Raw genomic sequence first — 143,266 nt, 5'->3', positions numbered from 1 at the left:
CAGAAACTCCCGCCCTCCTTGCCTGCCTCTAGCCACCACCCAGCAACTCCTTCCTGAATGCACCCCTTCCCCTTTCTAAGGGAAAAATTCCCCCATGACCCAACATCACCCTAACACATATATCATCCCAGGATCAGGCAAACGCCCCAGCCCAGCCCTTTTCCTGCCGTTCAACCACAGCTCAACTGCTTTGTAAACCCAAGCTATTCTGTCCACATACCCAGAGACAGCCATCTGCACCCAGCCCCTTCTGCGTGAAGACGTTAAGGGTCCAGACCCCCCAGGCTCTGGGGTGGATGTCCTCCTAAGGGCAGGCTTTGTTCTTTGACGACAACTGCCTCCAGGCCTAGTTTCATTGCCCCCTTTCTCCCCCCTGCCCTTCCACAGGTCTAAATTCTGGCCCATGACCCCATCACCCACTCCGGCACCCCCATTCCATCTCCCTTGCCTGTGCACCCAGGATGCCCAGGTCTTACCTGGTGATGCCAGGAAGCCTCTGTCTCGGGAGATGTCAGTGTTCCACAAAGGAGATGGTGAACGCAGCAATCCCAAACTCCACCTAGATGGGCAGGGCCACCCCTTTCCCAGGCACCCTCAGGACCAGGAAGGTTTGGTTTCTGATGGCTCTGGTCCAAGAGTAAAGGCCACTCACACCCCAGGCCAGGCTGGACTGGACTCTTTCAGCATGAGACTGGCTTAACAGTGAGGTCAAAACGTGAGCTCCCAGGGACAGAAGAGGGGTGAGGGACAGAAACGTGCCTGAGGTCCACTCCACGTCACTGGGCAAGGCTATGGGCTTAGGCTCCAGAGGTGGGAGATGAGGACATGCTCTCTCTCTCCATCAAGCCCCTGCTGATCGAGACCAATCTCAGAGAAAGTTCAATCAAGAACTAGGGACTGGGGCTCAGGTCTATGCCTAGGATCAGGGTTTAGGATATGCATGGGAATGAGGCTCAATCTGTGTCCGCATCGGTGCTGGGACTTGCACTTGAGCTGAGCTAGACCTGGGCTGTCTCCACTCTTCCCCTGCACTTCAGTAGGAAGGCCATCCCAACACCTGAAATAACCTGTCTTCCTCCTTGAAATAAAATGAGCGGGAATCTTAACCCTAGATCAAGGATTTCAATAAAAACTTTTAGAAGATTCACAACCTCTGGGGCAGGATCCGGAGCCAAGTGTTGGGTAATATTCCTCTTCTCATGGGCCAGCTCAGGCCCCTCCATCAGGACCTCCCCTCCTCCCAGCTCCACAGCCCTGAGAGAACCACAGTCTAGCCCAGTTATATAGTCTGCTGTTCTGTGTAAGAGCTCTGCTCCCTCTCCATGCCCTGCTCCCTAACACAGCTGAGTAAAGAGGGGAGCCCTCTCTCTCTGTGATCACTGGGGCAGTGGCTTCCTGGGGCAGGAGGAGGGCTACACTGGCGGTCATCCCATGACCCTAGTCCAGCACCAAAAGAGAGGGTGTATGGAGACCCAAAGAGTCCTGGAGATCTATAAAGCAGTGAGTGAGAGGGGGATCCCAAGAGGAGAAACAGGACAGGTCCTCCCAGGACTGACCGGGCAGACATTTGCCTAGACACACCGGGAGTGGGGCCGGTGGATGCTCAGCTTTGCCTCTGTGCCTTCTGGAGGTAAGGCCTCTCTGGCTTCAAAGGTGGGTATGAAGCTGGTCCTCCCTTCCTGGCTGTCTCTTCCGGGCTCCCAATCCTCTAGTAGAGGAGTGGGGGTGGGGTGGGGTGGGGACCAGCTTATATGACTCATGTGCCCCTTGGCAGGTGCCTGCCCATCCAGACCTTAATCCCCCGTTACTTTGCTCCTTAGAGAAGGGCTGCTTTCATGGTTGAGGGCTCTGGCCACTTGACCAGGACAGAACAGGAGGCTCACGGGAGGAACAGGGAGAAGAGTAGGGGAAGGCAGGGCCCTCTGCATCCTCTGCTGAATTCTCAATTCTCCATGAGCCTCTGGCTCTCCTGCCTGGCTGACGTTCATCCTGGCCCACTCCCCAGACCAGCGGCAGCCCATGCTTCTCTCCACTCCCACCCCTGCCCATGGCTGCTGAGGTGGCCACGTGCTAGCTCTGGGAAGGGACAGGAGAAGCGGTGTGAGAGAAGTGGCACCTTCCACTCCATTGTGCTTCCAGGGACGGTGTTCTAGGCCGAGAGAACAGCCTTAGCAAAGCTCTACAGCTAACTCAGTTCATGCACAGGAGGAAGGGTAGACCCCTCCCCGCCGTCCAGACACTTTCCAGAGCCCCCACTTCCCCAGCTCCCTCTGGGGCCCAGCCCAGGCTCCCCCAGGGTCTCAGTTTACAGCTCTGCCCATCATCACATCACTCAGGTACCCAGGGTGTCAACCCACCCATTCCAAGCATGTTGACAGGGTCAGAATCACTCTGTGAGGCCCTGTCAGGAGCAAGTGACAAGCAGAAATCCCAGCTGAATCAGGTCAACTGACTGCCTTCCTGCCTCTGGCCTGCCTCTGCCCGGTCTCTGCCTCACCCGCTACCTGTCCTTCAGCCCCGGGCAATGACAGTGCCCAAGTAGGAAACCTGGCCCCAGACCTGCCCTTTATCTCCAAAGGTACATCCTCTAAGGAGGGTCAGGGGTCTGATACCTAATGCCATTTTTCCTGGGTTTTTCTACCCAGATTGGCCTCTCTCCTGCTGGAACCTCTGGCTGGATTCCCCCGCTTACCAAGTCAGGCTGTGTGTGGTGTTGAAAGTTGAATGAAAGGAAAATCATGGCTTTCATGCAGATGGAAAAATGAACACGTTAGAGATTGTGTTTAACTCAGTATTAATGAGGGAACCAGGAAGGCATTATGACCAGTTCAGGGGAGAATTCAAAGAAGCCTTAATTTATGTGGAATAAAGCAATGTTTAAATAGATTTATAAATACTTGTAAAACTTTTTATTTGCTTGATTATAAACAATTATTTTGCATTGCTATCAGTCATCCTCAACATAAGATTGTAAAAAAAAAGATTGTAAAAAATATATATATATATATATATAGTTTCAGAAGAATGGTTTTAATCAAAGCAACGCATAGTTTTCCACTGGAAACATCTAGTAATTTTTTTTATTCAAAATTTCCTTACAGTGGTCAGATTCTCTGAACTGTGCAGCAAAGGAAATGGGGCTTAGTAAGTACTGGAGATATCAGGGAAGGCTTCCTGGAGGAGAGGGACTGGACAGGATAGGAAAGGGGAGGGCACTAGCAGAGACCACTAGTTGTCCCCGAATACTTCTCCTCCTATTTTTCATTACTATCTCTTCTTCTTGTTCTTCTTTTTTCATACTGCATGGGATGTGGGGTCTTAGCTCCCCAACCAGGGATTGAACCTGCACCCCCTCATTGGAAGCACAGAGTCCTAACCACTGGACTGCCAGGGAAATTCCCAACTATCCCTTATTCTTAGCTGGGATGCAGTGGTCCGGAATAAAGACTACATATCCCAGCCTCACTTGCAGTAGGTGTGACCATGTGATCTGGTTCCGGCCAATAGGATAAGAGCACCATGATTTCAGTTCAGTCGCTCAGTCCAACTCTTTGCAACCCCATGGACTGCAGAGCACCATGAGGGATGTCCTCGACAGGAAAAAGTGTTACTCTTCGTCATTCTCCTTCTTGCCGACTGAAATGTGAAACTCAAGCTCTTGAACCATGAAGTAGAGACTGTAAATGTCAAATGGTGAAGCAAACAGGAAGGTCCTAGACATCCTTGTGAAGTCACCTGACCAGTTGTGGACTATCTACCTCCAAACGTGTTTGGTATGAGAGGGAAATAGATGTCTATGTTATTCAAGCCACTGTTATTTGGGGCTTTCTATTTTTCACTGCCCTAGCCCTGACTTTACACCTGTGTTGGGTAGAAACTATGCCTGGCCTTCCTTCTCTGACTTGGCAGCACCCGACTCAGCTGACATGAACAGAGCTCACTCAGTGGGAGCAGTGGGAAGTCTTTGGGGGCACACATCCCTTCCAGGCAACCCACACTTTCAGGCGCTCTTAGCCCTTTATGATTTTGCTTTCTTCATACTTCGCCATGTCTCCCCAACAAGCACCCTCCACTTGGGCTAAGTGGGAACACTCATTCTTTCCAGGTACATTTCCAACTCCATGCTTTTGCTCCTGACTCAAGGGGTAGGTACTATGAACCGCCCATTGAAGTGAAGTGAAAGTTGCTCAGTCGTGTCCGACTGTTTGTGATCCCATGGACTATAGAGTCCATGGCATTCTCTAGGCCAGAATATTGGAGTGGGTAGCCTTTCTCTTCTCCAGGTGATCTTCCAAACCCAGGGATTGAACCCAGGTCTCCCCCATTGCAGGCGGATTCTTTACTGGCCGAACCACAAGGGAATCCCATTAACCAAGGAAAAAATTGGAAAACCAGCACAATGTCTACCTTTAATAAAAACACTGGCTGCAGAGAAATAGAAATCTGCATGAAGGCATCAGAGAGTCAACTCAACAGTGAAGAATTCCTAGACCAAGATACAAGTAGGAGATGAAAAAGGTTCAGCATTTGGAGCTGCATTTCCCATGGGGGTGTTTGTCGATTCTAAAAAGGTGGCTGAGAAGCTGATCAGTACTTTGAAGAGCTTCTAGGTTACTATAGAGACAAAGGTTGAAGTCCAGGACCTGCCAAAGTTTGGGGTAGGGTGTGCGTATGTTCTTATAAACCTACAGACCATTGGTTTGGAACTCTGGATGGCTATAGACGGCTGTATCTTGGGAGTAAGGGTGATCTGGAAGTAAGCCAAATCTCACATAAACTGCAGCCCAGTTTTCAGTCTCAATTCATAAAATTGGATTACAATTATCTTGAATTGCTCTTGAATTCAGGCCCTGGGATAGGAAAACGAAATTGTCTCCGGTGGAAGATAACATTATCTTAATCCTCAAAACATTTTACAAGCTACTGTTTTTAAAATGTTTGGCACACAGCTAAAGCAATGAGGCCCAGAAGGAGACAAGAAAACACAAACCAAGAATTAATGAAAGCAGCAGACAATAGAAAGCCCCTCAGAGGATGGCTGCAAAACTCTCAACTTCAAGCCTGACTGGGGCAAGGGCTATTCGTGAAAACTAGAGGCTCTTGAGTTCTCAAATGAATTTGAAGAAGCCAAGCAAACCTCTGAGGCGGGTTTAAAACATAAGGCAAACATTCCTCAGCTCAAAGAAGGTTTACAGACCATGGAGGCTTGGTTGGCAGAGAAGAAATGCATGAACCCTTTCAATACACTCATTCTGTCCTGGGAGCTGGAGAGTGATCCCAGGACAAGGACACAGCTCACTAACCCTACCTACCAGGAACTAACAGAGCAACTATGAAACAAGCCATTGAACCTAGACACAAAACTTCAAAATCCCTGATCATGACTACTCTACTCTCAGCGTCCTCCTCAGAGTCAGTGTGGGCAGGATGCCTGAGGAGGAGGACGTTGTGACACCTGCACCACCACCTCCTCCCCAAAAGCAGACCAAGCCGGAGCCAAAGGAAGAAGATTTTTCCAGAGAAGAAGCAGGCACTGAAAGACAAAGAACCAGGGGATGATAACGAGAAAGGTTTTGACACAGCCTTGAAGCTCCATGACAGAGCCACGGGCCTGGACTCCACCAACATGGTTTATGTGACCAATCAAGCAGTCATGTTCTTTGCAAAGGGTGACTACGGTGAATGCCAGGAGCTTTGTGAGAAGACCACTGAAGTGGGCCAGAAGGACTATCAACAGATGGCCAGAGCTTATGCTCGAATTGGCAACTCTTATTTCAAAGAAGAAAAGTACAAGGACGCCGTCCATTTTTATAAGTCTCCAGCAGAGCACTGAATCCCAGGTGTGCTCCAAACATGTCAACCGAGCACTGAACTGAGCTCCCTCTGCTATCCAGCAGCTTCCCACTAGCTAGTTTACATATGGTAGGGGTATACATGTCAATAGTACTCAGCTCGGTGCTCTGTGATAATCTAGACGGGTGGAATGGGGAGTGGGGTGGGAGGGAGGCTTGGGGGGAGGGGATACATGTAAACACATGGGTGATTCACAATGTTGTACAGCAGAAACTAACACAGCATTGTAAAGCAATTATACTCCAATTAAAAAAGAGTGCCAACAGAAAGAGAAAATCCTGAAGGAGCAAGAGCCTCCATACGCTCTAAGTTGGCTTCAGAGGAGAAGAACAAAGGCAATGAATGTTTTCAGGACAGGGACTCTCCCCACCCCAGGAAGCATTTAGACAGAATCCATCAAACAGAACCCAAACAATGCCAGATTGTACAGTGACTGTACAGTGTACAAATTGTACAGTGATCCAGCCCGCTATAGCAAACTCCTGTGGTTTTAGGTGGTACTCAAGAACTGTGAAGACTGTATTCAGCCAGAACCAACCTTCATCAAGGGTTTTCCATGGAAAGTGGTTGCCCTCGAAGTGATGAAAGACTACAGACAGGTCACAAATGTCCAACCAGAAGGCACCATACCTGGACTCCAATCGTAAAGGAGGTGATATATGGTTACCAATGCTACGTGATGGCCCAGGACAACTGACATGACAGCCTGAAGGTGTGAGGTGAGGGGCCATGGCCGCCTGAAGGTGCAGCAGATAACAAGGGGCCCTGCCTCCTCCTGGGACAGATGCAGAAGTGCCTCTAGGAATGTAAATTGGTGCAGCTACAATTTACAGTGGGAGACACTATGGAGGTTCCTCAAAAAACAAAACAAAAAAGAGTTGCCATATGACCCAGCAAGCCCACTCCTGGCCATATACCCTGAAAAAACTATAATTAGAAAAGATACATGCATAGGAATTCCCTGGTGGTCCAGTGGTTAGGACTCCATGCTTCCACTGCAGGGGCCACAGGTTTGATCTCTGGTCAGGGAACTACAACCTCACATGCCACACAGCATGTCCAAAAAAAAGAAAAAGGACAGACATACCCCTATGTTCATAAGCAGAACTGTTCCCAATAGCCAAGACATGGAAACAACCTAAATGTCCATCAGCAGATGAATGGATAGAGATGTGGTTTATGTGTGCGCATGCGTGCATGTGTGTGTGTGTGTGTATATTATATATATAATACATATAATGAAATTTTAATCAGTCATCAAAAAATGCCATTTACAGCAACATGGATGGACCTACAGATGATCACGCTAAGCAAAGTCAGTCAGAAAGAGAAAGACAAATACCATATGATATCACTTATGGTAAACCTAGACAACATATTAAAAAGCAGAGATATTACTTTGCCAACAAAGGCCCATATAGTCAAAGCAACGGTTTTTCCAGTAGTCATGTATGGATGTGAAAGTCGAGCCATAAATAGGCTGAGTGCTGAAGAATTGATGCTTTTGAACTGTGGTGTTAGAGAAGACTCTTGAGAGTCCCTTGGACTATAAGGAGATCAAACCAGTCAATCCTAAAGGAAATGAATCTTGAATATTCATTAGAAGGACTGATGCTGAAGCTGAGGCTCAAATACTTTGGCCACCTGATGTGAAAAGCTGACTCATTAGAAAAGACCCTGATGCTGGGAAAGATTGAAGGCAGGAGGAGAGGGGGACAACAGAGGATGAGATGGTTGGATGGCATCACTGACTCAATGGACATGAGTTTGAGCAAGATCTGGGAGATGGGGAAGGACAGGGAAGGCCGGCGTGCTGCAGTCCATGGGGTTGCAAAGAGTTGGACACGACTGAGCAATTGAACAAAAACAGTATGTGGAATCTAATATACGATATAAATCAATATATCTGTGAAACAAAAACAGACTCACAGATACCGAGAACAGACTTTTGGTTGCCAAAAGGTAGGTGAGGGAAGGACTGGCGGTGTGGGTTAGCAGAGGCAAACTCTTATATATAAGATGGATAAACAACAAGGTCCTACTGTATCACACAGGGAACTATATTCAATACCCTGCGACAAACCATAATGGAAAAGCACAGGAAAGAATACACACACACACACACACACACACACACACACGTGAGACGGCCCTAAGGGAATCTGTTACTTGTTCTCGCTCCTCCCTGCTACAGCAGGGGCCCCAGTAAAGCCTTGCCTGAAAGACCTGGGACCCTTTGCTGCCTTGCTACAATGCTTGCACCTGAACAAACATCTCCCAGAGCAACAAGATACAAGGAAACTATAGGGGACTAAAAATACTTATTTTTAGCAAGTTTGCATGCCCTGTTGGGGCAAATTCTCAACAAGACACAAAAAGACCAACTGCCAATTCTGAAGAGCTGGGGGAAAAAGTAGGGGCTCAGGAGCAAAAGCAGGGTACTGTGCATGCCCCCTGCACACACCACCACCTAAAGGGTGGGTAATCCACCTAAGCCACCCTTGGACACACCCCACCCTCACCTCATATAAGGAACCAGCTTGCCCACTCCCCAGCGAGTGAGAAAGCAAGGGAATCTGTTACTTGTTCTCGCTCCTCCCTGCTACAGCAGGGGCCCCAGTAAAGCCTTGCCTGAATTTCTTGTCTGGCCTCTGATCAATTTCTATTGATTAAGGAGACCAAGAACTCCGGTTGGTAACACATGTATAACTGAGTCACTTTATTGTACATAAGAAGTTAACACAGCATTTTAAATCAACTATGCTTCAATCCACCCTGAATATTCATTGGAAGTATTGATGCTGAAGCTGAAGCTCCAATACTTTTGCCACCTGATGAAAGGGTCCTTGGAAAAGACCCTGATGCTGGGAAAGATTGAAGGCAGGAAGAGAAGGGGACGACAGAGGATGAGATGGTTGGATGGCATCACTGACTCAATGGACATGAGTTTGAGCAAGCTCTGGGAGATGGGGAAGGACAGGAAGTCTGGCGTGCTACAGTCCGTGGGGTCGCAAAGAGCCGGACATGACCGAGTGACTCAACAACAATCCTTCAATAGCATTAAAGAAGTACATTTAGGCGGTGCTAGTGGTAAAGAACCCGCCTGCCAATGCAGGAGGCACTAAGTGAACATTCAAGAATATTGTCACGGCACAGAAGATTCAGAAACTGATGGATATGGATCTGATTGAAGTCTAGGGATGATGTACTCAGGATCCTCCATCCTTTCACCCTCACGTGGAAAGAGGAGCCAGGATTGCAGTAACCAACATGAAGCAGGAGGGAGAGAGGGCAGGTGGGGAGTGCCAACTTACCTTTAAATACTTACACAGATCTATGTGGAAGACACAGAGGCATGTACTCAGGTGTTCACGGCACACTGCCTCTGGGCCCTCCCAGCACATGCATGGCCTCTCCTGCTGCCCTGGGGTTCCACGTCTCTCTCTCCTGACTCCCACTCACTGTCTCAGCTGCTCCTTCACAGTTGGTTACTTTTCACTTGTGCCAGCGGGCATGTGTAGGGAGGAGAGGATGTTTTTCCCAACCTCAGATACTGAGGTAGGAAATAGATGTGCCCCTGGGCTGGACAGCTGGTATTTGTCAAGTGGAGTAAAATTGAAGCTTTGTTCTCACCCAGACACTCCAAGGACAAAGCTAGTGGTAGAAGCTGAACTTTGTTGAAGTAAAGAGATAAGATGACCACTCCTGAGGTCAAGGAAAACTTCCCCATCTGCACATGCACAGGGAGGCTCCTTGGGTATCAAAAATGGAGGGGACACCACCCCATAATAGGTGTACCCCATAACAATAATATCCCCACTGCCTTCTGCGGCAGAACCCATCGTAGGAAAATGTTGTGCATGCGTGTTGGGGAGAGTCCTAGAACAGGTCAGTCATGGGAAAAGAAAAAACTGGCCAAAGGAAAACAAAAACCCTGAAGAACTGTCCTATATAAGGGATTAAACCACCTCTTCACTGTACTCTTTCTCATTAGGAAGGACACCCACACCCTTTCTCTCTAGGTTTGTATTTCTGCCCAGCTTCTGTCCTAAATAAACAAACTTTCTCTCTGTGCTCTTCCACTTGTGCTGTGTCTCTAATAATAAACTTTGTACCTATTACAGTTTTTGCCTCCTTGACATATTTTTGCTTTCAGTGGGGGTAAGAGCCAGGGCAACTTTGCTTCCAGCTTCTAGCCTCTGGTGTCTAGTGACTAAGAGTCCTGATTTTCATCCAGGCTGCTCAGGTCCAATTCCTGGGCAGGGAACTAAAGTCTCTCTTCAGGACTGCTCACTGCTGTCTCTCTGAAATAAGAACCAACTGTCTTCACATTGTTAATTCTATGTTCTCTTCCAACAAAATAAGCCAGTCAGGAATGGTTATTTAAAAGAGAGAGAGAGAAGAAAAAATAAACACCCCCAGAGAGATCAGATATTGGAATTATCAGACTAAAAAATAACCATGCTATGTGCAAGACTGAGAAAAAATTTAAAACTACCAAAGTATAAAAAAAGGCACAGCAGGTTAGAAAAAACCCTAAATAGAAAAATACAATAATTAATGGTTTTCACAATTAGACAAAACTGAAGAGAGAATTAGTGAGTTTGTAGATAGGTCAGAAGAAAATATTCTGAATTAAACATAAAGAGACTAAAGAATAACACATGTGGAAGACAGAATAGGAGATACGGAGGCTACACTAAGTAAATAAAATATGCCTTCAATTAGAATCAAAGAGGGGAAAGAGATCATGAAGTTGAAGCAATATTTTTAAAAATGACAGGATTTTTTAAAATAATGAAGCTTTATAAATTCCAAGCAAAATAAATAAAATTAATTATACTCCTAGCTACATTATGGTAAAATATCAGAAAACCAAAGACAATTTTTTTTAATCTTAACAGAATTTGAGGGGAAAAGTCAACTTGCCTTCAAAGGAGCAAAAATTAGGTTGAAAGCTGACTTCTCAACAGAAACAGCTGGAAAGAGAAGACCATCCATGACCTTCAATGAGCTAAAAGAAAATGACTGCCGTGTCAAGTTCAAGACAGCAAAAATGTATGTCAGAAAAGGAGACACAAAAGAAGATATTGAGGCAGTCTGAGCACAGGTTGGAAAAGAATTTCCAGACAGAGTATTTCAGAAGGGAGTGAGTTTATTAAGAGCAAGGAGCAGAGATACTGAAGGTGCTATGAGCACAGCACTCCAACCCCCTGACAGACCTGGGAAAGTCGACCATTTTTGTGGGCTAGCAATGGAAACCCACTCCAGTACTCTTGCCTGGAGAATCCCATGGACGGAGGAGCCTGGTGGGCTGCAGTCCATGGGGTCGATAAGAAGTCGGACACGACTGAATGACTTCACTTTCACTTTTCACTTTCATGCATTGGAGAAGGCAATGGCAACCCACTCCAGTACTCTTGCCTGGAGAATCCCAGGGATGGGGGAGCCTGGTGGGCTGCAGTCCATGGGGTCGCTAAGAAGTCGGACACGACTGAATGACTTCACTTTCACTTTTCACTTTCATGCATTGGAGAAGGCAATGGCAACCCACTCCAGTACTCTTGCCTGGAGAATCCCATGGATGGAAGAGCCTGGTAGGCTGCAGTCCATGGGGTCGCTACGAGTCAGACACGACTGAGTGACTTCATTTTCACTTTCACTTTCATGCATTGGAGAAGGAAATGGCCACCCACTCCAGTGTTCTTGCCTGGAGAATCCCAGGGACGGGGGAGCCTGGTGGGCTGCCGTCTGTGGGGTCGCACAGAATCGGACACGACTGAAGCAACGTAGCAGCGGCAGCAGCAGCCAATTTTTATAGCCTCAAGGCAAAGAAAAATCCTGCTGGGAAACTGGCATTAGGTAATTGGTTAGGGTGCTATGGGATGAGCACTGGGGTGGGCATTTTTGCCTAATATGGGTCAGGAAACCTGCTGGTGATGATCGGGGGGGGGCTTTTGGCAATGGTTACCAAGGGGCTCAGTCAGCTTTGGAGGTGACCTCGGTTCTGAGCTCCACTTCTGTGGCCTTGGTGCAGGACTCAACAGAAGATACTTGTAGATATATAAAAACTGAATTTGTGTGCTCGCTTCGGCAGCACATATACCAAAAAAAAAAAACAAACAGAAAAACAAAAACTGAATTTGTCACTAGCAGGCATAAGAGGTACTTTCAGGCGGAGGTCAGATTGCAATAGGGAATAAAGATTAAATAGGTAGATGTACAGAAAGATTTGTTTACAAATTCACCCACATGTGCATCTAAGTGAATATTTTTACCCTGCTTTAATGAAAATTTTCTATCTACATAGAAGAAAATAATATAATAATCCCACTACTCATCTTTAATAATTATCAACATGGGATCCTCCAAAAGATTATCTACAGATTTTTCTTCAGAAGATTTGGAGCCAAAGAAGACAGTGGGCTCTTATACTCAAAGAAAAAGGCAAACTGTCAATGAAAAATCCTATGTCCACAAAAATGGTACTTAAAAAGGGAGGGAGAGGAAGTCCCCTGGTAGCCTAGTGGTTAGGATCCCAGGCTTTCACTAGCATGGTCTGGGGTCAGTCCCTGGTTAGGGAACTGAAATCCTATAAGCTGCATAGTACAGCAAAAGTAAGAAAGCAAAAAAAGGGAGGGGGAGGCAAGAAATCAAGACATTCCCAGATAAACAAAAGCAGAGGGAGTTTGTGACCACTAGACCTGTCCTGATCAAGAAATGCTCGAGAGAGTCCTGCAAGGTGAAAGGAAAGGAAACTAGACAGTAACTCAAAGCCATACAAATAAAGATCATAATGTAAGTAAATATATGGTGGTGGTGGTTTAGTCACTAAGTTGTGTCCGACTCTTGTGACCCCATGGACTATACCCTACCGGGCTCCTCTGTCCATGGGATTTCCCAGGCAAGAATACTGGAGTGGGTTGCCATTGCCTTCTCCAGGGAATCTTCCTGACCCAGAGATCGAACCCAGGTCCCCTGCATTGCAGGTGGATTCTTTACTATCTGAGCCACCTGGAAAGCCCATAAATAAATATATAGGCAATTATAAAACCTAGTATTATTGTAACAGTGGTTTGCAGCTATACTTTTTGTTTTCTACATGATTTAAGAGACTAATGCATTTAAGAGAATTATTAGCTTTTTGCTTAGGGGCTGAGCGCTGAAGGATTGATTCTTTTGAACTCTGGTGCTGGAGACGACTTTTTGGAGTCCCCTGGACTGCAAGGAGATCAAACCAGTCAATCCTAAAGGCAATCAATCCTGAATATTCATTGGAAAGACTGATGCTGAAGCTCCAATACTTTGGCCACCTGATGCAAAGAGCTGACTCATTAGAGAAGACCCTGATGCTGGGAAAGATTGAAGGCAGGAAGAGAAGGGGACGACAGAAGATGAGATGGTTGGAGGGCATCACTGACTCAACGGACGTGAGTTTGAGCAAACTCCAGGAGATACTGAAGGACAGGGAAGCCTGGCATGCTGCAGTCCATGGGGTCACGGAGAATCAGACACCTCTGAGTAACTGAACAACAACACGATGAATACAGATTCATTTTGTGACAACAACTAAAAGAGTTAGGACAGAACTGTAAAATAACAGAGATTCTGCATGTTATTGAGGTTGAGTTCAGTTCAGTCGCTCAGTCGTGTCTGACTCTTTCTGACCCCATGGACTGCAGCTTGCCAGGCCTCCCTGTCTATCATCAACTCCCAGAGTTTACCCAAACTCATGTCCATTGAGTCGCTGATGCCATCCAACCATCTCATTCTCTGTTGTCCCCTTCTCCTCCCACCTTCAATCTTTCCCAGCATCAGGGTCTTTTCAAATGAGTCAGCTCTTCAAATCAGGTGGCCAAAGTATTGGAGTTTCAGCTTCAACATCAATCCTTCCAATGAACACTCAGGACTGATCTCCTTGCAGTCCAAGGGACTCTCAAGAGTCTTCTCCATCACCACAGTTCAAAGGCATCAATTCTTTGGAGATCAGCTTTCTTTATAGTCCAATTCTCACATCCATACATGACTACTGGAAAAACCATAGCCTTGACTAAATGGACCTTTGTTGGCAAAGTAATGTCTCTGCTTTTTAGTATGCAGTCTAGGTTGGTCATAACTTTCCTTCCAAGGAGTAAGTGTCCTTTAATTTCATGGCTGCAGTCACCATCTGCAGTGATTTTGGAGCCCAGAAAAATAAAGTCAGCCACTGTTTCCCCATCTATTTGCCATGAAGTGATGGGACTGGATGCCTTGATCTTAGTTTTCTGAATGTTGAGTTTTAAGCCAACTTTTTCAGTCTCCTCTTTCACTTTCATCATGAGGCTCTTTAGTTCTTCTTCACTTTCTGCCATAAGGGTGGTATTATCTGCATATCTGAGGTTATTGATATTTCTCCCAGCTATTTTGATTCCAGATTATTGAGGTTAAAGTTGTATAAATTTAAACTAGAGTGTTATAACTTTAAGATGTTAAATATAATCCCCATGGTAGTTACAAAGAAAATAGCTAAAGAATATACACAAAAGATAATGAGAAAGGAATTTAAACATTTCACCACAAAAAAAGTTGACTGAAAAGAGACAGGAATGCAGGAAATAAAGAGACAAAAAAACTTATAGAAAACAAATAATACAATGACAGAAATAAGTCCTCCTTATCAGTAATTACTTCAAATGTAAGTAGATTAAGTTCTCCAGTCAAAAGACAGGATGGAAGAAGGGGAAAAGTACGTGGCCCAACTATATACTGTCTATAAGAGACTCACTTAAGAATCAAAGACACAAACAGGTTGAAAGTGAAAGGATAGAAAAAGACATTCCCTGTGAATCGTAAACCAAAGAGAGCAAGACTGGCTATACTAATATCAGGCAAAATAGACTTTAAATCAAGCAGTTTACAAGAGACAAAGAACAACACTATATATTAATAAAATGTTCAATACAGAAAAATATATAACAATTATAAAATTTATGCACCTAATAACAGGTCAAATATGTGAAGCAAAACTGTTAGAACTAAAGGGCAAAATAGACAGTTCTACAATAACAGTTGGAGACCTCAATACCTCTGAGTAATAGAGCAACCAGACAGAGGATAAGTAAAGAAATCAAGGGTTTAAACAACACAGTAAAACAACCCAGTGTTCAACCTGGTGTAGCTGAACACTCCACCGAACAACAGCATACACATTCTTTTCAAGTGCATATGAGATATTTTCCAGGATAGATCATATGCTAGGGCAAAAACTAAGTCTCAGTGGGCTCTAAAGGAGAAGGCAATAGCAAGCCACTCCAGTACTCTCGCCTGGAAAATCCCATGGATGGAGGAGCCTGGTAGGCTGCAGTCCATGGGGTCGCAAATAGTCAGACATGACTGAGAGACTTCACTTTCACTTTTCACTTTCATGCATTGGAGAAGGAAACGGCAACCCACTCCAGTGTTCTTGCCTGGAGAATCCCAGGGACGAGGGAGCCTGGTGGGCTGCCGTCTATGGGGTCGCACAGAGTCGGACACGAATGAAGCGACTTAGCAGCAGCAGCAGGCTCTAAAAGTGGAGAAGGCAATGGCACCCCACTCCAGTACTCTTGCCTGGAAAATCCCATGGATGGAGGAGCCTGGTAAGCTGCAGTCCATGGGGTCGCACAGAGTCAGACACAACTGAAGCGACTTAGCAGCAGCAGCAGGCTCTAAAAGATATCATACAATGTATCTTCTCTGACCAAAAATGGGATGAAGTTAGAAATAAAAAATATAAAGAAAACCGGAAAATTCACAAAATTGTAGGAATTAAACAACACACTTTTAAGCAAGCAACGGATCAAAGAAGAAATCAGGTTTTCCATTCCATTCTAATTTTTTAGAAAATACTTAGTCAAATGAGTATGAAAACACAACAACCCACATTTATCATGACAGATTTCTAATTAAAAAAATAGATATGCAGCAAGCAACAAAGGTTTACTGTATAGCACAGGGAACTACAGTCAAGATTTTGTAATAACCTATCATGGAAAACAATTTGAAAAATAATATATGTGTGTATATATAACTGAATCACTATGCTGTACACCTGGAACATTGTAAGTCAACTATACTTCAAAAAATATACATATTAAGAAAAAAAACAATAACCAACACTTATAGGACTCAGCAAAAATGGGTACAAAGTGGGGAATTTATAGCTATAATTGCTTACATTAGAAAACAAAGAGGGAGACTTCTCTGGTGGCCCAATAGTTAAGACTCCAAGCTTCCAGGATAGGGGGCGAGTGTTTGATCTCTGGTCAGGGAATTATAATCCCACATGCAGCATGGCCAAAAAACAGACAAACAAAAAAACCAAACCAAACAAGAATGATCTCAAGTCAATAAGCTAACTTTACAATGTAAGAAACTAGAAAAAGAACAAACAGAAGGAAAAGAAAAATAAAGATGAAGCGGAAATAGCTGAAATACAGATTAGAAAAGCAATACAGAAAAATCAGCGAGACCAAAAAAACTGATTCCTCAGAATAATCAACAAAAGTGACAAAACTTTAGCTAGCAGACTGAGGAAAAAAACCTCAGATTACTAAAATTGGAAATGAAAGTGGTGACATTACTAACTCTACAGAAATAAGGGTTATAAAGGCACTATGGACAATTGTACGCCAATAAATGGGATAGCCTAGATGAAATGGAAAATTTCCTAAAACACAAAATCTACCAAGATTAAATCATTAAGAAACTTAAAAATCTGAACAGGCTGACAAATAGTAAGGGGATTGAAAAAGGAATCACAAGTCTATTAACAAAGAAAAGCCCTGGACCTGATGGACTCACTGGTGAATGTTCCCAAATATGTAAAGAACTAATACCAATCTTCCTCAAATTAAAAAAAATTGAACAGGACGGATACTTCCTAACTCATTCTGAGGCCAGCATTACCCTGATAAAAAAAAGACACTATAAGAAAACCACAGACCCAGAAGTGGTATTGCTTATGAACATTGATGCAAAAATCCACAACAAAATAGAATTCAGCAGCATATTGAAAGAATTATACACCAATAAACCCATAGGGTTTATTCATGGAAGTCAAGGATGATTCAACACAGGAAAAATCGATCATTAAGCCACATCAACAGAATGAAGGGAGAAAAACCACACAATCATTTTCATTGATGCAAAAATAAAAAGCATTTGACAAAGGTCATAATAAAATGCTTTCATAATAAAAACACTCAACAAAATGGGAATAGAAAGGCAAGGATGACCACTTTCACTACTTTTTTTTTTTCAATAAGTAAAACATGATCACTTCAACAAAAGAGATTTATTCACGCTGCAACAAATACATTTAGCTCTTTCATTTTCTTTGCCTTAAAAACTCAGCAAGTGAGTATTTTAAAATTTATTCAGCAATTCATTGATTGACACTCTGTTTCCAATCCTGTGGCATTACCAGCAGTACCAAAATATGTGCACATGTCTCTTTATTTGCACGTATAAGAAATCCTTTTGTGTTTATACCTAGAGTAGAATTATGGGATTGAAGGGTATTAAATCTTCAACCTTACTAAAATGCCAATTCATTTCCAAAATGGTTGCAACAGATTCCATTTCCATCAGCTGAGTACAGGTGCCCAACCTCCTCACCAACATGCATTAAACTTTTAAGCTCATGCCAATGTCATAGATGAGAAAACAATATCACAGTATTGTTTATGCATTTCCCTGATTGCTCAGGAAGCTAAGCATCTTTTCATATTTCCCCTCTGTATGAATTTCCTGTTTATGTCTTCTGCCATTGTAACTTGAGTTGGTTTTTAAAAGTGTATGCTGCTGCTGCTGCTGCTAAATCACTTCAGTCGTGTTGGACTCTGTGCGACCCCATAGACGGCAGCCCACCAGGCTCCCCCGTCCCTGGGATTCTCCAGGCAAGAACACTGGAGTGGGTTGCCATTTCCTTCTCCACACTTTCACTACTTCTATTCAACATAGTACTAGAAGTTCTAGTACTCTTGCCTGGAAAATCCCATGGACGGAGGAGCCTCGTAGGCTGCAGTCCATGGGGTCCCTGAGGGTCGGACACGACTGAGCGACTTCACTTTCACTTTTCACTTTCATGCATTGGAGAAGGAAATGGCAACCCACTCCAGTGTTCTTGCCGGAGAATTCCAGGGACGGGGGAGCCTGGTGGGCTGCCGTCTGTGGGGTCGCATAGAGTCGGACATGACTGAAGCGACTCAGCAGCAGCAGAAGTTCTAGGCAGAGCAGTTTAGCAAGAAAAAGAAATGAAAGGACTTCCCTGTCAGTCCAGTGGTTAAAACTCTGAGCTTCCACCGCAGGGGGTACAGTTTCAACCCCTGCCCAGAGAACTAAGTTCCCCCATCCCAAGCGGCACAGCCAAGACATTTTTTTTAATGCAAGAAAAATAAAGTAAAAATAAAAGGCGTCCAAGTTGGAAAGAAAGCAGTACCATTATGTCTATTTCTAGATAACCTTATAAGTTTAAAATCATAAAGATTCCACAAAAAATCTGGTAGAACTAATAAATGAATTCAGCAAAGTAGCGGGATACTAAGTCAATGCACAAAATCAGTTGCATTTCTATATGCAATGAGTGATTTGAAATGAAAATCATAAAAGCAATTCCATTTACAGTGGCATCGAAAAGAATAAAATACTTAGAAATTGATTTAACCAAGAAGGTGAAAGATTTGTACAGTAAAACATACAAAACATTGTTGAAAGAAATTACAGAGATATAAATAAAAATATATTCCATATTTATGGATTGGAAGACTTCATATTGTTAAAATGTCAATACTACCCAAAGTGATCTATAGATTCAATGCAATCCCTATCAAAAATTTCAATGACTTTTTTTTGCCGAGATAGAAAAAAAATCCCATCCTGGGGGTTTCCTTCATGGTCCAGTGGTTAAGACCCTGCCTTCCAATTCAGGGAATGAAGGTTCAATCCCTGGTCAGGGAACTAAGATCCCACATGCCACAGGGCAACCAAGCCCGAGTACCAAAGTGAAGACCCAGTGCAGCCTAAATAAAATAAGTAAATAAAAAAGAAGAAAGAAAATCCCATCCTAAAATTCATAGGGAATCTCAAGGGACCCCCAAATAACCAAAACAATCTTTAAAAAGAACAAAGTTGGAGTACTCACATTCTGATTTAAAAACCTACTCTAAAGCTACAGCAATCAAAACAGGGTGGTACTGGCATAGAGACAGACATTTAGATGACTCGAACAGAATAGAAAACCCAGAAATAAACCCTTGCATGGTAAAATGATTTTTAAAAGGGTGCCAAGATTACTCAATGGGGAAAGGATAGTCTTTTCAACAAATGGTGCTGAGAGAATTAGATATCCATATACAAACGAATGAAGTTAGATGCTTATCTAACATCATATAAAAATAGTTAAAAATAGATCAAAGACAGAAATGTAAGACCTAATGCAATACATTCTTAAAGACAACACAGAAGTTTCACAGCACTGGATTTGACAATGATTTCTTAGATGCTACAATGGTACAAGTTTAAAAAAAGAAAAAACAGGCAAGTTGAAATTCATGAAAATTTAAAGTGTCAGAAGACACTGTCCACAGAGTAAAAATGCAAAAGCCACAGAATGGGAGAAAATATCTGCAGATCATTTACCTGATAAGGGATTAATATCCAGAATATATAGAAAACTCCCCAAACTCAACAAAAAACCAGATTCAGAAATAGGCAAAGGAACTGAACAGAAATTTCTCCAAAGAACATATGCAATTGGCCAACAAGCATATGAAAGATACTCAACCTCACTAATCATTAGTGAAGCACGAATCAGAACTATAATAAGATAACTCACACCCATTAGGGGGGCTGTTATTAAAACACACACAAAACCCCCATAATACAGCAAGCATTGGCAAGGATGTGGGGAATTTTTTTTTTTAATTGAAGTAGATTTACAAAGTTGTGCTAGTTTCTGATGTACAGCAAAGTTATTCAGTTATATATACATACATATTCTTTTCCATTATGGCTTATTAGAGGATGCTGAATCTAGTCCCTGTGCTATCCAGCGGGGAATAGTGCAGTACAGTGGTGGAGCACGGTGTTATCTATTTTATATACAGTAGTTTGTATCTGCTAATCCCAAACTCCTAATTTACCCCTACCCACATTTCCCTGCTTTGGTAGCTGTAAGTTTGCTTTCTATGCTTATGAACCTGTTTCTGTTTTGTAAATAAGTTCATTTGTATCATATTTTAGATTCCACTATCAGTAACATCATATGCCATTTGTCTTTCTCTGACTTGCTTCACTTACTATGATACCTCTAGATCCATCCATGTTGTTGCAAATGGCATTCTTTCTTTTTCATGGGTGAGTAATATTCTATCACGTGTATATACCACACCTTCTTTATGTGTTCATCTGTTGATGGACATTTAGGTTGCTTCCACGTCTTGGCCATTGTAAACAGTGCTGCTGTGAACTCTGGGGTGCATGCATCTTTTCAAATTAAATTTTTTTCTGGATATATGCCCAGGAGTGGGGCTGATGGATCACACGGCAACGCTTCTTTAGTTTTTTTTAGCAAACTCCATACTGCTTTCCACAGTGGCTGCACAATTTGCAGTTTCCACTGACAATGTAGGAGAGTTCCCTTTTAGGATGTGAAGAAGTTGGAGTCCTTGTGCACTGCGGGAATGTAAAGTGGTACAGCCACTGTGGAAAATGGTATGGTGGCTCCTCAAAACCCTGTTCTCTTGCCCCTGGAGAGTAGAATGGGCAGAAAATCAGACACGGAATTGAATCATAAGGGTGGCAGAACTGCAAAGGAGGCCGTATGATCAACCATAATTGATCTCCTATCCTAAAGGCAGTGTCCCTGATAGAAAAGCAATGGGATTCAGATGACTGCTATGGGAAAATTTGAATGGATACACTCAAGAAACTTGAACCTCTAGTTTTCCCTGAACAGGTTAGGCTATAAAAACCCCTCACCTCAAACCTTAGTAAGCAGAGCAGCCTCCTGCTGCCTAGAGACGAGGCGAAGAACTTCCCTGAGGTAGAATCTTCCCTTACAGAATGACAATGTGCCCCCTCCTCTTTGCTGCCCCACACTGCCACCAGCCCAACACCTAGAGTTAGTCCTCATCACGGCCCAAGATCAAAAGTACAGTCCTGCTCCGGATGAAACCATTTATTTACCAAAAGAGTTGCAGGGGCTATTATGTACTGGAAGAATCTGGGAGAGGAAGTATAAGAGAAGACATGAGAATTTATTTACCTGGGAGCACTCTCCCATGAGTTTAATATCTGTCAACATCTGGAGCTCCAACATCCTGCTAGAATGACTCCTTGAAGCCTGGACGTGACATTTGCTACAGTAAATTAGGTGGAGATCATATAACTACTTTCTGAAAGTATCAAGGAAGGACATTCCCATAAACTGACATGAGAGACTTGAAGGCTATGAGGACAAAATAGGAAAACAAAACCTAAAGCCAAGCCATGACATACATGATCAAGTTAATTCATGAGTAATTTAACTGCTGACCAGAACAAAACTCAACGCATTTAGAGTGAGATAACACAAGCCAAATCTCTACAGTGTATGTTCCAAGTCCAGCATATAAAGAAATATTTACTAAATATATGAAGCAAGAAAATGTATTCTAAAATTAAGAGAAAAACCAGTCAACACAAGCAGACTCATAAATGGCTGAGATATGAGCATTGGAAGACAGGATTTAAACAAAAATCTCTGGAATTAACCAAGTCCCATAGCAAGTACATTCCACTAGCTATGTACAGATATGAGAGCTGGACCATAAAAAAGGCTGAGCACTGAAGAACTGATCCTTTCAAACTGTGGTACTGGCGAAGACACTCGAGAGTCCCTTGGACAGCAAAGAGATCAAAACTATCAAGCCTAAAGGAAATCAACTCTGAATATTAACTGAAAGGACTGCATGCCCTCGGACCACTGAGGGGTAGAAGTACCTTGGAAGAGCCCTGAGTTGGACCATAAAGAGGGCTGAGCACCAAAAAACCGATGCCTTTGAACTGTGGTATTGGAAAAGACTCTTGAGAGTCCCTTGGACAGCAAGAAGATCAAACCAGTTAAGCCTAAAGGAAATCAACCCTGAATATTCATTGAAAGGACTGATGCTGAAGCTCCACTACTTTGGCCACCTGATGAGAAGAGCCAACTCATTGGAAAAGACCCTGATGCTGGGAAAGATTGAGGGCAGGAAGAGAAGGGGGTGACAAGAGGATAAAATGGTTGGATGACATCATCGACTCAATGGACATGAGTCTGAGCAAGCTCGAGGAGATAGTGAGGGACAGAGAAGCCTAGCGTGCTGCAGTCCATGGGGTGGTGAGAGGGTAACAGGCAGGAAGGCCAGGGGTGTCCAAACGGAGGAAACAGGCTACAAGTGTCAGACATGTTTTCTCTCTCCCTTAAGCGGCAGGAGGAAACAAACTACAAGTGTCAGGTTTTTTTCTCCCAGTGGATGCTTCATGAAGAGGCAACAGCTGGTGTGCCTGCTCCCCAGCCTCTCTGGCTGTTCAGCGCATATGATCCCAGGGATAGATTGGAGAAACCTGTTTTCCTTTATCTCTCTGTCTCCGGTCCTCCATCTCACCCTGTATTTAATCACCCTTAGTTTTGCTGTTGGAGCTTCTCTTACTTGGATTGCCTGGGTTTCTATTGAAACCAGAGTAATCTGAGGTTGTACTGAGACAGGGGTCTTTTGGCCCCGTACTTGGGCAATTTGAATCTCAGTTTGGATTTTTACCAAGACCAAGGCAACCTTTCCTGGCGGGGGTGTAGGGGGGAGGTTCCCTGACTTTCAGTTTGGTCAGTTTGGAGCCCAGGTATGGGGGCAAAGTAGGAGGACAGAAGGGAGCTGAAGGTTTCATGCCCAAATCTATACCCTGAGGACATAAATCTGGCATGTCTTGCAGAGAGAAAAAAGGGCAACACATATGCTGCTGCTGCTGCTAAGTCGCTTCAGTCGTGTCCGACTCTGTGCGACCCATAGATGGCAGCCCACCAGGCTCCCCCATCCCTGGGATTCTCCAGGCAAGAACACTGGAGTGGGTTGCCATTTCCTTCTCCAATGCATGAAGGTGAAAATTGAAAGTGAAGTCGCTCAGTCGTGTCCAATTCTTTTCGACTCCATGGACTGCAGCCTACCAGGCTCCTCTGCCCATGGGAATTTCCAGGCAAGAGTACTGGAGTGGGGTCGCCATTGCCTTCTCCGACACATACGCTACTTCTACCCATTTCCCTTGTTTTCTACAGAACCGCTCGAATTGTAAAACGGCATTAAGAGACCCTCCAACTGGTCACCGTTCGCCATCCTCCAATGGATACCATGGCATCACACAGGAAGATCAAATCTATCCAGTTTTTCTTTAAGCCCTGGGGATCAAATCTATCCCAGTTTTTCAGGATACAGTTCAAAGGAGCCAGTCTGGAATTGTTAGCTCCCAACTGTAAGAGAGGAAAAAAATCGATTGGTGCCATCTTTCTACTGGAGGCGTTCCTCCCTGCTCTGCTGCTGCTAAGTCGCTTCAGTCATGTCTGACTCTGTGCGACCTCAGAGACAGCAGCCCACCAGGCTCCCCCGTCCCTGGGATTCTCCAGGCAAGAACACTGGAATGGGTTGCCATTTCCTTCTCCAACGCATGAAAGTGAAAAGTGAAAGTAAAGTCGCTCAGTGGTGCCCGACTCTTAGCGACCCCATGGACTGCAGCCTACCGGGCTCCTCCATCCATCGGATTTTCCAGGCAAGAGTACTGGAGTGGGTTGTCCTTGCCTTCTCCGCTCCCTGCTCTAGATGGGGGTATAGGCAGACTTTACACTGAAGCTTTCCTTCCCTGGTTGGACTTCGTCTGTCCCTTACTGACGCAGGCACCTTACTCATCCCTCCCGGCTCTACCACCGAGGCGGGATGGAGTTGCACCAAGGGGACCTAATGGCATCCCAGACTAATGTCCAGGTCCTCACCATTAAAACCTTGCATGCCTCTGATGCCACCCGGGGTGCAATCAGAGTAACCTTCCGGAATGCCTCCCACACTAAGACCACTGGGGGAAACATTCATCTCCTGAGTGCCTCTGCACAACCCTGAATATATTTCTGACCACAATAAGACGGGTACAAACATAAAACCAATACGTTCCTTCTGAGCGTCACTACACCAGTATTTCTACAGATTCCACAGAAAGAATATCTAACGAGTTGGGACAAAAGCCACTGGAGAGTCTCCTCTGGTCCACTAAGAGCTAGCCTTACCAAAGGAAGAAGCCCGCTGTGCTTCCTGCTGCTGCTGCTAAGTCGCTTCAGACGTGTCTGAGTAACCCGAGTAACCTTTAACCTGAGAGATGCTCTTGGGGCTAGAGCTCCATCTAGCTTCTGAACTTTCAACTCCCAGTGAGACTAGGCAATTCCTGATTACCAGTCTAAATTTGGGACCTAAGTAACAGTACACAGTAACAGCACAGATCACAAGTCCCTTGAAAATCTATGATCCAACAGAGTAGGTTAGTAGTTTGTTCTAATTCCCAGAAGTTATGAAATGGTCAGAGAGACCAGAAAGTTTGACCGAGAAAGGAGAGTTCGGCCCACACACTTCGACCATCTCTGCCGCTCCCCGAAGGAGACATTGGGTGCCTCTCGACATTAGAAGGTCGGTATAATCCCTGACAGGGTTTCTGCCATAAACCGTTATGAGGTCACCTCAGAATCGCAGATTAAGACACAGCCCTTGGTTCGCATATGTGTCTCTTTTAATCGATCACACACACAAGCACACCATAGAGTTAGTAAAATACAGCAGAAAACGTGTTTGCTAGGAGAACAAACGACTAGAGCTCCAAGCGTCCTTAATTTGTCCTGAAGAACCCCGGGTGAGCCCCCAAGATGAAAGGTTGTTGTTGAGCTGCGAAAGACGCTGCCTGGATTCTTGGCTTCTGGAGGAGAGGAATTCAATACGGGGCCAGTGATGAGGCTTGATCACTCAGAGCTTTTGTGTAATAAAGTTTTAGTAAAGTATAAAAGAGGTAGAGAAAGCCTTTGACATAGACATCAGAAGGGGGCAGAAAGAGTGCCCCCCTGCTAGTCTTTAGCCGTTTGTTTTATGTCTGTTAAAAAGCTATTAATCAGATAAAAGAGACACCTCAAGGGTGACGGAGTTTCACCGGCCCCTCTCCCACAATATGCATTTTTGAGACAGGATGGCACGAGGTGTGTCATCTCCCAGCCATAAAACAGCTGATGTGAATACTGGCTTGTTGACCTATTATCAGCCCAAGATTTGAGAAAAGAAAAAAAGTTATTCTTAGGTAGAACCATTTTGAAGAAAAGCAAATTCCAAAAGCAAATACATAGTTTTATTAACATAGCTTAAGAAAAACATTTCCAAAAGGAAAATGCATTGGTTAGCTCAAGGTTTGAGAAAAGTTAAGTTCGGGTGGAACCAGGTGTCCTCATGGCAACACAGAAATTTAAGAGAAAAAAATCTGACACTTGTAGTTTGTTTCCTTCTGCGGCTTAAGGGAGAAATAAAAAATGTCTGACGCTTGCATTTCCTCCATTTGGAGACCCCTGGCCTTTCTGCCTGTTACCCTCTCAGGGGCAAAGAGTTGGACATAACTTAGCGGCTGAACAACAGCATAGCAACTACTGCCATGAGCCTCCTGATCTAAACCAGCCAGCTCCCCGACTCCATATTAAATAGAATATCCCCCCTAGAGCATCATAACTAATCACCTACTGCCACCCTTCCAGCATGATTTTTCTGTCTTGAGGCCATAAGAATTGGCTGCTGCTGCTGCTGCTAAGTGGCTTCAGTCGTGTCCAACTCTGTGCGACCCCATGGACAGCAGCCCACCAGGCTCCCCCATCCCTGGGATTCTCCAGGCAAGAACACTGGAGTGGGTTGCCATTTCCTTCTCCAATGCATGAAAGTGAAAAGTGAAAGTGAAGTCGCTCAGTCGTGTCTGACTCTCAGCGACCCCATGGACTGCAGTCTACCAGGCTCCTCCATCCATGGGATTTTCCAGGCAAGAGTACTGGAATGGGGTGCCAATGCCTTCTCCTAAGAATTGGCTACTAGCCCACAAAGGGGCTCTCCATTGAGCCAACATGCTGTTCTAACAGCATCTCCAGCTCTAATAAATTCCAGTCTGTTCTTGTTCTGCCTTGTGTCTGGAAATTTTTTTCCAACTCACGCAGGGACCACGACAAATTACTTTTCATTTTTTAAAGCTCATTTGAAATCATTATAGATTCAAAGATTTCAAAGATAGTGCAGAGAGGTTCTGTGTACCCTTCTCTGTTTCCTCCAGCGATTACATGTAATACAAAATCCACACAATGCCAAAGGTATAGTTCTATCATTTTATCCCATGTAGATTCATGTAACCACCTATGATCAAGATTCAGAACTATCCCACCACTATAAAGAGCTCCTCTGCTACTCCTTTATGGTCACACCTTATCTCTCCTCTCCCACCATCCCTGTCCCCTGGCAGCCACTGGTCTTTTTTCCACCTCTATAATTCTGTCATTTCAAGACTGTTATATAAAATCATATGTCATGTGACCTTTTGAGATCGGTTTTTTTTTCTCTTCAGAACAATACCCTTTAGACCCATCCATGTTATTGCATGTATCAATGGCTTGTCCCTTGTTGCCAAATAGTGTGAAAAAGGGATTTCCAGGTGGCACGGTGGTAAAGAAGCCATCTGTCAATGCATGAGGTGGAAGGGATGTGGGTTCGATCCCCGGGTCGGGAAGATTCCCCTGGAGGAAGAAACGGCAACCCACTCCAGTATTCTTGCCTGGAAAATTCCATGAATACAAGAGCCTAACAGGCTTCCGTCCACAGAGTTGCAAAGAATTGGACATGACTGAGCAACTGAGTCTGCAAACCTCACTAAAATGGAGTTCAGAGGCCAGAAGAGGGAGCTCTTCCCCAGTACCACTCCATGCCTATTACAGGACCCGGGTGAATTTGACCCCAAGGGGAAAAGATGTACATTGCATCTTCTACAAGAAATTTACTACCTCAGCAACAGCCAAACAGAAAACCATCATCACCCTGAACCCCCATTTCTCTCTGATGGACTTTCATTCAAAACAAATCCTCTCAACCTCTTTCTTTACTGGACTTGATTATGCCTTTTGCTGTAGCTTGCTTATCCAGAATTTCAGTTCCTTTGCCATTTCCAAAGAAATGCATTTTCTGCTAGTAAAATAACTTTTATTTTTAAGGTGAACAATAGTAATTTGTAATATTGTTGTAAAAACACTTTGCTTAGCCATCATTTGAGGGATATTTGGCTGTTTCCAGCTTGGGGCTCTTACAAATAAATCTGCCATGAACACTCATATACAGATTTTTGTGTAGATGTAAGTTTCTATCTTTCTGGGATAAATACCCAGGAGTACAATTGGTAGGTCATATTAAGGTATATGTTTAGTTTTTAAAACAAACTGCCAAACTGTTTCCCAGAATGTTTGGACCACATTATATTTCCACCAGACGCATATGATAGATAGTTTTATTTGTATTTATATGCTCACTACTTTTCAGTTCCCCTCGTTTTAGTTCAGTTGTTCTAGTAAGTATGTTGTGTTCTCTTACCATGGTCTGAATTTGAATTTCCTTAATGGTTAGTGATGTTGAACGTGTACTCATTTTTAAAAGCTAAACAACTGTATTAAAAAGAAAACAATTTGGTAAGTGGTCCTCAAAGTGTCGTCCCTGAACCAGCAGCAAAGCATCACTTGGGAACATGCTCGAAATTCAAATCATCAGGCTCCACCTCTGATCTACTGATCAGAAACTCTAGGGAGGGAATTCCCTGGTGGTCCAGCAGTTATGGGGCTTCCCAGGTGGCACCAGTGGTAAAGAACCTGCCTTCCAATGCAGGAGATGTAAGAGACATGCGTTCAATCCCTGGGTCGGGAAGATCCCCTGGAGCAGGGCATGGCAACCCACTCCAGTATTCTTGCCTGGAGAAGCCCATGGACAGAGCAGCCTGGTGGGCTATGGTCTGTGGGGTCGCAAAGAGTTGGACACGGTTGAAGGGGCTCAGCATGCACACCAGAGGTTAGGATTCAGTGCTTTCACTACTGAGGGTCCAGGGTTCAATCCCTTGTTGGGGAACTAAGATCCCTCAAGCTGCACGGCAAGGCCAAAACAAACAGACAAAATTGTGGTTTAACAAGCTCTTCAAGTGGAAAGTCGGTATCATTTACTACAAATAGAAAGTAACTGTAGGAAGGAATGCATTTGCATACCACCTAAAATCATCTGGTGTACCAACAGGTTTACACACCACATTTCGGGCAGGGCCCATTTTTTCCTCAGCTCTGGGGGCTCCCTTCACACATATTATGACAAGAATACCCTTCCTTCTCCTCCTAAAATTGTGCAGTGCACAGCCTGCCCAGCTTTACACGGAGTTCTGCCTTTCAGACACTGACCCTGTACTACCCACACTCTTAATCTGACCAAGAAAATGGAGGCTCTGAGGATGGTAGAGGCTTACCCAAGGTCACCCAGCAGCCTGCCCAGACTCCTCTTATAGTGCTCTTATCCCTGCTGGAGCCCAGGGCAGGGCCCGCATGATTCCTAACCTGTTCAAAGTCTGCCACTAGTCACTGCTGGGTGAAAACTTAGATTCCAAAATAGAATATGGTTATATTTATAGAGACTAAGAGGAAAAACTATGCCTCCACACACTGAATACTCTGACATCAAAAGTGTGGGTTTCTCCCCTCACCAACCCACTCTCTGGCTGAATGTCCTACAATCCTGCTCTGACACTGTCTACCTGGGGATAGCACCAAACCATGCAGGAGTCCCCAAGATTTCCCCTTACCTCAGACACCGATCACCAAAGAGTTGACCCCCCAGTAGGTCCAGGTTGGCTACAAATCAGCATTCTCACAATTGCCTCCTCAGGTGAAATAATTTGTCGTAATGATTCACAGAAGTTAGGCAAACACTCATGCTCACCAATGTGCTATATGATAAAGAACATGATAAATGACACAGTTAAACAGTAAAATGAAGAGACGCACTGGGCAAGGCCTGGGAGGTTCCAAAGACAGGAGCTTCTATCCCAGCGGAGTTGGGGTGTGCCACCTCCCCACACACCAGCCTGGAAGCTCTGTGGTTCACAGATCATTATGGAGGCTTCATCACGTGGCCATAATCAACGGTTAATTCGCTCAGCAGCCCCTTTCCAAGATTATTTTCTAAAAATTAATTTATTTATTTGAATGCACTTGGGTCTTAGCTGTAGCAGGTGAACTCTTAGCTGTAGCATGTGGGATCTAGTTCCCTGACCAGGGATCGAACCTAGGCTTCCTGTATTGGGGAGTGCAGAGTCTTAGCTACTGGGGGAAGTTCCATCCAAGCTTCTAATCATGGCTCGGTCTTCCTGGTGACCAGCCCCCATCCTGAAGCTATCCAGGACCCCACCCAGAGTCACCTCATTAGAGCAAAAGAGGCTGCTATTGTCCAGGAAACATCAAGGGATTTAGGAGTTCTGTATCAGGAACCCATGGTAAAGACCAAATGTATATTTTTTATTAGGTCACAGTTGTACATGCATGGGGAAAAAGTTGTAAAGGGCTGTTACAGCAGTTTTTTGGGGGGAGAAAAAGGGTTTACAGATTTTTGCTTAACTTCTCTGTATTTTATAATTTTTAAAAAAACCTTTCGGCTGCACCACATGGCATATGGGATCTTAGTTCCCCAACCAGGAATCGAACATGTGCCCCCTGCATTGGTATCATGGAGTCTTAACCACTGGACCACCAGAGAAGTCCTGTATTTTGTGATTTTTTTTTTATTACAATTATCATGTTTAGTTATGTAATTCGAATGTACTAAATATTACTTCCCAGGTGGCGCTCACGGTAAAGAATCCACCTGCCAATGCAGGAGACATAAGAGAAGCGGGTTCGATCCCTGAGTCAGGAAGATCCCCCGGAGTCAGAAATGGCACCCCACTCCAGTATTCTTGCCTGGAGAATCCCATGGACAGAGGAGCCTGGTGAGCTACAGTCCATGGGGTCATACAGAGTTGGGCACGACTGAATGAGCACAAAAAAATCAACATGAAGCCTTTACCTGTGATCCAGCCAGGGCCAACTGTTGGCAAGGTCAGGAGGCCTTCCAGACAGAGCAGCGCCTGCACGCACCCCAGTTTCACAAGCTGAGCTCGCCTGGACACCCTTGGCCTGTGGTTGCCCCCGCACCCTCCATATTCACACCCACCATCACCTCTTGTGGGTGAGGTCCTCCCCTTCCCAATCCTGGGCGCCCACACAATCAAGGCCTGAGAGTCTGTCTGCCTGTCTCTAAAGAGGGGAACTCCTCAAGGCACACACCCTGCTTGACCTATCACGCTAGAGCCTGGCATAGAGAAAAACAGCATTTGGGAAGTGAATGAATGAAGGTGGAACGAATCCCAAAGAAGCGGATTTCGTAAGGCCTTTCTCCAGCAGGTGCAGCCAGTTCCCCTTTCAGCAGCCTCCTAGCAGAGAACCTGGTGTGAGGGGTAGCGGGTACAAAACCCAGTGTTTTTGGAAGTCAGGAGAAGCAGACTGGATGGACCCGGGGTGTGTGTGGGACTTGGAGAGGGAGTGCAGAGCTGCTGTGGGGGCTACAAGGGAGTGGCCAGTCTCAGTGAGGTCAGTCCCTGGTCCTTGGGGTCCCCCTGGCCCACAGCTGTGGCTGTGCTGTGCAGTGTGGGGAGGCCCTGGCTGAGGGTGAAGGTGCACGGGGACTTATCTGGGACTGGCCCCTGACCCAGCCCGAGCCACTGACCCTGGGCCTGCACCCCTAGCCCCTCAGACCACCCCAGAGAGACACTCACCTTCAATGCGGGGCTGCATGAGAGCGGCAAGTGAGAGAGAAAGGCAAGGTGAGCCTCGGCATTAGAAGCCAAAAAAATCACCTCATGGCCAGAGGCTGGACAGGAATCCCATGATGATCTGTGGGGCAAGAGGGGGGTCTGCAACTAGCCGGGGTTCCAGAGTTCTGGCCAGGACTACCCCCTTACTCGCTCAGGAACGTGGGCTGACCCTCCCAGTGCTGATCTGGGCTTTCTCTCAGGCAGACAGATGAGATCCATGCTTGCCTGCTTGCCTCCACCTCCTTATGAAGCCTTCCTCTCTCCACCTGCGGGGGGTGTGGGGCTGGGATGAGCAGGTGTTCACCTGTGGGCTTCTGACTCCGCTGCCCCAGGTGGGTCTGGAGAGCCTGGTCTATACGCAATGTCCCAGCGCCCTCCACTACCACCTGGCCATCTTTTCTTTGTTACTGGGGACCATCTCATGCCTTGCAGGCTGCTTAGCAGTGTTCCTGGCCTCTGCCCTCTGTCCTCTGGATGCCAGAATTCTATAGTTGTGACCACTAAAAATATCTCCAGACATTATCAAATATCCCCTCGGAAGGCAAAATCACCCCCGGTTGAGAAGCCCAGGCCATAGCACCTCTAGGATAATGCTGGGTCATAATGAGAGTGCATTACTGCTCCTGACTGGAAGGGCAATACATCTAGTATTAGAATATAGTATCTGTGTACTCCTGTCCAAGGCTAGTATATGAGTATACTGTATCAAAGTTTAATTTGCAAAAAAGTGAAAAACATGACTTTCATACAAGTGGAGGAAAGCATGTCAAATATTTAATTAATCAGGGAACAGTAAGATGGTAAAGCTAATTCAAAGAACTTAATAAAAAATCTTTTGGCCACACGGCATGTGGGACCTTAGTTTCCAACCAGGGATCCAACCAACACCCCCTGCATTGGCAGCACAGAGTCTTAAACATTGGACCACCAGTAAGGTCCCCAAGGAACATTTTGAGAAGTTTTTTTTTTTAATTGAAGGATAATCACTTTACAGAATTTTGTTGGTTTCTGCCATACATCAACATGAATCAGCCATAGGTATACATATTTCCCCTCCCTCTGAACCTCCTTCCCATCTCCCTCCCCACCCTACCCCTCTTGGTTGATATACAGTCCCTGTCTGAGTTTCCTGAGTCACATTCTCATTGGCTATCTATTTTACATATGGTAATGTAAGTTTCCATGTTACTCTCGCCATACTTCTCACCCTCTCCCCCACCCCCCTGTCGTGTCCTTAAGTCTGTTTCCTATGTCTGTGTTGAAAAGTATTCTAGTGCACAGGCAAAGGCATTTCAAAGTGTGTGCTGAGAGACAAAAACCTGATAATTACATATGGGGCAATAAAATTGTAATCTTTGGGGTTATCTTTTCTACTGGACAGAAAATCATGAGTTAACATGTAATTTCTCAGGTACATTTTCCTACATTAGTGGCTTTCAAAGTGTAGTCCCCAAACTGGAAATCTCAGCAGACCAGGGAACCTGTTGGAAATGCAATTTTTCAGGTCTCATTCCAGAGCTAATTGATTAGAGAAACTCTGGGGGTGGAGCCTAGTACTGTTGTAACAAGCCCAGCAGGTGATTCTTAAACACTCTAAAAGTTTGATAACTACTGGTCTAAATAGTCAAATAATCTTTATTTGTGAAACAAATCTGTTTGACAATACTCTAGTATGACATTAAAAGGACATGCCATCTGCCTTTTGCCTTATTTCCAAATTTAAATAAATTGTCTGTTTGATGTTTGCTGTTTTGTCTTTCAAATACCCTATCAACTTAGGGCAGTTTTCATCTATTACTAATTTTTTCTTCTTTTTAATAATGATTTCCTAAGTGTGTCAATTCATTTCTTCTTTTGGAACTATTCTTGTCCTCTTAAAAGAAAAAAAATTTTTGATATTGCAACACCATTGATTTCATTGTACTGATGTTCATGATTTTTAAAAAGATTTTTTTAAGTGTGATCAATTTTAGCAAGAATTAATTTTCCATCTGTTTCTATTTATGGAGTGGTTTAATTGTCAGGGGCTCTATCTGTCCTTTCATAGCTTGAAAGGCTGCAACAACAAAAAACAATCAGGGCCTACCGTATAGGAGAGAGGCATAGAAATGAAGAGAGAAATCAAACTTTTCAATTTCTTTTTTGGTCATTAGTTTATACTCTAGTGTATTTTTGTTGTTGCTATCTTTTGTTTGTTTTTATCTATTTAAGTGAATACTGGAAACTTAAGTTTTCCTGGTCTATTCATTACCTCAAGTTCACCAGTAAGCAGACTAATACAATTTAAAGCAACATTTTCCTCTCCCATTAGATTGAGAAAAATTAAGATAAACAGCTCATGCTGGTGAAGCTGCAAAAGCATTCTGAGCATGTCAACTCTTACAGGCTTTTTGCTATCCAACTAAAGGGATTCATCAAAATGAAATAAAATACCCAGGCGCTACCGGGCACTTGAAGGAGGTATCTGGGGTACTGGTAATGTTTCCTTATTTGGGTGTTGGTTACACGGGGCGTACGGTTTATGAAAATTCATTAAACTCTGTATTTGTACTATGTACAATTTCCTGTATGGGCATTCTACTCCAATAAAGTTTTACAAATATATCTTTTGCCACAACCCACACCTGTATAGTAAGGGCACTACTTTTGATGCAAAACATGGAAAAGACCTGAACACCACTGCAGAAAGGAAGGCCTCCCCTGCCTTAAAGAGAACAAATGAAACGGCTTCCACTCCCTCTTCCTGCTGCTTTGGTTCTGTTTTCAGTTAACCTGGGGGTTGGTGCTGGTCCTTTCCGGGGAAAGGTTCTGGTGACTGACAAAGGGACCCCGTGTTTCGCTCCAGCAACTCGAGGCTGGGCGACTCGCTCCCGCCTCGATCCCAGTAAGCCCCGCCCCAGGAAGCCCCGCCCAAGCGCCACGTGATCGCTGCATCAGCTGACCCGGCGCGACAGGAAGGTGAAAGTCCTGGGCGCGGGCTTCCTGGAGCAATGGTGAGGGACGAGGGTTGATACGAGGCTGTGGTTGCTGAGGGCGGGCATGGTAGGACCCCAAATTCCCCCGCCGCTGCTGCGGGAAGGAGATGGGAAATCTGCCCGGGCCGCGGAGCGGACACTTGGGTGCGGTCGTTAAAGCCGAGGGTCTGGTAAAGAAAAGCCTCCCTCCATCCTCCTCCAGCAGGGCGGGACGGCAGGCTTGGAGTGTCTTGACTGGAAGGAAGGGCCCGAACTCTCGGGGGCAGGAGCTGGGGCTTGTCTCTCCAGGCTTTTCTCTGCCCCTGAGTAGGACGTCCCGAAGACGCCCACCTCCCAGCCTTCCTGTGGAACTTGGAGGAAAACTTGCTGACAATTTCGCTCAGTCTTCTGCACTGTTAGGAAATCCCTTTGCTCTTCCCAGAGGCAGAAAAGAGTATATACGGGGTGGAAACTTCTCAACTTATCCATTCATTCATTCCTTTAACAGATTGTGAGTGCCTACTGTATACCGGGACTGTGCCAGGCACTAGGACTTGGGCTGCAGGAGGGAAGGGCAGAGTTGGAGGCTTGAATGGGCAGTCATAGTTAAGACCTGAGCCGGGAGGGACTAAACTCATCTTGTGCATAGCGCCAGAAGGCTTCCCAAGGATGACATCACCTGAGGGCCTGCGAGCCGGGAAGAAAGCTTGCTGGGGCAGAAAGAAAGCAGCTAGTGTACCAGGAATTGGGAGGCATGGAAGGGGGCTGGTGGGAGGCTGTATCTTCAGATAGGGGACAGCATTCAAAGACTTCAGGTGAGTGAGAGCTCACCTGAAGGAATGAATGCATTTCATCACCTGGAAGAGTAGAAACTAGAGGCTAGTGAACGATGAGGCTCGACAGATAAGCAAAGACCACAGCTTGCTGGGTCTTGAGAGGAGTTTGGACTTTTTAAGAAAGGGCGGCAGGGAAATGAGGAAGAGCCTTTCAGCTGATTTGTTGAGGGAGGAAGAGGGGAACAGCCTGGGGCAGCAGACACTCCCCCACCCAGGAGATGGTAGTGACTTGAGAGAGAGTGGAGATAGAAGTGGAGGAGATCAGTGGGGCTCAGAGACTAAATGCATGAGGGAGAAGGGAGAGGGAGGGAGCTGGGTTTGGTTCCCAGGTACTGGTGCTCAGTGGTGGTGGGACAGGTAGGGGCAGGTTTCAGAGGGAAGAGAACCAGTCAGTGTGACACATGCTTAGTGAGGCCTCTAAGCGACCAGGTGCACCAGGTAGGAGACAGTCTGGATTTAAGGGTCTGGAGCTCAGAAGAGAATCTACAATACGATGGCGGTTATAAATTCGGGAGTCGTCAGCAGGATGATGTGTCTCAGCCACAGTGTGAGTTCAGGAGAAAGGGCCTAGGACAGAACCTAGAGAAATGTTGGTATTTTAAGAAGTTACACAAGGAACACATTCTTATGGTAAAAATGTAAATAATACAGAGATGGTAGAAGTCAGAGAAAGTCCAGAGATGATAAAACAGTCCAGTGGGTAGAAGTCAGGGGCCCAGAAACTTAGGAAAATATTATATCTCAATTTTCACTAACTTCAAACTGAAATTTAATATTTCCTCCATTTATGAATGTTGGCAACAGACCTCAGTGTTATTAGCAGCACCTCTGACTTTGTCACTAATAGAAACCAGATATTTTCATGTCACAGCTGTTGGCATTATTTACATATGTATGCTCATTTCCAAATTACTGACATCACTTGAAACGTATGTCACATCACCAATTGGTTTTGAATATTTTGATAACTTTTTTTTCCCCCTGCCACACCATGTGGCTTGAGGGATCTTTGTTCCCCAATCAGGGATTGAACCGAGGGCCACAGCAGTGAAAGCCCAGGATCCTAACCACTAGGCCACCAGGGAACTATGTATTTTGATAACTTTTAATTAGTATCTTTTACTATGTAGTTTTTCCTACGTACTTTATTCATTTGAAGACATTGTTTTGAGAGAGGCCTGTAGACTTCACCAGATGCCTGATGAGTCCATGCCACAAAACAGTTAAAAATTCCTGAAGTAGGGAAAGAAGCCCCAGACTTTCCTTAACACCCCACCACCTCACCAGCGGCCCCAGTGCCTTGCCTCAGAGTAATGACAGCAGGCAGCCTGCTGAGATCACCATTTGGGGGCTGGGGATGGGGAGGGGTGAGCCAGCAAATGAGACAGAGGCCAGACCAGAGGGAGAAATCCAGAAGAGGATGTTTCTTCAAGAAGGATGGGTTTGTGTCTGCTGTTGTGGATGAGCTAAGGAAGAGGAAGACTAGGTTTAGTAACAAAAGTCATTTGTGACCATGGCTAGAGGAATTCACTGGGGTCACATGTGATCAAGGGGGTGGCAGGCCAGAAAGGAGGACTGGAGGTGGAAGGGTCATGGAGCAGGTCTGAAGTGAACAGTGAACAGTGGGGCAAAGTAGAAGACATGGAGTTAATGGGGCTGCCTTGAGGGCCTGACAGAATCAGGAGAACGTGGGTTCACCGTGTCTCAAGTTTGCAGGCTTTGTTTCCAGTATCTGAAAGCAGCGCAGGTAAAGGTGTGGAGAGATGAACATGGACATTGTGTGCATTAGAGCTTTGCTGCAGAAACAGGGCAAAGGACAGTGGGTCAGGCGGGTGGAGGATATTATCAATATGTGGTTGACTGGACCTTGGATAAGTAATAAAATGTGATATGTAATAAACGCTGTGGAGATCAAAAAGGAAGAGAAGGAGCTAGGACGTGATGGTGAAGAGCTGTTTAAACGGCTTCTTTGGGATAAAATCAACATAAATCATACATGTGTAAATGTATGGTTCAATAAGTTTTGATGTGTATGCTCATGAAAACATTACCACGATCAAGATAATGAATACATCCGCTGGCCTTTCCAAATTACCTTGTGTGAGGGGCTATTTAAGAAAGCAAATAGTCAGAGAAAGCCCATCAGAATAGGTGTCATTTGGGCACAGACCTGAGTGACATGAGAGAGCAAGCCACGTTTAATTTGCAACAGAAGCAACAGGGAGGCCAGTATAGCTGCAGCTGGAGAGGGAAAGGAAGAGGAGGTGAGAGGGTCATGGGTTCCATGCGGCACCCCCAGCGCTTACAGTGGGTTCTCCCACAGAGCAGGCACCCAGGCATGTCCGCAGAGCAGGTGAATGCCTGGGACACGCATCAGAACAAGGTTTGGTGGCAGGAAGAGACAGGGAGAGTGTTCTCTAAGCAGCCTGGTAGTAGGGGAGAACAAGTGGCCAGAGCTTGTCCATCTTATCAGGGAGCAGGAACCCTGCGGAGCAGTAGCATGGGAGACACCTGGGCATATGTCAGCCCGCCCTGCAGCCTGACCACCTACCTCACTCTCTTGCAGCGGTTCCGATTCTGTGGTGACCTGGACTGTCCTGACTGGGTCCTGGCAGAGATCAGCACACTTGCCAAGATTGTTGAGTGCATGGGATCTTGGGGGCGGGGGCAGGAAGAGATTGCAGCTGGGGGCTCTTGGGGGGTGGAGGGTGGTGAGGTCTCTCTTGAGTTGGGGTCTCAGCCCTCTTGGGCCATTCTCACACGCTGTGTGACTGATCACGTGGCCAGCCCTCTCTGAGCCAGCCCCTCAGTGTGCCTGTGTGAGGTGGGTCAGTCTGACTGATATAAGGCCTCCCCCTCCAGTCCTCCGTGAAGCTGAGGCTGCTATGTGGCCAGGTGCTGAAGGACCTCCTGGGAGGGGGCATTGACGTGAGTACAGGACCCAGCCTGCCACGGTCCCATGACCCGGTGACCCCACTGCCCTGAAAGTGCACCAGACCGAGGTGGGTGGGTGATCAGCTCCCACCTTCCCTGGATACTTCGTGTCCGAACCATAGGGTCCAGGCCAGGGGGCTGGTGAGCAGGGGACCAGCCCCGCCCTGAGAGCCTCCTTTCTTCACAGTATGAGAAGATCCTGAAGCTTACCATGGACGCCAGGTTTGGTGAGCACCCCACTGGCTCCACAGACCTTTGGGTGACCCTGGGTACTCAGCCTGGGGCCTGGCACAGAGGCCCCTCCTCCGGCCCGCTCTGACCCGCTTGTCCCAGCGGAGGAGATAAGGGAGGAAAGCCACTGCCACCCCAGGGCCTCCACCAGCTCCCGGTGCGGCAGTGGCAGTGCTCGTGGCTTTAGGAGGCCTGGGGACTCTGAGCTGAAGATAGTGGGGTCACAAGGAGGTGTTTGGGGCCCCAGTGACACCCCACTCCACCCACGGCTCCCCCCAGAGTCAGGCGATGTGAAGGCCACGGTGGCAGTGCTGAGTTTCATCCTGTCCAGTGCAGCCAAGCACAGTGTGGATGGCGAGTCCTTGTCCAGCGAACTGCAGCAGCTGGGGCTGCCCAAAGGTACGGGGACGAGGGCAGGCAGGAGGGTGACCTGGGCAGAGGGCAGGCTGTGTGACCCTGGGACACACCTTGCCTTCTCTGGGCCAGGAGCCTGAGACCTGCGCTCTGAGCCACCTGAGCCCGAGCCCCCACCTGCTAGCTCAGGGGGCCTCCTTTTGTCCCCAGAGCACGCGGCCAGCCTCTGTCGCTGCTACGAGGAGAAGCAGAGCTCCCTGCAGGCACGCCTGCGGGCCTGCAGCTTGCGGGGTGAGTGCAGGGTGGGGCTGGGCTTCCTTCTGGAAGGCGCCTGTGGTTTGGGAGGTGTTTATCCTCAGAAAGGATACTTAACCACGTCACGTCAAGCAGTCACAGGGCTGGGATTCCTGGCTCCAGCCCGGGTTTCTCTGCTCTGAGACCTGCCCTGGGTAATCTGACTTCCTGGGTCAGAGGGATGAGAGCTCAAAGGCCACAGAGCCCTGGAGGGTTTGGGGCTGAGCCAAGGTGAGGGCTTGGGCCGCCTGGCTCCCCGGCCTGTCACCTCAAGCCCCTCTCGGTCTCGCAGTGAACAGGCTGGTAGGCGTGGGCTGGCGGGTGGACTACACCCTGAGCTCTAGCCTGCTGCGCACCGTGGAAGAGCCTTTGGTACACCTGCGGCTGGAGGTGGCCGCTTCCCCAGGTGCCCCGGCCCAGCCTGTTGCCATGTCCCTCTCAGCAGACAAGTTCCAGGTCCTCCTGGCAGGTGAGGCTCGGCTGTATCGGGAGGGTAAGGGGCGCCCTGAGGTCCCGCCTAACTGCTGCCACCTGCCTGCCTCTCCCCACTGCAGACTTAAAGCAGGCCCAGACCCTGATGAGCAACGTGGGCTGAGAAGAAGAGCACAGGGCCCCATGTGGAGCTGCCCTCGAACTTCTCATTAGGGGGTGGCCCCAGCTCCAGGACCCTGAGGGTCTGGTCTCCTGGATCTCTGGCTTCCTAGGTTACCACCTGAGAATCCAGCCTGGGATCCTGAGAACACTTCCAGCATTGCCTTCCCTCCCCTGTGAAAGGCACTTATCAATGGTTTTCCTGAGAAGGAAGAATAAACAGAAGTGGGAAAAGTGTAAAGAAGTGTGTGCGTAATTTCTTTAGGGTTCAGATCAGAGGTTTTCGTGACAGAGACCAAGTGATACACTGACCTATGGTCCGTTTTCTTTTCTCGGCTGCTGGCTGAGGCTGGTCAGGGGTGAGGCAGAATGAGGACCAAAACGAGACAGCTTGTCTTTAGACAGAAGAATCAGGGCTCCAGCTCCCGGTCCTAGGATGCTCTTGGCTGTGCCCTCTCTGTGCTGGCCTTGTCTTGAAGCTGGCAGCAAGTAGGTGGCCCCAACACCAGATGCCCCAAGTAGAGAAAGGAGAGAGCCCTTGGCTCCGTGTCATCTTCTCTAGGAAGAGAGAAGGCCCATGCCTGAACCACTCATTGGCAAGGGGAATGGGATAATGGGCTGAATGATTGTGACCCCACCCCTAAATTCCTATGTCCAAGCCCCAACCCCAGTGAGAGGGTTTTAGGAGGTGGGGCCTTCGGGAAGTAATTAGGTTCACATGAAGTCTTGAGACCTGCATGATGGGATTAGTGTTCTTATGAAAAAAGGAAGACAGACTCTCTCGCTATAAACATGTACTGAGGAAAGGCCATATAAGAACATAGCAAGAAAACAGCTGTCCCACAGAGCAGGAGAGAGCCCTCACCAAGAACTCATTCTGAGTTGAATGTGGACTTCACAGTCTCTGGAACTGTGAGAAATACATGTCGTTTAACCCACCCAGTCCATGGTATTTTGCTACAGCAGCCTGAACAGACTAAGACAAAGGGATTCCCAGGACTGTCTTAGGCCATCCAGGGCTGCTTGTAGAAAAGACCGATCCCAGGTCTGCAGCAGGGAGAGTATAGGGGGAGCCTAGAACATCTCAGGGTCCTAAAGTGAAAGTGAAGTCACTCAGTCGTGTCCGACTCTGCCTATTAGGCATGGACTGTAGCCTATCAGGCTCTTCTGTCCATGGGGTTTTCCAGGCAAGAGTACTGGAGTGGGGTGCCATTGCCTTCTCCAGGGGATCTTCCTGACCCAGGGATCGAACCTGGTTTCTCCCACATTGTAGGCAGATGCTTTTACCACCTGAGCCACCAGGCAAGTCTCAGGGTCCAAGGAAACTATTAAAAATGAGTCATATCAACAGGAGCCAGCTTGATCCACTGGCTAAAGATGGGACAATTTAAAGAGGTAAGGCCGGACTCCCCTCCTGGCTTCTGCTTCTGGAGAAATGGAACAGATGGTCTTTTCTCTGTTCCTCCCACTAAGTGCAGCTAAAAACCTTGGACTTTTATAAAACATAAGACTACGAAAGGTGATGAGACAGCAGACTGGCTAGGATCCTCAAGACCTGAAGAACAACACAGCAAAAAGTTCCTTAGATTTTGTTTCATGTATCCCAAGCTGAGTGATGGAGAAGCTGACTGCCTAGAAACACCAACACACAAAGGAAGCCCCGACAAAAGCCTGCTTTCTCTAAGCAGTGGACGAGGAAAAGGACAGTCCAGCAGCACAGAAAAGTTAGAGACAGTAAGGGCTGTCCTCCAGCCACACCCTGCGAACTGCAGTCCCCCTTCCACCCCTGCCTACAAAGGCTGAGTGGGAGCTTAGGCCCTACCCAAGCTGGCAGGAGGTGGCATAGCCCTTTCCCCACTAGCACCATGTCAGAGAAGGCCTGCTAAAAGAGAAGATTTAAATACAATCCAGTCTCGTAATACCCAAAATGTTTAGAATTCAATTTTAAAAAATCATTGTATCAAGAACCAACAAAATTTCAACTCAAAAAAGACAAATGTGAACACTAGAATGTCTCAGATGTTACAAGTCTATACTAAGGATTTTAAAGCAGCCATCTTAAAAATGCCTCAAGTCTCAGCAGAGAAATACAAGATATAAAGAACAAGATAAACATTTTAGAACCAAAAACTACAATAGCCCAAGTAAAAATCTCAATGGGTGAACTTAACAACAGAAGAAAGAATCAGTGGATTTGAAGGTAAATCAATAGAAATTACCCAGTCTTAACAACAGAGGGACGATAACTTGGAAAACAACAAGAACAAAAAATAAAATAGAGCCTCAAGGACCCGTAGGACTATTAACAAAAGATCTAGTACTTGTGGTGTCAGAGTCCCAGAAGGTAAGGAGAAGGAGGGTAGAAACAGAGAAGTACTCCAAGAAATAATGACTAAAATTTTCCATAATATGGCAAAGGACACAAATGTATAGAGCCAAGAAGCTGAATGAACTCCATACAGGTTGAATCTAAAGAAATTTATGTCAAGATCCATCATAATCAAACTTCTGAGAACTAAAGAAAAAGAATCCTGAAAGCAGCAAGACAGAGATGACACCTTACATATAAGCAGAAAACCATTCGAATGACTGAATATCTCATCAGAAACCACAGAGGCCAAAGATAACAAACACAACACGTTTCAGGCCCTGAAAGACAAGAAATGTCAACCCAGAATTCTATATTCAGAGAAAGTCACCTCAAGAGTAAAGGCCAAGGGACTTCCCTGGGGGTCCAGTGGCTAAGATGCCACACTCCCAATGCAGGGGGCCCGAGTTCCACCCCTGGTCAGGGAACTAGACCCCACGGGCTGCAACTAAGAGTTCACAGGCTACAACTAAAGATCCCACATGGGGACTTCCCTGGTGGTCCAGTAGTTGAGAGTCCACCTGCCGATGCAGGGGGCATGGGCTCGATTCCAGGTCCGGGAAGTTCCCACATGTTGCAGGAAAATTGGGCCTGCGTGTCACAATTACTGAGTCCACAAGTTGCAACTCCTGAAGCCCACCATCTAGAGCCTGTGCTCCACAACAAGAGAAGCCATTGCAATGAGAAGCCTGCACACTGTAAAAAGAAAGCCCATGCAGCAACGAAGACCCAGCACAGCCAAAAATAGATAAATAATAAAAATTAAAGATCCCACATGGGACAACTGAAGATCCTGCATGCTGTAAGTAAGACCTAGCACAGCCAAAGAAATATATATATATATATACAAATATTTTTTTAAGAGTAAAGGGTGAGTAAAAGAATGAAATTAGAACATTTGTCATACCATAAAAAAAATCAAAATGGATTAAAGACCTAAATGTAAGACCAGATGTGATAAAACTTGAAGAAAACATAGGCAGAATACTCTGACATAAATTGTAGCAATTTGGGGGGAGGGATTTTTTTTCTTCCTAAGGCAAAGGAAACAAAAGCAAAAATAAACAAATGGCATATAATTAAACTTAAGAGCTTTGGCACAGCAAAGGAAACCACTGACAAGTCTACAGAATGGGAGAAAATAATTGCAAGTGATATGACTGGTAAGGGATTAATATCCAAAATATATAAATAGCCCACAGAACTCAATATCAAAAAAGGAAACAACTCGATTTAAAAATGAGCAGAAAACTTGAATAATTATTTTTCCAAAGAAGACATAGGAATGGCCAACCAGCAATGAAAAGATGCTCAGCATCACTAATTATTAAAGAAATGCAAATCACAACCGCAATGAGATATCACCTCCCACCTGTCAGAATGGCTATCACCAAAAAGACTACAAATAACAAATGTTGGCAAGGATGTGGAGAAAAGGGAACCCTTGTTCATTGTTGGTGGGAATATAAATTGGTGCAGCCACTGTGGAAGCTATATTGAGTTTCCTCAAAAAAAAAAATAGCAATAGAACTATCATATAATCCAGCAATCTGACTTATGGGTATTTATCTGCAGGAAATAAAGACACTAATTCAAAAAGATACACGTACCCCCATGTTCATAATATATTATACATGTCACGCATCCATAAAAATTAATGAAATTTTGCTTTTTACAAAAATACAGATGGACCTAGGAGAGTATTATGCTTAGTAAAATAAATCAGAGAAAGACAAAATAGTGTATGATATCACTTACATGTAGAATCCAAGAAATGAATGAATAGAAGAAAATAAACAGATCCATAGACATAGAGAATAAACTAATAGTTACCAGTGGAAAGATGAAGAGGGGAAGAATAAGACAGGAGTAGGGGATTAAGAGGTACAAACATCTTTATTTTATGTGTAAAATAAAATAAAATAGCACAGAGTGTACAGTCAATATCTTATAATAACTTTAAATGGAGTATAACTGTAAAAATATTGAATCACTCTGTTGCATACCTGAAACTAATATAAATATATTTCAATTTTTAAAAATGACAAAATTGTAAGATATTTTAAAGAGTAAAGGGGGAGATCAAGACATTTGCAGATGAGGAATAACTAGTAAAATTGTTACAGAAGTTCTAATATAAAATTCAAAAGGCTAAAAGGAAACCATAAATAAAAAGACCAGAGAAAATGTTTGCAAATGATGTGACCAACAGGGATTAATCTCCAAAATACATAAACTCATGCAGCTCAATATCAAATAAACAACCGAATCAAAAAAATGGGCAAAAGATCTAAACAGACATTTTCCCAAAGACATACAGATGGCCAAAGAGCACATGAAAACCTATGCTCAACATCGCTAATTATTAGAGAAATGCAAATCAAAACTACAATGAGGTATCATCTCACATCAGTCAGAATGGCCACCATCAAAAAGTCTACTAACAGTAAATGCTGGAGAGGGTGTGGAGAAAAAGGAACCCTCATGCACTGTTGGTGGGAAAGTAAATTGGTACAAACACTATGGAGAACAGTATGGTGCTTCCTTTTAAAATTAAACAGAGCTACAATATGATCCAGTAGTCCCATTCCTGGGTCTATATCTGGAAGAAAGCATGATTTGAAAAGATACATGCACTCCAGTGTACATGGAAGCACGACTCACAATAGCCAAGATAGGAGGCAACCTAAATGTCCATTGACAGATGAGTGGATAAAGAAGCTGTGGGGCATATACACAGTGGAATATTACTCAGCCATAAAAATGAAGTAATGCCATTTGCAGCAACATGGACCTAGATGTTATTATACTAAATGAAGTAAGTTAGACAAAGAAAGGCAAGCGTCATATGATAGTACTTATACGTGGAATCTAAAAAAAGTGATACAAATGAACTTATTTACAAAACAGAACCATCAGACTCACAAACATAGAAAATACACTTTTGGTTACCAAAAGGGAAAGGCTGGGAGGCAGAGATAGATTAAGAGGTTGGGATTACCATATAAACACCACTATATAAAATAGTCAACAAGGACCTACTGTATAGCACAGGGAACACCATTCAATACTCTGTAATAACCTATATTCGAAAAGAATCTGAAAAAGAATGGAGATATATATATGTATGCAACTGAATCACTTTGCCGTATACCTGAAACTAAACAAGATTGTAAATCAACTATACTCCAGCATAAAATTAAAAAAAATTAAGTCTAAAGGAGGATCTCTAAACAGAAAGAACATGATAGAAGAAATCTTGAAACATTAGGAATGAAGAATAATGGAAAGAATAAAAACATGGGTGCAGTAGACTTTCCTTCTCTTGAGTATTCTGAAATATGTTCAACATATTTGAAGCAAAATATAATACTGTTAGATGTGGTTTTCAATGTATGTACAGGAGATACTGAAGGTTGTTATAAACTAGTGAAGGAAAAAAGAGGTAAGGTTTCTACACTTTACTCAAACTGATAAAATGTCAATATCAGTGAACTGTGACAAGTATATACACACGTATAATATATGTATAGAGTAATACCTACAGCAACCACTTCAAAGGCTATATACAATGTAATGCACTCAATATAGTTAAGTCAAACTGGAATTCTAAAAGATGTTCAAGTAGCCCATGTGAGGGCAAGAAAAAGAAGACAAAAGCAAAAAACATGGAATAAAATGCAAATTAAGTGGCAGTCACAAAAAAAACTCCAAGTCTCATCAAATGTGTAATATAAGCTTGGTTACCCAGGTAGCATTCCCTCTTCTGTGTCATCACAGAATCTCCTCTCATTGCTATCGTAGCACAGCATTGTAGTGTGAGTGAGTAAAACTCACTTGCCTTTTACCAATCTTTCTTAAGATTACCTGTTTGTATAGCCTGTCTAGTCAAGGCTATGGTTTTTCCAGTGGTCATGCATGGATGTGAGAGTTGGACTGTGAAGAAAGCTGAGTGCTGAAGAACTGATGCTTTTGAACTGTGGTGTTGGAGAAGACTTTTGAGAGTCCCTTGGACTGCAACGAGATCCAACCGGTCCATTCTAAAGGGGATCAGTCCTGGGTGTTCATCGATGCTAAAGCTGAAACTCCAATACTTTGGCCACCTCATGCGAAGAGTTGACTCATTGGAAAAGACTCTGATGCTGGGAGGGATTGAGGGCAGGAGGAGAAGGGGACGATGGAGGATGAGATGGCTGGATGGCATCACTGCTTCGATGGACGTGAGTTTGAATGAACTCCGGGAGTTGGTGATGGACAGGGAGGCCTGGCGTGCTGTGATTAATGGGGTTGCAAAGAGTCGGACACGACTGAGCGACTGAACTGAACTGAACTGAAAGACTAAAACAGTATTCTTTCAATAAGTGGGGGAAAAGTTAAAGATTTGGCAGAGAACAGATTTAGCTATTGAATGTAAAAAAAATCTATGAGTCCATAAAAGATAACTAACCCCTTTCCTGCAAAAAATCAACCTTAATTTGTCCCCATTGGACTTTATTGCACCAAATTCTTAGTCTAAAAATTGATAATTGAAGAGAAGTATTTCAGAATTTATCCTGTCTTTTTAGTATTTCATAATACCCAAATAACCCTAATCAATGAAATAAAGCTCTTTTTTACAGAAGAATTCAAGTTAATGTAGGGGGAATGACAGCATTAGAAAATCACCATTTTGTAACACCCAATTAAGTACTTGATTGAGGCAAAGATCACCAATGACCAGAAAGCATTAGGTGAAAGGTTGATGTAATGTGAAACTGGGTATTTGCATGGTGGTAAAGAATAACCTCATGTAAACAACTCAATGTCCTTCAGCTGGTAAGTGGATAAACATGCTGGTATGTCTACACAGTGGAACACTACTCAGCAATAAGAAGGATTGATAAGCATCCCAACATAGATGGATCTCAAATGCATTATGCTATGAGGACAAAAGAAGACACAAAAGGCTACATACTAAAGATTCCGTGTACAGGCACACCTTGGAGATACTGCAGATTCAGTTCCAGAACACTGAAGTACAGTGAGTATGGCCATAAAGCAAGTCCCATGAACTTTTTGGTTTCCCAGTGCATAGAAAAGTTTGTTTACACTGTACTTTAGTTTATTAAGTGTGCAATACATTCTGTTTAAGGGCTTCCCTGGTATGCCTGCAATGCAGGAGACCTGGGTTCAATCCCTGGATCCGGAAGACCCCCTGGAGAAGGGAATGGCTACCCACTCCAGTATTCTTGCCTGGAGGATCCCAAAGAATCCCATGGACAGAGGAGCCTGGTGGGCTACAGTCCCTGGGGTCGCAAAGAGTTGGACACGACGAGCAACTACACTACCACCACATTGTGTTTAAAAAGCAATGTACGAGCTTTACTGTACATTGTAAAAACTCTTTTGTAATTAAAAAATACTTTATTGCTGGGGGTGGTGGGGAGGATGGATTGGGAATTTGGGATTGGCAGATGCAAACCATCATATACAGAATAAACAAGAGCCTACTGTATGGCACAAGAAAATAGGCAATATCCTGTAATAAACCACAATGGAAAAGAATATGAAAAATAATATATGTAAATATATAATGGAATCATTTTACTATACAGCAGAAACTAATACAACATTGTAAACCAATTATACTTTAATAAAATAAATTTTTAAAATGCTTTATTGCCAAAAAATGCTAACCATCATCTTGACAAAGCAGGATTGCCACAGACCTTCAATTTGTTTAGAAAAAATGCCATTATCTGTGAGGTGCAATAAAGTGGAGTGCAATAAAACAAGATATGCCTGTGTATGACACTGGCAAAAACGATATGGGCAGAAAACAGATCAGCGGTTGTCAACAGGTACAATGTAAATATCGACTAAAAACGTACGTGGGCAAATTTTGGGATGGGGGCATGATAGAAATGTATTATCTCTTGACTGTGGTGATGATTGTCATAAGTGTATGAATTTGTCAAAAGTCACACTCTAGGGACTTCCCTGGTGGTCCAGTGGTTAGGGCTCTACGCTTCCAATGCAGGGTTCCAACCAGGGTTCCCTGGTTGGGGAACTAAGATCTGGCATGCCTTGTCATGGCCAAAAAAAACCCAAAACAACAACAACAAAAAAGCCCTCACACTCTAAAACGGATGAATTTTACTGTATGTAAAATATAACTTCATTTAAACAAACAGAACTAAGTGAACAGAAATCCCCCCATAGATTACTCAATGGTCCCACGGTATGAAACACACCTTTACAACACAGAAGTCTGGCTGTCACAGCCTTACCAGTGATCAATTCATCCCCACTAGAGTGAGACAACCAGAGGCTGGGTGGCTCCTAATGTCATGCAATTTGGAGTATAGAACAGCATCTAGGAGATACTGGGGCTTCCCTGATAACTCACTTGGTAAAGAATCCGCCTGCAATGCAGGAGACCCCAGTTCGATTCCTGCATCGGGAAGATCCCCTGGACGGGGATAGGCTACCTACCCCAGTATTCTTGGGCTTTCCTTGTGGCTTAGCTGGTAAACAATCCACCTGCAATGCGGGAGACCTGGGTTCGATCCCTGGGTTGGGAAGATCCCCTGGAGAAGGAAAAGGCTACCTACTCCAGTATTCTGGCCTGGAGAATTCCATGGACAGTCCATGGGATCCCAAAGAGTTGGACACGACTGAGTGACTTTCACTTCCACTTCCAAGCCTTTAGATCTAATTTCTGGTGTGCAGGGAGAACTAGAGATAGAGGAACAAGTTAACAACACCCAAGGAAACATCAAACATATCCAGAATGTTGATGGGGGCATCTCAAAGGACTCTTCAGAAGGGTAAGTAAATATCATGAAGACCAAAAAAAGGCAAGTGACATGGGTAGGAGGTGGGAAGGATGGTTTCATCTAGACTGGAAGTGACTGAAGAGATATATAATCCGTGTTTGGTCTCTGCTTTGAACAAACTAGCTATAAAAGGCATTTTGGGGACAACTAGGGAAATGTGAATGTGGGAGGTATTAGACGGTATTAAGATGTTATGGTGGGGACTTTTCTGGTGGTCCAGAGGCTAAGACTCTGTGCTCCCAATGCAGCGGGGGCCTGGGTTCCATCCCTGATGAGGGAACTAGATTAGGGAATTAGATCTCGCATGCTGCAACTAAAGAGCCACATGCTACAACTAAGACACCCCCCCCCCAAGCCAAATAAACAAATACATATTTTTAAAAAGTTATTGTTAACTTTACTAGGTTTGGTAAAAAGTATTATCTAATGAGTTTCCCAGGTGGCGCTAGTGGTAAAGAACCCGCCTGCCAATGCAGGAGATGTAAGAGAGGCAGGTTCAGTCCCTGGGCTAGGAAGATCCCCTGAAGAAGGGTAGGGCAACCCACTCCAGTATTCTTGTCTGGAGAATTCCATGGACAGTGGAGCCTGGCAGGCTACAGTCCATAGGGTCACACAGAGTCGGACACAACTGAAGTGACTTAGCATGCATGCATGCATGCATGCATTGTTTAATTTACTTTAAAGTACTTTTGGCAAAAGTGAAAGTGAAATCGCTCAGTCGTGCCCGACTCTTTGCGACCCCATGGACATTAGCCTGCACCAAGCTCCTCCGTCCATGGGATTTTCCAGGAAAGAGTACTGGAGTGGGTTGCCATTTCCTTCTCCAGGGAATCTTCCCGACCCAGGGATAGAACCCAGGTCTCCCTCATTGTAGACAGACGCTTTACCATCTGAGCCACCAGGGAAGTCCACTTTTGGCAAAATACACGAATAAACAGATGAAGGGAGAGGAAGGAGTAGTAGTATGAAGGGGGAGAATTGGCTGTGGGTCAGGCACCGAGCCTGCGGCACTTAGGATGAAATGCCAGCTCCTTATAGAGGCCTCCAGAGGTCGGAAGGGACCGGCCCTTGCTCGTGTGTCCGTCCTCCCCTCTCAGCACTCCCCCTAGCCACCTCCCTAGCAGTTCCTTCCACCTGCCCTATAGACTGGTCCCCTCTCTTCTCCAGATGGCTTCTTCTGAGGTTTCAGCCTAAATGTCACCGCAGAGAGACCTTTCCCCACATCGGAAGTAGGTTCCGCTTCTCCGCCCCTGCTTTTGGTTGCCGGGCTGCACTCTACCACCCGCAGTGACGCTGTTTATGTGTTCTGTCTGACTAGCGCTGAAACGTAAGGCCACCACCGGGTCCCCAGAGCCTGCACTGATCGCGCACCTGTTCGCGCCCTGCGCCCAGCTGTAAGCGTCTCGGTTTCGGGAAGTTGCTGCTGTTTACCGCTGGGATTGCCCACCGGGTCCTGGACTTAGCCGGTTGGCTTCTCACAGCCAGAGTCGGCTGCAACCCAGGACCTCAGACCTGACCCCGGAACCCGCCGGCGCCGGGCAGCGGGAACCAGGTTCTTCAGCCATCTCTCAGCCAGGTGACTGACCGAAGCCTTTCCCACACCCTAGCACCTACTCTGGGACTCCACCCCATACAAGCTTTACCGTCTACAAGAGGAACTACACTTCCCAACAGCGCACGCAGCTCCCAACATGCTCTTAGGCGCCGCTCCGCCTCCGGCATTAACCCCTTGGTGGCTGCAGGCTTGCGGGAGCGGCGCTGGGCGCAGGTAGCCGGCGGCGGGCCGGGGGCCGGGGTGTATGTGTGTGTGTGTGCAGCAGAACTGAGAAGAGGACTGGAATAGGGGCCTTGGGGAGGAAGGGAGCCAGGGTTAACCGAGGACAGGCAGCGGGAGCTGGAGGAGGGGGGTGGGTAGGAGGCGAGCCATTGAGCGTCCGCCCCTCGCTAAATTAGGAACCTGTAAGTTTACCTTTTCCCGCAAAACGAACCTTTTTGGGTGCCAGGCCCCGGGCGGTGCCGAGGTTGCGGGTACGGAGGACAAAGGAGTCCGTCCTGGCCAAATGCTTCCCCCTGCCCAACACCTACTTTGGCCTCCGATCTCCCGACCCTGGATTGAGAAAAGTGGCAAACTCTTCCTGCCTCAGCCAGATGGGAACCCGCGAGGGTGGGAAGGGGGACACCCTTTCGGCCCGAGACGCTGACCCGGGAGTTTCCTGTGTCCCCCTGGACCATGGCCTGGAGCGTGGGGAGCCCTTCCTGGCGCCCCATCCTCCTCCCTCAATGTCGTGTGTCCCTGACTCCAGCTCTAAGGTACCTGAAAACAACTACATTCCCTCTTACTTGTCCGAGGCCTCGGTCCTGACCAGTGGGTGGTGAGCAGGCTCCTCCACCTTGTCTGCCGGCAGAGCCTGTGAGCCACCGTTATCCCAGCTCTTATCTTCCAGGCTCATTCCCTTAGTCACTGTGGCAACCGAGGTGGGCCTGATTCTTGGGGAGATGAGCGTGCACAGTTCCCATTGTGGGGTGGGAGTGGAGACAGAGGCAGACAGGAGCTAATAATTTCAGGGTCTGGGAGTGCCATGAAGGGGATCAGGGGATGGAGGATGCTGTTTCTAGACCGAGGAGGACGGCAAAGGCGGGGAGGGGATGGGGAAGGGGGGTGAGGGGTGTGAGGGAGAGCTGTGTGCTTGGAGCAAGGGGGGTGGGGCACATGGGAGGAAATGAGATGACAGCCTGGGCCCTGGAAGGATATGGACTTTATTCTAAAATCAGAGTGTTCCTGGAAGCCCATGGAAGGTGTTAATGAACAAGGTAGTCATGTTTCCCTAGTCAGAGCTCCCCAGGGTCCTGGGCTTTCTCAGCATTTTCAGGGCTGGGGGTGGGGATGGAGCAGGGGAGGGACAGAGCAGGGGCTGTGGCCAAGCCAGTTGATTTCCTGCCAATTCCCATTGACCATGCCCCCTCTGACCCTCTGGGCTCGCCTCTGAAAACTGGGAGTGATATTGCCACCTCACTGGAGGCACACCTGGCCCAACCTGCTGTCATCCTCCCCACAGGGCCTGGCCACCCCTCCCACAGAATGCCCGAGGGCCCTGAACTGCATCTGGCCAGCCACTTTGTGAACGAGGCATGCAGGGAGTTGGTCTTTGGCGGGTGTGTGGAGAAGTCACCCGTCAGCCGCAACCCTGAGGTACCCTTTGAGAGCAGCGCCTACAGCATCTCTGCTTTGGCCCGCGGCAAGGAGCTGCGCCTGACCCTGAGCCCCCTGCCTGGGGCCCAGCCCCACCGGGAGCCACTGGCCCTTGTCTTCCGCTTTGGCATGACTGGCTCCTTCCAGCTGGTGCCCAGCGATGCACTGCCACCCCACGCCCACCTGCGGTTTTACACAGCTCCACCTGGCCCCCGACTTGCCCTCTGCTTTGTGGACATCCGCCGATTCGGCCGCTGGGACCTCGGGGGCGAGTGGCAGCCAGGCCGCGGGCCGTGTGTCTTGCTGGAGTATGAGCAGTTCAGGTAGGGCCAGCACCAGGTGTGAGGAATACAGTCCTGGGCTTCAGATGTGGCTTATTAGTGCCTTGTTGGCCAATGAGAAGCGAGTTCCAGCCCCTCTGGGCTTCAGTCCTTTCATCTGTAGACCAAGGCAGTGTCCTTTCCTAGGGACAACTCCGAGCTAATGGACCTGGAAACCCAGAGGAGGGGGGGGCAAGAGGTGGAGGACATGGCCGACTGTGTCAGAGCTGGGGCTCTCATCAGCATCCCACACTGCTTGGTGCCCTCAGAAGGCTAAGAAGAAAAGTAGAGAGGCTTTAACAGCCCAAGAAGGGAGGCTGAGCAGGAAGGAACTGCGTCAAGGGGGTGGGGAGGGGACCACTTAATGGCATGGCTTCTGAAGCAGGCTGTGGTCTCCCACATCGTGCCTGCCCACCGGTCTGTGTCCCATGCTCTCCGTGCCTGTCTTCTGCCTGAGGTAGGCTAAGAGCCCCACCTGGGGTGGAATGCCGGTCACATAAGATGGCCCAGCGTCAGCCACTTCCTTTCCTCTAAAGATAAAACATGCATGTGTCTCTGCTTGGTGCTAGTCCAGTTCTAAGTGTTGAGGGTTCAGCAGTGATCAAGAGGGATGTGGTCCCTGCTCCCACAGAGCTAGTTCAGGTAGGGCAGGGGGAAGGGAAAGTGAAAGTGAAGTGAAAGTCACTCAGTCATGTCTGACTCTGCGACCTCACGGACTGGGGCCCCACCAGGCTCCTCTGTCCATGGAATTCTCCAAGCAAGAATACTGGAGTGGGTAGCCATTCCCTTCTCCAGGGGATCTTCCCAACCCAGGAATCAAACCGAGGTCTCCTCCATTGCAGGCAAATTCTTTACCAGCTGAGCTACCAGGGAAGTGCAAAGCTCTAAAGTAAAAGCATTCTGACAAGATTCAAACAGGAAGGCATGGAGTGGGACTTGGCAAATCCTTTCTTGGGGAAGGCATGTCTTTGGCTGCCCATTGGGGTGGATCAGGTCATCTCTGGCCCCCAGAAGGCAGCGGATTCCTGGCCTTCCCAGGCGTGACCCCAAGTGCACTCCCAGGGAAGTGTCTGTGTTGTCTTAGATTTCTCCCACTTCACCTTTCCTGGGAGGGTCAGGCCACAAGTTAACTCTTTGCCAGCTGGTTCTGAAGTTTCTCTTGCATGATGAGCATTTTGGCTTGTTTGGTCCTCCAGCTGCAAAGCCTGTGGGGATCTGCCTCCCTCTGGGAGCTGACCACCCAGGTTGACCTTCCAGTTTTACCCCCCAACTGTCTTCTGGGCCCTGTATCATTTGCTTCTCATGCCCATCACTGAGTCAGTCTTGTCATGACCATGTTCTCAAAGAAGCAAGATTCATTTCCTCTTCATGGTAGTGAGGAGACCCGTGGGGGTGCTAGGCACTCACCAGCCAGGACTTGCCCCCTTCACTCCTGCTAAACAGAGCCAGTGTCAGCTTCCAAGAAGATCTTCAGCATCTTGAAAATAGCTGACCCCACCAATGTCAGATCTTCATGTCTAAGCAACTGGAAGTCCTAGACAAGGCGTTCCAGACTGCAGGCACACCCAAGGTCCTGTGATCACCTTGTTCCCAAAAGTATCTTGCATCTGAGCCACTCTGGTGACATGCAAACCATATACATAGATTCAAGTGTTTTCTTGAGCATGTTCCTTTAAATTGGCATTTTTAACCTTTTGTGATGAATTGAAATCCCACATTGTTCCCATTTTTAACAGAAAATGGAGGTTCCTGCTGCCAAATACCACAGAGGATGCGATAATGGGAAATTGGGACTTATTGTTTCCTTCCCTTGCACCCAGAAATTGCTTCCCCCAGCTCCTCTCCCCTACCCCATTGGGAGGCAGGGAGGGGCAGGGGGCAGGCAGGCAGAATGGGTCTTATGTGACCGGCCTGTGTCCCTCCAGGGAGAATGTGTTACGAAACCTAGCAGACAAGGCCTTTGACCGGCCCATCTGTGAGGCCCTGCTGGACCAGAGGTTCTTTAATGGCATCGGCAACTATCTGCGGGCGGAGATCCTGTACCGGTCAGCAGGCAGGCCTTGGGCATGAGGGCGGGGGTGTCTGGGTGTGCTCACGTTCCCCTCTGCTTAGCACCCCTCTCCACCTCCCTGCAGGCTGAGGATCCCCCCCTTCGAGAAGGCCCGCACAGTTCTGGAGGCCCTGCAGCAGCGCAGGCCGGTGAGGGCACTGGGAGGGATGCGCCTGCCCCTGTCAGGCAGGCGGACGAGGGTTGGGGCTGGGTGAGGTGTCTGCAGCTCAGCTCGAGCAGGTCCCTTCTCAGTTCCAGCCTGTGTCTACAATGTGTGTGTGTGCATGCATATGGGAGGTGATGGGGGGTGCCGATGAACTGTCCATGTCCTGCCAAGCTCAGAAGGGGTCTGTTCCCTGAGGGACCAGCGGCCTTCTGAGCAGCATTGCCTCATGCTGACATCCCGGTCCCACCCCTGCCCCTTCTCCAGAGCCCGGAGCTGACCCTGAGCCAGAAGATTAGGGCCAAGCTGCAGAACCCTGACCTGCTGGAGCTGTGCCACTCGGTGCCCAAGGAAGTGGTCCAGCTGGGTGAGGGCCTGGGAGGCAAAGATGGCTGGCTAGCTCTGCTTTGGCATATTGTGTAACCTGGGACAGTTCCTGCCCCTGTCTGGGCCTGGTTCCCTGCCTGGAGAATGGAAGTTTGTTGACCTAGTCATTTCTAAATGGACTATACCTCCAGGCAGGCAGGACAAGGATTCTTAATCCGACTTCAGGATGGGAAAGCCATGGCCCAGAGTGGGGAAGACACCAGCTTGAGGTCACACAGCTGGAGGAGGGAGAGCTTTGGCCCCCTGACTCAGTCTATCAGCTTGTGAAGCTGAGGTCTAAGCCAGGTCTAACTGGGCTCCCCCTCCTCCCAGCCTAAGTCCCCCTCTGATCTCCACCTGGTTCCTCTGTCCCACAGGGGGCAAAGGCTACGGGTCGGAGAGCGGGGAGGAGGACTTTGCTGCCTTCCGAGCCTGGCTGCAGTGTTACAGCACACCAGGCATGAGCTCCCTGCGGGACCGGCATGGCCGCACCATCTGGTTCCAGGTTTGGGCTCTCACGCTTGTACAGGCAAACAGAGACCCAAGGAAACCGGTGGGATGGAAAAACCTGGGGTCACACTGGTCCTGAGGGTCTAAGCCTTCCCTGTGCTATGTTCTGCCCCTCCTCTGAGTCCTAGGGTCCCCGCTAGTGGCGCAGCCCCAGAGCAGGGGGGACCTTGCTGCTGGCGCTGACCTGGGCGGTCAGGAGGGGACAGTCAGGCTTCCTTGGGGAAGGGCTTCACTGATCTGGAAGGACAGGTGTGATTCTGCCTCTGCAAGGAAACTACCCCTACCAGGCTGACTCCTGAATTCTCTTGATTCCATTTTAGGGGGATCCTGGACCCCTGGCACCCAAAGGTAAACTACTCCTAACGTAACAAGAGAGCAGAAACAACTAGCTGTGCAAGGGCTGCAGCACCTTCTCCATCCCAGTCCCCCTCTCCCACCCTGGGAGTCACTCCAGAGTGGGAGTGTGGGAGTCTAGAGAAAGGGGGCTGAGGCCACAGAACCCTCCAAGCCCATCAGCATCAATGTCCTACAGGGGGCAAGTCCCGCAAGAAGTCGTCCCAGGAAGCACAGCAGGGTCCTGAGGACAGAGTGGAGGTATGGCTCCCTGCTCCTCCCCGTCCCTGCACTCTCTCCTAGTCTGGCCACACCTCCCAGGCCAGGCTCTCAGGCAGCTCCTTTCCTTGACAATGGAGGGCAAAGGTGGGTCCTCACCTGCCTGACCTGCAGGGCTCCTCACGGCCCTGCGTCTTCTCCACCCAGGACCCTCCATCTCCAAACAAAGCCCCTTCAAGGACACGGAGGGCACAGAGAGGCCTTCCTAAACAGACTACAGCTCAGGTGCCCGAGGGGACCAGCCTCCAACAGGACCCAGAAGCCCCCCCGGTCCCTGACAAAGGGAAAAGAAGGAGGCGGCCAGCAACCTCAGGTGGGCTTTCCTCAGCAACTTCCTCTGGGGAGGGACGGACTGCCACAGCGAGCTCCCCAGGAGAGGAAGGGATGGCAGTGTGGGTGGGAGAAACACGTGGACAAAGGCAGAAGGGAGGCTCTTGGGGAGTCCTCGACCAGGGACTACCATCTCACCTGTCCTTCCCTAGGCCGCCACAGAACCCAGAAGATCAAGGCTGACACCCCATCCTTGGAGCCTGAGGGGACCTCAGCCTCCTAGCAAAAGGCTCTTCTTGCTTGTATCCACCCCTCCTCCTGGCACCCTGGATCTGGGCCTGTGTGGCTTCCTGGAGGTTGCAGGGAACTGGATGCTCTGACCCTATGGCCATTCCCTACACAATTACGTTTTTAATTGTACCCCACTATCCTCATTTTTTAAGCCCATGTGAAAAATGCTAATTTTTAGTAAAAGCATAAACTTGAACTTCTTGGCACTTCTTGGGCTGACTGCAGAAGGTCTGGGAAGGCTCAGTGTGAAGGGCCTGCTGCCCAGTCCTGAGGACAGGAGGGCCATGGCCTCTGCAGGGATGGCCCCTCATGGGTGGTGCAGAGACCCCCTGCCCAATTAGCCCAGACTCTACAGTTCCTCCAGTCCAGGACTCCTCAGGGCCTGTGGCTGCTCCCCTAGTGGGGAGCAGTGCTCTCCTCCTAGTGGGGGTCAGCCAGAACCCACCCACCAGGCCTCCTCCTCAGCCCCAAGCCCTCTATCTGTGGGTACAGGCGGAAGCACCCCTTCTTGTTTTTTTTCCCATGTGGGATCTAAATTCCCTGACTAGGGATTGAACCCATGCCCCCTGCATTGGAAGCGCATAGTCTTAACCGCTGGACTACCATGAAGTCCCAGAACACCATCTTGTGTCATGGTCTTTTAGTCATCTTATGGTTACCAGTATCCCGGGTCTCTCTCATGGGGGCTGCAATCCAGACGCTGCATGCACAGATAACCTTAGGTCTTGCCCCTGCACCCAAATACCTGGGGTAAAAACTGTCCCCTCAAAGCCTGAGGATGGGCCCTGAGGGGATTGAGCAGGGGCTACAGGCAGGGCTCCTGAGCCAAGGGTTTATTAAGAGGTAACTGACCCTTGCATCAGGCTCAGGAGGCAGAATTGAGGCGCTGCCAAAGCCTTCCACAAACAAAACCCCACCCTCAGGGACTCAGTTCGGTGGGGGCTGCAGAAGGAGCAACAGGGATTGCACTTGGAAAGGAGCAAAGGTGAGCTTCAGGCGGTTGTCCCGGAGGAGCAGGGGGCCAGTAGGGTCGCGGCGCTCCAGGAGGTCACAGCTGCAGAACAGGAGGTGGTCATGAGGGCCCTGCAAGGGCAAGACCCCCACTGCCACCCCACGCCCCAACTCACAGGACAGCCTCTTGAACCGGCAGCGACGTGTGCAGCCAGCAGTCGCTGTGACTGCCGTGGGCCTCGTAGAGCCGCAGCAGGAGCGTGCGGCCCTGGGGGCTGGTCTCCGCCTGCGGAGGGAGGTGAGTGGTGGGTGGGGCCGACACCAGGCCCCGCCCCGAACCCGCCACCGCCCCATCCCGCCCCTTGCCTGCTTGACCGTCTCCAGCACCACCGCGGGCGAGGACACTGAGAAGGCACTCCAGGCGGCGGCGGGCGCCGGGCCCGGGGCGGGCAGCGCCAGGAGGGGGAAGTTGAGGCTGTAAGCAGCGGGGATAACGCCAGCATCCTGGAACGAGCCTGGGAGCAGACCGGAAAAGGGACGTGTGGTGGAACATGTGGTCAGAGCGCCGGACTAGGGGCGTTTTCCCGTAGCGGAGGCCGAGAAGGGCAGAGGGGTATGGGGCGTAGCACTCACCCTTGTGCGGCATCAGCGCGTAGGTGAACTCGTGGCGCCCCATGTCCACGGTGGCGTCAGGGGACTTAGGCGCCCGCAAGCTGGGGTGGGAAGGGTGGGAAAGGGACAGACCGGAGCTGCTGCAGTTCTATCCTGGCAAGACCAGGATCCCATACCAGTCCCTGGGGCAGCCCCCCACTCACAGCGAGAGGCTGAGGACGTTGCCCCGTACTGATGCGCCGTACTTGCAGTCATTGAGCAGAGCCAGCCCAAAGCCATGCTCTGACAGATCCATCCAGCGGTGGGCCCACACCTGGAGCGTAGATCAGAGACCCACTTGGTGGTCCCCCTCCTCCGTGTGCTCCAGAGCTCCTAGTCCTAGACTGAGGGATGCTTTGGGACCTCACGACTGATTGAATTCCAGCTCTTACCTCGGGAGGCCCTGGGCACACCACACAGCCTGTCTAAGCCTCAGTCCCTCATCTGGGAAAGGTGGATTAAGAGTACTTACCCCACCAAATGGGCATGAATATCAAACTGAACATAAAGCATTTGGCACAATGCCTGGCATACATGCTAGGAACCATCACGTGCCTCCTCACCCCATACCACACAACTAGTCGTTCCCCAGCCAGGGAAGAGCCAAACCTTCCACCCCACACCACCCCATGGCAGACCTCAAATCGAGCCCAGTCCCAAGAGGTATTGTAGTGGGTGGGCCGCTGCAGATGTCCAAACTGGACCTCATAGGTGGCCTGGGGACTGCGCACACGGGCAGGGAACTCCACCTTCAGGAACTTGTGGGCCTCGTGCCAGTGCACCTGTGGGGGGTGGGGGTGGGGTACAAGGGGCTGGCCCCTCTTCACCAGCCACACCCAGGGAAGACACCCACCACCCTGCCCCCTGCTACCTCAGTGTGGAAGCGGACATAGGGGCAGCCAACGTCCAGCACAACCTCCTGGCTGAGCCGACTATTAGGACTGATCTGTAGCAGGAACCAGGCGCTGCCCCGCACGCCACCCTCAGTGCCCACTGCCAGGGTCCCTGCCTGGCCCAGCACTGGCTTCCTGTGGAATAGAGGGGAGAGGCACTGAGCCAGGACAGCCTGGCAGAGTGGGCCCAGTACACTTGTTCGTATTTCTACCACTGCCACCCGGAGTCCTGCCCACCCCGCACCGTGTTTCTAGGTGGTAGTCCATGACGTCCCATGCGTCCCAGTACAGGGGGACGTCGTCAAACAGCACAAACTGGTTCCCCACGGCGCCCTCAGCAATGGCCTCCCTGGAAGGACATGGACATCAGTACTTTATAACCGAATGACTTTGGTCTCCCCAGATGTTTGAGGTGGGTGGGGTGGAGGGTAGGCCCTGTTCCATGTGTGGGTCCCAGTCCAGAGCCACTCGTGGGCTGCTGTGGTCAGCTGTGGCCACGGGACAGAGGGAACGAGAGGTCTGGGGTCCACCTGCCAGGCAGTGGGAGAGGGCAAGGGGTTAGCACCTGCCGGAGGCCACCAGCACCAGGGATGTCAGGCGGCCAGTTGGGTCCAGCCTCACTCGGATGATGCCGTTGTCCAGAGTCACAGAACCGTCAGTCTTGGTGGGAGGGGGCCTTGAGGCTAGGTCTGCAGGAGCTTCCCACAACCAACAGCCCACCCGACCCCCAGCCCCAGCTCTGCCTCACCACTTGCTCCAGATTGGGGGGCTCAGCACTTCCACATTGTTAGGGACAGCCCAGGACAGCCCAGGACAGCCCCCGCCCCACCGCCATGCGCCGGCACTCACCTCTTGCACTACGAACACAGGCTGCTGGGGCGGCAGGGGCTGCAGTGAGGTGGGGGTGGGGGCAGGAGCATAGCCCATGCCGGGGACGGTGACCAGGGCTGGGGAGGAGCCTGGGCGTCAGTGCAGCCTCCCTGACCTTTCAGGAACCATGCTTGGGCCAGGGTAGGGTTGGGTATAGGGGCTGAACACTACTCCTCCTCTCTAGCCTGGGGCACCCCAGGGCAGAGACCCCCAGGAGAATGTCCCTGACTCTCAGTTTGGCCTTGATCCCTCCTGCCACAGTAGCCACTCTTCTCCCCAGCTCATACCTAAGCAGTGGGCCCCGCCAGGCCGGGGCAGGGCCAACACTTCGGTGCGCTTCCAGGGCAGCGTGTTGACAATGAGAAGGCCCTCGGGACCTGGCTCCCCAGCACACAGGGCTGCAGCTGCAGCACTGAGCAGTGTGTTGCCATGGGAACGGATGTCTGGGGAGAGACTGGTTGGTTATGAGTGGGCAGGGGATCGGGGTGACCCCTGAATGTCCCACGGGGGACATTCTGGGCACTGCACTGGATGCGAGAGCCGTGGAAATGTTGTCAGCCTCACCTTCGTAGTGGCACATGGCTTCCTCTGCCACCAGCTGGATGCAGCTCCCAGTCACCACATCATGGAACTGGTTCAGGAGCAGGAGCCTGCAGGGGCCAAGGGCAGGGCTGGGAGGTGTTTGAGGTGGGTGGGGTGGGGAAGGCAGGGAGGCTGCGGCAACCACAGAGGCGTCTGGGTGAGGTTAGCAGGTGGCAGGGGACAGAAAACAGGCTGACCTCCAGAGATCCTGCAGCAGGGCAGCCGGGTAGAGGAACTGGGTGCTGCGGGCCAGGGCCAGGCTGCTGAGCAGCTCCACGTCATGCAGGATCCGCTCACACTCCCGGTTCCCCTTCTTGATCTGAGCCCAAGGGAGGGGGGACTCAGTCTAGAGCCTGGGCAAGCATCCCAGGGTCCCCCTGCCAAAGCCTCTTGCTTAGAACCCCTGATGCTCTCCAGGAACTCCTGGATAAAGCCTCATGTGTTATCTGCCCCCAAAGCCTGCCTCCTCTCCCCTCTGCCCAGGACACTCCCCCCTCAGAGATGCTGAGTCCTGCCACCTCCAGGCTCCTGAGCACCCAGCTCTTGCACTCCTCTCAGCTCTTCCATGGAACACAAGCCTCTTCCCCCGGTCTGGGCCACTGTAGGGTGCCCCCTCCTCGCTGGCTCAGCAGCCAGTCCCTGACCTGGGCATGGGTGGTGTAGGTGCCGTTGTGTAGCTCCAGGAAGAGCTCCCCAACCCAGGTGCACAGCTGCCCCGAGTGGCCCTCCAGCGCTGAGAAGAGTCGCTCCGGAGAGGATAGCTGCACCCTGAGGGAGACTGCAAGCTTGGGTCTCCCGGCCTGGGCCATGTGACTTACCCTTCTTCCATGAAAGTGTGACAAGAGGTCCAGCCCCGACAGAAAGGAGCCACCCCTAGAAGACTCCCTGTCCAGACAAAGGCAGGTCTGGACCCTTCCTCCCCCAGGAGAGTTCTGCCTCAGTGGCTTTAAGCCCCTTCCCACCTTTGGCTTTTCTCCCACCCCACCTCCAGGGTCGAAGCTGGGAGGTGCCCATGGTCTGCAATTGGCGGGAACAAGGTTGAGGGGGGGCGCTGGGCCCAAAGTTTGAGCAGAGGAAGGGCTCAGGGCAAGGGCAGAGAATGGGGTAGAGTGAACCCAGGCCTGACCTGGGCAGCCCGTCGGTATTGCATAGCCGCTTCAAGCGGTCCACCATGGTCTGGGTGGGGCCACCACCTCCATCCCCAAAGCCAAAGAGGAAGGCGCTGTGGTTGGTCCGTCCCTTGTCCCGGTTTTTGGCCACTGTCTTCAGCACCTGGGCAGGTTCACACCGGTCAGCTTCGGCTGGATACCTGGCCCACTCCAGCCTGCCTCCTTTCCCGACCTTGGCCACAAGATGCCCTCTCACCTCCTCCACACTGCCCTGCATCCCATAGGAGTCACCGGGTGGGAAGTGGGCCAGCACCTGGGAGCCATCCAGCCCCTCCCAGAAAAAGGTATGGTGCTGCAGGCAGGGAGACAGGTGGAAGAAAGAGGCCAGAGTCAGGGCTGAGGCAGAGCCGGGCCTCCCTCACCTGCCCCTCCTGTTGTGTGACCCCGGGAGAGGCATGCCTTCCCTGGGTGGGGGCTGGGTGGTTTGTCCAGGACCCCTCAATAATAAGCCTGGACGAGATGTTCGGGCCAGGAGGGACCCAAGCCTGCTCCAAGCCTGGCCCCCTGGGGCCTGCTCACCGGGAAGGAGTTCACCAAGTTCCAGCTCAGCTTTTGGGTGAGGAAGCGCTTGATGCCACAGCTACGCATGATCTGGGGCAGCTGCGCGGAGTAGCCGAATGTGTCTGGCAGCCAGAACTGCAGGGAGAAGGCATCTGCGGCACGGGGACCCGGGAGCTTGGCAGAGCGGCCCAGCTGCAGCCCCTCCTCACTCAAGGGCAAGCTCTGGTCCCCTCTGCCTGCAGGTGCAGCAGCTCCCCGCCTACCTCCGAGCACATCTTCCCGAACTCCTGACGGAAGAAGTTCTGACCCTGCAGGAACTGCCTCACCATGGACTCTCCACTGGGAAGGTTCCCATCCTGGCCATGAGGGAAGAAGGGGGCCACTGGGGTCAGCATCAGACAAGATGGGCAGGGACTCAGGCAACCACCCCATCCAGAGAAGCCAGGGCTCTGACACTGGGGGAAGCCAGTGCCCTGGAAGCTTCGATCTCCTCACTTCAGCCTAACCGTCTGTCTGCCAGACAGGAGGTATCTGGGGCCGGGTCACACAGATGGCCCGTCACAGTGCTTGACACCCCCACCCCCCTGGGAGTCCCGAGCCCTAGGATTCCAGGGACTGATAAGAGGGCATGAAGGACCTGCAGAAAGTCACCAGCACAGCAGAGGACAGAGTCCTTGATGGTAAGGCCTGAGGCTGAGGGGCTGCAGACGGCACTCACCATTTCCACCCAAGTGCCCCCCACGGGCACAAACTGCCCGCGGCAGGCGAACTCCTGGAGCCGGGCATGCAGGCCAGGGTAGTGGCTCCTCACCCACTCGAGCTGCTGCGCCTGTGGGGCAGATGGGGTGGGGGCTGGCCAGGAGCAACATGAACCCCACCCAGGGCTGAGCGCCTGGGGCTCAGGGGGTGGGCTGAGAAGCCCTGGGAACCCCACACTAGCACCCCCTGGGCTCCAGGTACCACTCACACAGCCGTCCCTCTGACCTGGGAGCAGGCAAAGATGAACTCGGGGTTCTGCTCCATGAGCTGAACGACCGTCACCCAGCTTCGGGCACATTTCCGCACAGTCTCCTTGAAGGGCCAGAGCCAGGCTAGGCGGGGAGGAGGGTGAGGATAGAAGGAGAGCAGCCAGGTCCCCAGCCCCTCACAGACCTCCAGCTGCACCCCTGTCCCCTAGCACCCAACCAGGCCCCTCCTGGGCCACCAGAGGGTCACCGTAGCCTTCCTCCCATCCCATCCCATTCCCTGCTGAGTCCTGTGGCATCTCTCCTGAGCTGTCACTTTTACATGGCTGGAGCTAGTGGGGCAGTTTTATAGTCAGGAAGCTGGGGCCCCAGTCCCTGGATTGGCCTTATTCTGGGGTTTAGAGAGGATCCTTTAGGAAGCGGCAGGTGTGGCCCCTCCCCTACACACCCGGAACACATCCCGGAACAGAGGGCACCGCTTCCCTGGATGGACCCGCCTGGGCCAGCTGTCCTGCCTGAGGCACTGCTGCCTTCCATAACCTAGGCCTCCTAGTTCCTTCTTTACCAGCCCAGAACTCCACATCCCACGCTTTGGCACAGCAGAGAAAGCCCTGATTCTGTGGCTCAGAAACTTCAGCTGCATCAGAATCAATACCTTGGGAAGTTCATTAAAAATGTTATTTCCTGTAAGCCTGACATTGCAGACTCATCAGGTTCCGAACCGAACTCCTGATCCTCCCCAGGAAGCCTCCCCCTGTGTTTGCATCCCCATCTCAACTACTTCCACATCACTCCTGTCCAAGGACTCGGGCACCCTTGTCAAATTCTTACTCATCCTCATTCTGTTCAAAGGTCACCTCCTCTAGGAAGCCCTTCTAGAATCTGCCAGACCCAGCTGGGTTAAGTGCCTCTCTTGGGCTCCCCAGCTCCCCATACTTCCCTCCATCATGGCAGCAACTATCTCTGCCTATTTTGTGATCATCAGTCTCAATAATCCTCCCTCCAATATCTAGCATGATGCCATCCAGGGCACATTTAGCAAAACCTACAGTCCATTCCCCTTTCCCCATTTTACACATGGGGAAAACTGAGGTCCAAGAACTTGATGTGGATCACACAGTGCTTTCAGGGTGCAACAAGGTCTTCAAGACCACTCCTGACCCCCCCGCTGAGCCAACCCGGCCAGCTGCTGCCCTACCTGTGTCAATGTGGCAGTGCCCCATGGCATGGATGGTATGCTGGCTTTCACCCCAACGTTGGCCAAAGAACTTGGAGGCCAGGGCCTGGGCCACTGGGAAGGTCTCAGGCTGGGCAGGGTCACATACGTTCACCATCTGGTTGGCAGTGTATAGGGCCTGGAAGCTGCGCTGGTTGTCCTCCCCGAGGCCCTGCAGCAAGGTTCTGCCCCTTAATCCCCATCTCAAGCAAGCAGAGGCTCCAGAATCAGACCCCAGCTGATCTCCCATGGGTTCTCAGCAGAGTTCCTCCCTACAACCAACCCTGTGTCCTGCTGGTCCCGCTGCTCAGCACTGTCTCCCTCTTCCCCTTTACACAGGGAAGTCCTCTCAACACTCAGGCAGGCACAAAACACTCTCTATTCTGGATTCCCAGAGCCCCAGCTATCTGACCCAAGAAACAGCCTGCCTGAAACAGGGCTCGAGAGAGTATCCAGGTGGGGTGGAGGTGTTGAGTACCTTAGCGATGCCTAGCAGGAGCTCCAGGTCCACTAGGAGCTTGTAGACATCCCGGTGGAACACGGCAAGCTCAGCCCGGCTCACCTGGAACATCTTCTCTGGATCAGGGGCTGCGATCATGGATCCCTTTCCAGCCCCCAGGAGCCCGTTGCAGGCTACTTCCACATAGAGGGTCAGGCTACAAATGTGGGGAGGCAGCCTCAGGCCAAGGGACTGGCAGAGGACTCTGGGGCTTGGGGAAGGAGTACCAGAGAGGCACCCGACAGACCCCTCCTCATGTGCCCTCAGGATCTACCACCCAGAGGATCTCAGTTATGTCAGGGACGTATGACAGAGGGCCACGGTGGAAACAGCAGACTAAACCCACATTCTGCCTCGGCTGAGGAGGGTAAGTAGCTGAGTTTGGAAGTGTGTGAATTATGTTGTTTAGACTTATTTCCAAAGCTGTCTATACAAAGCACTGCCTGGGTCTCAGAACCCTCTTAGCACGTTAAAAACATGTTTGGATCTCCCAGGTCCAGCTTTCAGAGCAACGATCTGTCAGCCAACAGAGGCAGGCCATTGTTCGGAGCAGTGTGGTAAGCTGTGGTGCTGTTCTGCTCAATCTTCAGAAAGCAAACATGACTTCGTTCGGGAAGCCTTCTGGGACTCTTCCCCTAGTGCTCTCCTTAGTCTAGAACAGATTTCTCCCACTCAGAGTGTTGTCTTTCAGAGCCTTCATCAGTTTGTAATTGTATATGTACATGTGAGTCCCCCTTGCTATCAAAGATCACATCATTCACCATCATAGTCCCCATGTCTGGAAACATCAGATACACAATGTTTAATAAACACTGAATATAATAAAATATAACATCTAAGCAGAGTTTTTTGATGGTGTCATAAAATGCACAATATGGAATTTTAAAAACTCAGGATGCAAAATATCAAAGAAATACCACCTCAGCTAGTGAACGCCACCTCTGAAAAAATTTCTGGGAAGAATGTGAGCTGTTAATAATGGATATCTCTAGGTGATGGGGTAATGGGAATTATCAATATTTACTTCTTTGTGCTTTTTTGCATTTAATGTAGGAACTAAAATGCTATCTTTTTGGTCAGAAAAATCCTGCTTTTTAAAAACAAACTATGTAGAAGATGGTGGTGTTGAAAGTGGATGTGTTTCTCTGGACCTCGGTGGCTACTCTCCCTCTGGTGCCCCCTTCCCCTACAGCACTGGTCAGCCATAGTCCAGGGACTCACTCACCTCCGGGGGTCTTTCTCCCCTAGCTTGTCAGTCAGAATGTAGCTGGTTTTCTCTCCCTCTTTGGTCAAACCCTGGTGAGGAGCAGAATGAAAGAGACAAGGCCTGAGGCTTGTGGACAGTTCTGCTGGAGTACAAGCTGAAGGGGGCCAGGCCCCTCTGTTGGACCTCCAGCACTAGCTCCTCTCTCCCAAGGCCAAGATTGACAAATCAGGGACCTCTGGTAGCAAGTGCCCCCCACCCCCCAAGGCAGTCGGCACCATGACCACCAAATGGCACCTGCTGACCAGCAGAAAAGCCACTGGTCTTGTGGGGTCTTAGGTAGGTGTCAGGTCCTTGGTGGCTTCTGATGGCCTCTGTACCCCTGAATAAGCATTTGAAGGGAAACTCTATGAGGTCAGGGAAAGGTTTGCTTCATTCTCCACTATACCCCCAGTGCTTAGCACAGGGACCTGTGCAGAGAGGGCACTCAGGAGATATCCACTGAGCCAAGGAAGGGAGGGAGGGAGGGAGGGGTCTGCTGCCTTTCTGCACAGAAGAGCAACAGTCCTAACCCAAGACTGAGGGTTAGTCAAACTGAAATGGAAGCTGTGTGAATCCAAGCAAGTGTGCTAACCTCTATATATCTCAGTTTCTGTCTGTGAAAAGTGAAAGTGTTAGTCACTTAGTGGTGTTTGACTCTTTGCAATTGCATGGACTGTAGCCTGCCAGGCTCCTCTGTCCATGGAATTCTCCAAGCAAGAATACTGGAGTGGGTAGCTTCCCTTCTCCAAGGATCTTCCTGACTCAGGGATCGAACCCAGGTCTCCTGCACTGCAGGCAGATTCTTTACTGTCTGTGCCACTGGCCATAAAAACCTATCACATAGAATTATAAAGGTTAAACCTGATAAAGTTGGATACATAGACAAGGCACTTCATAGTGGCTCTATCTGGGCAACTGGGGGTGAGGTGGAAGGACAGACCCATTATTTCAGGTAAAGAGACTTTGTAAACTTTATACTATCCATAACTGTTTCAAAGTCCTCCTCCCCATCTGCCATAAGCATCTATTACATATAATAAAAACTAGTTTATTAAAAATTAAAAATAAAAAGTGATACAGTCTGAAAAGCCACTAGTCTGGCACCTAGCACCTAGTAAAGGCTTAATAAGTCCATCTGCTGTACATATTATTGTATTTGATTAGTAACTAGTTTCATTCCAGAATGGGAGGGTGACCAGTCAGTGGCAGAGTTAGCTTAGCATTATGTTGTGACCTTAAGTGATCCGCTTAAATATAAGAAGGAACAATTACACAGGGGCCTAAGCAAAAACTCATACCACCCTGCAGGCATAGCCACTCAGCTGTGGCTTTGCCAGAGACCAGGGCTGAAATGTGGCCACACCTGACCCAGGGCAGGGCTCCTCACCTGGACAGGTTCCCCATCACGCCACACCAGGCCTTCTCCATCACTTTCCCAGCGAAGATGAACTTCCTGACCCACCCATGCCTCTGGGATGGTCAGCTCTACACGGAACCAACAGGTCCACCATCTGCAACAGAACCACTAAGATGAGCCTAGGGGTCAAAGCCCTGTCCTTTCGACATACTTCCTATGATTAAGGGTCAGCAAGGGCTTGAGACTTTCTGCCAGAATCTGCAGCACCACAAGATATTCAGCTTTGATCAGCAAGAAAGAAGCGATGGAGTGTGCAGCAAGGTGAGGGAATGAGGCAGAGAATCAGGGGTCTGTGATATGTCCTAGAGTGCCCTTCCTAAGGGATGTCACCGAGCTGGGAGAAGTGAAGTGGAAGTTGCTCAGTCGTGTCTGACTCTTTGTGACCCCATGGACTGTAGCCCGCCAGGCTCCTCTGTCCATGGAATTCTCCAGGCAAGAATACTGGAGTGGGTTGCCGTTCCCTTCTCTAGGGGATCTTCCCAACCCAGGGATCGAACCCAAGTCTCTCGCATTGCGGACGGATTCTTTACCATCTGACCCACCAGGGAAGCCCGTGGGGAGAAGTGAGGAAGAGAAAATTCTTCCATGAAGGCTTGAGGAACCAGGGAGCTATCTCCAGCAAAGGGTGCTGCTCTGCCCCAAGTGACTGTCTAGGGCAGAGAGCCGACAATAGGGGTTTTTAGGGGCGGCAAGCAAGCTGGGAGGTGGGGCCCAGGGGCTCCGCCCTCTCTCTGGAGCGTTACCCACGTGGGTCCGAAGCTGTCGCCGACCTGCGCGGGGCGGAAGTCCTGCTGGACTGCCTCCTGGTAGGGAAGTCTTTCGGGCGTCAAGAAGCTGGAAAGCTCGGCCACTGGGCAGCTGTCTCCGAAGAGCCTGGGCGGGAGGGGCAGGTTGGCGCGCGCTCGTGGGCCATCCGGCGGGTGGGGATGCGCGTTCCCTCCATCCACCGCCGAGAGGGCTGCCCCACGACACAGTCTCTCCCCACTCCCTCCTCCTGGGCCCCAGCACTATCTGAGGCGGATATTTTGTCCCTCGGTCCATGTGGCCGAAGCTTGGGTTTCCCCCGGAAGGGAAGGCTAGAGACTCGTGGATGCGGCTGGCGGGTGCCCTGGGCAAGGGGGCCACACCTGCCGCGGAGATTACAATCGGTAAAGTAGAGCGGCGACACGAATTTCTCCACCCGCTCCAGCGTAGTGCGCCAGTGCTTCAGGGCCGGCGCCGCCGCCATCGCCGCGCGTTCGCTCCTCTCTCTTCTCCCCGGAAGGCCCCCGGCGCTGCCGGCGCGGTCCACGGCCTGGAACCAAGGGTTCCGGCGCCTCAAAGGCGCCTTCCAGGCCCGGGCAGCTTTCCGTGGAACACCAGCGGCTCAGTGAAGCCCCGCTGCTCCGAACTTTTGAGCAGCAAGCTTAAAGCTAAAAGCTGCGCTTCTGAGGCTTTACTCTTATCTCGGTCCGAGCTGGTCGCCACTGGGCAAATCCTTAAGTAAAACAGAAGTCTGACGCTTTGATTCTGAGAAAAGCCTAGTACAGAGACTGACCGAAGGCACGATTGGTGGGAGCTTCGGTTGTGCAGATGCAGGTCACCTAGTCTCAGAAGCTACAAGCGGAACCTCCTTGCCTGTGGTCCTTGTGTCTGCTTCAGGTGGCGCCAGGGACCGGTGCCTTCAAGCCGTTCGGCGGACATGTGTTAAATAGGGAGTGCTTTATACCCCAGTAACCTCAGCTTCCTCTACTACGTGTTCTATTTTATGTATATGGCTAATTGCTGCCCATCGCCAGAAGCTTACGACTTTGAGATGGCAGATCAGACATAGAATTCATGAGCGTAACAGAATAATGCATTTCTCTACAGGGACTGATGAGTTCAGAGACGCCATAATACCAGAAACACCTCCAGTTTCACCCTCATGTTACTCTGGTGGTCTATTGGCAACTTTCCCCCACCTCCCTCCTGGGAATGGGATGAAATCTTCTCTATAAAATCATTAGGAAGAAAAGTATATACACAACATGACCGACCCCTGATATTTTAATAGAAATACTGACCAAGTTTACAACACTTCAAATGCAAATCATAGGGAAAAGTGACTTAAGTACAGAATACCAAACACGACTTAAAATATAACTTGCTGCTCTAAGACAGGCTGAGCCGAGCTTGGAGCTCAGATGTCAGAAGGCAGGAGACATAAAAATGCTGTTTGTAAATCCTGGCTGTAGGTGAAGCTCCCTTCTTCTGGTTGCACTAGTAGGACTGGTCCTGAAACCCTATCCTGACCTGCAGGCAGCTGCTCTGGTCATAACCCTCTGCAGATACAGCAATAGCTGGGGCTGCCTGGGTGAGGTTCAATCAATTCCCCCTATTAACTCCAAGTCAACATGATCTTTCTTAAGCAAGCAGATGGGGATGGGTTGAGTTACTGGTGGAAAACCTGAAGATCCTACCCAACCCATCAGTATCACTCCACCTTCCAAGTGAGGCAGTGCTGCAGCTTCACCAGAATCTCCTCCCACAAGCCTTTCCTGCCACCTCACACATGTGAGCTGAGTCTCCTATAGTTGTGCCATCCCTCCAATGCTCGCCCCCCAACAAAAGTCTAAAAGTCAGATAAGCTTACCATTCATAAGGAAAGTCCAGAGCAAAAAAAACTTGGTTTTGTGGTGGTGATATTAGGGATTTTTAATTAAAAAGCAAACAAAACCACACAGGAACACTGTTGTTTACTTTGACTAGAGTAATGGTTGCTGGAGAAAAATTCACCAAAGTCCTGGGAGGGGCTCAGTTGGTGTTTGTTCAGAAAAGCCAGGCTGCCCACATACAAAAATCCTAATCACTCATGTTTAAATATCTGCTGCTTTAAATTTATGTAATTAAAAAAATATATATACATATATATTCCATTTGCAGTTGCTAATGTATCAAGTCTTCTCCCTCCTAACCCCATTTATACCACACACTGTGTACACACTTCTTTCAAACACTGGTTTGGTATTTAAGCTGTTCACTCCCATTTCCAATAAAGGTAAAAAATAGAGAAGCACAAACTATACAGCTGCACAATATACCCATATATAAAATATTTCCAAACAGCTGAAGGGGGTAGAATATGTACCAAAAGAATGAATAATTCTGTTTTTAAAATCTGAGATATTTTGATTTGGGACAAGTACAACTGACTGCTAACTATTTAAAGCAAAATCCTGTTTTTGTACTGTATGTAGATAAGGAACCGAAGCCCAAATCCCTGCTTCACAGTATTCTCTGGTGAGGACAAGGGACTTGTGTTGAGAGTTCATTCCTTAAGAACCAAGCTTTATTTATTTACAAAAAAAAAAAAAAAAAGTTGGGGCAAGAAGGAAGACAAGTTTTACACAAAAGTACTACAACGGTAACTCCCTTTGGTAAAAAGTGTAATAAATGTCTTGTACACCTGTTCACAGGTACTAAACCTGAAGCCACATAGAACTATGGTACACAAGAAGCTAGAGCAGTTATGCTAGCACATCAAAGCATATTTCTTTTAATAAAAAATTGACAGTATGTACATTATTTACAAAAAAAAAAAAAAAAGAAAAACCAAGTTAAAATTGTGTTTGTGTGTGTGTGTGAGTAAAGCTGGTGGATGGCACTAGGGTAGACTAGTAAAGAAGCAGGTACAAAACAGTTCCACGGGAGCTAAAAAGGACGACTGATTTGAATTTGTTGAGGCTGAGAACCAGAGGAGAGAAGAAAGGGTGGGCAGCAAGCTTTCATCAGGAATCAAATCCACAAGATGATCAATCCCAAAGCCAAACTGCAGGTCCCAGAGAAAACCTAATGGGTGATCTAGATGTGCTCAAGTGACCAGGAGAAAAAATCCAATCCAGTTTTTTTTCCTTTTTGGGGGGAAGAGGAAAGGAGCAGTGACCATCAGAGTTACAATCCATCTAAGCGTTGACTCCTCAAGTCTGTCAGTCGATGCTCGCCCATCCAGTCCAGGTGTGAACAGCATCCGGTTCCCTCACTGAAGGTCGCCCCAGAAGGCTCCAGTCTCCGCTCTGCTGGTGTGTGCAAGCTGCGTGTCCCTGTGCTTGCGTGGGTTTCCTCCCCTCCAGGGCAGGCTAATACCCAAAACCCCTGGGAAAAGTTCCAACTCCGGCTTTGTAAGGGATCACACGTTCCTTATATGTAGCCCACTTGGTGCCAGGTTGCACCAGCCACGCACAGATCAGGTGGCCATGTCCCAGAGAGGCCCAGTGAGGCTTGAAAGGCATCTTCCTTGTTTCTTCAGTGTGTGCGAGTACACGCGCCCCCCCACACACACCACCCCCCTCCAGTTATCTGCTCTGGCTTTGCAGTTACGGGGTTTTGAACACTGTGCCATATTTGACACGGTACTTGTTAATGCTCACAAAGTGCAGGGTCTCTGTGTCACAGGTGGTGGTGCAGGGCACCAGGCCCTCCAGCCCCTCACCCATAAGCCACTTGCTGGTCTCCGCTGCCATTTCACGGGGCACATGCTCCTTGGTCCATTTATCTACCCAGGCCTGGAACCTCTGATGTAGCCGCTTGCTTACACGCTCATGGGACTGAAAAATAGAACAAAGAAGAAATCCTCCATGAACTAGGACTAAAAAACCCTTCAAATACAAAATCCAATTTTCTTCTAAAGTAGCAGAGGAAAGATGTGGGCTCAAGTTACAGATCATAAAGCCCCCAGAGAAATGCCAACCCAAGGTCTGGTCAGAACTAGCTCAGTGCTTTCTCGATTTTAGTCTGCAGCATCACCACGTGGTGGCGTGTTGGGGAAGGAGGAGGTCTTGGAAAAAACGTGTACAGAGTTCCTTGTTTCCATCAACCTGTATTTTTAAACCAGCAACCCAGCCGATTCTAATGTACTCTGAGTGAGACAATGAGGCTATTGGTCATTTCTGTCACAGCGCAAGGCAAAGGGTTTAAAACCCACTATCCCTTCCTGCTGTTATCCCACTCTGTCCATCAGATTGTTGGGCACAGCAGATCTTCAGTGGAGGTTTTTTGTTCCTACCTCCAACGTACTTGTTGGTGCCCATAAGCAAGGAAGGGAAGGTGATACAAAGATGAATTAGGTGTTTCCCAGCTCCCTACATCATTTGAATCAGACATGCAGACATATAACACACAGCACCGAGAGAGAAGTACATTAAATTGCCCACCCTGTGCTTCCCACTTGAATGTTCTGTAGTCCTTTGATCTGCCTCCCAAACCTGGTAATAACCCTTTCCTGTTAACAGACATACCCCTAAGCTTCCCAGTTACTCAAGCAAAATAAACAAAGAAACAAAATTAAAAAACAAAAACCACCAGGTAGCATCTTTAATGTTCTCCTTTCTCTTAACCTCCCCACATCCAATCATTAGCACATCCTGACAATTATATCTCCAATCCTTTTTTGGCATATAGCATGGCATATGGGATCCTAGTTCCCTAACCAGGGATCAAAACCATGCCTCTTGCACTGGAAGCTCCAGGGTCTTAACCACTGGACCACCAGGGAAGTCCCTCCAATCTAATTAAAATCCCTCTACAACCCTGGTAGTCTGGGCAGTCATCATCTCTCAATTGGATGAGCAGTCTCGTGAGTGGTCTCTGCCCATCCAACTTGGTGCGCTCGCTCACTCCCATCAGTCTACATCTTTGTCAACAAAGTCTCAATGTACCTCAAAATCCAAACCATAGCCTGTAAAAATAAGTAATGTGGCCTCTGCCCACCTTTCCAACTTCATGCATCCCACTTCCCCTATGGCTCAAAACACGATGATGTTTTACTTATTTTTTAAAGGCCCTGCCATATTTGGCATTTGGGATTCTAGTTCCCTGACCAGAGACTGAACATGCACCGCCTGCACTGGAAGTGTGCAGCCTCAACTACTAGATCACCAAGCAAGTCCCCCACAACTGATGTTAGTTTTTTGAACACGTGAAGTCCTTTCCTCCCTCCCAGCCTTGCACCTGCTTGTTTCCTTTGCCTAAAAAGTACCAACCCAACTCTGCACCAGGCTGGATCCTCACCACTCTACAGGCCTCAGGGGTCACCTCCTTAGAGAGGTCTTCCCAACAAAAGCAGGGCTCTGTGTGCCAGTCACCCTTGATCACCTCATCTCTTTCCTTGGAAATGCACATCATCACACTACCTTATATGCTCTTATCTCGTGGCTGTAGTCTCAGGCACAATACCTGGTACATAACAGCACTAGGACTTTCACATGTGAACACAGACAGGACTCACACAAGCAATACTACCGGAAGTGTGAATGCTGGGAGTAGCTTCACTAGAAGCTTCTGTTCACTAGAAGGTGCTGTTACTGACTAAGCTGTCCCCCCACAAATTCACAAGCAGAAATCCTAACTTCCACCCCTCAGAATGTGACCTTATTTGGAAATAAGGTTGTTGCAGATACAATTAGTTAAGATGAGCTCATACTGTCGGAGGGTGGACCCATAATCCAGTATGGCTGGCGTTCTTTAAAAAGGGGGAAATTTGGACAGATGTACACTTAGGGAGAATACCATGTAAAAATGAAGGCAGAAATATTCAAGCCCTGTAATGCTGGTGATTGCCGGAAAACCACCAGAGGCTAGGAAAGGCAAGAAACAGATTTTCCCTCACAGTCCTCAGAAGTTTCGAAGCAATTCTGCCAACACTTCGACTTTGGACTTCCAGCCTCTACAAGTGTTAAGATAGTAAGTTTTTGTTGTTAAGTCATGCAGTCTGTGGTACTTTGTAACAGCATCCTGGTACTGGCTGAGGAGGGAGGCGTGTGGAGAAATTCCAAATACTGGTTCTCACCTGATGAGCCCGCAGCAAGGCGGTCCTCCGATACATGTAGTCCTCTGACTTGATCACATATACCATCTTGTAGGAATTCAGCTTGAATCTACACTCCAGTTTATCCAGGCTATCTGCATTCTCCATGGTCTTCTTGCTGTTTCCTTCCTTCCCTTCCTTTTCCTGCTGCTCTCGACCACGCTGACACTTCCGGATCCGCCGCAGATTCCTACAAAGCAGCAAAGCCCTGCAGTGTGAGAGTTCCTCCAGATGCAGATCCCCATGAATGCCCCCCAATTTTTCCTTCTTATATGCCTTCATGAAGCTGATCACAACTACATACATTTAAAAAAATGTTCAATGGTTTCACTGTTAAAAAAATCTTTTTTCAACTGCAGAGATACATGGGATAAAAGGTAGAAATTGCCAACTACCCCTTACCTCAATTCTCAAAATCCCACTTGCCTTGGCAGGGGTAGCCACTGTTGGCAGTTTGGGTTTTGTTTTTTTTTTTTTTGATTGCTCAGCGCTTTTGTGTAATAAAGTTTTATTAAACTATAAAGGAGACAGAGAAAGCTTCTGACATAGGCATCAGAAGGGGGCAGAAAGAGTATCCCCCTGGCTAGTCTTCAGCTGGATGTTATATAGTCACTGCTGCTGCTAAGTCGCTTCAGTTGTGTCCAACTCTGTGCGACCCCAGAGACGGCAGCCCAAAAGGCTCCCCCATCCCTGGGATTCTCCAAGCAAGAACACTGGAGTGGGTTGCCATTTCCTTCTCCAGGCAGTTTGGGTTCTTGTTTTTTTAAATCTATTTATCTTTGGCTGCGCTAGGTCTTGGTGACCCCACGTGGGCTTTCTCTAGTTGCAGCGTTGGGGGCTGCTCTCTAGTTGTGGTGCGCCGGCTTCTCACTGTGGGGGCTTCTCTCGTCGTGGAGCACAGGCTCAGTGTCTGTGGCACATGGGCTTAGTTGCCCCTTGGCATGTGGGATCTTCCTGGACCAGGGATTGAACTACTGTCCCCTGCATTGGCAGGCGGATTCTTAACCACTGGACACCAAGGAAGCCCCGCTGTTAGCAGTTTTGGCTTAAAATCTTCTAGGTCTCTCTCAATTTTTCACTTAATGCCATAAAGGTTTTATTTTTTCATTTCATTAAACATAGATTTGTGTCATTCTCTTTAGCTGCTACAGAGAAATATGTCTTAATTTAACATTTCCTTAACAGGAATCAATCAGGGCTCTTCACCTGAACCACAGAGCACAAAAAATTATTCAAATGTCTATTTTTTCAGTTCTCCCAAAGACGGTACATAATCAGTGCCATTCTACGTATGAAAAAAGATAATTCACATCAGTGGATGCCTTGGCAGGTATTTAGAGCTTATCCCCTCAACAATAAGCAGAGAAAGGTTGTCAGCTTGACAATTCTATTGTTTCCTACACTTTGCTATTAAAAACTGCTTCAGTGAATATCTTTGTGCATATACATTTCCGTAGAACAGCATTTCTTTGGTCCAAGGACTGTCGGAGGGCCCAAGACATTTTTGAGGAAGTTGTGAGATCAAAACTATTTTCATAATACTAAAACATTGTCTTTCTTTCTAAAAAAACAAGACACAAAGTACTAACATTAGCATTAGCGGTATAAAAATAACAGTGATTAAAAAAAAAAGCTGATGGTGGCACCAACCTCCTTAGCCATCTTTGTACTCTTTGGCCACATACTGGCAATTAAACCAAAAGGAAAGCTGGTCTGACTTAAGAATGTCCTTGTGAAGCAGTAACATTTCTTATGAAATTAAAACCCCTTATTTCACATCTTTTTAATATGCTGGGTGATGAAATGGGAACTACATATAAAGCACCTCTGTATGCTAAAGTACAATGCACTCATGAAGGAAAGCACTTGAGCACCACTTGAACTGCAAATGTTCACACTTTTTACCCGGAAGAATAGCTGACTAGCCAGTCTGGGATGTTTGGCAGATATTTTCTCAAAAATGAACAAGGGAGCCTGGTACCTCAAGGAAAAACAACTGAGCATATTTGTTGTTAAAGATAAATTTTCAGATTTCAAGTAAAATTCTGAATTTTGATAAATTGGTACCGGCCAGCATGACAAGTGACAACTTCCCACTACTTAAAGATGTGACTGATGAAGTCAACGGCAATATTAGTAAATGTGGCTTTTTTTTTTTTAAATGTGGCTTTTTTCAGGGGTGGTGTGGAGGCACGGGTGGGAATATTGTAAAAGGAAAACATGTCAACATATGGTAGGTCTGCATAACTCAGTGAATTCACATTTTCCAAATAACTGACTGTATGAAGTTATAAAACCATGCAAGAAAAAATTCAAAGTACAAGATAAGCGAATGGATTTTGACAGGCTTGTTGGTATTTTCAGTGATACTGCAACTAACCTTTAAGAAACTACTACTTGGAGAGTTTTGTTGTCATATCAAAGAATATCTACAATTATCTGAAAGGATATGAAAATACTTCCTTTTCTAGCCAGATTTTCTTCACATAGTACAACCAAACAAAGCAGTGCAACAGACTGAATACAGAAGCAGCTCTGAGAGCCCAGTTGTTATCCCAAGCCAGACATGAAACAGTCACAAAAATGCAGAGCAATGCCACTCTTTTCACTAATTTGAAGCACTGTTTCATTAAAATTCTATTTATGAAAATAACATGGAATGCATCTAGTATTGTTTTTTAATGAATTCATAAACATTTTTCAGTTTTAATTTCTAAATGTGATAAATATTACTATATATAATTCACATAAACAAGAGCTTTGGCGGGTATTCAATCTCTAAGAATTTAAGGGTTTCAAAGAAAAAGACTGAAAAATAACCTCAGCTGTAATAATAGCTGTAAGGCAAATTATTAAAAACCAAAGGTCCAGGGTCAAGTCTTCTGCATTTTAACTGCTCTGACCTCAGAATGATTGTATCAATATTTCCCCCTAAAGTATGTGAAAGTCGCTCCCCTCTTCCCTACACCTGCTATAATACAGTTTACAAATCTTTTAAGAATTTTGCCAATCTGGTGAGAGATATACGATCTTATGTTTATTCGTACTGTTTCATAAGCATGGAGACTAAATCTGTTTTGTTGAGAAAGGGGCCTGGCACAGAGCAGCTGCTTGAAGTCTGCTAAATGACTCAAGGAGTAGAAGAAGCTGGCAGCGTCCTTCTGTTCACACCTCTTTCCATGTTCCAATCAGGAATGAGTCTAATCACACTATCATAATACCTTTCTGGGAATATAAGACATGAGATTTCAATTTCCAAACTTTGGAAAAGGAAGAAAGCTGCTCAACTACAGCAAAACCTGTTTTCTACTTCTGCAACTTTGTTTTCATCTTCAGATAGAGGTCCAACATACACAATTTCCCCATATACAGGGAGGAAAGTTCAAAAATTCTGCTAAGAGCAACACAGCCAGCCTAACTAAGGCTGCCATCCTTTGAACACCTTGCTTACAAGGTTGTCCCCTGGGTGGGTTCTGGGACTGTGGATCGTGGGAGAGTTTCCACCATTCTCTAAATGCTAAGAGTGCTTCACTGTACCTAAACTGTTTGTACAAAGTAAATGGAAAGCTGAAAACCCGCTTTCCTTCTGGAAGTCTGGAATTTTGGTACAAGTTAGGCAGAGGGTACTTACAGGACTAACAACCAATAAAAAAACTCACGTCACCAAGTCTCCAGCAAGCTTCTCTGGTAGGCAGCATTTCAAACATATTGTAATTTGCTGCTGGAGGAATTAAGAGTGTCCTTGTGACTCCAATGGAAGCCACAGACTCTCTAGAAGCTTGCGCCTCTGATTTTTGTCACAGGCACCTTCTGCCTTTGCTGATTTAGCTGTGTATCCTTTCATTATGGCAAATCATTACTGTGGGTATGACTGCGTCCTGTGAGTCCTCCCAGTGAATCATCAAACCCTGGAGACTCTGACACATATTTCTAAAGGGAAGTTATTACTGATTCCTAAAACTCTTACCTCCCTGATGCTTGGGCATACGCTCCAGGTAAGAGCACGGTGTAAAAGCCACACAAACTTCAAATTACTGTCCTCGGTAAATAGAACAATAGATAAAATGAAAACTAAGAACCTAAAAGTGAGCTAACTCCTCGTTCCTGGACACGCAGAAAGAAGTGTCCTGCTGCCGATACACGACATGGTTCACTCACCGTGGGAGAAATACTGGTTTCCGTGCCAGATGCTCACGAAGCTCAGGAGAGGTAGTATCAGAATTCATGTATCGCTCCACGTAGTCTGACCAGCGCTAGAAGGGTGAACACAACATGGGTGTGGGGAAGGCAAAAAACCTGAACTCCAACCTCAACAGGTGGGTTAGCAAATTCTATGACTGAAACGTCTGAAATCCTTAAATTTCAAGATCAAAAAAAAAAAATCTCTTCCCATAATGACATGCTTGTTAAGTGGCACTGAAACACAGTTTAAAAAAGCTGTGAGAATGCAAAACTTAAAGCTTCTCTGAGACACTTTAGAGTTATCAGAAGTCGTAAATGGTTAGAAGGTAGCTCACTGACAAGTTTTATTTCCCCACAGAGGGTTCTTGTAAAGAACAAAATGTATAGTGGCAAATGTTTGAAAATCAGTACCTTTCACATCAAAATCTGAATTTCTGGAAACTTTTTTAAAAAATTAAAGATTCGACATCCGTATTCCCATAAAACAACTGTCTCCTCCCCTCCATATGCCCTCAATGTCTTGCACGATGCTTGCCTCTCTCATTAATATTATCTGCTAGACCCAGCTGTGACAACCGACTCACTCTCCATCTACTCTGTGGGACTGAACTCCTGGCTCCATCTATCCCAACAGAAAGTAAACATGACTCAAAAGAATCAAGATAATACTGGGCAGATGGCACCTCATTTGCTGTTTCTTACGCTTTAGGAGAAAAACAAGCTGCCAACCATGAGATTTCCTCTGAGGAGAGGGCTTTACTAAAAGCTAGATGAGAGACTGCCATTAATTCTAAATATCTACCCCCCTCCCCCCCAAAAAAAAATCTACCCCCAGGCAGTCTCTTCAGTCGAAGACATGGCTGACACGACCTATACTTTAAGCATCAGGTCCTGACCCTTAAACAGGCTAATGCTGGCTGGGCTTCTAGCAGACAGTCCCTACGCAGACTCTCAGAGCACAACACACTCTCAGCACAGTTTCTGCAGTATGTTCATCCATACCTCTGCTTCTACAGGATCATCCGAGTTCTCCTCTTCTGTGTCCAGAAGCTCAATTGTCAGCTGAACCTGGCCTTGGCTCTGAATGAACATAAGCTGCAAATAAGAAACCTTAGTGTAAACAAAAGACCATCTCCAAAGCTGTAATTAGATTCTCAAGGGTTGAGAAGTGGGGAGGCAAGAGAGTTAAAAAAAAAATTTTGCTCCAGTTGAAGAGATGAGGAAGATACTCAAAAGCTTAAGAGGTGATTAAAAGGCAAAGGTTGTTCATCTTGCTACCAGCAAAATGAAATATAAGAGCTTCTTGCTGACATTTCATGTTTCATACTTCTTGAATTAGCTAAAACAGTAATCAATATCAGAAAGTGCTCAAAAGTCAGAACCACAAAACGTCAATGCCATTTCACTTGATAATCTCATTTATGGAACTTAATGCAAAGATGTAAACAAGTCTACAGTGTTTTTTATTTTTTTTAAAAAGAAACTTCCCATACCAAACTGAAGTGGAAAACATCAAACAGATAGCAGCAATCACGTTTCACCACAATAAAAACTACCCAAGAAATCACACATACCATGGGGTAAGGAACACAAACCATCAACATTAAGAAGTGATCTGTTGCAATGAAACCAATGATATTTGAAATTTTGAGTTTTGCTAATATTATTTGTGTGATTTTTTTAAAAATTCATATTTAAAAGCAATACACTCATAGGGGCAAAACCAAGTCATGTTTTGCACAAAAGAAGTATCAAGTGGTGATGGCACACAGAGTTCCCTGCTGGGAATCCCAGGACTCTCAACGCCCTTATCCTGAGGAACTGCTGCAGATAAATCAGTATCGGATTGATCTCTATCCTAACTCCACAGTGATAAGAGAACAGACTCTATGTTTTCACTACCTTTAGACCATCAAAGCTTTGCACCTTGTTTTATGTCCCTGGAGAAGACAATGGCATCCCACTCCAGTACTCTTGCCTGGAAAATCCCATGGATGGAGGAGCCTGGTAGACTGCAGTCCATGGGGTCGCTAAGAGTCGGACACGACTGAACAATTTCACTTTCACTTTTCTCTTTCATGCACTGGAGAAGGCAATGGCAACCCACTCCAGTGTTCTTGCCTGGAGAATCCCAGGGACGACGGAGCCTGGTGGGCTGCCGACTATGGGGTCGTACAGAGTCGGACACGACTGAAGCGACTTAGCATAGCATGCTTCAGTGTCTCCAAGTTTACAGTCTGTGGGAACTTGAATAGAATTTGTATCCTACTCTTAACATGAAAACTGTATAAATCGTAATTACATTGAATTGGTTCACAGTGCTTTACTATATCCTTCTACTTCTCTGTATACTCATTCTATTAATTTTCGAGAGTTTGATACTGAACTTATCTACTTAAAAATATAATTATAATATATAGTGGAACTGTATGTAACCTTGTTCTATATTTTCCAAACTTCCTGTAAATGTGTTATCATACTTTCATAATTCAAAAAAATTAAAATTAAAAACATAAAAAAAGATCACTATCAGAATTACATGGTAAAGATCAGAGATTAAAAAAAAGCTTGAGAATCATTTATTTCAACATTCTTCATTTTACATAGGTAAAAACCTAAAATTCAGAGTTCTGATTTCTCAAGGCCACACAGCTAGTCAATAAGCAAACAGAACCAGAAACCAGTTCTGGTTCACAGTTTTTCTAGAGCAGCCTTTAAAAACTCCTCTTAGCTAATAAATTTTTTAAAATGACAAGAATATAACATATACACATATAAACACAAACATAATTACTTTCAAAATAGATTTGAAAAAAACTGTTTCTAGGAGTTTGCTAAAACCCCCTGGATTTAGGATGAATAACCTAGAGTCAAGATCTGTCCTATGGCTGTAAGGAAGCCACCCTTCAAAGTAATACTGAGAAGAGCATCCTCTACATGCCTAAAACTGAACTCGATTTCACCCCAACTGGCTCCTCATGTGTTTGACACATATCTTGCTAGGTCCTTTACCATGTGTTCACCCCAACTCTCTGACCTCCGCACCACTCCAAGGCTTGACTAGCTTTCTCATTAGACTGCCCACGTCCATCACCCCAATTTGGTAATGGCCTCCAGTTGTAAATATGCCTCGATTCCTCCCCTTCTCCTTACTCAGTGCTACTAAACTGATCTTCCTGAAAGCTCAAATCCAGTGGGCTATTTAGTCCTTAAAAATGCCTCACTGCTCACCAACCACAACAAAATTCACACCTCTTACTTACTATGGCTATGAAGATCCTCTACCATTTGGACACCACCCTCCTCTCCTTTTTCTACATACCTCCTTTGCTTCATTCAACTAACACAAAGTCAAGTCACTGAATGCTTGCTATTTATCTGTCAGGGGCACACTCAGAAGAGAGCATGGTTTCTTGTGCACACACACATGCATGTGCGCATGTGCACTCAATTGTGCCTGACTCTTGTGACCCCATGGACTGCAGCCCACCAGGCTCCTCTGTCCGTGGAATTCTCCAGGAGAGAATATTGGAGTGGGTTGCCATGCCCTCCTCCAGGGGATCTTTCCAACCCAGGGATCGAATCTGTGCCTCTTACATCCCCTGCAGTGGTAGGTTGGTGCTTTACCAGCTGAGCCACTGGAAATCCCCAGTTTCTTGCATGGAGGAACTTAATTTAGTAAAGGAAAAAGAATACATACAAATAGCTATATTTACATTACAACAAAATAACTACAAAGGTACTATTCTAGAAACATGAGCAATATGCTATTCCCTGCTCAGTGAATTGAGAAAGATTCCACTTTACTGAAGTGACACTTAGCTGGGCCCTGAAAAACAAGACAAAGGGGAAGACCAATCGATTTCAGAGAAATCATAACAAAGAAAATCAAACAAATCATAACAAAAATATTTGAAAAAGTACATAAAAAGAACTACAATCCTGCTCCCCCAGAAACGGTGAAGGACGTGCATATGAGTACACAATACACAGAAGAGGGAAAATGGGTGACAACAGGAAATAGGGAAACATGAATTAAAATATTTTTCTAATCATCTAATTGTCAAAAATGAGCTTGATAATACTAAGTGTTACAGAGAAATAAATGCTCTTACCAAAGTGCACACTGGTATATCCTGTCACTTTGACAGAGAAATGAGAATATCCATTAAAGTTTAAATTTTAAAACATGCATGTGAGTACATGCTCAGTTGTGTCTGACTCTTTGCGACCCTGTGGAGTGTAGCCCACCAGGCTCTTCTGTCCATGGAATTTTTCAGGAAAGAATACTGGAGTTGATTGCCATTTCTTCCTCTAGGGAACGTTCCCAACCCAGGAACTAAACCTGTCTCCTGCAGTGTCTGCACTGTTGGGCGGTTTCTTTACCACTGCACGGGGCTTCCCTGATAGCTCAGTTGGTAAATACGCCTGCAATGCATGAGACCTTGGTTTGATTCCCGAGTTGGGAAGATCCCCTGGAGAAGGGATAGGCTACCCACTCCAGTATTCTTGGGCTTCCCTGGTGGCTCAGACAGTAAAGAATCCACCTGCAATGTGGGAGACCTGGGTTCAATCCTTGGGTTGGGAAGATCGCCTGGAGACGGGAAAAGCTACACACTCCAGTATTCTGGCCTAGAGAATTCTATGAACTGTATAGTCCATGAGGTTGCAAAGAGTCGGAAGCAACTGAGGGACTTTCACTTCACTTACCACTGCACCACCTGGGAAGCCCTAAAATATGCATATCCTGCCCTTTTAACCCAGTAATTTCATTTCTATGTCTCTACCCTTAACATTACCACATGCACACAAGAATATAAATTGTAAATGTTGTTCAATGAAGCACTATTTGAGATAGTAAAAACAGAAATAGCTTAAAACGTTCACCCATAGGGGAATGATTTAAAAAAAAAAACACAACTATGGCACAGGAAATTCCCTGGTGGTCCAGTGTTTAGGACTCTTGTGCTCTCACTGTTGGGGGCTCAAGTTTGAGCCATGGTGAGGGAGCTAATACCCTAAACAAACAAACAAGCAAACCACAAAAAACTATGGCACATTCATAGTTTTAAGTGTGACACAGCAGCTGAAAAACATGAGTTATGTCTATATAAACCAAAATAGAGCAAATTCTAAGACATTAAGTGGAAAAAAGCAAGATGTAAAGTACATAGTTTAGTTAAAAAATTTATTTCTACATAAATACACAGGTATATTTAAGTGCATAGAAAAGGGTTTGAGTGGTTATATGGAGAGTTAAACATGTCTAATTTTTAAAAAGCACTAGAGAATATGTCTAGAAAAAAATGAAGGGAGAGGAGGCTGGAGGTAGGACTGGGCAGGGGATTTGAAGGGCTGCTTATGCTTTGCTTGATGCTCATACTATGGACTTTCACTCTCTATGTAAAACATTTTAAAGAACAAGGTCACTGTGATGACCCAATATTCCTGGTTACCAAACCTTCTGTTCCCTCTGCTATTCTGACAAATGTGTTATCTACAGGGTGAGTCTACCCATTCCTTCATAGGCCCTCACCACACAATCTGTTAACTCACTGTCGGTGGGGGTGGTAATTCTGTCACCATGAAATAAGCACACATTAAATTCATGATAAACATTTATAGATCTAAAACTATGAAAGGCTTAGGAACTCTCCTCTGTAGTGGGAAAGTCCTCAGGTAGTAGAGCATCACAACTGTGACTGAACTAGAAAACTCATTTCCAGGTCTCTGATTCTAAATTAAGCCAACAGCAGGCTGAAAGCAGAAGCACACACAGCCAAGTGAAGAGTGAGGGTCAGATCACTAAAGGACATGCTCACCAAGTTAAAATTTTGTTTAGCTTAGCTCTCTCTGCTCCACCAACTGCAAACCTTACTCTGGGCCACCTAAACCTATCCTTACATTAATACATACAGGCTTTGTTCAACTATACATATTACACAGGTGCAATAATAGTATACATAATTTTGTGTCCTTTTATTTGCTTCAGTATTTTTACTAACATATAATTAACTTTTAAGAGCTGCAAAATCTGCCATCTAGCAGTCACACAGCAGGCTGCCATTAACTATTCCCATTAAGGGCTGGACATCTAGATTGTTCCCAGTCTCCAGCTATTGGCTTTTCTAATTAGCTATTATAATGGTGGAAAACTGGGAACAACCTAAATGTCCAAAGAGACGGGCATAATTTTTTATAAAATACTGAATAGTCATAAAAAGATGAAGACCCAGAGGTGTTGCTAATTGAGCAAAATAAGTTACACAGAATGCTTTGCCCAGTATAATCTCTTTCAAAATATATACAAACATAGAAAAGTTTAGAAATGCCATCAATGATTCTTTCTGGGGAAAACTGTAGACAACTAGTTTTTCTTTTCTCTACATTTCCCATCTTTTCTACAATGACCATGGATTACATTTTTAAACAATATTCACAAAGCATTTAATACCAAAAAAAAAAAAAAAAAAAACCAGTTCAGAGAAAATGAAAATCATATATAAGAACTAATTTTTTTTTAAAGGCAAGAAACAGACTGCCTACGAGACTTTACTTTTCCATGTTTTTTATATTTCTTCTAATGAGTTCAAAGGAACTCCAAGGCATTCTAGGAGTGGAGACACTGGGTCGAAGCACCCTGGTATGGCTCTGACTTCTGCAGGGTAGAGTCCCAACAGTTTACACTGGCATCAGCATGTTCCCTGACTACATGAGTAACTCTCACCTTAAAGCAATTTTCATCTGACATGAGCTGCTCAGCTTTCCGCTGATATGTTGACTCCAGGAGGCTCCTTGACGTCTGTGTGTTCAGCTGGCCTCCTGTGGCCCCATTATTGTTTTCTGCCAGGTATAGGTCCGTCACTTGTACACAGATCTCATCACTCACGATATGCTGCAGCTGGAATCAAGCAAAGGCAAGTCATCAGGAACCAAAAATACAGTTCTCCCCGTCATACACTCAGCCTTCCTTTGGTGGTTCCAATCATTCAGTTAAAAAAAGGTTTTTTTCTGGTTGAAAATTTTAGAAAATTAATCATATAAAATCACTATCTTATTTTCTTAGAGAATAACCGAGCCAAAATCTTCAACCATATCATTGGTCCACGACTAAAATGTTCATATATATTTAAGAGAAAAACCATAGGTAACTCAGGTTAACATGGTACTATTTAAAGTTCTAGTGTTGGTCACTCGGTTGTGTCTGACTCTTTGTGACCCCATGGAGCCCACCAGGCTCCTCTGTCCATGGAGTTCTCCAGGCAAGAATACTAGAGTGGGTTGTCACTTCCTTCTCCAGGGGATCTTTCCCACCCAGGGATTGAACCTGGGTCTGCCACATCGCAGACAGACTCTTTACCGACTGAGCCACCAGGGAAGCCATTTAAGGTACTTAAAATTTTTTTTTACATGAAAGAAAATTTCTATGGCTTGCTACCTTTATGGCACTTCTTTACCATTTATAATTTGCTTTCACACATACTCTCATTTGATCCACACAACTACCCTGGGAAGCAGTCTGGACAGGGGTGCCCTGTTATATATGAGACAAACGTACATTTTAGATAAGAAAACTCACTGTGTGCTAAGGTGAGGAGAGGGAACTTGGAGAACCATGAAAACAAGATCCATTCCTATAGTCAAAGCCCTGGTACAAAGAGAAATTCAACAGGCCTCGAAGAAGCTGTTGCTGAATTAATCTGTCATTGGCACTCAGCTGAAGGAGCTAAGTCAGAACAAATATTCAAGTTTCTGGACCCCAGGCCAATATTCTTTCTAACACATTCCCTATTTTTCCACATCTGATAATAAAAGCATAGAATTTAAACTTTATGCAAATTAACTCATTTTCAATACATGTCAATCATGATTGACTACTGGTAACTTCGGTGACTATCTTGTTAAACTCTCTGATGACTAGCAAGTTGAACCCTTCGGAGATTCCATTCTTATATGTCATGATGATATCATCTATCAAAAAATAAAAATTCCTTCAAATGAAATTTTACCCCTTAAAAACGCCAAAGGCTGTGAAAAACAGATAAAGAAAGCAAAATGTTAATTGCAATAACAATTTATTTTACTTTAAAATTCTCATAACCACTGAGCCGTTCTATTTTTAGGAAGATACACTCTTTTTGAAGCACTAGTAACTATGACAACTACTTATTTTTAACATTTGAAAAAGTCTTAAATGACAAGTATGTGTATTTGTAGATAAATGGACAAAATGTAAGGTCAGACAGTGAGTGACCTGATGGTGGTAGAAAGGCCAGCAACTGGAAATGGTTAAATTACAATTAGGCCATACAACAGCTTTTAATGTGACTGTTAAAATAATGCTTATAACTTGAAAATACAGGGGAAAGCTTAAAACACAGTGTTTAAGAGAAAAAAGCAGTGCAAAAAAAAAAAAGTATACAAAGCATGGTCTCTACTATGTAGATACATTTTTATACTTCCCTGTTAAAGGTCACCGACTCCTTCCACACCCTCTTCTTGGATTTCTGGCCCCACCCAGTCTTTGGAAAGGGTAGCATTATAAATCTAGGCACAAACAGGCAACTCCCAACCCAATGTTAGGCTTGTCAAATTCTCTCTCCTGCTAAACTGAAATGACACAATGAGTGTGTCTGGTAGACAGACATTTCACAGAGGAGCACCTGGATTGGAAAGGTTGGTCATGTCAGCACTGAAAACACTCAGGGGGCCGGACGTTCATCTGCAGAGAGAAGTGTGAGGATGGGGAAGATGTCCAGAAAAGAGGCATGCTGGAGAGGGAAAAAACCTTCCTAGTCTAGTCCCTACCTGGTCTGGCCATACTTTCAGTCCCACACTAGACATTTGTGAGACTGCCTATTGTATTCTTAAGCAAACCTGTATTAAACTAGTTTGGAAAAGTAAGCTAAATATATGGTTTGACCTTGCAATGTATATTCGACCTCCAGTCAATAATGAACTCTGGGAGAACAGCAAAGGATTTAAGGAGAAATGTTATGCCTCCAATTCAGGAGTTAAGCTGAGAAGCATAAACATATGTTTTTAAAACACTAGATTTGGATTTCTGGATACAATCTGTCTCCATAAAAAAAAAGACTGGACCTTATGTATTACTGATTCAAAATAATCACCAGGTGCTTCTAGTAAATGGACTAATCACTAATCTATTGTTTAAAAAATCAACTGTGGGCTTACAAAAAAAGAAAAGGCTGGTTGTATTGGATTTTTAAAGTTGAGCTGATAGTATGCAAGACTTTACTTCTAGCTACAGCAACAGCAAACTTGTAAACAGAAACATAAGCACATGGTATGGTAAGTGGACTCTTACATAAATTTAGGGGACATTAATAGGCATTAGCCTCTCAAAAATTATGACCATAGCTGATTATATCCATGTAAAGATTTCTGTCTGTCAACATAAAGAGCCCTTAAGGGAAGGCCTAATAACTGCTTCAACTTGCAGCTCCCTCCCTGACAACTTTTGTGAAGATGCCAAGATTCAGTTATTCCTTGACTTTGAGTAGATCCTACGAGACGGGTGCAAAGCCACACATCCTTCGAAACTCAAGACAAAAGCAAGAGTACCTCACAAAGGACTCCTTTGTGATTTTACCTAAGGAAGGCACTTTCCACTTTAAAGAAAAAAGTGGGACTTCCCTGGCGGGGCAGTGAATAGGCATCTGCCTGCCAACACAGGGGACACAGGTTCAATCCCTTGTCCGGGAAGATTCCACATGCCTCAGAGCAACTAAGCCCGTGTGCCCTAGAGCACGTGCTCTGCAATAAGAGAAGCCACTGCAATGAGAAGCCTGATCACCGCAATGAAGAACAGCCCCCCGCTTGCCATAATGAAAGAAAGCTCATGTGCAGCAACAAAGACCCAGTGCAACCAAAAATAAATAAATTCATTAATTAAAGAAAAAAGCGTACTAACAACAGACTGATACCTTTGAGAACTCAGAACAAAAGGCAAAGGAATGGAAATCTATTATATGTTATTTGCTATAAAATTATCATTGTTGTAAAGAACAACATATCTACAAACTCCCAGGGTACCCCAAGAATAAACCACAAAGCCAACTATAAACCTAACTCAGAGGGAGTCTCAGATAGTGAGGCTGACAGAGTATTATAAAAGATGTTATACAAAACCCTTCCTGTAAAAAGAACTTCAAATGTTAAATGAGGAAAGTCCATAGAATTACCAACACCTATTCAGACAGTAAAAAAAAATCCACCTGCAATGCAGGAGTCTGGGGTTCGATCCCTGGGTCAGGAAGATCCCCTGGAGAAGGAAATGGCAACCCACTCCAGTATTCTTGCCTGGAGAATTCCATGGACAGAGGAGTCTGGCGGGCTCCAGTCCATGGGGTCACAAAGAGTCAGACACGATTACGTGACTAACACTTTCACTTTTCACAGAAGAGGAAATAGCTCACACCTGGTACATAACGTAAGAGCTGGGAAGATGGGACAGGAGCTGGGGGCAAAACCTCACATGTGAGGTAGGTTCCTCCTCCCAGGGCACACTGAGCAAAGCAGTCAGTCACATGGCTGCAGCCCTTCCACTCAGTTAACAGGAGAGATCCAACATCACATTAACCTCTCCCTCCCCTCTACAACCACGTGTTCGTTAACATTATCACATGAGAAAACTGCCCATCTGTTCCCAGAAGAAAACCTGCCCCACCTGTAGATGAGGACTATCTCCCTCCCCAACCCTCGCCCGCACCACACCCTCACCTGTCTGACAATGCTCTGGATGAGTTTGTCCATGGTAAAGGCAATGTAGGCATGAATGGTGAACATCTCTCTCAGCGAATCTTCGTACTGGGACGAGTCTATGTTGCCATCCAGCAGGCTCCGCACCATGTCCAGGAAAGCTGGGTAATAATCTTCTACATCAACATCCACTGTGGGAAAGAGGGGAGAGGTGAGGCCTTACCCTGCTAAGAAAAGATGGGAAGAGGGCAGGGCAAATCCCACAGCTGCCTGAAAAGCACTGCACAGAACCAACCCTCAGTATTCAGTGTGCTGCAAACAGATGAGATCTGACAGGTGGCCACAACCCCAGCACTGTCTATCAAAGGAGAGTGACGCTGCAATTTCAACAGCGGCCTCTAACCCTCTGACTGACCAAAACACTTATTTACAGTACGGCTGGCAATGCGTGACATGAGAGCAAAACATCCCAGGAAAGAAGTTTCTTCAAAAAGCTGTCGGCTCCCTGCTAGGAGAGGAGCCTGCAAAGGGAGTATCCCCCACGTGGGTGGGCTGCTTGCTCAAAGAGCTATTTCACAAAGCATGAAGGCTGAAGAGAAAAGGCAGACAGACCCGAACACTAGCACTGAGAAGCCTCTCAGAACAGGAAACTAGGAGGGCAGATTAATCTTTTATGAATAATGAAGTGTCTGCATTTGTCAAAGTCCTTTTGTTTAAAAGTGGATTCCCAACACTGTAGTTCACAAATTACATCAAATGATCTATACTTGCTGCATATGAATCACCTCAACCACCAGATAGAAACCTTATCAGTTGTTACAGACATTTGGCAACTAACAGCGCACGAGGAAAGGTGAAAGGGCTCCACCTTTAGCTTACTAAAATAAGACCTATTTACATGCAGATGGCAAATCTCATCTCCAGTGCTGGCAATCCAGACAGCAGTGCAAGGGGGCTACTGATTATGTGGTTTCCTGATCTGGGGGCAGGTTACACAGGTGTGTTTGCTTTGTAAAAACTTACTGAGCTACGCAATTCTGTATGTGTTGTATACTTCAACCAAAAGTTCACTACAATGAGAAAAATTATAAAGAGAACTCTTTGTCTTTGACATTTAGCTACCTCTTTGTAAGTTTATACAGGGGAAAAAAGGCTCTGAGAACAAAAATTGAGTCCATTTCCATTTATTTGAAGTGTGATGGATTCATTCAAGACAGGCAAAACAGGACAACTACTATTTAAGAGAAGCAACTGGCTTGAGTTTCCTGACAGAACATTACCTTGTTCAGATCCACAGCAGAGGCATGGGCTGTGTTATTGCTGTGAAAAATGCTTTCACGTCAGAATAAAGCTATGAGTTCTACTGGTGCAAACCACGTGAGCCATGATCAGTGGAGGCTTGGCATTATTACTCAAGAACAAACTGTTAGCCTCAAAAATCAGGTTAAGTCAATGGTCAAGCCAAGATTAGGTCATCTTTCTTGTTTCCTCCCAAGCAGAGGGAATCGCCACACTGAAGTCTAAAAGATGTCTCTCTCAAGCTAGGATTAATCCAGATAAAGGCTTTTAGAATTAATTTCCAAGGTCATTAGCTCTCCAATAGATAGATGGCCAGGGCTTCACATGGGCTTCTTACATGACTAACAGTTAAGAAAAAAAAGATAATTCATTCCAAAAATGGGTTATTTCCTAAAGAACACACAAGAAGGTTTCACAGAAGAGCTTTGGCTAACAGATTAAGTACCTAACTTACAACCTGAAGGGAGATCTAGAAGCAAGCAGCACAGAATCACGTAGAGCATGTGGAGGCTTCCTTAACCTTCCCTTATTTTCCTTTTTCTGAGTTTTCTATCTTCATTCCTGTTCTGCTGTCTCAAACCATCTCCTGAGTCCCCATCTCTTTTTTTTGCAATTGTCTCAGGCATGAACAGTTGTTCCGTCGTGGAGTGGAACCAACTATGATGCTTCAGTCATTCTCTGTCCTTTCAGAGAGACCTTCCATTTGGGAAACTGACGACGGTAACTGACACCCACTTCCTTGGTGTCCACAGTACCAGCTACTGAGGGTCTATGATCTAAGCAAGGCACAGGGTGCTTTGCATATTTCCCCCAATTCTCCCAGCAGCCCCACAAGATAACAAGTAGCACCTCCAGTTTACAGAGAAACAGGTTCAGAGAGTTTAAGTAAGGTCACGCAACCAGTAAATTGCAGTGCTAGGATTTGAACCCAGCCAGCCTCTACGGACTGCCTGTGCTCTATGCATTAACATAAAAGAAAGCAGTCCTGAGTCTAACTAGGTCCTGCATCCCCGAGCTCTCACACCTTCTGCAGACCGACAACCCTAGCACTCACTAGGTTCTTTGAGACGCAGCTGGATGGCAGGGCTGTCACTCTTGTCTCGCTTGATGCCCAGCACTTCCCGTTCCCACTCTCTTTCTCGGTTTTCTTCTTCAATTTGCCGTTCAGCTTGGGAACAAATCCGCAGCAGCCTCAAGCAGAGTATCTGGTGCAGCCGCATAAAGATATACCAGTTATTATTAACATAGAAGAGGTTGTACACTTCATCCATCCCTCTTAACTTCTGAGCTGCTGTGTTACTAAATAGTAGCTTGGACTTAGGGGGACTGCCCCCAACACCATTGTGCTTCTTAGCCGCCCCTGTGGCTTCATCTACATCCATCTCTTCTTCTTCCTCTTCCTCCACATCTGAGAGATCACCTCTCTGAGCAAAGAGCAGATCTGGAATAAAATGATGCATGATTTGCTTGATTTTGTATTTGTCTTCCTTCTGAATGCCTGTCTGCCTCTTCACGTGGTGGATAATCAGAGCAGCAGCATCTTCCAGAATCTGTTTGTCTTCATAGGCAAGTGAGAGGTGTGGGCCAACAGGTACACCAGCGTTTTCTTCCGTAGCCTGCTCTTGCCTCTACCAGGAGAGAGAGACAAAGTATTATGTGACAGCTACAAAAGCAACAAACAGACCTACGAGATTACACCAGCAGTATGTTCTACTAACCATAATGGCCACTATTTTCCAATCGAAAACTTCCAGAAACAAAAAGATAATGTGCAAGATGTGGTTTGATACCAAAATGACTGGAGGTACCATGACATGGTACCTCCCAGACAATAGGACAGAAAGAAGACCATCTTCTAAAATTTTACATTAGTACTTATGGAGGATACGATAGGAGGTCTAAAATTTCCTTTAAAATACTTCTGGGAGTGAGGAAGGTGGCAGATATAACAAAACTGGCAAGACAGAGAGGAAATTAAATTTATGTCAGTTCATTTTACTGCTCTCTCCCTTTTCATGTATGCTTGATATTTTCATAATAAAGTTTAAAACTCAAGATCACACCCTTCTAGAAATTCTCAATCATACTCTATTTGTTTCTATCCATCCCCTAAGACTATGAGCTCAAAGAAAGAAGGATTAACTTCTTATTCATCTCTGTATCCTAGCTCCCAGTACTCTACATAATCCTGAAGGATGCTGAATAAACAAGGGATTAGCAAGAGTCTGGGGGCAATTCTCTGGTGGTCCAGTGGTTAAGACTCCCTGTTCTCAGTGCCAAAGGCCTGGGTTCAGTCCCTGGTGGGGGAACTGAAATCCCACAAGCCACACAGCATGGTCAAAAACAGAGAGAGAAAGAGTGTGGGGATTGAAGATAGTATTTTAAGTTGTGGAAGGTTGAGATAGGCTACAAGAAGGAATATAAGGTACTGTCGGAAGAAAATATGGAGAGAAGTGGAAGGGTGGCAGTGGGCATTAACTATAACCAGGATGGAAAACTGGAAAACCAGTAAAACAGCTTAGTGAGCCTTAGATTTAAAATGGTAGAAGAACTGGGAATAGAAGTCTATCCTATGAGGCAACAATCAACAAACCTTGGAGGGTCTCATGCTCATGTAACAAAGGTAATTTGCAGGAGTCAAAGCTATGCTGAGCATACAGACTGGAGACTTCTCACAAATGTTGGGATCCCTGACTCACCTCATCATAGATACTCTCAATCTCATTGAGTAAGCTCTTGGACCTCAGGACCTTGGTGTCGTTTTGTTTAAAGTTGATGCCTTGGTGGTCCAGAGATTTCAAGTAGTATTTCTCATTTTGCTCTCTCCACACCTTGTTAAAGCCTCTCTGAGCTTCTCGCCATTCTTCCTCTTTCATCTTCAACCTAGTGGGGTGGAGGGTGGAAAAGAAAGACAGCAGAGTCCAGAGGAGGGAATTTTAAGGCAAGGAGTCATATTACAATTGCAGACTGGAATCCTGACTCTGCCACATTAGCCATGTAAAACTGCCTCCTTATCCATAAAAAGGGGATAAGAGCACCTCATCCCACAAGGGCTTAGAAGTAAGAAATATGTCAGGTTTACTTTATTTCAAAGGTCAACAGGTACAGCAGATCTGTCAGATCTGTTGGCAACTCTGGGGTAAATTTATTCAAACTAGTCTTGAACTCTGATACACAAGAAAACTACTCATTCAGGACTTAGTATGGGGAATTTATCCCAAAGTCAGAAATCTTGCCGAGAACAGTTGTTTCTCAAACAACATTCCACAGAATACCCTAGAAGAGTAGATTCTCTTCCTTGGCCAGCTAAAACAAAGAGAAACAAGTTTCTTTGCTACAGGACTTCTGAGAATGGTTACTATGCTAACGTAAATGTTCAAGAGCAGAGAACTTGCACAACAATGAATGCTCCTCTAGACAGAGCTTGGAAGTTCCAATGAAAACAACTGACTCTGATTCTCTAGAAGAGAGGAGAATAAAATCAAAACCAGCACTAGAACTGAAGGATATCCTCCACCTCGAAGACAAAAGTTAAACACTACTGGCAAGAAGGCAAACACCTTCTGCCAGCTCTTGAGAGGAAGACTGAGGAGGAACAAGAAAATCTGGGCACGTGTGAACTGTGCAGCGGATAAGTTTTCACCAGGTGATACAGAGGGAGGACCAGATTTATAGGAGTGCCACGGTCTTGGAGGCGCCTGGGGCTCAGCCCTGGCCTCCTCTTTGATACTACAGCCTTATTTAGGTGGGTTCAATGGCCCCTCTATACTTGGTTTGAAGGTTGGTTAGGAGAAAGAAGACATTCTTGGAAGTTTATGGGACGCTAAGGTTTTTTAAGTAACATATCAATTTTATAAAGACAAAGTGATTTTTCTTACTAAAAAACAAAAGATGTGAACACTGGTTAGTACTGAGTGGCAGGAAGGTGGGCGGCTGTTTTCTTCTCTGTTCTCTCTTTTAAAATATCCCCCTAAACACACAGAGCATTCCAGTATGGACTGGAAAGGTTTGTTCTCTGCTGTTGGTGACACAGAACCCCATCAAGAAGCTCCACTATCCCACACTATCCACCTGACTTCCTACAGCCGAGGTTGGGGAGAAATGGAGGTCTCATGGAATAACTGGGCTAAAAAGGAGAATCTTATTTAATGGGACACTAAATCTGTTGAGAAGCACACTAAAGCATGAAGGGCATATGCACTCAGGTACCTTTTAAGGACAATTGGGACGGCAATGGAAGGGTTCTTCCTCAGACCATCAATGATGTCAGCTGCTTTGTCAGCATATATCCTTTGGAGTGCTTTTCGGTGGATGACTTCCGATGTGCCCCCGAGGGTGTTGTCCAAGCGAAATTTAGCTTGTTCTTCAGCAGACAAGCGGGAAAGTTTCTTTTGTATTGCTTCCAGAACCCGGATAGTTGCCAGATTGGTCTCTAAAACTACATCAAGCTATAAAAAAAAAAAAGACAAAAGTGTGTTCAGGACCCAAATCAGAACAGAATAGCTGTCGGGAGTAGAAGGTAGAAGTCAAACTCCCTGATTTGAATCTGGGCTCTGCCATGCTGCTGCCGCTGCTAAGTCGCTTCAGTCGTGTCCGACTCTGTGCGACCCCATAGACAGCAGCCCACCAGGCTCCCCGTCCCTGGGATTCTCCAGGCAAGAACACTGGAATGGGTTGCCATTTCCTGCTCCGATGCATGAAAGTGAAAAGTGAAAGTGAAGTCGCTCAGTCGTGTCTGACTCTTTGCGACCCCATGGACTGCAGCCTACCAGGCTCCTCCGTCCATGGGATTCTCCAGGCAAGAGTACTGGAGTTGGGTGCCATGCCTTCTCATACCATGGCCATATAAAACTGTTAGCTTATCAGTAAGACAGGAATACCACCACCTACTCTCACAAGGTTGTGTTCTGGATTTAATAATACAACCCACATAAAGGATTTAGCACAATACCAGGCACACAGCAAACATCCAAACCCTGAATATTCACTGAAAGGACTGATGATGAAGCTGAAGCTCTAAAACGTTGGCCACTTGATGTGAAGAGCTGACTCACTGGAAGACTCTGATGCTGGGAAACATTGAGAGCAGGAAAAGAAAGGGAGTGACAGAGAATGAGATGGTTGGATAGCATCACCAACTCAATGGACATGAATTTGAGCAAATTCAGGGAGATAAGTGAAGGACAGGGAAGCCTGACGTGCCCCAGCCCATGGGGTCACAAAGAGTCATCTTAGCAACGGAAAAACAACAACAAAGCAGTGGTTAATACTTCTGGTGCCACCAACGTGGTTTATTGAGGACGACTGGCCCTCACGCCAGAGGGACCTAGGAGGAGGCAACCTTACTGACACTTTTCTCTGAACTTTTGTCAATTACTCAGATCTGTTACAGACAATAACCACCACTACCACCAAATCCCAAAAAGACCATTCAAGATAGTAAATCAATCTCATGAGTAAAGTTTTTCAGAGTAACTTGAAATGTTTAAATGTTTAATGTCTTGTTCCACATCTACTAACAATAAGAGTATTACTTAAGGGCTTCAATGTTGTATTTGTGGGTAACCATTTAAATTTTCACTGAATATTTCTGACACTTTATTTTCTGGCAAGGGCCAAGCCTAACCTGGTTAAAGACATGACTAGCAACCCTGAGTTAACTTTTTTCCAAAGCTTAACACAAAATTTTCTAGATGAGAAACAGAAAATAAAGGAAATGAGCAGTCTCAAGGGTCTATAACTCTGTATAAGTGTTTCCTAATTTTCTAGTTTGAGGGCTATGGTAGTCATTTTGTCAAAACTTTTAATGCCCCTTTTCCCCAGTTATGGATAAATGATGGCTTGGACTTCCTGGCTGCCTTGAGATTAGCTGCTGCTGCTGCTGAGTCGCTTCAGTTGTGTTCGACTCTGTGTGACCCCATAGACGGCAGCCCACCAGGCTCCCCCGTCCCTGGGATTCTCCAGGCAAGAACACTGGAGTGGGTTGCCATTTCCTTCTCCAATGCATGAAAGTGAAAAGTGAAACTGAAATCACTCAGTCGTGTCCAACTCTTTGCGACCCCATGGACTACAGCCTACCAGGCTCTTCCGTCCACAGGATTCTCCAGGCAAGAGTACTGGAGTGGGTTGTAGGGCCGTGTAACTAGTTCTGACCTATGAGCTGTTAACAGGTGAGTCAAAGTAACATCCATTACTTCTAGGCTAGAGCATTTAAGGGTGCAAGATCCATCTGAGCTTTTCCCCTATAGTCACTGGTAGTGTTCCTGATGGTGGCACTCTGCCAACGCAGGTCCCCAAGCAATTCTGATGAGTGGAATCTTCAGCTGAACACCAATGCACATGCAGTATGACAAGGAAATAAATAGGTCTTTTTCAAGTCATTGGGATTTAGGGGTTGACTATATTACAGGAATATTAACCAATCCTGATCTATAAAGGATTCAAATTAGTCTACCGCATCCAATCCTCAGCATGCACATGTGCATACATGCACACATTTCCTTCATCCTCACTACTGCAGTAACAAGCAGGAAATGAGGCTGATGCTTCTCCTGTGCAGGCATACTAGTTGAGAATAGAATATCCTGTGAAAAACAGGCGTCAATCTCTGCTAACACATCACTGAAACTGACTAAACACAGGTAAAAAATAAAAAAAGAAATGCTTTCTTCAGCTTGATAAAACTTTTCACAGAAGTTAATATCTGTCATGACTGAGTTTTCTGCAAATGGTCGAAGCTCCTCATAAACACTGGGGCCCAGAGGACCAACCAACACGTGGTTCTTCATTCAAAGCATGCCAGAAACAGAGGAAGCAAGTGTGAATGGGGATAACTGGCAGAGAGCTAAATCAGTATGGATTAAAAAGGAGAAAAACATCTCCCATCCATAGGAAGAGCAGGGACAGTCAGTTTTATATAATAAATACATTAAAAAGGAGGCATGTAATTTTCTTTCTCTAGACACATTTAACATTCCCTTTTTGTTGGTATCAGTGAACCAGACATTTAAACACACTGGGAACTGAGTCTGTTTCCAGTACTCCCACTCCTGGTATCAGGGCTCTTGACCAGCTCATTTCTTCACTCCAGCTCTTCCCTTCCCAACTACTTTAAAATGAAGTCCCTAACTCAACTTTCTTTCAAAAGGAGACAAATCAACATCAGAAATATGACAGAAGAGTTCCAGTTCTCACAGGAGAGCTAGTTTGCTAACCATGTTAGTAAGACAGCTGCTAAAAAAAAAATATACACTTTAAGATAAGTAATTTAAAACAGCTGCAAGAAAGCCCACTAGGTCTTAAAATACTGATTTTAAATACTACGTAGAACACAATAACCTTTAAAATGTCATTAAAAATTCAAAGGAGTATTATTCAGCCATCAATGGATAATTTCAGTTAAAAGGGCTAAAGTGGCCTAGATAAGTCACATTTGTTATGAAAATATTACCAATATATCTGACAAAGTCACAAAACATGGTAAATACAACAAGCATTTACCACAAAGAATATGAGCCTCTTGCTCTTTGGTCTTAAAAGCCAATCCTCTCAAGTAGGTATTTAAGATATCCTCTCTTTCAGAATCTCTCATTTCCCCAAACTTCAAATGATAAAGGAGCTTGTACCTCAAAACGTTCATCTTCACAACGATAGATATGTTCTTCATACTGAGTTTTCTTGGAACTAACAAAGGTGGAGTCCTCAGACCAGGAAGGGAAGGAAACCCAGGTATCATTTAAAACCTTTGGGTAAAAGAAGAGACATTGAAACAAAAGTGTAACGAAATTTTCTGGTGATTAAGCTTTCTCAATTAAAAAAGACAAAACTTTAGGGGAGGGAAGAAACAGTTAACATTACAGGTTTCACCCCTGGCAAGTGAAACTGTAGCAAGTTTCACCTGTAGCAAGTTTAAAAAGACAGTTAGAAAAAGGTTCTCAATATAAGTACAAAACATTTTCTTTTGAAAAAAGACAGAAAAGGATTTTGATTTCTTCATTCGTACAAATTCTCCATTCCAGGTACCACTTCCTTCTGGAGGAAGCCGAGGACTCAGGGCTGATACCTTCCCTGGAAGGCCTTACCTCTTTACAGAGAGGAGTCCGTCCCGTACACTTGGGCTGCTGGTAACTCTTTGGTAGGGCTCGATAGCTGGAGCCCAACCGTTTACAAGAGGCATAATCTATCTCCATGGCAATGCCCTCTGTGGCCCGTTCTTTTGGAAAGGTTTCCAGATGTACAGACTCCTTATAGCCCAGAAAGTTTTTAAACCAATTAAACAATTCTGGGAATTTCCTAAAGAATCAAACCAAAAAACTGGTGAGCAATTAGAAGCATTATGCAGTAATGCTGAGGTATGACTACCACTATTTGATGTAGAGTCAGAACTCTGCTATCATTGGACAAATTCCAGTGACAATTATTACTTCTTGCCTAAGAAGAACTGCTTTTGAATACCTGGCTTCTCCTTTTCTTACAGAGTGCTCTAAGATCAGTTAAGGTGGTGATGCAAGAACTGTCCTGAAACAAGGCAATAACCAGCCATTCTTCTAATCAAGAATATTGTTTCAAAGTTCAGATAATTCTTTGGTTGTCAAAGTCAAGATTCTAGAACCCTGGGAGAGACTGGTCTATATAAAACATCCAACATTGGTCAGGGGATCAGGAGACCACTAGTCTTGGCCAATGTGCCCTCTACCAATCTTTTCATCTCCAAAGCTGAACTAGAAGACTTTGCAGAGGACTCTCTTAGCACTAACATTTTATGAGTCAACTGACCCACCACAATCAAATTAGTTTTGTCTATCATATACTCCCACAAACTAAATTTTATTTTACTTTCATATCATGCACCAGGGCCAAGCTCCTGACTCCACTTACCCCAGGAATGGAGAGACTAACTGCACAAGCTCCGCCCGAGAGATCACCTCCTGGTTAAAGATAACAAGACAGCGCAGGAAATTTTCATAGGCCTCTGCACTCCGCAGAGCCTTTCGGACCTTATGGAGACAACCGAAAGAAAAATAATTAAGTGAGAAATCAAGAGATCCTGGATCGCTTTTAAAAGACTGGGGAAACTTGAACTGTTATTTGATAATATTAAGAATCAATTTTGTTTTTTTTAGATGTGTTAATGCTTATGTTTGAAAAAAGGAGTCATTTAAAAAGGAAACTTAGGGACTTCCCTGATGGTCCAGTGGCTAAGACTCTGTGCTCCCAATGAAGGAAGACCAGGTTCGATTCCTGATCAGGGAACTAGATCCCACGTGCCACAACTAAGACCAGATGCAGCCAAATAAACAAATATTAAAAAAAGAAAGAAAACTTAGTACTTATGGGTGAAATAATATATTACATGAGACTTGTCTCCAAATAACCTGGGGTAGGCGAGAGTACACATGAAACAAGCCCAGCAGCTAGGAACTGAGACCTGCTGAGGCAGGATGACAGGTGCACGTGGGTCATTTCACCATTCTCTTTAATTTCACATGTTTAAAAATGCCTATAATAAAAATTCTGAAAAAAGAGATCCTGGAGTAAATAAGACATTTACTTCTCACAAGCCTGATTCTCTGAACCGTAAGAGTGTTGCCCAAGGTTTTGTCGCTTTGCCTAATGGATGTTTACAGAACTATTCAACACTCTTTTCAAACTCTGGTAATCCTGACTAATAACCTTTTAAAATAAGGTACTTTTGTTCTCTGACTTGATCTGTTTCCTTTCTTCATTTCTCCTTTCTTTAGAGTGCTGAGAATTTTAATAACCCAAAACACTAAGCATTTTCCTGAATTATCAAGCAAACTCCAGACTTTTTTAGTATGTCTAAGAAATAAGTACCTCGAAAACAACAACAACAACAAACACTATCCCTATTTTAAAAATTAACTGTTCAGTCCCCCTCCCTCACCCTTTCCTTGCTATCTGTTGGCTGTGACATGGACTTTTACAATTGCCTCAAAAGCAAGCACCAAGTGCCCAGGCAGCCCTCAGAAATTGGTTCAGATCAGAGCCATGGACTCAGGAGGCACCAATCATGGAGATGCTAAGTGATTTGCCCTTTCACAAAAACCCAGAGGTGCAGGACTTTTCTGGCGGCTCAGTGGTAAAGAATCCGCCTGCCAGTGCAGGAAACATGGTTCGATCCACAATCTGGGAAGATCCCACATGCCTCAGAGAAACTAAGCCTGTGGGCCACAACTACTGAGTCCACGCACTCTGGGGCTAGTGCTCCAAAACAAGAGAGCCACGGCAATGAGAAGCCCGTGCATCGCAACTAGAGAGTAGCCCCTGCTCATAATTAAAGAAAAGCCCTCATGACAACAAAGACCCAGCACAACCAAAACTTAAAAAAAAAAAAAAAAATCACCTGGGGAGCTTTGACAACATACAATTAAATCAGAATTCCCATGACCCAATATTTATACCACAAATAAGTTTCACAAGCAATCAGAAGGTTACAAATCATTTTAAGTCCTCGACAATTGGTGCACTGACATGCTTCACTATATACACCTGGGTATCTACAATAGGAGCGCAGTAGTTTTAGAGAGTAATATCATGCACTTCTTTTATAGCTTTTTTCCACAAGGCAAATGCTATATTTTGCTGCAAACTATTTCACAAAATTAAAGCAAACAGTGTTACCATTTCTCTAGTTCTGCTAACAGTTCTCAAAGATGGCAAGGACCTACAATTTGAAATCTACGTTAGAAAGTAGAAAGTCCTAACCAGCTTGATGCCTCTAAAACAAAATCTTCTTGGGGACAAGGTGATTTTCTTTGGGCATTAGTAGCTAATATTAGGGGTCTTCCAATTTGATGCATTGTTTTTCAAAGTGATGCAGGGCTTCCCAGGCGGTGCTAGTGGTAAACAACCTGCATGCCAATGCAGGAGGCATGAGAGACACGGGTTCAATCAAATCCACTTCATTTATTACTCACCTTATCAAAAAATAATGATTCCGTTCCTACACCATGCTTGCTGGCATCTGCCATAGAAGAATCTTTGAGGCTGAGCAGTTTAGGTTTCTTCTATAAAAAAGGAAAAATATAAACATGTACGATTCAAAGAGAGGGTTTCTCTAGGCTTTTTGTTCTTTTCTGTTTTTGCTTTCTTGGCTGTGCCCCATAGTGGGATCTTTGTTCCCCAACCAGATACTGAACCTGGGCTTCCGGCAGTGAGAGGGCCGAATCCTAACCACTGAACTGCCAGGGAATCCCCTGAGTTTTATTATCATCTCTGTTCTAAGGTTCCATCCCTGACCACCACTGATTAATAATTCGCAACAAATGAGAGAATTCAAGTCACTAACTTGCTTTACAAAAGATTTCTACTCATCTTCCCTATTTCTCAGATTGCCTGTCATTCCCCCCTAGAGGTTCACAGGTCATTCTACTTGCCAATAACTCTTTCCATAAATGGTCACAGCATTACTGCGATGTTAGAATTAATATCCTTATTTTTTTCTATGGGCTAAAAGTAACTTTATTAGGAACCAAATGCTATTGCTTTATCTTCCTAGCTGTGGAGGCAGAAGAGGCTATAAAAATATCTGGAATACACAGTAATCAATCTTTAACCTTTACCTTTAAATAGTTCAACTGAAAAAATCATGGGGGGGAAAAAAAAAGTTTATTTTCCTCACAGAAGGAATAACTACCTTGTCAGTAACATCCACTCAGCCCAATTTAAGATTGCTCTTTTAAAGCAAATAAATGGGTCATACATAACTCCACGCAGAAAATTTACTATAAAGAAATGACCTCTCAACTGCCTGTGAAGAAATGCACAGTCCGGGAGAAGCAGCACATTTACCTTTGCCATTGGACTGCATTCTCTTAAGAGCCACAGCCTCTGCCTATACTGCCTAAGGAAAAGACAGACAGGGAATCCTAATCTCCCAATATAGGATTTCCACCTGCGGGTAATCAAGTGTGGGAGGAGACAAAGATTGGCACCTATCTGCTGACCTGATTCTTGCTACTTGTATTACTAAAACTCCTTACTAAAGGGAAGAAACATACACGATTACTATGTTCAGCTGGTTTCAAAGGGAGAAACCATTACAAACATGGAAAAATAGTTCAACAGCCCTTCAAAAGTGTCAGCACCTTACAGGTCACTCTTAGTGGGTATTTGCTTATTTACCAGTCACTTCTTACCAGAAGATATCCCACTAGCTTTTGTTCTTCTTTAAATTCTAAAGACTATCTACCTCTTCAACATCATATACAGCTTCATAATTCACTGAAGCAACACTCAATGCATACACAGAGCCCACTCCCTACCACTGCTGCCCTACGTCAATGAGGGAGAGTGGGCTCAGCTTTCTGCAGGCAGATCATCAGGGTTTAAGTCACTAACAGGAGTTTAAGACCGCCTTCTGCTGCACCCCCAAGGTCCTTCCCTGGAGATTAAGATGATACAGATAAGATCTGGCAACCCAACAAAGAACCTTGGGCAGGACAGGCCTCTAGACCAAGGAGATCCCACAAAGCATTTGCACTTTACTCACAAGAGGACCTCAGAGACCACTGACTTATTTTGGAAACAGTTATCAATTTAATCAGCTTCTTTCTTAGTACAAGGCAGGACAAATTAAGTCTCAGAAACCCTTGGCAGGAAACAAAGAAATAGATGAGAGCTAATAACAAAGAAGGGAGAAACTATAAAGAAAACCTGTAAGAACTCAAAAGTAATCAGAGCAATTAGTACTCTAACATTCCTTCACAGGGCCAGATAAAAAGCTTCGCACTGAGTTTATGTGACATACACCAACTAACTTCAAATATCCAGGATCCAAGTGTCAGCCTTGCACACTGTCTGCTACTACCGTTCCTGAAAGTCACAACGAGCAGTTGTGCCCTCCTCACCTTCACTGGAGGGGTGGCCCCTGTTCCAGAGTGCCTGCGAATCTGGCAGCCATTCTGGCTGGGCCTCTGTGGCTTGTTGTTCAGCTGAGGTTTCTTCACCGTGCCTCCGTGGTCATTTCTCACGGAATCGACCTTCTCAGCAGTTGTTTTGCTTAAAAGCTAATTAAGAACACATGAAAGAGATGAGTGCTCTTATAAAAGCAAGTTATCATTTCGAAAAAGTCTCCTTCTGATTCCAGCTTCCTAACTTATCACAACCGTTCTCAATTGTGTAGTTCTTCTAAATAACTTACCACAGAGCTGTTGGCATCTGGTAGGAACTGTCCAAATTCTGACAACAGATCTTCCTGATTTTTAAAAAGACGAGCCACCTGGGCATACACCTCCTGCTCAGTCAATGCTGGAGTGTAGTTTCCTCCAGCTTCCTTGGCATTTCGCTGCTCTTTCTGATAGGAAATTGCAAATGGGAAGAGATCATATTAAAGGGGCACTGTTTTGAATGACTTGCTTTTGCACACCTTCTGAGATGTCTGGCTTTGTATGTTATCTATTTGGACCGCAGTTAGGAGGAAAGTCTATGTTCTTAGCACTTGTTTTTGGCTTTAAGCTTTGAAGTTGAGAAAGGAGTGGAAGATGGTGGCTGACAATTCCTTTCGAAAACCAGGGCAGTATATGTGAATGCTCAGGGGACCACTACCGACTGATAAAACACAAAATATTAGAGAAATTTCTCCTTCTATATTGTACTTTAACTATATTACACAAATCATTCTTTAAACTTTCAGATAAACAGCACTGTTTCACAGAGCAGTGACTTTAAAAATCCTAACTGGCTGCTACAAGGCAATTAAAGTCAGGTAAATCAAACTGGCTTTACAAACACACATCACAATTTCTAACTGGTTAACTACCAGTAAGAATTAGTGGACACAACTGTGTCCAGAATAACTAGTTCTTCTCAGACTAGTTGTTCCCAGAAGGCAACCTGGTTAAGACAGGCTGGAAGGGCAACTGTCTTACCTGATATGTGTGCAAAATCTCCAGGAACGCTTTGTAGATGTCTGGTTGGCCCTGGAACCTGTTCTTGATCTTATTAACATAGTTGATGGCATGGTTAAACTCCACAGGCTGATTGTTCTGCAAGGGCGGGGCTGTTCCCAACGAGATTGTCACTGGTGTATGAGGCTGGACAGGTGGAGAACGTGGGGACGCGTATGGTGGGAGTGGGGGAGTCTGCTGACTGGCTGGAGTATGTGCTTGTAGTTGGGAAGGCTAAAAAGAAAAAAGTCTTTATTCTCCTCAGGAATACAGATGGTTTAACACAGGAAAGAAAGTTCAAAGTAAAGAGAAACAAGGTGTCTGATTAACATATATACTTTATTCACTCTGGCTAGGCCATCTTAGCCCAGCTCAGATCACACTGAGCAGGGGTGGCAAGAGCAGAGGGTTCACACATTCTAATACAAAAATTCCAGCCTTAAGTTTTCTAAACACAATCTTAAAAGTGGGCGACATCTCCAATTACAGGGAAGAATTTTCATACGTAATTTTTAAGCTTACTTGCTCAACAGGTGCAAACAGAATAGGAAAAAACCTTATTCTACATAGATCTTTAATGTCAAAAAAGACAATTCAATTGCTGCAGTTAACCCCACATAAAGTCTTCTAAACCAACTCTGCCCAACAGACTCTCTGAGGTGATGGAAATGTTCTTTATTTGCATTATTTTGCACAATAGCCACTAGCCACACGAAACCAGTGAGCACTTGAAATGTAGCTGGTGCAACTGAAAAACTAAATTTATTTTAATTAATTTAAATTTAAATATAGCCATATGTGACTAATGGCTACTGTATCAGTAGAGTTCTATACTAAGAACACCTCATCATCATCAAGATCTTCTGCTTAGCTTGGCATGGTCTAATCTGGTAAACAGAGTAACTTTTGTAAAATGATGACCATGCAGAAAACAGTGTAAGCTGACTATTTCTGCCTGTGTTATCAAAGTACTATTACACAAAGCTGTCACTTCTTGGGATGCTCACGGGTTCAAACAGCAGAAGTTGGGGGCAAGAGAGTCCATGTATGTTGCCGATGTGTAGACTTAAATAGATATATAACTACGTGGTGTGTAAATGTGAGCCACTTTATAGGAATGTGACTTGCATCTTCTCTGATGAAATTTAAACTTGTGTTATCTACCTAAGCCTTATATACGAAGGGAAAATGTCAAAGGAGGGTTCTTTCTAGGGATGCATTTCACATGGTGCAGAGTTTTCCAAGTGCTCACCTTGCTGACTTTGGCAGGTGGGGGCTGAGGAGCTGGCTGGGCAGGTGCTGGGGCTGACTGGGCTGAAGGCTGGGAAGGATGCTGGGGTGGTGGCTGAGGCTGGGGCTGGATGCCATGGGTTGGGATCTGATGAACCTGGCCAGGAGTTGTCACATTCACCATGTCATTGGTTTGCACCTCAATCTTGTAGCCAGGGGGCAAGAAGGTATTGAAGCCCATGATCAGGTCAGGGTGGCCTTTGAACAGCTGGGACACGCGACTAATCACTCCTGGAGTGTCGATGCTAATTAAAAAAAAAGAAAAGAAACACAAATATTAAAGTGGCAAGCCTGACAAAGCACTCTGGCAAGACAAAATTCACATTCCACTAGGTTCTCTACACAGGAAAATAAAAATCAACCTGAATATTACAAAATTAACCACACCTAAAGACCTCTGAAATTCAAAGCCATTTATCTTCATAACCAAAGAGGCTTGGTCAAAATTTTAAACAGAATAGACATTCAAGCATGCTACCAGTCCTATCAAGCAGATACCCAGGCAGTAAGTCTTCAACTCCAATTGCCATGCAAGACCCAACCCCTGATACACCAGTATAAATCATCATGTATCTATATACATTGTTCAGATGAGTTACTCTTTTATAATAGTGAACCACGCCAGAATATTAGGGTATCTTAAGCTAATCCAAAAAGCAAGTAGCCTAATCATTACCAGTTTACTTCCCTGACTGAGATTAAGTACTAAGAAAAATTTATCAGTATGCAAAAAATAAAGGTGTTGGGCCTTTAATTTTTATACAATATATAAAACAAAAACATGACCCATGGAAATAAAAGCACAACTCCCTCCAAAGAGCCCTTTATCATTCAGCGGATGAGAATAAGCTATATCCTCCTTCCAGAACCAACATAACAAGCAAAATTCTCGAGTACAACCACATGTATCTTTTACCTCTGAGATTTAAACTCCTTCATGATGTCAAGGAAGTCATTGTAGACCTGAGGCTGACTACCAAACTGCAGCTTCACTTGGTCAAGGTAGGACAGTGCATCCTCCACCTGAGGCAGGGACAAATCTCAAGGTTATTAAGAGAAAAGCCAGCCAAGAATTACTTCTAAAAGACTGATTTATACCTAAATAAAATCAGCATATTAAATGAAATAGAAACATATAGTAAACATACATTAAAAACACTAAAAATTAATATGTGTACCAGTAATATAACTCAAGCTTAAAATTAAAATTAACTCATAAAATCTGTAACCTTGCTTTGAATAGTTTTGCATAGAATTATTAGTGAAGGATAATCACATCCATATGTCATTCACTTATTCATTCATTTATTCATTTCACAAATATTTACTAAGAAGCAACAACATGCTAGGCCAGGCCCAACGTGAGGTCCCAAGGAATTAATGACAAACAAGCCACGGTATGCCCTGCTGTACAGAAGTTCATTCCACATCCAGTTGGGAGTCATAACACAGTGGGCAAGTGGGCAGTCACCAAATGCCCAGAGAGCACATGGGAAGGGCACCCCTCCACACACAAGAAAATAAACCAATCAACCAACCTATGGGGACATACCGGAGGGCTTCCTTAAGAAATGGTGTCTAAACTGAGTCTTATGGATGAGTACAAGTTAGCAAAAATGAAGACCCATGAAGAAAGTCAGAGGAAGCAGCAAGGGCAAAACTGCAGACGGGACACCATCTGGTATATGTGGAAATGTGAAAACAGTTTAGTTTGGCTAGAGGATCTGTGGTGAAAAGAAGAAATGGTGGTAGGAAGAATGATAAGAGATAACACAGGAGACAATGCAAGATCTAGATTCTGAAAGGATCTTGTTAGAAAGCAATTCAGATTTTTATCATCTGCACTTTAGTGTATCAATTTGGCTACAGAGTTGAGAACGAGTTGGTGCAGGAAAAATAGACGATGAAGAGGAGGTAGGAAAACCAGTCATGCTATAAGATTAACTGATGTGTGAACAGGAGTGGCATAAATTATAGTACTGACCAAACAAAAAGAGAGAACTGGACAGATTCAAAAGCTTTTTAGGAGACAGAAGTGACAGGGTTTTGGGGCTGACTGACTGTACATGGAAGATAAGGCAGAGAGGGCATTCACTAAATTATATACCATGTGGGCATTCACAAAGAGGAACAAGTTTGAAGGGCTACAAAGTTACAAGTGTGATCTAGGATAACTTAAGTTTTAGTTACTCAGGAGATATCTAAGGGAACTGCCCACTAGGTGTATCCTACATACTCTGGGATTATTTTTAATTCTATATAACATCAAGTTTAGTAAAGTTTCACAAGTAAACATCTGATTTGACAAGCACTACTCTGGTGACATATTGTGAAACAGAATCTTTATGATCAAATAGGCCATTAAAGAGCAGTAGGTCAAGAGTTGCCCCAACTTCCACTTATAGCCATGGTTAATGAGAGCATTTGTGCTGCCAGAGCACAGTGTGTATACCTGGTCAATACCAACTCATTGGAGGTTGGTCTTTTGGTACTTTATAAATAACATGACAATTTTTGTTGAAATTCAATATTCACAATTTTCCATATTGAAATGTTTCATTAGTGACCAAATTGATGGAACCTAAAACTCAGTAAGTTTGCAGAAGGGAAAGACTTTGGAAGATAATGAAGAATAGTATTTACAGTCACAACAGAAGAGTTATCAAAAATAAACATACAAAAAATCAGAAACAAAAACAAGCACCCTATGGTGTAATATAATAAATACACAGAGAGCAAAAATGCTGAAACCTGAAGAAGGAAAGTATATGTGATGTATGTGTGTCTGGAAGAAAAAGGTACAGGTCATAATGAACCACTGTTTAAAAATTAGTATAGTACAACTCTTTTATAAAAGCATGTATACAGTTCTAGAAATCATTACTTAGAAGAACACAACTTGGAACAAATCATTTGAAAGCTACAGGTTTAAGGAGGCATGTGGGGAAGGTCTCAGATTCTGCTGATGCATCTTCCTGGCTCACTTCAACAGGCATTTATTAGTAAAGTCCCCAACCTCCTGAAGTTCACAATCTTGTTGGGGAGACAAGCAAACAACTGTAAAGAGAACTTGCTAAATATGTGCCAAATATGTATGCTGCTGGCATTCAACAAATAACTAAATCACACCAAGCATGTCTCAAATTATTCAAATCTTCCTTGTCATCAATCTGCCAAAGACAAAGAAGAAAGTATAGACAATGTTGAAGTATGAAATAAGCTAAGAGTTCTCACTGAACATTTCCTTATTATAGAATATAAATGGTTTATTGAAGTTGGTTCAAATGCTTGTAAAACATTTTAAGACTGACCCCAAAATAGCAAGCAATATGAGAATATTAAATGAAATTAACATGGAGGCACAAGAAACCATTTTACCTCTCCTTGTTAGAAAGGAAATTCAACAAGTTATTATGTTCAGGAACCACATTCAGGAGCTTGTAACTAAGAGAACAGAGCAAGAACACCTAACTGGACCTGTGACTCACTCTATAACCCCAACTCTAAAGCCCTTTCTTGCTTCCTTGACAGCACCTGTAAAACATACAAAGCACACTCTATATACTCATAGCCAAGTGAGGAAGGAGAATAAAATAGGTGCTATGCTTTGACAGGGCTGACTGGAAAAAGGATACAGAAATAAATATATATTTTTTGTTAGTTTAATAAGTAAGTTATAGGTGCTTTTGCAACATTAAGGTATTAATTGCTGAATACAATATTAATATGGAATTTAGTCACACCAAACCAACTTAAACATTTTTTTCAGGACTCAGTGAAGTGCTAAGTCTGTAACAATAATACATTTTGGTATACAGCCACCACTCTACAAACAGAGAGTAAAAATGTTTTAAGGAAAACATTGATATAGCTTATAAATATTTTCCCAAAGACAGAGCCCAGAGTAAAGTTCCAGGCCCAGATAATTTCTACTCTCTTTAGGACTATGTTTATGCATAGTCAACTCGTAATGACTTAAGCTAATATACAGAGTAAATTTCACAAAATCCCTCTATATAGCTTAGCTTTGGTGTGCTTTTATTTATGCAACATTTAATTTCTTTAGGCCAATGTTAAAGTTCTTGAGAACCCAAACAATGAGGGCAGGAGTCAGGGAGAACTAGATTAAGTACCAAAAAATGAGAGAGATGAAATATCTGCTACACATGATGTGTCTTTTAAGGGTACATTGTTCATTCCTACTTGCAAGCTACTTGATATAATTACAATTGTATGACCAAATAAAGATCCAACATCTTATCTCTTTATAGGTCTTCAGTTTTATACTTCTTGCACTTGATTTCAAATTTTATATAAAAACTAGGGGAAAAAAAAGAAATCTGGAAAACTTACTACCATAATCACACATTTGGAAAAGTAAGCCTCAAGTAAACAGAGAGAGAAGGTTAGCTGGAAATGAAAGTTTCATTTCTCCACGGATGCCTCATGAATTTCAAAGTGTTGAAAACCTACAGTAGATCTATACCCAGTAGATCAGATGAAAACACTGACTTTTTATTTACAACGATAGCCTTTCCCAAACTTCATAATGGTTTCCCCAAAGGAGCATGTGATTTACTAAGGATGGACTTGATGATGCTAGCCAATTCAGCTAGTCATAAAGAATAAGATTAAACCATAATACTTGGCTCCATTTACCATACAGGACTGTAGTCAACCATGTGTATGTTAATAAAACCTTATTCCATGCTAAGAACTAAAGAGTTCAAAAGCAGGCATCCAAAAAATGGACATTATTTCATATGAAAATAGCTCCTCAATCCTGGAACGTTTGAACACCACACATTCATCCCCAAAACATCTCTTGAATGTATTCTCTGGATCAGGCACAAGGTGCTAAGACAGGAAATATAAATAGGTTTCAAAACAAAAACAAAGGAAGACTTCTTGTCATTCACCCCCCGGCCTACTGTGAACAGCTGTAACACCACTAGTAACAAGCTGAAGCCAATGTTGCCTGCTAAGAGAGAAATGGAAGGGGCGGAACACCACCTTGAGTCTCTGAAACTGCTGCTGTCCCTGCACTGGTGCAACTGGTGGAGCTGGATGAGCGTGGCTCTGGACCACCTGGCCTCCGTGGGGCTGCACAGCAGTGGGGTGATGATGGCTGCTATGCACCGCTGCGATGGTGGGCCCATGACTGCTAGAGCTCTGCGGCACTGCTGAAACCTAGAACGGACAAAACACTGATGAGAAGCTTCAAGGCCTGTGCATTCTTCCCCAAATGCCTCTAACGAACACACACACAGAAAAGATTACCAGAAACCCAAATTTCCCACAAAAGGGAATTGGTGAAAAAATTATAGCCCATCCATCTTATAGCAGAATTCTACAGCTATTAAAAATTATATAGCTTGGTATATCTCAAACTATCTGTGGCAAAGGACCAGTTTTTCTTGTTTCTTAAGTTCCGATTCTTCATGGACTACTACTTTTATGAAATACAATAAAAATGAATTACTATATATAATGTGAGATAAAAATACATAAGCCCCTATTTTTTATTACAAGGTTCTACAGACACAAAATTACAATGTCCAATTACTAAAGAAGTTTCTAAACACTCCATTTCTGTACTTATCTCATTACAGACTAGTATGAAAGTATTCACATCAACCATCTGTGGACCACAGTTTGAATAGCACTGATAGAGAGGCAAATATTTTAACACTTAAAAATGTTCACAATCCATAAACTGAATGTATTCATGTGTTGCATATGGATTTAAACTTTTAAATAATTTTTTAAAGCACATTACACAAGGCAGTATATATAATATACTAAGGATAAATTAGGAGTTTGGAATTAACATATACACATACAAGCGCAGAAGAATTGATGCTTTTGAACTGTGGTGTTGGAGAAGACTCTTGAGAGTGTCTTGGACTGCAAGGAGATCCAACCAGTCCATTCTGAAGGAGATCAACCCTGGGATTTCTTTGGAAGGAATGATGCTAAAGCTGAAACTCCAGTACTTTGGCCACCTCATGAAAAGAGTTGACTCATTGGAAAAGACTCTGACGCTGGGAGGGATTGGGGGCAGGAGGAGAAGGGGACGACAGAGGATGAGATGGCTGGATGGAATCACTGACTCGATGGACGTGAGTCTGAGTGAACTCCGGGAGTTGGTGATGGACAGGGAGGCCTGGCGTGCTGCGATTCATGGGGTCACAGAGTCAGACACGACTGAGCGACTGATCTGATCTGATAGATAAATCAGATAACCAACAAAGACCTACTGTATAGCACAGGGGACTATACTCAGGATCTGGTAATAAACTGTAATGGAAAAGAATCCTGTACACACACACACATGCACTGTGCTGTACATCTGAAACTAACACAACACTGCAAATCAACTATACTGGCATAAAAAATTAACATTCAGGAAAAAACACAGTAACATTTTAAATCCTAGACAACAAATATATAGTAAAATGTGACCATTTTATTTTGTGATGGTAAGGTTATAGAATATTTTTATTTTGTTTTATTCTGTATATTCTTATTTGTTCCTGGAGTGAAAACTCCAAGTCTCTAGCCACTGGACTAGGACTCAGGTAATTCCCCTCATTTACTATTTTAAAATAAAGAATTTTTAAATTTTCCAACCTGTTCGTGGTCTAACATGAAACATATTTCTTATCTATTCTCTCTTGTCCTCTTAAAGGTTAGGGTTAAAATAGAAGTACAGACCCCTTTCCTTCTATTTCTATTGCAAGAAGTGTTATATAAAATTTCCAAAGCTTTAAAAATTTTCCTATTTCAGAACTTTAATCACTACAGAAAACAACTAAGGACAATACACCTGATATGCCACATCTCCAAGGTAAGGAGACTAAATAATATGACACTTTAAAACAATGTAAACTAAGTACTACAACTTAAGAATGTTTTTTCCCCAAGTCCCCACAGATTTACAAAGATTACCCTGGGCAGAGCAGAAGGTGGGAAATAGAGCAACTGTTTACAAATCCACAGAAACAATAAACATTAGAAGTAAAAAGAAACTAGACGATTCGGAAAGCTCTAACACTTGTAAGAAGAGTTATATGTTTCTGAGCTTTTAATATTATAACATGCATATACTGAACGGGTTTTTCTAAGACTTAACTAGCATTTACAAATATTTGTGATGGCTGGTTTTATAAGAGCACATTATAGTTTCTGGTATAGGAATAAATGTGATTATCCCAGGTGTAGGAGAAAGTCGTGAACTAGTTCAGACGAAAGTAATCACCCAAGGAAAACACGCCACCTTCCTTTCCTCCAAGTCCTAATCTAACGATGTGATCTGTAGCAGTCCTCTGACTGCCCCACCCGGCCCCATACGAAGGCACTAGGAGGAGTGACAGCTAAGGAATTACCATTTCCTACTTCATCCAGCTTTCCCTCTTCCTTGACTGTTTTCTTATAAATTCCTAGATATGGAGTTGCTAGGTAAAAAAATAACAACTTTGATACAAACTATCAACTCGCTGTCAAGGAAGATTAAACCAATTTATATTACCAGTACCAGCCAAACCTTTTTATTTTTTTCATTTTTACTTTATTTTTTCTGGCTGCACCACATGGCTTGCAGGGGCTTAGTTCCTTGACAAGGGACTGAATCCGTGCCACAGCAGTGAAAACCCAGAATTCTAACCACCAGGCTACCAGGGAACTCCTGTGCCAGCCCAACCTGTGCCTCTCTAGACTAGTTACATAAGTTATGGTTCTGACTGACCTGGAATGGAATATTATATAGGCAATGATTTTTTAAAAATTACTTGGGATGTGCACTGGTGGTCCAGTGGCTAAGACTCCAAGCTCCCAATGCAGGGGCCCAGGCTCAATCTCTGCTCAGAGAACTAGATCCCACATGCCACAACTAAGAGCTCACATGCCACAACTAAAGATCCCACACGCTGCAGCTAAGACCTGGAGCAGACGAGTAAATAAATATATATATATATAAATATATTTTTTAATTACTTGGATCTATACATATATTCAAGTGGAAAGTTGTCCACTACATATTAAGTGCAAAGAAATAACAGAACAGTATACACTATATGGCCTAAATTATGCAAAGAGGGAAGTGCATCTAAATACTTAGAAAGGTAAATAAACATGCCTGCATATGCAGAGAAAACTCTGAATACCCGAGAAATGCACCCAGTGGGGTTAAGTCTGAGGGCTCAGAGGAGAAAGTCACATTATATCTTTTTTTTTAAACCGTGATATTTACTTTCATAATTAAAAAGGGCAAAACACAAATTTATATTTTTACAAAAAAGAGTGAACAGACACGAGATAAATGATCAGTGTTGATCAGGATATGCAATGACAGGAATATACAGTGCTGGAGTAAATAGAAATAAACGTGGGATAGCTCTGAAATACAATTTGACATTACCTGCTAAAGGTGAAAATGTATGCATCCTATGGCCCAGCAAACCCTCTCCTAGACACTCAAACTTCCTACTGTGTCCTCAGACCTGCAGTTTAGTTCAGTTGCTCAGTCGTGTCCTACTCTTTGCGACCCCATGAACCGCAGGACGCCAGGCCTCCCTATCCATCACCAACTGCCAGAATCTACCCAAACCCTTGACCATCAAGTCGGTGATGCCATCCAACCATCTCATCCTCTGTCACCCCCTTCTCCTCCTGCCCTCAATCTTACCCAGCATCAGGGTCTTTACAAATGAGTCAGTTCTTTGCATTAGGTGGCCAAAGTATTGGAGTTTCAGCTTCAATATCAGTCCTTCCAATGAATACCCAGGACTGATCTCCTTTAGGATGGACTGGTTGGATCTCCTTGCAGTGTAAGGGACTCTCAAGAGTCTTCTCCAACACCACAGTTCAAAAGCATCAATTCTTTGGCGCTCAGCTTTATAGTTCAACTCTCACATCCATACATGACCACAGGAAAAACCATAGCCTTGACTAGATGGACTTTTGTTGGCAAAGTAATGTCTCTGCTTTTTAATATGCTGTCTAGGTTGGTCATAACTTTGCTTCCAAGGAGTAAGCATCTTTTAATTTCGTGGCTGCCAATCACCATCTGCAGTGAATTTGGAGCCCCCCAAAAATAGTCAGCCACTGTTTCCCCATCTATTTGCCATGAAGTGATGGGACTGGATGCCATGATCTTAGTTTTCTGAATGTTGAGCTTTAAGCCAACTTTTTCATGCTCCTCTTTCACTTTCATCAAGAGGCTCTTTAATTCTTCACTTTCTGCCGTAAGGGTGGTGTCATCTGCATATCTGAGGTTATTGATATTTCTCCCAGCAATCTTGATTCCAGCTTGTGCTTCATACAGCCCAGCATTTCTCATGATGTACTCTGCATATAAGTTAAATAAGCAGACCTCCAGAATGGTCTGCAAAAATAAGCAGCTTGCACCAGAATGCAAACCACCTACTTCACTAATAAACACGCTGTTTAATTCCACTGCCTTTTTTTTTAGTTTCCATAGCAAGACCTTCTTGATAAAATATGTACCGCACCAGCTCACAGTCTGGTGCAAGCTTATCTCACCGGGGATTGCCGCTGTGAGTACCACTGCACTAGGAAAACCTGCGAACACTCACTGAAGCCCCTAACAGGAAAAGTCTGGAAACAGCTTGATATTCTATCAACAGAAGAATGGATAAATTAATTGAATATATTCATGTAATTCATAACCAAGTGAAAATTCTACTTAATTGGTCACATACATGAAAATGGGTAAGTCTTAGGAAACACACACACACATACACACAGAAGTCGCTCAGTCGTGTCCGACTCTTTGCGACCCCATGGATTGTAGCCCACCAGGCTCTTCGGTCCATGGGATTTTCCAGGCATGAATACTGGAGTGGGTTGCCGTTTCCACAAAGAATGGGTTAAAAAAAATGAATCAAAGAAGAAAATATACATTTTTACTTTAGATACAAGTTCAAAAATACCCAAACTAAACAACTTTATTGAAGCAAAAGGGACCACGGAAATTCAGGATGAACTTAAAGGTTACAACAACAACACTCTTTTAAAAAAAATGTGTGTGGTAAATACACAAGTGTACATTGTTTACATTATTTTTTATACCTTACATATAGCCCATAAATAGATTTTTAATACCTGAATACTTAATAAAAACTCTGTAACTGGATGAATCACCAGTGTTCCTCCTTCACCCTAGTCCCTTGCTGGGCTCCAGCTTACCTGATAACTGGGTGTCACAGAGTACTGAATCCCTGTGGCTGACTGCATGGTCTCAGACACCGCTTCATACACGGGAGGGGCAGGGGCAAGCACCCGGTGCTGGTGAGGAAAAGCCTCTGCGCTACCAGGAATCCGACGCTGCTGGGCCGCATACACCGGTGACTCCTGGTCATCCAAACGTCGCTTCATTCTGCGCTCATGCTCAGGGATGCACTACAAAACCTGCAGAAACCAAAAGCAACCACATGCAAACCAATTCGCACTCCAATATAACGTGTACAACCAGTTATCCAAAAGTTCAACTCCTGGAGTCAGTGACTGTCTACTGCATCTAGAGATGATCACCGGGTAGTTTAAGTGCATGGGGACCACACACTCCCAACAGTGGACCGATAGCCGAGAGACAAAAATGTAAATAATAACCCAGTTTGAATTACCTTGATACTGCAGAGTTGAAAAATAGCCTCCAATTTAGAAACACACAAATACAGCTTTCTTTATTCTCTGGTTTTCTCAAGTGCCATCATCCCTAATATTAATTATTCACCAGCTCTAAAAACATTCAAGTGTTTCTTCCTAACTCCTCTCAAAAGCTAGCACTATAATTGTGGTCTAATTTTTAAAGTATGAAATGTTTCAACAATTAAATGGTATCACAGAAAGAATACTAGGCCAGTAGTAAGAGGACAATGGTTGTAAACTTGCCAATTCAAGAAACTATGTACATCCCAATAAGCTCCTCCTTCCATGTAAATTTATTTCTTCAAAATTGAAATAAGGTTGAAACTGACCATTAATAAGGTTTCTCCTTATATTCTCAAATCCTAAAGTGATTCCAGAACCCCCCAGTTTAATAATCCCCCTGGATGGGAATACTTCCTTTCCCGCAGCACACTAAGTCTAGTAACACTCTGGCCAGGAATCCAGATGGGTCTTTTCGGAGCTTTTCCAACATTGGTATCATTAATACAAGCATATCAATAAGAAAGAGAGCTCTAGTCAGCCAAAGACAAAATGGGGCCAAGCCCTACCACTTTTCTGGTCACAAAACATAGCTTAAGAAAGATACCGCTGCTGTGGTGGTAAGATTAAAAATACAGTAATAGACTTCACAAGCCACTCCTTTTCCATCTAAAGCAAGATTCTTTTTAAAGTCGGGGGGTGGGGGGGGCGGGGAGTGGGTTACCTACTTTCTAAACACACCCAAATCTCTTCTCCTCACTTCCCGGGGAGTGTGCTTGCCGTGAGGGGAAGCACTCCTCACAAGGACTCCTCAAGGCTGCTTCACCTCGAGGCTGCTTCCCCTCTTCTCCAGCCTCGCCATCATCTTCGGCATGCCTGTCACTCGGGTGCTCGCCCCTGAAAGGGCGTCTTGGGTTGTTCTCACACTCTCACAAACCTAAGTTAGACTCTGACACAGGAGCACAACTGTTTCATCTGCAAGCCAGCCATTTTCAATATTATCTTTCTGTAAATCTCAAGCCATAATTAATCTTTCTGCTGATGATACTGTATTTTTTGCTGTGAGGGATATGAGATCTTAGTCCCCCTACCAGGGATTGAACCCAAGCCCTCTGCATAGGAAGCGTGGAGTCTTAACCACTTAATCACCAGGAAGTTCCTATTGACTATAAATTTAGATCAAAGGACTGTCTCCCAAATTTATATGATAATATGTTGAATTCAGTTAACTGGAGTTGAAAACATACTGCTGATGGCTGCCGAGGGGAAATAATTTAAAATGTCTTAACTGATTATGTCTTCCTAGGCTTTTTAGTATGAAGTAGCATATTTAGCACAGTATTTCAAAATTTTTAAGACATAATAAGTTAGAAATATAGACTTACACATGCTATTTGGTACTTAAGAACTACCAGTCAACTATGAACACTCAATCTCAACCTATTTGGGAGTAAGTCTAATAAATGGACAGAGTAAAAAGTCTTAAAGACTTTTTGGCTGTTACTTCTATGTAAAACCCATGATCTAGATCACAGTTTGCTCTTGGGTTCTACTGGCGTGGAACCTAGATGCTTAAACACACCTGAGATTAATCCCCAGAACCAAAAGCCAGTCAATACCTCATAAATGGAAAACCAAATTTAGATCAGAAGATGAAGGCACAGACTATGGAAAAAAAACTAGAGTACCTGTCAAGACCTGGATTCTAGTCTGAACTGACTTGAAGCTATGTAACTTTGGTCCTGTCTTCTTATTTGCAAAAGGATGTAATTAGACTACTCTGTGCGTGCACACTAGACATGTCCAACTCCTTGCCATCCCATGGACTGTAGCCCGCCTAGCTCCCTTCTGTCCATGGAATTCTCCAGGCAAGAATACTGGAGGGGGTTGCCATTTCCTTCTTCAGAGGCCCTTTCTGACTCAGAAATTGAACCTGAGTCACCTGGATTGGCAGGCAGCTTCTTTACCACTGCCCCACCTGGGAAGCTATTCCCAAATGCTGGTCTGCGGACAAGTCTATGGGGAGATGAAAAAGAAGGGGGAGGAGGCTGCAGTGAATTTTCCAAAGGTTAAGTATTAGAGAACTATGCTTTATTCTGAGATCATGTCCTATCTTTTAGCTATTAAAATATCATTTCCTTTATAAAGTGACTGTGATTCTATAAAGTAGTTAACTTAATTTGCCTCTAGAGTTTGCCTTCCAGACCATCTCTATGATACTGAAGAGGCTGCCCAAGGTCTGTACTTTCTGTGAACTGCCCTTTGCTTCTTTAACAATTGTCACTCTTAATTCTATTCCTGAAATGATTCTCAAATCAATTGCTTCTCCCCTAGTCATACAGGCAACCCCTCATTTTGGGACCTTATCGTCCTTTGTTACCAACACCTTCCAGCCTCTCTCCCATCCAGTCTACACTGCTTTTAAAATGGTTGGCTTCAACTGCAAATCCAATCCAGTTGTAAATCCATCAATCCAGGATTTCCCTGGTGGTCCAGTAGTTAGGACTCGGCCCCTTACTGCTGAGGGGCCTGGGTTCAATCCCTGGTTGGGGAACTAAAATCCCACAAGTCACACAGTACAGCAAAAGAAAAAAAAAAAACCCAAATTCCTTAAGTTAGCCTTCAAAATTCTTTCTCACGGATTGTGAGGACAATTTAACTCACCAATTATATCCTTTCAATCCCACCCTATCATCCAGGTTGTCAAAATGACTTTCCACTTCCCTAAAGAAGCCTGAAGTCTGTAAGCTTCTTCAAGACAGAGTCCTTCCCAACTTTGTCTGTATTTCTCACCTTCCAGACACTCATCACAGATGCTCAAATGCTGCATATGCAGAAGGGAAAGATAATAATTAACATAACAGCAGCATATATTGAGTGTCAATTTACTAGTAATAATTTAATCCATTCAATAACCCTGTAAGCAAGGTGCTACTATTCTCTATTTTATAAATAAGGAAACTGAAACACAAAGATTAAGTAAATTGCCCAATGTTGCACAGCTATGAATCCACGAAACCTGCCTCCAGAGCCTGGATTCTTAACCATCTCACAATCCTACCTCACACAGAAGAGAAGACAAACAGGAAAGAAGAGTTCCTTTACTAATTTAACACACACACACGTTGAGCAACTTCTGCTTTAACTTCTCACACACTTACTTACTTACTTACTCATTCATCCTTTCTTCAGCCTTACCCAACAGCAGGCATGCTCTGGCAACACTCATTCATTCATTTAGCAAATATTTAGATATGAAGGTGGTATATGAAGATATGAAGGTGATTTCAACCCATGCCCTAGAAAACTTTGAAAGCTAGTTGGAGGGACTTTCCTGATGGTTCAATGGTTAATTAAGACTCCATGCTGCCAATGTGGGTGGGTGGTGGGGGTGGGTTCAATCCCTGGTCATGGAATTAAGATCTCAGCTACCATGAGATGCGACAGAAAGATTAAAAACAAAACGCTAGTTGGAAAGACCATATACAACCTCACTAGTAATATAAAGTAAAATGATTACCCAAAGGAACTAGCAAAAATTAAAAAGAGAATGATGATATTCAGTGTAGGTGAGAGTACATGGAGACACTACTGGTGGTAATTGGTAAAGACTATTTGGTTGGCAACTTCCAGGCTTTTATTAAATTTTTAAAGCAAATTGAAAATGTGCATACCCTTTAACCACCTAACAATTCCACTTCTAGGTCCCTATCCTATATATCTGCCAAGTATATTTACTGCAGCAAAATTCACTGCAGCAAAGTATGAAAATTTTAAATGTCTATCAATAGCTAAGTAAACTGGATCATCCATATTTAGAAAACGATGTAGTAATTAGAAGGATTAGGGTTCATCTACAGGGAAAGGCAGAATAGTGAAAAAAATGAGCTACAGAGTATATACAGTGTGCTCTCAACACAGACACAATGTACTTTTTAGATTTCGCATTTCATTGTGTGTAAATTCTAGAAACAAGTATTGAAGTCTAGATAAGGAGATGCATGCTCAAGCACTTAGATAAAAGTATAGAGAACTCCCTGGAGGTCCAGTGATTAGGACTCTGTATTTTCACTGCAGAGGGCCCCAAGAGAGTGTACCAATGTCCGAAATGTTCTTAGAATATCACCAAGAAATTAGTTTGGATTAACAGATGATGGAATGGAAAGATGGATATATAATAAAACAAGTACTGTAAAAACGGAAATAGTAAAATTCAGGTAGTGTGTGTATGTGGGTGTCAACTATAAAGTTGTATCAAGTCGTGGGAGGAAAAGCTAATAATACAAACTAGTTCACAAGTGATACAAACAAGCACTATCAACTGGGAAGGGAGTAGAAATGTGTACACTGAGAAAGATCCTATACGGAGCAGGTAATAGTTATATTTTGAAAATTAGGGATGAACCATGGGAGTATACAGGATGAATTAAAATATTATAGTAACTTGGACTTATAGGCAGTAAATAGCTATATAAAATTTTTGTCAATTTATCCATCCTACAAATAGTTCCTGAGTGCCAAGCCCTGTGCTTAGGGTGGGGGCCCCAGCACCGACAAGGACGTTCCCTGATCCACAACAGCCAAGTCCTGCCCATCTGATTGCTACCAGCTCCTCACAACCCTGCTGTGGACTGAGCACACTCAAAAGCCTTCTATCTGAAGGGAAACTGATAATCAAAGAAATTAAGCGACTTATTCAAGGTCACATAGCTGGTTAAAGGAACAAAAAGGTCGATACTCTTTCTCCTTGGAATACATGATGTATCTGGAGTAGAAATACTGGACAGACCAGAGGATCCTCCCTATAGAGAGGTACAGTATAATTCGAAACCATAAAGTATCTGAACACCAGATGATGGAGCCGCAAGAGTTAGAAAACTACTTTCAAGCCCCGATTCAGTTGACATGATTTTCATCTGCGACTATGGTCTCCAACTGTTTCAGATTTGGAGGTTACCCTGTTATCAAAGCTCTAATCTAAGAAGGCAGAATTTAAAAAGAAAAAAAAAAAAAAAAGCACTCTAAGGGATAGAAACTAGTAAAGAAAGCCAAATGTGAACAAACAATAGCACAGAACACTAAAAAGTCATCAGGTCATTTGTTATAATAAAAAGTGGGAACAGCTCCAGATCATCAGGCAAAGTAATCATAATTCCCAAATAAAGTAAGTAGAGCAGGATAATTCTGACATTGCAGGGGAGTCTTCTGGAGCAGGACAGAACAACGAGGCGCGAACAGGACACAGTTCAGACAGAAGGGCAGGGTAAAAGCTGACCCACTCAGGACAAGAAAAATAAAAGCCAATTTTCTAGTTTTACAAACTAAATGTCTTTAACCACAATAAAGTGTTGGCCTCTGAGAAATCCAGAAATTTCTTCATAATTACTAAAATCTAAATGGAAAAGTCCAACTTTAAAGAATCTTTTAATTTAGATTAAATTTCACACATTGGCTTAAATGCAAACAACAATTTTTTCAGTCAAGATAAGTTCAAAGTAATAGTGTGCATGGAACATACCACCTTATTATGGAGGGTTTTAACACACAACCTTCTTTTTGAAATGCACTTAACTTATGGCTGACCCTTTAGTGCCTCTTGCTTTTGTGTCAGTATTATCTTGAATTAGGCATACTTTAAAGATCTTTTATTTATAGAGTAAAAGAAAAATCTAAAATTATTCTCTCCTACTACATCACATGAAATCACATAAAATGTGTCCTGGTCAGTTTTATTTCAATGAATACTCTTGAAAAAATGGAAAGTTTCTCTTAAAAAGTAAAGAAATTTTTGCCAAAGCACAAGTGACTATAATTACTTCAACCCAGTAAAACTCCTGTCACATTCTACTTCAAAATCTGTCCAAAAAATCCACTTCTGGATTTAAATCTGCTAGAAAGTGAAAAAAATGTTTCCAGAATGAAAAAGTCAATCCATTTAGATTTCCCACATTACTTAGAAGAATCACTCAACAAAATTAACAACCCATTTTCCTCAAAATACCACAAGATACGATGCCCAAGCCTCCCCTGAAACGTAGTTTCACATTTCCCTGAAGAGGCAGTTCCCCAATCTGGGGAGATTCTGCCCCCTCCAGGGTGCATCTGGCAATGTTAGAAGACATTTTTTGTTGTCACAATTCCAGAAGAGGGGTGCATCTTATGAATGGAGACCAGGGACCACACACTGCAGTGTACAGGACAGTTCCCCACGACAGAGAGTGATTCAGTCCCAAATATTAATAGAGCCACGGCTGAGAAACCTGGATTAATATAATGACAATCCCATTTGATATATACCTTTTGTGAGCTTTGGTGAAGTTATGTCATACTACAGCGTGACAACAATTTTTAAAAAGGTGATTCAGGACAATCATCTTGTATGTGCAGATGCTAACACTGCTTTCTTTACAACATGTGATTTACCTTTAACCCCAGTATGCCAGAAAAACTTATCATTAAACATTTGAGCTAGAAACACCTTTATTAGAAATTTCAGTGAGAATTTAAGCTGCAAATCCAAATTTTTAGTCCACATCTCTCTGATTTTGAAGATATGCTGCTGCTGCTGCTAAGTCGCTTCAGTCGTGTCCGACTCTGTGCGACCCCATAGACGGCAGCTCCCCCATCCCTGGGATTCTCCAGGCAAGAACACTGGAGTGGGTTGCCATTTCCTTCTCCATTTGAAGATATATATAACCAAAATAAGCAATATCCTTTAAAATGCAACTGACTAGCCATCAACTGTCATGCACAGACTTATCTCAAGTAAAGTTCTAGCTTATTATTACTTTGGGGTTTTTATTGGTTTTTGCCCTCATATCATCAAACACAACTTTGGGCATCTGTCCATTTACAAACTGTGTCAAGTAAGTTTTGGTAGAAGAATACCATTGTACATCCTTTTAGCAAATTGGAATGGTTTACACTCTTGTTGAAAATACTGCATTCCTAAGTCCTTCTAGTTGAATGATTCCTGGATGAGGACATCATATTCTAGCCTGCACCCTACCCTCAGAAATATATTGTCCACTCATAAACTCTTCAGTTTGAGAATATTCATCTAGGATATCATCAGCTAAAGCCTCAAAGTCATCAGCTTGGCTTATGCAATCAATTCTACCATCACCATCATAGCCAAGAGTGTTGCTATCTGTTGCATTGTTATTGTTTACTCACTAAGTCATGTTTAACTCTTTTGCGACCCCACAGACTGTGGCTCACCAGGCTCCTCTGTCCACGGAATTTTCCAGGCAAGAATACTGGAGTTGCCATTTCCTTTTCCAGGGGGTCTTCCTGACCCAGGGACTGAACCCACATCTCCTGCATTGGCAGGCGGATTCTTTACCACCAGCCACCAGGGATGCCCACTGTGCCCATTACTTTCATCTGTTAGTTCCTCTGATAACTGTGAAACGTCTTCCTCTGTTAGTTTTCCTCTTTGCCATTATTGGAGGAAAATAAAAGATTACAGGTTATGAAATATGTTGAATGAAAGCTTATAAAAAACTATAAAAATAGCAGCATAAAGAACTGTCATCTACTCTTCACTCAGATAACTCAATTGGTAATATCTTACATAATGTTTCAGATGGCATCCCCCAACTTCTTTTATACTTTTTTGAAAGATGCTGTAATGCTTTGGGCAAAGCAGTAAGAAAACTACAGTAACGATGACTTAAAAATTTACTATTGTATCATTTTTCTAGGGTTTCCTAGGTGGTATAGTGGTAAAGAATCCACCTGCAATGCAGGAGATGAAAAAATACAGATTCGATCTCTGGATAAGGGAAGATCCCCTGGAGTAGGAAGTGGCAACCCACTCCAGCATTCTTGCCTGGGAAATCCCATGGACAAGGAGCCTGGTGGGCTATAGTCCATGGGGTCACAAAAAGTCGGACACAACTGAGTAGGCACGCATGCACACAACACATCCTTCTAGGCAATTCATCATTCTTCCACTTATTATTTTAGGTGTTTTTTTTAGCATAGTTGGGAATAATTGATCAGTAATAATAAAGTAATTCCTAAGATGATGAAAGACCAAAATGCTTCAAGATATAGGATAACTAAGGTCATCAAGATCCTACAACGTAGGTCAGATGTATAAACGGTAAAAGCTAGAGCCAGTTTATTCCATTAAAAAGAAAATAAGTAGATTTCCATTCTTTAAGACCTTTAATAAAGAATAAAGTCATGAAATATAAATTTTTACAGGTAGTTAATACTGCTCAAAAAAGAAACTCAAAAACTAAAATTGGGTCTAACTGACACTGATGTTATAGGCAAAAAATGGACAAGAAATCATTTTCTGATTTGATCACTGTATTGTAGTTTTATGTAAGATGCATTTGGGAGATCTGGGTGAAGGTTATATGGCAATTCTTTGTATTATTTTCTCAAGTTTTTAAAGTCTAAAATTATTTCAAAATGAAAAGTTTTAAAAACTGAATATTAACAGTAGAGGAATTTTAAAAAAGGAAATCATTGTGTATCCTTCTTCTCAAGGACATTAACATTTACTTCGTGTGACAAGGTTTCTATAAATTAACTGGCAAGTATAAAACAACAGATTAAGCTGCAGCTTTAAAGAAAGTATTATAAAGAACAGAACTCAAGGTGGTTCTGTGGATGATAGATGTGCCACTCACCTCATATTCCCTCTATTCTATTCACTCTATTTCTGCCCCCACACAGACATGGGCACACAAATCTTTAAGCATCACAGTCCTCCACTGTGCTTAGGATAGTGTTTTGCTGTGATGGAAACCAAATCATTCATTCACATATGAATGCAGCCTCTAATATTTAGTAAGCACATACTATGTGTCGGGCATTGTTCTAGGAGCCAGGGATATAGATGTAAATAAAATAAAACAAACTTCTCCTTCCTCAGGAAGTTTACATGTTTAAAAAAATATATTTATTTACTTGCCTGCGTCAGGTCTTACTTACAGCAGGCGGGATAGTTACTTGTGGCATGCGAACTCTCCACTGCGGCACGTGCGATACAGTTACCTGCCAAGGGATCAAACCCAGACCCCCTGCACTGGACCACCAGAGAAGTCAGTCCCAGAAGTTTACATTGTAGTGGGAGAAATAAGATAACAGTGTTCAAAATATTAGACAGTGACACATGCTAAGAAGAAAAAGCAGAGGAGAATTTTTGAAATTTTAGGTAATAATGACCAAAGAATATCTCACTAATAAGGTAACTTATGAAATGAAGTAAATGAAGTAAGGGGCTGGCCATGTGTGGATCAGTAGAAGAAGCATTACAGGCAGAGGGGACAGCAAGTGCAGACTCTGACGTACATATGTGCTTGGCATTTTCCAAGAAAAGGGAAAGAGCCATGTAGTTGGAGTAGAATGGAGGAAAGACAGACTAGTAGGAAATGAAGTCAGAAAGGTAATGGAGTTGGGGGTTATGGGTAGAGAGTACACTTTTGTTCTCAGAGGTCATAATAAAGACTCATACTGAAATGGGAAGCCATTGGAGGGTTTTAAGCAGAGAATCACTTGGGTTGCTATGTTAAAAACAGATTGAAGAGTGGCAGTAACAAAACAGAACAGTTAAGGTGCTACTGAAATAATCCAAGCTAGAAAGAGAGATGTTAGTGACATTCACTGCTGTAGCTGGGGGTAGGGGGTGGAATTAAGTGGTCAAATTCTGGATAATTTTTTGAATATAGAGCAAATAGTATTTTTCTGCTGTGAATAAGAAAGAGGTCAAAGATGCCTATTTGCTATCCAAGAGGAAGTATGAAGTGGGCAACTGGATTTGTTCCTCTACAGTAGAGAGGAGAGGTTTCCAGTGATAGAAATTTGAGTTATCAGTATTGCCTAGATTTGGAAAGGCGTATGGTGCACAGTGTAGCTCTCCATAATCAAGCACATTCGCATTTCTGCACCAAGTGGGACAGCTCAGATCAGGCTGTGCCTCTGAATTCCTTATTACCAGATTCCAAACTTACCAAAATTTGGAAGTTGTGCCTCTGAATTCCAAACTTACCAAAACAAACAAAAATACTTGTATTTCAGAGCTGCAAATAAGGGATTGTGTCTCTGTATATCCTTCGACAGCCTGCAAGTCAGCAAGCCTAGCCCTGGAGGGTATCAACAGGACTGAGGAAACATTCACCACCACGATGCTGGTAAATACAACTAACATGCAGGCACTCACAAAGAAGTGTGCGTGAGGAAAACAAAAGCAAAAGGGAGGAGCTAAAAGGAGATGGATCAGTTAGAAATTCCTACCAATAAAAGCCCAACTAATTTTGAAGCCAACTGCCAACTAAACAGAGGTATCCTCTAGTTGTTTAGTCACTAAGCCATGTCTGACTCTTTGCAATCCAATGGACAACAGCACGCTAGGCTTTCCTGTCTTCCACTATCTCCTACAGTCTGCTCAAACTCATGTCCATTAAGTCAGTGATGCCATCCAACCATCTTATACTCTGTCACCTCCTTCTTCTCTTGCCCTCTATCTTTCCCAGCATCAGGGTTTTTTCCAATGACTCGGCACTTCGCATCAGGTGGCCAAAGCTTTGGAGCTTCAGCTTCAGTTCTTTCAATGAATATTCAGAGTTGATTTCCTTTAGGATTGACTGGTTTGATTTCCTTGCAGACCAAGGGACTCTCAGTCTTCTCTAGCACCACAATTTGAAAGCATCAATCCTTTGGTGCTCAGCCTTCTTTATGGTCCAGCTCTCACATCTGTACATGACTACTGGAAAAACCAAAGCTTTGACTAGATGGACCTTTGTCGGCAAAGTGATGTCACTGCTTTTTAATACACTGTCTAGGTTTGTCAGAGCTTTTCTTCCAAGGAGCAAGCGTCTTTTAATTTCATGGCTGCAGTCATCATCCGTAGTGATTTTGGAGCCCAAGAAAATAAATCTGCCACTGTTTCCATTTTTTCCCCCCATCTATTTGCCATCAAGTGATGGGACTGGATGCCTCGATCTTAATTTTTTGAATGTTGAGTTTTATGCCAGCTTTTTCACTCTCCTCTTTCACCCTCATCAAGAGGCTCTTTAGTTTCTCTTTGCTTCCTGCCATAAGGGTGGTGTCTTCTGCATACCTGAGGTTATTGATATTTCTCCCGGCAATCTTGATTCCAGATTGTGCTTCATCCAGCTTGGTATCTTGCATGATGTACTCTGTATATAAGTTAAATAAGCAGAGTGATAATGCACAACCTTGATGTACTCCTTTGAAAATTTTGAACCAGTTCATTGTTCCATTTCTGGTTCTAACTGTTGCTTCTTGACCTGAATGACTTGACAAGTTTCTCAGGAGGAAGGTAAGATGGTCTGATATTCCCATCTCTTCAAGAATTTTCCACAGTTTGTTGTGATCCAGTCAAAAGCTTTACCATAGGCAATGAAGCAGTAGATGTTTGTTTGGAATTCCATAGCTCTCTCTATGACCCAACGGATGTTGGCAATTTGATCTCCAGTTCCTCTGTCTCTTCTAAACCCAGTCCGTACACCTGGAACTTCTTGGTTCATGTACAGTTGAAGTCTAACTTGAAGTATTTTAAGCATTACCTTGCTAGCATGTGAAATGTGCGCAACTGTGTGGTAGTGTGAACATTCTTTGGGACTGGAATGAAAACTGACCTTTTCCAGTCCTGTGGCCACTACTGAGTTTTCCAAATTTATTGACATATTGAGTGCAGCACTTTCAGTTCAGTTGAGTTGTTCAGTTGTGTTCAAATCTTTGCGACCCCATGGACTGCAGTATGCCAGGATTCCTTGTCCATCACCAACTCCCAAAGCTTACTCAAACTCATGTCCATTGAGTCAGTGATGTCATGTAACCATCTCACTTTAACAGCATCATTTTTAGGATTTGAAATAGCTCAGCTGGAACTCCATCACCTCCACTAGCTTTGTTCACAGTAGTGCTTCCTAAGGCCCACTTGACTTCACACTCCAGGATGTCCTCTAGTTATCAAACTATAAAATGTCATCAGAGTTCAGTTTGTAAACTACTTATCTATGACCTATTGTATGCCAGGACTGTCCTAGACACTGAGGCTATGGAGAAAATAGTCCCAATCTATATGAACTGTGAGCTGCTGGTGCAGCTCTCCCTGAGGAAAATCAGTATCAGGTTGCTGTCCTGCAAATATACAAGGACAAAAAAAATATGCATTTGGTTATATCTGACAACAAATTCCACTGGGCATGTCTTTAGGGACTTTAGGGGAGAAGGGCTTCCCTTTTGAAGAAACAGACCCCAAAAGAAAATTACATAACTGAAGAGAAGTCAAAGGTTTTTAATGTGTTGTTAAAAGACAATTGGACAGATAATTGTATAAAGATAATTAAAATTCAAAATTTAAAAGATATCTGCCAGAAAAACAAAACTCCTTGAAATATTCAGAACTCAGACTACCCAAGTATGTTGCTGGATGCATCTCATTATTTGACCTTCATCTCAACAAAAAACAAAAACCAGGAATTAATTAAACTGTAACAAGAAAAATATTAAAATCCTAAGATACTACTTTGACTACTCACTTATTAAAGTAACAGAAACAGGAAGGTAGGTGGAGGAAAAGAAGTATTAGGAAATAACAGTTGCCCATATTAATAAAGTATCTTGAGCTTAACAGAGTAACAAGAAGTTACCCGAAGTTCATAATTTCTTCCCTGTGCTTCTTAACTACCTTCCTAAGCAGGGGAAGCAATCACATCTGCCAACTGAAGAGAAAAGGATTCACAAACTCTGGAAGACAGACAATCCACGTGCCATTTTCAATACAATGCCATCCTTTTTAACACTCCAAAGCATTCTCTGGGGTATTTTGAGAGATGTCTAACAACTCCCTTAAACTGGCTCTGATTTCAGACTCCTCCCTCCTGTTTCTTATTCAGTGTCCCTTCTTCCTCTTCCCACCAAAAGCTGGGCTCTCCGCTGAATTCCTTACAGCTCTCTGTACTTGCCTCTTATACATTCAAACTATACTGGCGTGTAGTAAAAATCACATTATATGTATATTTACCTTTCCTTCTAAGAATGTAAACTTTTCAGGGACAAAGACTCTTCCTGTGTCAATCCAGAGCTATTTAAGAAGATGCTCAATAACCTTAAAAAAAATTGTGAATCATTGTGTTGTACACTTGAAATTTATACAATACTGTACATCAACTATACCTGAACTTAAAAAAGGTGGTCAACAATGCATGTTGACTCATTTTACCTTTAGAATCTGAAGCTCAATCTTACCCTTCAAAAGTGCCTTCAAAAGCACATTCCTGCTTCTTCCAAAAATTACACATAAAATTATCATATGTCTTAGCAATTTCACTTCCGGGTATATACATAGAAGAATGCGAAGTAGGTACTTGAAGAGATATTTATCCATCCATGTTCACAGCAGCATAGACAAGAAGTGGAATAGACACTATTCCACTTAGACAAGAAGTGGAAACAACCAAACATCTATCATATGGATAGACGAAATGTGGATGGAAGTGATGATTGCGCAACAATGTATATGCACTTAATGTCACTGAATCACACATTTAAAAATAGATGAAATTGTAAATTTTATATTATATGTTTTACTACAACCAGAAAAAAAACAAACACCACACTGCTCCTTCTCCATTTACTATCCTTAGACCAGAGGCAGCTGGAGTATAGCATTAAGAGCCTGGACTCTATAACCAGAATGCCTGGGTTCAGATTCTGGATTAGCCATTTACCATATGTCTAACTTCTCTGTCCCACTGTTTCCTCATCTTTAAAACAGATTTCATAGTACCTACTACACAGTGCTGTAGTCAGCATTAAACATTAATAAATGTTTAATACTTAAGTCAGTGCCTGGGGCATAGTAAAGAGCTCAGTAAGTGTTAAGTTCTTATTATTACTCAAGAAGAGAGACAAAGTGTAGTTTGAAAAAGCATTTAACATCATCTTTATAAGACTCTATAGAAAATAAAGCTTAACAAATTCTTGATTGATAGAGTTATCCAGAAGAGTAAGAAAGCCTTTGAAAGCACTGCCCTAGATTACTGAATGCCATGGATACAATCTTTTAATTCCAACTAAAATTCACAGCCATTAACATCAGCCTGGCAAAGATCTTCAGCATCTTGTCTGTTTGCACTGAAGATGCAAACAGGATTATGTTTTGCCAGGAATCTTATCAAATTACTACATAACTCCGTCCTAAAAAAAAAAAAAAGTTTTTTTTTTTCTAAACTGTTTAGGTGAAACCTTAATTACAAAATGCAAATCTATCTAGGGTCTTTGACAAAACTATATGATACTGATATTTGATATTAACTTTCTTAATACAGTGTTATTTAGGCTCTTACTTGAAATCTTAAAGTCTACGTGGGACTTCTGACCCTGGCTCAGTCTTCAAGGGCATGAATTAGGTCTTCTATGTTTCCCAGCACACAGCATTACAAATAGTGGGAATTATGTGCTGACCAAACTTTCCTCAATGGAAATTCTCTGCTATTTTCACCAACTTTATCAGTTTATAGAAACAGGGAAAATACCCAGGTTTCGTGTCTCCACAGCACTAACACACTCTACTACAGTCACCACTAACCAAATTAAAGTTACTGTTGCCACTGCTACTTCTTTAGCTAAGAAGGTGGGACTCAATCTCTTCACATGAGTATAGCACAGGACACCAAGCTCTCAGTCCCAAATGAGCAAAGCACAAATCCAGAATCCAACTTCAGTTTAGCTTCCCTGGTGGCTCAGACGGTAAAGCGTCTGCCTGCAACGCGGGAGACCTGTGTTCGATTCCTGGGTAGGGAAGATCCCCTGGAGAAGGAAATGGCAATCCACTCCAGCACTCTTGCCTGGAAAATCCCATGGACAGAGGAGCCTGATAGGCTACAGTCTATGGGGTCGCAGAGTCGGACACGGCTGAGCAACTTCACTTCACTTCAGCTAACTAGCCAGAGGGCTTGATAAGATATTAAGGAATAAACAAACATATCTGTCCCATGTTTATTTTCTCATGAAAAATATCGAAAACACAAGTAATTTCCTCTTAAGAAAAGAGAATGTCTCCGGCGCTCAGGGCTGGTACACTGGGATGACCCTGAGAGATGGGATGGGGAGGGAGGTGGGAGGGGGGTTCAGGATGGGGGACACATGTATACCCACGGCTGGTTCATGTCAATGTATGGCAAAACCCACTACAATATTGTAATTAGCCTCCAATTAAAATAAATTAAAAAAAAAAAAGAATGTCTCAACTCCACGCAAAATCCTCAAATAAAGTGGTTCATTAACCTTGAAATGTCCTAAAGCAATTTCCAAATACAGACTGCAGGGCAAGAGTACATAAGTCACATACATAAGGCTCAATACACTAGCCTCAAATTCACCCTTCTCTAATAAAATAGGGTAAGAACATTATGCTTTATAAATATAAATAGAAAGTGGTCTAGATGTTCTAACAGAATTACATAAAACCAGATTTTTCAAGAACACCTAAAGTTACCTAAAGGGCAACTTACTTATTTGTGAAATTAAGTAGCAGACCAGCTGTACAATTAGGGCATTCAAAAAATGCAGGAGCTGAAGAAACTGGAATATTTTATTCAAAGTCTCAGGGTTTTTTTTTAATTACCGTTTTTGATAAAAAAAAAATCATTTAGTAAAATGCAAATCCAACACTTCCTTTTCTAAATCTCAGTCTTGTGAAGAGAAGCTTTCTCAGCCTTCCCTTGGCTAACTGGATTTGAAGTTCTATGGCAAAGAAACAGTGGCCAAGTCTAACTAACTACCCACCATCCCATTGGCTTAGAGGAAGCCCCGCCCCGTTCAGCCTCGGTAACCCAACATCAAGGGAACTCCAGGAAAGGTTGTCCCCGGCCACATTTCTAGTCTCTGATGACTCTCCGCCCCTCCCCCCAACCAGCACCGCTGCGGAAGCACGGTCTCAGCACGAGCAGCCCTCGACCGCAGACTGCAACGAAAGGACCTTGAGCACCTCGCCCCAAGAATTACAACCAAGAGGGCAGTGAAGTGGACCACGCTCCCACTCTCCAGGCTGCACAGTGCCATCCATGCTGCACCGAGTAAAGCAGAGACAACAGCTCTGGCACCTGACTCTCGGGCCCCGGCAAAAGGCTTGGCCGAGCCACAGGAGAAAGTCCTGACACCTCTACAGATCGCAGTCTGGGGGCTCCTCCCACCCCATGGAGACGTAGGGCGGGGCAGATCTAGGCGCCGCGACTCTCAGCCAGACAGGACAGCGGGCTTTCCCGAGCCCCGCCTCACTTGCCAAGGAGGCGGAAACCCGGGAAAGGGGGAGGACGGCCAGGGGGAGTGGCATCGCCGCTCCGTACGGCCCCTCCGGCCAACCGGATCCCAGGAAGGCGGAGGAAGCCAGATTTCACGCCCCCTCCCTGCCGCGCCCCGAAGCCACAGGCGGGAGACCCCCAGCCCGTGTCCCAGCCCCAGCAGGCCAGTGCTAGGCCGCCCAGCCGAGGCCCCGCCCAACCAGGGAAGACTGGAGGGGTGGTCGGCGGCAAAGAGCACTCAGCATAGGGCCCAGCCCCGCCCCTTTCTCCACAATCGCACGCGCGCGCCGGCCCCGCCCCTGAGCGGCGGCGCGAGAGCCCGCCCCCTCCGCGCGCACCGGGACTACGCTCTCCTCCCCCTCCCGCACCGAGAGCTACCCCGCTCCGCCCCCCACCCCCCTCACACATCCACACGCCTCCCGCCCTCCTGCTCTACGGGAAGCCGAGGAGGTCAGCCCCCCCCAAATACACACCCTCGCTCCGGCGTTACCCGCCACCAGGCTCCCCGCCCCGACCCCGGCCCGGCGTGCTCTCACCGCAAAGCTGCCTCGGCCGCTCCTCACTGCGTGTCCCTCTCGGCGTGAGCCTCTGGGGCAGGGAGGCCCCAAGAACCGCGCGGAGCACAGGCCCGCCAAAGCGGACTGGCAGCCGCCCCTCCGCTAACGGAGCGGTCACAGGCCCCAGTGCCCAGACTGGGAAGGAGGGAGGGAGGGAGGGAGGGAAACTCCGAGGGGGGAAGGGGAGGGGGGGAAGATGGAGAAACCGTCTCCGCCGCCTCTACCGCCGCGGCCGCTTCTCTGTTACCCGGGAAATCCCGCCCACTCGCCCGGCCCGCCCCGCAGAGGGAAGACTCAACTTCGCTCCGCACAGGCCGTACTATCCGCCCGTCAAAGATATAGCCAATCGCTGTGCTCTGCCTTCTGATGCCCGCCCCTTCCCCCCCGGCTGGGAGGGTAGAGGGGGGGAGCCGCTCACCTTCTCCACGCCCCTATTGGCGGGGAGCTTCCCTAACTCAACCCCGCCTATTGGAGACGAATTGCTGAATCCCACCCCCAAGCCACAATACTATTGGAGGAAACAGGGAAGCTCTTCGCATCTTATTGGAGGACTCTACATGTCCCGCCCCGTGCCGTCTCAGCTACAGGCCCAAAAACTCGGCTCCCGCCCTCGCCGGTCACCGCATTGGAAGGCTACCCCTAGCTCTCCGGCTGCCCCAGGAAGGTAAGTAACCGATGTGGGGTAAAATGTCCGTGAGCAGGCTCCTCCTACCGCACTGCCGGGCCAGGCCCCGCCTCCAACCATCAGACTGGCTATCTCGGCGCCGGTAGGAGCCTCTATTGGCCAGGATGCCCGTCTAGGAAGCAGCTGACTCCGCCCTGCGCGAGGAGGCTGAACCTTAGCAGTCCTTTTGTGGAATGTTTACACTAGAGACTGAAGCGCAGAGAGTTCCAGGGCCTGTAACAGGAGGTGATGCGGAGCGCAGCAGCGGGAATCCGATGCCTTGGGATCTGAAAGGGAGAGGCAGCAGCATTGCCACCGTGGAGGACCCCCTTACAAAGGGAAAGAGAATCTCATCCTTCCCATCCAGTTCTCTACAATTTACATTTCTGCAGAATGCCTCTTTGTAGACACAAATACGCAGAGCAGCCGACAGCTCCTTTCAGTAAGTAGAATACAGAATTAAGGGCTGGAGATCAAAGTCGAGGAAGAGCTCCAGCGGTTGTTCAGCCCGCAGCTAGGGGTGGCTGCATACTTTTAACACCGACACTCCCTAAACCTGAATATGCAGTCCTAAGAGGGCGGAGATAACCAAAATGAGGGCAGGGCTCTAACAGCCAACGCCCTGGCAAGCCTCTGAAAGGCGGAGCGTGAAGCGTACGGCAATTGCGATCTCCAGGGTAGATCTGGAGGCATCAGACTCGACGAACTGAGGAGACCAAACAGGCCATGGCATAAATGAATCTTGCACCACACTTCAGAGAAATGATAAAAGCTCCAGAGTTGGAAACGGAATAAGAACAGCTGTTCCCTCCTCCTTGGTCAGTGAGTGTTAAGGACAGTTCCTAGGCCCTCTCAGTTTAGGTAATATGGTCTTGAACACAGACGAGGTGCTAGCGATATCTAGGTGGCTTTTATTTATTCACTAAATAGGGCGAACTGACGCTGGCTTTGCTTTGGGGGGCGCTCATGGAGCGCCAGGAGAGGAGGGGGCGGGACTAGAGTTTTCCCGCTCTCTTCCGCAAAAAGGCTACTCCTCTAAGAGAGCCGAGTCCGTATCCAAGAGGCAGGCCCCAGGTAGCTCACTCCCAGGTCCTTTCTTGTCCTTCCTCCGTAATCCGCCGGAGACCACAAGAAATGAGCGCTGGCAACAGGTGGGCCGGACTCCAAACCGGAAGGACAAGGCAGCGAACTGTGAACTTCATCAATAGCCGACAGATGGGAACAATCTCCCTGGGAGCCAAACCCTGCCCCAGGACGGAGCTCAAAAAACAAGTCACACGTACGAAACAAACGAGACCCCCAGGCCAAACCTCTAGGAGGTTACGAAGAAGCGGCAAATATGCAGAACTGGGTCTTCCTCCTCTCCTTGCACTGGGTGCCACACGGCGTTCCCACCTGGACATCAAGAACCATTTGGAACTCTAGCAGAATTGGGCCGCTCTCGACTTCTCTGTCAGCAGGGGATGAGCTGCCCTGGATATTGCCTAAAGCATCCACGGCAATCCTAGGTTGCTCAGAGGTTTTGATAAAGCTTAGTAAGGACAGCGGCTGCCTTGTGCTGGAAGGAAAACGCACTTGGCAGCGTCTGCAGCGTTCTGAACCTTAGGCTTAGGGCGGTCTCCGGGAAGTTGAGTCGCGAGAAAAGCCAGGATGCAGGGTCAGAACTTTAGTACTTGGCGAGGAAGGACAGACCACACCTCCTCCTCCCAACCCTTGCAGAACCGCGAGAGCAAAGCCCCCCAAAGCCACCCTACACCGTCAACCCCTAACTTCAAAGCGAAGGCTACCAGATCTCGAGCCTTGGAGGAAACATCGTGTGCCTTCTCGGCTCTCCCCGCCCCCCTTGCCAAGAGCTCCAAGCCCGGGACTTCCGGGCGGGAGGACTGTTCGAAGGAGCAAGGCGCGCCTTACACATGTGCTGAGCGCGCACACACGCTAGGGGAGGGGGCGGGGAACAGGGTTGGACTTCCCCCTCCAAGCTCGCTCCCCCGTAGGGGGCGGGACTATCCACCCCACCAATCAGAAGTAGGGGCGGACCCTTGCGCCTCACGTAAGCCGCAGGAATCCTCCCTCCGCCCTTCACGGAAAAAAATCCTAGCAACTTAAACTCCAGCCCGGCCTCCGATAGGCGGAGCTGGGAAGAATGTCATCCAATCAACAACCGAGCAGGAAAAAAGGGAGCCTCGCCCAGCCAGTGGAAAACAAGAGAAGGCGGGCCCTCTGAAGAAGCCCGAGACCGGGTGGAAGAGAGAAGGGAAGGCCCCGCCCCTCAGTTCGCCTCTAGGCCGGTTGCACAAGCCGTCGCCGGAGTATAGTAAACAGGCTAGGCCAAGGAGTGGAAGCAGGGGTAGTCTGGCGCTCCAAGGGCCGGGCCCCTGCGCCTTCTCTCCTGGCGTCGCCCCGCCCGAGCTCCGCGGTTCGCGCCGGCGCCCCGCCCCCCAGCCCGCGGCCGCCATCCCGGTTGACAGGCGCGCCCCCCGCGCCCCTCCCGCCCGCTGATGCATTTCCTTTTCCCGATTCCGAGCGTGGAGACTGTTTGCCCAGTTTCCGACCTTCACTGCCCCTTTCAGGCTACCCCCTCGTGGGCGCGCTCACTCGCCGGTGCCCCCGCCCCCGCCCCTTCCGCGGGCGAGCAGCACGGCAGGGGGAGGGGAAAGGAGCCGCCGTCGCCGCCTTGGGGTGGGCGGGGAAGGAGGCAGCTCCATGTTTGCAAAGGGATCAGCTGGGGCTGCGGGTCGAAGCCGACGAGTTCCTGGAGGTTTTCCACACCCCCGGGCCGGGTTCCGGCGCCGAACGTTGGCTCTCCTGCCACGGCCCTGGAGTTCGGAGAGCTCACACCGGCGCATGGGTCTACTGCCGAGGCGCTGGGGCTCTTTCCGGTGGCCTCCCCCGCCCCCGACCGCCCCTCCCGCAAGTCCGGCGTTGCCCCCGCCCCCAGAGTCCATAACAACCGCGGGCCCAGGAGCCCGCGCCTCTTCTGAGCGCGCCCACCGCCCCCTCCGACAAGTTTGCGGACAGAAACAAAACCCTTGGGCGGCTGCCGCCCTCGCCCAGCGTGGTTAGCGGGGAAAGCTGCGGGCCTGGGCTCGCTCGCTAACTCCAGCTCTCGACCAACTCCGGGCGGTTTGGTGGGCCCGGCCGGCTGAGCTCAGGCCGCCGCCCCCTGCCGAGCCCGCGCGCCGCAGCTCGGGCCCGGTTCCAGTCGGTGTACGGAATCTCCCCTTTTTTCTTCTTTACAATAATTTTTTAAGGCATTCCAGGAGCGCGAGGGATCTCCTCCTGCCGGCCCCTTACCCAGCCCGCCGCCGAAACCTACCGAAACCGACCGCTCGGTGAAATAAACTAGGCAGCACGGCCGGCACACTGGCGACCCCGGGTCGGGCCGACCCCCTCCCCGCGGATCTGGCCCGGCTTGGAAACACACACTGGCGAGCGGGCGGCGCCAAGAGCTCTCCTTCCTGGCCTGCCCCTCGCCTCCCTCGGCCGCCGGACTCCAAGCCTCCCCTAGCTCCGTCCCAGGGCCCGCGGCGCCTGCACCATGGCTGACTGGTCAAAGGGACCGGCCGGCAAACAAGCCCCCCAAACGCCCGAGATTGGGGAGACCAAATTAAAAGCAGCTGTTTAACATACCTTCCGAGCCAGGCGAGGAGTCCTGAATGGGGGGGAACGCCCCCCACGGGCCATTGGCTCCCTGGTGCTCGCGTCAGTCATCCTGGGCCCGCCTCCTCCCCTTGCTCCACCTCTTCCCCTTCATTGAACGCCCCCTCCCTCCAAAAAATAGAAATAAATTAATTAAACTAGCTCTGAGTGGGAGGCGCAACCATGGCAGAGGGCCCCTTCTCTACCGCACCGCCGCTTGGAGTTACTTGAGGCCCTTGGACTGGAAGGAGACCTCCTGGGACTCGAAGATCCGCTGGGTGAACCTGGAGGAGGAGCTATTGGGGCTACCCGGCCCCCACATCCTTCTTACACACACCCCATTTGGAACTGGGCAGAGGGGGCGGGTGAGGATACCCTAGCGACTGACTGGAATGTCCCGACTCCCCTGGCTGTGTAACCTAACCGTGTCCGGCGCCTGCCTAAAAACTGAGCTGTGTACGCGGGAAGTCCTGCCTTCGGGGTAACAGGCACTTGCCTGAGCACCTACAGGGGTGAGGCAGACACATTCATACCGCACCTGCTGCTTTTTGCCATTACAGAAACTGAATGAGATGCTCACTCTGTGCCCTCGTAGGGCTTCAGACCTAGCTGAAGAGAGGATACAGAAAGAGCTAAGGCAATTTGGAAATGTATGTAGAGACGCCTCCAGAGGCTCAGAGCAGGGAGATTCTTCTAGCTGAGGAAAACTGGGTGAAGCCTTCATGGAGGAGGTGGCACTCAGGCAGAAACGGAGGGGCAACTAACTCATTTTCAGCAAAACACACAAAATGATAAATGCAAAGCCGTATTAAAAGCTTCTCCAAGTGTGGCTATAGTAACGAAAACCAGAGTTGGAAAGATGGAGTCAAAGAGCAGAAGACTTTTCTACCTTGTTAAAATTCTTAGACTTGTATAGCAGAATGTACAAGCAGCATGCTGGGTCACAGGACCACAGGCCCAGAACTACCATTTAAGATGCTCAACATCCCAGCAGCTGGATGAATTCTGAGGGTGGGTTGAAAGAAGGGTGCCTACAAGCAGCAAGGTGAGGCAGAAAGGCTTGTAATGACCGGGTTGAAGACTACAGAGGTACATATTCTGGTGGGAGGGAGTGGAGGGAGCCAAGATGTTTCTTCTCTCTCTCCTGGTCCCCCATTCCAGAAACCCTTCCTACTTTCAGCAGCCCTAAAATCAAAATTCTGACTCAGATGCTTCCCTGGATCATTTGTAATGTGTGTGTGTGTGTGTATGGCCGGGGGGGAGGGGGCGGGGGGGGGGGGGATGGTGAGGCTACGCCACATGCCTGTGCTCAACAGAGCTGACCCTGGGGCCAGGTTACACAGTGAATGAGCAAGAAAGACCAGTTGAGATATTCAGTAAAGGAAGCTAGTGTGGATAAGGTGGGGTGTCAGAATGCGAAGGGCCTTTAAATCCTGTGGCAGAATAGGGTAGCCTGCTGCCAGTTAGGCTGCCCCAACAATTCAGGTGAAATACAAGGAAGACCTGACTAGGGCAGTGGCAATGGGTAAGCAGGAATAAAAATGGGGAGATGTGTTTGAGAAAGCCTCAAGAGGACTGGGTGACTGATCATTGTGGGTTATGGAGGGAAAGTTGGCAGTGGCTGGTGTGCAAAGAGGTACAAGAGCTTAAGGCTAGTGCTTCAGCCATCTGGGTAGCAAGGCCAGTGATTTAGCAGTATATCCTTAGGCAAGTCCCTTTCTCCCTCTGGGCCTGTTTTTCTTCTGCAAAAATAGGGGTGGGTGAAAAATTGGAGTAGAAAGATAGTCTGTAAGGACCCTTCCCTCCCTCAGAGTTCATGGGGGTGGGGGGACTCTAATGGGGAGGGAAGTTTGCTACTAAGGAGAGCAGGTGGGAAGAAACACTGATTTGGGAAGGGAAGTAGGTCATCTCAGGTATAGGGACTAGAATCTGGGTGGCAGCTTGGTTGGAATTACTGAAGGAAAGGGAGTAAAGAAGGAAAAACCAGGAGGTGAAGATTGTGTATTCAGTGGGAGAGGCCCAGCATCTGGCAGGGCCATGGAGGCTGGAGTACATTCTCAGCCTGGGGGACCCTTAGACTGAAGACCAAGTTTTTCTATATCAGAACAGAGATCTCATGGTGTTTGGAGCCCTATCTCAGATTTGGGCTTTATTTCCCAAGATGCTCTGCCCTAAATGAAACCGTAACAGATACTGTGTGAATGTAAGATGAGGGAGAGTAATAGCGCAGAAAGAACATTCGTCTGGAAGTTGAGCCCCATGGTTTCCACTTGGTCTTCTTATTTCCTGTGGTTCACCCTCCTGTCCCGTACAAGAAGTTCACAGAGCAGTCCATACCGTTATGCAGATCACATGTGATGATAAAAACGTGTTTTAATACACCTAGTGAGGTTTGGAACTTCTGTGGAGGCCAAAGGCCCAAGCATCTGACTGTAAGCCTCGACTACAGTGGGTATACTGTAAATGAGGTTACTTATGGAGCATTTGCAAACTAGGACAGTTACTCCTGCTCAGAGAACCAGACTTCACTGATAACTCCTTACCCTCCTAAGTGTACCACCCTGGTGGGAATCCCCTCTTGAATACCCCCTAGACTGAGTTCCTCAAGGACAGTAACTCTAATGCACCCCTGAGCCCCCAGTGTCCCCAGCAATCAGGCAAGGGGGCCCCTTGAAAGAGGTCCTGTGATTGTTTCTGGCTCGGTACATTGATCCCTGTAGAACACAGCCACTCCCAGACTCTGGGAAATTAGTAAGTTTGATTTGGAGACACTGGCCCTCCAGCTTCACTAACAGTTGCATCCACCCCCACCTCACCCCTACTCTGATTATCAGTGAGAACAAAAGAGTGAATGAGTCTGTGTGAAGGCCTTGGAGAAGTCAAGGGGGAAGCCAGGTTCTGATTCCCAGGAGTCCTCTTTTGTGTTGAATTATATTTGTAGTTGAGCAAACTGGAGGCTCACAGTACTAGAATGACTTGCCCAAACCAAGCTGCCAAACCGAGTCTGCCTGAGCTTTGTCCATTCCACCACGTGCTGTTTCTAGACATACTAGGACCCGTGATTCAAGTTGGGACTTCTGAGAAAAACAGCCTCCCTCTTGTCCCATACTCCTTCCCTTCCGGACTCCAAGAGCAGCTTGTGCCAGTTTGAAATGATTTCTGGCCCTTTTCAAAAAAAATTTCTCCAAAGAAGCAATTTGTCTCCAAATCACATACATGCATCCTCAACTCACAACACAGACTCAAAACTGTCACATTTTCTGACACCCTGCCTCCTAGGCATCACACACACACACCCTCAATCACAGTTTTTAGGGTGCTTATGGTAGGTGGTGATTGAGAGATATTTAGGGTCTGCACTTTAGTAGCTCTGCCAAAAAGATGTCAGTGCTAGGGCCCTGCTGACACAATTTCTGCCAGCTAAAGACCACTGGCAGTTTGGGAATATCCAGGTGAGGGGCGTCTAAGGCTTGCTTCCCAGTCCCAACCCAAAGCGTCTGATAGGTTTAAAGGGAAAAGCTTAAGGTATTGGTCAGAATTCCAGTTTAGCCACTTCCTAGCTAAGTCTAGTAGCTAAGTCATTCTAGTACTGTCTTTAGCAAGGCATTAATCTTTTCAATTTCCTTATCTGTAAACTAAGAATAGGGCTTCCCTGATTGTTGTTCAGTGGTAAAGAATCCACCTGCAATGCAGGAGACTCGGGTTCCATCCCTTCCTGGGTTGGGAAGATCCCCCTGGAAAAGGAAACAGCAACCCACTTGAGTGTTCTTGCCCGGGAAATCCCATGGACGGAGGAGCCTGGCAGGCTACAGTCCATTGAGTCACAATGAGTCCAACACGACTTAGCAACTAAACACCACCAAACTAAGAATACCTACTGCAGTGGGTTATTGTGAGATTAAAAATAAAGTATGCCTAGCACTCAAAGGTTGTCCTTTTTTCCTTTTGTCAACACTCCCTCTTCCTGGCCATTCAAAGTCCCTGGTGTTCCAGTTTGACAGGAGACCAGGACAGGCTTAAAGGACCCCAAAATTCCACTGTATAAATTAGAAACCACATTTCTCTGGCAGCCAAGATAGCTTATATGGTTGTACATATGCCATATTTTGAGCATCCCTGACTCAATAGACATGAGTTTGAGCAAACTTAGGGAGATAGTGAAGGACAGGGAAGCCTGATGTGCTGCAGCTCATGGGGTCGCAAAAGTCGGACATGATTTAGCGACTGAACAATGCCATGTTTTGGTTTCTAGGTGATTTTGAAAGCTTGGAATTTTTAAACTGGGTTTTAAGATGGCTATTCAGTACCTTGAAATGTCTTGCTCTCACTTGGCATTGTTTACCCCTCTAGGTCACTTCAGCCCAAATCTAGAAAAAAGATGTAACAATATGTTCAGTTTACTCTGCTTTATGCTTTCAAACTGTTTGCTTTTGGGTATTTGCTCTTGATGATTTTTTTTTAAGGTAGCAGTTTCCTTTGTTTGAATGAAATCTTACTCAGAGGTCTAATATGTAAAAATTGGTCCTTGCTTTGGTTGAAGTGGAGCCCAAGCACTATTCCTTCACTTCCCACTCATGTCTCCTCCTTGTCACCTCCTGCCTCAGGATCACTAGTGAAGTTCCATTTCTGAATCCTGGTCATTCATCCCAGCCACTCCCCATCTCTCACCCGTGTGTGCGAAGACAGCCTGGTCTTGTCCTTGGTTACTTCTGCCTAGTAATCAGAATCTTTCCCAGGCTTCTTTCCCCATCCTCCCCTAAATATCAGTGGCTCCCAAGGGTCTCACCTCTCTTCTTGCCCTCCTCATTGTTCTTTGTTCTCACCCACTTCCAAGGCTCCTAGCTTATATCTAAACTAAGTCACCAGTTGCTATCTCCAGACTAGCTCTGAACATCCTACTCTGTAGTCCACTCATTGCTGGCCACAGAACAGGTATCATTAAAGGTCAAGGAGGTAAAACAGACTTCACAGGATGAAATGGGTGAGCTGGACTCAGCTATCCATCTGGCCAGTCACGAGGCTAAGACAACTATTGATACATTAGCTTAGAAAAGAACCAGGTTCTGATGCGAGGGGAAGGGTAGAAGTGAGCCTAGTGGGGAAGAGCGTGCTGTGTCTTTTTTTACTACTTTCTCTACACAACTCACTGTCTTGCTTTCCTATTTTCACCTTCATCTTAGTCCCCCAAACTATCAGGAACATATTACCATGTTAGGAGGAGCATATTATTACCCTGAGTTGTTGAGAAGGGATCAATGGCTCCCCATTCCATCCAACACACTCTAGGTTTCTGGTTTAGTTAGCTTTGTCCATGTTGGGTTTAGCCAGAAAAAAAACTGAGAGTATTTAAGACTGCAGAACACCAGACTTAGCTAAAACAGATTTTATGAAAGCTATGGTGAGAGGGAAAAGAAGGCTGAACACTGCAACAGGTTTCTGAGAGTGCTAGATTTCTATTTGTGGAGCTGTTTTCTCTGTGGTCATTTAAAAGCAGTGCAGTCTTAAAACACTCGATATTTACAACTGTCTGTGTGATGGTAACTGTAGAGTGGGTATCTCCCAAGACTAAATCTGATTCCCAAACTGGTGGATCTTTTAGCTCCTGTCCTTGGTAAGTTAATGATTGTGTGTGGATAGTAGTCTTGGTAGTAACCAAGAATGGAAACAAACCGAAGACCTTGGTTGGGAGCTCTGGTAGCTCTGCTCTGAGTCACCCAGTCTGTCCCACATGTAATAACACAAAAGCCTTAAAGGTCCATGGGTTGGCACCCTTGGATAGGGAACTGAGGGATTATAGGGAGGTGGACGCACCTTGAAAGAGGAGACTTTGAAAATAAACTAAAACTGGGGATTCCAAGAGGCAGCTGACCCAACCAGAGAAGGGTCTGATGGTTCCTCTATAGGTATTTTGCACTGTCCAGTAAAGAACTAGACCCTTAGTGTTGGAGGGCCTATAGTAGGATCAATTAATACAGCACCTTTTTTCATAAAAGCTAGGACCTGCCTTGAGTTGAGTGGTGAGACCTCAGAACTACCGAAGAGCTCAGTTACTCTAGGAAGACTTTTCTACCTGGCCATACTTCCTGCCCCACCTCCCTGCAGTGGTCTGACTTGTGAGAGTTTCTGTATGTGTCTGGTTCTCTAGAGATGGGAAGATCGTAAGGCAGGAGCCCCATCTTCCTCAAGGTATGATGCTAAATAGCCCAGTCTCATAAGAACCAGTCACATTCTGCCATTTACCTGCACACGACAGAGAAGAACCTTCTATGCTGAGGACGCTGGGGTACCCTTCACCTCAGGAATC

At 45.5% G+C, this 143,266-nt stretch overlaps 4 protein-coding genes, 1 non-coding gene and 1 pseudogene across 14 annotated transcripts; 3 read left to right on the top strand and 3 right to left on the bottom strand.

Annotated features, from left to right (window-relative positions):
* The window catches only part of LOC100297130 (stress-induced-phosphoprotein 1-like), a 9,465-nt pseudogene extending 2,810 nt beyond the window's left edge, over window positions 1–6,655 (top strand).
* A 27,108-nt stretch (window positions 6,656–33,763) lies between these two features.
* Window positions 33,764–39,232, top strand: COMMD4 (COMM domain containing 4; the record flags this gene model as incomplete). Its single annotated transcript, NM_001040597.1, is given in 8 exon segments — window positions 33,764–33,797; window positions 37,161–37,232; window positions 37,457–37,522; window positions 37,716–37,755; window positions 38,039–38,158; window positions 38,324–38,404; window positions 38,700–38,876; window positions 38,962–39,232. Coding segments are annotated over 8 exon segments (600 nt in total). The 5' UTR covers window positions 33,764–33,794.
* A 7,809-nt stretch (window positions 39,233–47,041) lies between these two features.
* On the top strand, window positions 47,042–56,152 carry NEIL1 (nei like DNA glycosylase 1). 8 transcript variants are annotated; one of them, XM_010817057.4, is made up of 11 exons: window positions 47,042–49,413; window positions 49,503–49,760; window positions 51,241–51,697; window positions 53,620–53,739; window positions 53,830–53,893; window positions 54,175–54,274; window positions 54,651–54,778; window positions 55,104–55,131; window positions 55,316–55,377; window positions 55,510–55,708; window positions 55,878–56,152. In XM_010817057.4, exons 3-11 carry the CDS (start codon window positions 51,264–51,266, stop codon window positions 55,946–55,948), a joined length of 1,206 nt encoding a protein of 401 aa, XP_010815359.2. In that variant the 5' UTR covers window positions 47,042–49,413; window positions 49,503–49,760; window positions 51,241–51,263; the 3' UTR covers window positions 55,949–56,152.
* MIR631 (microRNA mir-631) lies at window positions 54,522–54,596 on the bottom strand. The gene has a single exon (NR_031136.1). It is a non-coding gene; the product is annotated as a microRNA mir-631 (primary transcript).
* Window positions 56,153–56,581: 429 nt separating the features above from the next.
* Window positions 56,582–68,166, bottom strand: MAN2C1 (mannosidase alpha class 2C member 1). Of its 2 annotated transcripts, none has more exons than XM_005221979.5 (26): window positions 68,044–68,166; window positions 67,664–67,789; window positions 66,887–67,010; window positions 65,479–65,549; window positions 64,233–64,410; window positions 63,737–63,926; window positions 62,558–62,664; window positions 62,292–62,402; window positions 61,837–61,929; window positions 61,592–61,708; window positions 61,269–61,364; window positions 61,030–61,175; window positions 60,548–60,671; window positions 60,101–60,222; window positions 59,886–59,971; window positions 59,590–59,764; window positions 59,301–59,410; window positions 59,017–59,149; window positions 58,696–58,800; window positions 58,430–58,586; window positions 58,197–58,340; window positions 57,723–57,832; window positions 57,541–57,620; window positions 57,274–57,422; window positions 57,084–57,193; window positions 56,582–57,010 (listed from the first exon to the last, which is right to left on the bottom strand). In XM_005221979.5, the coding sequence occupies exons 1-26, from the start codon at window positions 68,142–68,144 to the stop codon at window positions 56,884–56,886; spliced, it is 3,192 nt and encodes a 1,063-aa protein (XP_005222036.1). In that variant the 5' UTR covers window positions 68,145–68,166; the 3' UTR covers window positions 56,582–56,883. The 2 variants fall into 2 exon arrangements, with proteins under 2 accessions (XP_005222036.1, NP_001422057.1); NM_001435128.1 differs by having other exon boundaries at window positions 59,017–59,111; window positions 59,301–59,398; window positions 59,609–59,764.
* A 1,451-nt stretch (window positions 68,167–69,617) lies between these two features.
* On the bottom strand, window positions 69,618–136,981 carry SIN3A (SIN3 transcription regulator family member A). 2 transcript variants are annotated; one of them, XM_015459266.3, is made up of 21 exons: window positions 136,954–136,981; window positions 115,349–115,570; window positions 110,153–110,329; window positions 106,056–106,162; window positions 105,102–105,384; window positions 103,832–104,083; window positions 103,105–103,257; window positions 102,812–102,970; window positions 100,880–100,969; window positions 98,820–98,938; window positions 98,024–98,234; window positions 97,568–97,684; window positions 94,152–94,390; window positions 92,642–92,825; window positions 90,997–91,570; window positions 88,665–88,834; window positions 84,649–84,822; window positions 78,924–79,016; window positions 77,898–77,992; window positions 73,722–73,929; window positions 69,618–71,481 (listed from the first exon to the last, which is right to left on the bottom strand). In XM_015459266.3, exons 2-21 carry the CDS (start codon window positions 115,535–115,537, stop codon window positions 71,251–71,253), a joined length of 3,825 nt encoding a protein of 1,274 aa, XP_015314752.1. In that variant the 5' UTR covers window positions 115,538–115,570; window positions 136,954–136,981; the 3' UTR covers window positions 69,618–71,250. The 2 variants fall into 2 exon arrangements, with proteins under 2 accessions (XP_015314752.1, XP_002696677.1); XM_002696631.5 differs by lacking the exon at window positions 136,954–136,981 and adding an exon at window positions 132,639–132,918.
* Window positions 136,982–143,266: the final 6,285 nt, after the last annotated feature.

Source organism: Bos taurus, chromosome 21, assembly GCF_002263795.3.
Source record: "Bos taurus isolate L1 Dominette 01449 registration number 42190680 breed Hereford chromosome 21, ARS-UCD2.0, whole genome shotgun sequence".
Classification (NCBI taxonomy): Eukaryota; Metazoa; Chordata; class Mammalia; order Artiodactyla; family Bovidae; genus Bos; species Bos taurus.
The sequence above is the reverse complement of the archived record's forward strand: the minus strand, read 5'-3'. Positions and strand labels throughout refer to the sequence as shown.

Bases quoted from the DNA above. Each gene is read 5' to 3' on its own strand.
- NEIL1 (XM_015459235.3), top strand. From the start codon at position 51,069: ATGGAGCAGGGGAGGGACAGAGCAGGGGCTGTGGCCAAGCCAGTTGAT. The intron at 53,740-53,829 runs GTCAGCAGGCAG...ACCTCCCTGCAG, and splicing joins CGGGCGGAGATCCTGTACCG to GCTGAGGATCCCCCCCTTCG. The intron at 54,275-54,650 runs GTGAGGGCCTGG...TCTGTCCCACAG, and splicing joins CAAGGAAGTGGTCCAGCTGG to GGGGCAAAGGCTACGGGTCG.
- MAN2C1 (XM_005221979.5), bottom strand. From the start codon at position 68,144: ATGGCGGCGGCGCCGGCCCTGAAGCACTGGCGCACTACGCTGGAGCGG. The intron at 63,927-64,232 runs GTACTCAACACC...ACCTTGCTGCAG, and splicing joins TCCTGCTAGGCATCGCTAAG to GGCCTCGGGGAGGACAACCA. The intron at 57,833-58,196 runs GTCTGCCATGGG...TCTACGCTCCAG, and splicing joins GGGACTGGGCTCGATTTGAG to GTGTGGGCCCACCGCTGGAT.
- SIN3A (XM_015459266.3), bottom strand. From the start codon at position 115,537: ATGAAGCGACGTTTGGATGACCAGGAGTCACCGGTGTATGCGGCCCAG. The intron at 104,084-105,101 runs GTGAGCACTTGG...TTTTCTTTTTAG, and splicing joins CACCTGCCAAAGTCAGCAAG to CCTTCCCAACTACAAGCACA. The intron at 91,571-92,641 runs GTGAGTCAGGGA...CTCTCCTGGTAG, and splicing joins TTGAGAGTATCTATGATGAG to AGGCAAGAGCAGGCTACGGA.